The sequence below is a fragment of the Ovis aries genome, chromosome 14, assembly GCF_016772045.2.
Source record: "Ovis aries strain OAR_USU_Benz2616 breed Rambouillet chromosome 14, ARS-UI_Ramb_v3.0, whole genome shotgun sequence".
Classification (NCBI taxonomy): domain Eukaryota; kingdom Metazoa; phylum Chordata; class Mammalia; order Artiodactyla; family Bovidae; genus Ovis; species Ovis aries.
This window is the reverse complement of record NC_056067.1, coordinates 42181627-42325805: the sequence shown is the minus strand read 5'-3', so window position 1 is coordinate 42325805 and position 144179 is coordinate 42181627. Positions and strand designations below refer to the sequence as shown.

At 45.0% G+C, this 144179-nt stretch overlaps 1 long non-coding RNA gene across 1 annotated transcript; it reads left to right on the top strand.

The window, feature by feature from the left end:
• The first annotated feature begins 5801 nt into the window (after window positions 1-5801).
• On the top strand, window positions 5802-6422 carry LOC121816423 (uncharacterized). The gene is made up of 2 exons (XR_006056030.2): window positions 5802-6020; window positions 6123-6422. It is a non-coding gene; the product is annotated as an uncharacterized LOC121816423 (long non-coding RNA).
• The last annotated feature ends 137757 nt before the right edge of the window (window positions 6423-144179 follow it).

The window sequence follows — 144179 nt, the reverse complement described above, 5'->3', positions numbered from 1 at the left end:
TGGCATTCATATTTCTTATGAGTTGGCTCCTAAACTCCCAAAATAACAAAAACAAAGAAAAAAACCCCTTTGCCTCCTTCCCAAAAATCCTGGGATAGATTTTATCATTAATCCTGACACACCAATAACGCAGAGTTTCTTTGTTTCTATACCTCCCACTTAGAGGTTGAGGGCAGGATGAGAAGCGGGCAACAGAGGATGAAATGGTTGGATGGCATCACCAACTCAATGGACATGAGTTTGAAAAAACTCCAGGAGATAATGAAGGACAGGGAAGCAAGGTGTGCTGCAGTCCATGGGGTTGCAGAGTCAGACATAACTTAGCAACTGAACAACAACGCCTCCCACTTAACACATTAGCAGGTCTTGTTGGCTCCATCTTTAAAAAATAACCAGAATCCAGCTGCTTCTTTCCACCACTGCCATCATCTCAGGTCACCATCATCCCAGGTCACCATCATCACTTACCTGGTACTGTGAGACCCTCCTTTTAGTCTCCCTGCTGCCACACCTGCCCCCTAGAATCCTCTTTCCAGACAGTAGCCAGAGCCATCTTTAAAGAGCAAAAAGCAGATTGTTTCCCTGGTCCACTTAAAAACTTTTGGGGTTTCCTGATGCCCTTAGAATAAAATCCAAAAATTTCACCAGGGTTCCTTCCTCTCACCAATTTCATCTGGTAGCCTTCTCCCCCTGTGCTTTAGCCATGCAGACTTCCTTTCTGCCCCGAAAGTCACTGATGGACCTACACATGGGCTGTTATGGATGCTCAGAATGCTCTTTTTCTGATCTTTGCATGCAGGCTTGGTCTCAGCCTGCCGGTCTCTATTAAATGTCAACCTCTACAAAGAGACCTTCACTAACCACTCAGACTATACTAGAGGCCTTTCTGACTTACCAGTGTCTCTCAATCACTCCATCCTGTTTTGTTTCCTCATAGCATTTTCTGAATTGTCTGTGATATGTTTACAAATTAATTGTTGGTCTTTGCTTACTAGAATATAAGTGCCTAAGGAGCAGGGATCTTGGTGGCTGTTCTTGGCTATGTAGAAATTCAGCACCTAGGACAGTGCCTGAGCCTTTGAACACCCGATGAGTCCTCTTTCTTTGTGGTATTTTCCCCTATAATGGTCCCTTGACTTATTTCCCACTCTCCTGTAAGTTTTTAGGTGAGCCAGTCCTTCTAGTTTTACTTTCTATTCTTTACAAAAAATAGCTTTGGAGTTGTGGATCTTGTTGCTCTGGCATTGAAGTCAGTCATTCCAAGCAGACATCCATGACTGTTCCTCAATATCAGAAGCAGAGCAGTGTCCAGTGTTAACATCCCAGGGTTTGTATGCAGACCTAACCTGTCCTGGGATGACAGTGAATCAGAGGGGAAATACTGGAATGGACACTCAAGGGATCTCAGCACCCTGGATGGCCCTTGCAGTCAGGAGAGGCTTATTTGCTGGAAACCAGCTTGCTTATCCTTCTGGGAAACTGATGCTGTCCAGAAGCCCAGTCAGTGCAAGGAAACAAGGTGAAAAGTGTGGGAAGTTGGGCCCTGGAAGAGCTTCCGTGGAGGAGAGCTGTGCAGCACTCCCGGTTGTACAGCATGCAAATGCGTGCTAAGTAATTTTAATTGTGTCCGACTCTTCGATGCTGTGGACCATAGCCTGCCAGACTCCTCTAACCATAGGATTCTCCAGGCAAAAGTACTGGAGTGGGTTGCCATGACCTCCTCTAGGGGATCTTACCCACCCAGGGATTGAACCTGCATGGTAGGGGCAAAAAAGGACTTGTGCTTTAGCAGGATAATTTTTCACAACATAAGTTGCTTTTCTTTATTATATGAGAAGACTGGGTGTCCATGCATGATTGGTCCTTCACATTGCCATTGAAGGACACCTACTGCTCTAGCCAGAGAAACTCCTTCTGGCTCCAGGAGGTCAGAAAACATCATTCCTCTGGAAGGAAAAAATTCTATCCAGACCAGCCTACTTTCTCAGACTCCCAAGTTCTGTGACTTCATGAACTGATTATTAGAGATGGCAGAGATTTTTCTGCTGGGTAAAAATCAAATTGGGGGATGGTGGCCGGGAACTCAGGGATGGAGAAAACGAAAATAATGAAAATCAATAGTGCATCTGAAGTGATCTTACAGTTCAATCTGAGCAGTTCTTTGCACATGTAATTTGTGAGAAAATTCATTATGTTGTAGTGGCAGCAAACACATTCCATATAAACGCACAAATGCTCTGCTAATAGCCAGCACTATCCCATGCTGTATTGTGGAGAGGGTTGAACTGAAATCGGAGCTGTAGAATGTTAGAGCTGGAAGGCCCTGAGGCCATTTTACAGTTGGGTAAATAAAGCCCAGAGGCGAAAGGAGCTTTTCCAAGGCCTCAAAAATCATTAAGGGCAGAGCTGGGCCTGGACCCGAGCGTCTGTCTCCTGCCCTGTGTTTTCTCTCCATTCCTGACACCAAGCTGACCTCATCTCCTGGCCTCTGTGTCCAGGCATGCTGCTTGTGTTTTGTGCACGTATCGACTTAGACATTGCCCTTGCACTCTGCAAGTCCTCACTCCCAAAGGCACTCATGAGCACTGGGATGGCAGAGAGAGTCATAGTGTGATGACCTTCTAGCGTCCTCAATGGGCTTCCCTGGTAAAGAATGCAATGAAGGAGACCCTGGTTTGATTTCTGGGTCAGGAAGATCCCCTGGAGAAGGGGTAGGCTATGCACTCCAGTATTCTTGGGCTTCCCTGATAACTCAGGCAGTAGAGTATCTGCTTGCAATGTGGGAGACCTGGGTTAATCCCTGGGTTGGAAAGATCCCTTGGAGGAGGGTGTGGCAATCCACTCCAGTGTTCTTGCCTAGAGAATTCCCATGGACAGAGGAGCCTGGTGGGCTACAGTCCTTGGGGTCACAAAGAGTCAGACAGGACTGAGCGACTAAGCACAGCACAGCACAGCACCCTCAATAGGAAGTTCTGGTTACTGATGGCCACTGTTGAGCATTCCCAACTGTCAGCACCTGGCTTTTCATCACATCAGGATCCAAAATCTTTCTCCTCTTTGTGCCAAACTGCTCTTTCTTCACGGAGAAGGCGATGGCACCCCACTCCAGTACTATTGCCTGGAAAATCCCATGGATGGTGGAGCCTAGCAGGTGCTGCAGTCCATGGGGTCACGAAGAGTCTGACATTGAGGACTTCACTTTCACTTTCATGCATTGGAGAAGGAAATGGCAACCCACTCCAGTGTTCTTGCTTGGAGAATCCCAGGGATGGGGGAGCCTGGTGGGCTGCCGTCTATGGGGTTGCACAGAGTCGGACACGACTGAAGCGACTTAGCAGCAGCAGGAGCAGCTCTTTCTTCAATTCTACCCTCAAACTCACAAACCCAAAAGCAATGAAACAAAGCATCCTCCAGTGGATAAGATACTCTTTATCAATATTTTAAAATTGAAGAATAGTTGATTTACAGTGTGTTAATTTCTGCTGCACAGCAAAGTTATTCAGTGATAGGTATGTGTGTATAGACACATTCTTTTTGAAAATACTCTTTTCCATTATGGTTTGTCATAGGATATTGAACATAGTTCCCTGTGCTATAAAGAAGGACCTTGTTGTTTGTTCATTGTACGTACAGATGATTACACAGGACCCTCTTTAGCAGGCAGTGTGCTTGCCATCTTTATTACTTGAAACTTCTCCTGGAGTCTTACCCCCAAACCACAGGCAGCTGATCAGACTATTTCCTCTAAACAAATATAGTTTGTCTCCAGGAAGAGGTCTGAAATGAAATCTTTTCCCCCTCTCCTATAGTCCCACCACATGGTGTAGACTCCTAAACTGTCTTCCTAGGGGCCTCTTTCAGTCTCTCTCTGCTGCTCAGGGAACCTTATTGGCAACCTCCCAGTAGCATATCTGACTTCCTGGATGAGAACAATGGAATGCTGAACAACATTCTCTGCTTCCTTTGTGACGAGATGTGACTGCCCCACGTTGGGATGCCAAAGTCCTCTCAGTTCATCCCCATGCACAGGAGGGAGGGGCTCCTCCCCATGGCCCTGCTAGGTGCCCAGGGGTCCTTTCTGACTTTACAGTAGTCTTAGATGATCCTGCAGGGAGTTGTTCTTTAAGTGGGGCTGGCTGATAACTTGCATAGGGCTTGTCCCCTTGCTTTTGATGACTATGTATGTGTGTGGAGTCTGCTACTGAAGGCCCATCATGTGGGCATGATCTTTGCTGTCTTTATCTTTAAAATAGGGATGATAGCATTTGCTCCCTGGAGTTCATTGTTGAGGATTAAAGATAGGATATATGAAAGATAAGATATAAGATCACGGGGTGGGGGGACTTCCCTGGTGGTCCAGTGGCTAAGTCCCCATGTTCCCAATGCAGGAGACTCCAGTTCAATCCCTGGTCAGGAAACTAGAACCCACAGGTCGCAACTAAGAGTTCATACACCACAACTAAAGATCCCGCAGGTTGCAAGGAAGATCGAAGATCCTGTGTGCCATACAGTAAGACCCAGAACAGTCAAATAAATAGATATATAAATAAAAAAAGTAACCAAATGTAAAAGATCGTGGGGTTGGGACCTGCTGGTGAAGACTCTGGTGAGTTTCCTAGGTGTTTCAGAAGTGCTTCTCCGGTGGTCGCCCATCAGTTCCTGTCTGTTCTATCAGGGCTGTGGAAGGGCCCCCTTAGCACAAGCTTTTCCTCCCTTTCCTCTTAAGCCAGGCCTCTGCTTCCTGCCCACATACCACTTTATCACCCACCCCTACCCCAGACATCTCTGACTGTTGTTTTCTGTGGTCAGTCCCACAGCTATGACCCTTTAGAGGAGTGTGCTGGTCTGATCTCTGATTCCTGGAATGTCCTGGGGAAGGTTACCCTCTGCAGCAGAGGAAAGACCACAAGTTGTTTGAGTTTTCCTACTCAGGAAGTGACCATGGTGCCCACCTCCCCTCCATATGCCACGCTCCTATGGGGTACAAAACGTTTCATATATCTTTAATCCTCAACAATGAACTCCAGGGAGCGAATGCTATCATCCCTATTTTAAAGATGAAGAAAGCAAAGATCCAAGAGGTTCTGCAGCTGCATGGAGGTCACCCAGCCCCGATGGGTGAGACTGAACCCAAGTCTGCTTGCTGCTGAGGGTGCATGCTTTCCGCAGCAGCTCATGTGGCTCCCAGTGACTGCGTCCCCAGGAAAGACAGTGCTTCCTCTCCTTTTAAAATCAGACAGACACAGACAATTTGGAACCAAGCTGTTCAGAGCTGCCATCTGTTGAGAGGTCGTACTGGGGCTCTTATTGAAAGATGAATTGTGGGAGAAAATGTGGGTACCCCAGGAGAGCTAGTGCCAGCTCTGGGGTCTACGCCTCAAGGTGCTGCCCCTCTGGACACCGCTTCTGTGTTTTCTGATACATCGTCTAGCATTCAGACCCTGGACTCATGTCCCCTCACAAGTGATTCAGGCTTGAGGGAGGCACAAACGTCCTGCAGGGTTGTCAGGCCTCCAGACCACAGTCCCTGAAGCCTTGGTGGACCATGATTGGAGCTTGGACCCCTTGAGAACCAGTGGGCATCAGTCTTCAGCCAGGCCCGGGTTGGCTCTCCTGAATGCTGAGTTGCATCATTAAAAGATATTGAGTTGACCACGAAGATCCACACAGGACAGAAGTGCGTGTTGACATGTCTCCTTCCGTGTATACCACGTGTGGCTGCGCATGTGTTCACAGCATTGAGAAGAGGAAGTTCTGAAGCCACAGCTATCGATCGTTCTGTGTGTTTGCAGCGCGGCGGGTGGAGGAGGAAGTGGCTACTGCAGGGCTGCCTGCCAGCTCTGCTGTCCCAGGTTCACACTCCCCGACAGCCTGTGAAGGCAGCGCTTATGGTCGGGATCACGCGTCTCTGCGCGCGGGCTCAGACTGCAAGGCATCGGAGGCCTCCACCAGCCACTGGAGTCCTCCTGGCAGTCTCTGAGGCATGGGCTGCTGCCAGAGCACCGCTCCCAGACGAATGTGTGAGTGAGTGCTCTAACTCAACCCAAAAGAGCTTTTGAAAAAAATCGAAGACAGATCTTTAGAAAGTCAGGGAATGATGCCTTTGTAAATTATCTTTTCAGCTCCTGGAAGTGATTTGAAGTTTCCAGTTGAATTGCTAGGATTTCCTGCTCCATGTCCTGCCACTTCCTGAGGTCCTGGGCCTGTCTGGGGCAACCTGCTGCCAGTGACAGAGAAGTGGCAGGTTCTGGACGCGACTGCTGCCTTGGGTGCCTGGTTGTGGCAAGGGCAGAGAAGGCTCTTGGGACATGGTACTTTATTCTGCCCCAAGTCCACCAAGAATACAGTTCCAATGAGATGGATAGCCAGAAAGGCCTAATCTGATATGTATATAGCTAAAAATAAACAGCACAAAAATCTCAGCATCCTGTGATCTGTAAGTGAAACTAAGGCATACAATTTGGGCCTCTTAATTGAATAGATGACTCAATTCATATATTCACGGGGCAACATGGGGCTCCATGAGGCTATTGGATGGGATTTCCTAGAAACCTCCATGATCCATGGGAGGTTTACTAAAGACAGGGACCATGCAGCATTTCTCCTCATTGTGGTTATTTGAATACCAGGTTTTCATTTCCCTATGCTTTACCCAACACGTTGTTTTCTTACAGAGCTACGCCATGCCGAGATTCCGATGGGATCCTACCGGGAGAGGCACAATTAAGAATCTTATGCAAAAGCACATTCCTTTGTCTTTATGATCAGCATATGTATGGACATCCTCAGAGGGGAAAATAGTGCTGATGTCGGTTTTCTGAGTTTGGCTTTTTTATTTTCATAGAACCGTATGTGCGGATTTTCGTTATCCTATCATAAGCCAGGGTATTCTGTGCCTCAGCATTATGGTAACATTAAGGCATCGACTTCTAGGATAATGACTATTGCTTCTGAGGCAATCTGCTCTTAAGGACACCCTGGGAATATTTCCTACTTATCAGGTTTTTGACCTCTGAGGCTTTTCTACGTAATTCCAAAGCATATTGTCATTTCAGGGTAAAACTTGAAGGAAAAAAAAGAAAAAGCAATTAACCAGTTGCCTAGCATTGTATAGATAAAAAGATCTAGATAATCAACCTAATCTTTGATTTGGCTTGATTGATTAATTAATTAAACATTTATTGAGCCAGGCCTGAACTAGGTGTTTCCATGCTGTATCTGATAGTCAGGGGTCTGGAAGGCAAGTTGCAAAAGTTGATCCTGCCTATGAGGGGTGCCAGGGAGAAGAGAGGATACCCCAAACACTGTCATCAGCTGATGAGAGGAGGGCCTCTTCCTCACCTGCCTCTGCACCAAGCGCATGCCTTTGGGAAGTCAGAATGTCCGGGGCCTGGCCACAGCCATGGCTGCCCGGGAGCAGTGGGTCTCTGTGTGGGAAGATACTGAGGACAGAAAGTCCTCTATATATGAATAAGTTCTGTTCTGAGAGCACGCTCATCATGTCTAATTTGTTTGTAAGCCCAACAAAATTAGCCTAGGTACCCAACTAATACAATCGGCTGTGTCATACTGTACTATAATAGGCTTACAATACTTAAATAACACCTAAAAAACAAACACAAAAAAACAAAGAAAGCATTTTTACTCTTCCAGTACAGTACCTTGAAAAGTGCAGTAGTAGAGTACGGTACCACTGCATCGTCTCTGCTTTTCTGCTTGCTTCAGGACCTCCTGGGCTTGAAGCAAAGATACTGCCCTGCTGTACTCCATACGGTACCGCGCAGGGAAGTACCCAGAAGCGCACCCACTTGTAGAGGATGCATGCAAGTGACGATGTGCGCCAGACACGTGGACTAACTTACGTGGATGGACATGGGCGTACGTTTGCATCTTGGACACTTCTCAGCTTGAAGGTTCGTGTGTGGGGACTTACTGTCCCTGTGCCCACGCACCTGTATCTGTGCACTCACATGCCCACGCAGATGCGGCCCTGAGGGTCAAGAGCGGCAGAGAGGTTCCACTCTCAGTGTGGGTGGGACTGTTATTAGTATATGCACTAACATTAGTGTATATACTCCATGGACTATAAGACAGTCACATCCATCCAGTTATAACATGCAGTTACTCACCTTCTAGGAGTTTTTCCTGAAGATAGACTCACATGCCCCAGTGATGAACATTCAAAGATATTTATTCATTATTATTTGTTTATTCACCCACCGCATACTTAATGAGCTCCTGTTGCATTGCAGGCACTGTTCTAGGCAGTGAAGAAACAACGGCGAACAAAAGACTAGCTCTTACCCTCTAGGAACTTATTCTGGTGGAGGAGGCAGAAGATAAGCAAAACACGCAAGGAAGATGTATGCAGCAAGTTAGGTAGGGTGATGATGCATCCCAGTTGCCTGGGCTGGTCACATTTACGTCCTCATTATAACTGTCAGTGACACCCCCTTCTGCTCTTGGAAGTGTCCCAGTCTGCACAGTAAACGTGCACCCCGAGGGGGTACTGAAATGTGCTGTGAAAACAATAATAATTACAGTAGAAAAACAGGGAAGGAGTGACTTCAGTGGGTTCTAGCGTATGTCTTGCCATTTCCTGCTCCAGGGGATCTTCCCGACCCCGGGACTGAATCAGAGTCTCTTGCATAAGCAGGCAGATTCTTTACCCCTGAGCCCCCTGGGAGCCCTGCTGGTTTATGGCTACTCACTGCAGATAGTTTGTAGAAGCGAAAAATTAGAAGCAACTTGAATGTCCATCAACTGGAGACTTATGTATTGTTACACGCATGCACTAGAGTACTACGTCACTGCCGAAAAGAGTGAGGCGGAATTATGTTTGCTTCTATGGAATGATCACTAAGACATGCTAAGTGAAAAGAGCAAGACGGAGGAACAGCGTGTGTAGTTTGACACCACTGTGTATGTGAAGGGCATATACATGTGGATGTATATACATGGTCAGGCACAGAAAGGTTCTGAAAGAACATGAAAGTCTGGTAACAGTGGTTGCATTTGGGGAGGGAAATTGGGACACTAAAAATTAGAGATGGAGGAAGACTTGCTCTTCCCTGTAAAACTAGTTTGAACTGATTTTTATTTTATTTTTTGAGCATGCTGTGTGGCATGCGGAATCTTAGTTCCCTGACCAGAGATCAAACCTGTGTCCTCTGCATTGGAAGCATAGAGTGTTAACCACTGGAGCACCAGGGAAGTTCCTATGTCTGTTGATTTTTAAAAAGCTGTGTAAAAAGTACTGTTAAAAATAACAATAGAGAAGAGAAAGAAAATATCTCAAGTCTAGCCCGATATGAAGTGCTGGAATCTTCTATGGCAGCAGTTCTAATTTAGAATCCCTAGGAGTAAAAAAAAAAAAAAAAACAAGCGGCTGGACCCTACCCTCAGAGATTCTGATTTACTTGCTTGTAGATAGACCTGGTGGAGAAGGCAATGGCACCCCACTCCAGTACTCTTGCCTGGAAAATCCCATGGACAAAGTAGCCTAGTGGGCTGCTGTCCATGGGGTCGTGAAGAGTCAAACACGACTGAGTGACTTCACTATCACTTTTCACTTTCATGCATTGGAGAAGGAAATGGCAACCCACTCCAGTGTTCTTGCCTGGAGAATCCCAGGGACAGGGGAGCCTGGTGGGCTGCCGTCTATGGGGTCGCACAGAGTCAGACACGACTAAAGCGACTTAGCAGCAGCAGTAGCAGCAGATGGACCTGGGGGCTTCCCAGGTTGCTCTACTGGTAAAGAACCTACCTGCCAATGCAGGAGATGTAAGAGACAGGGCTTTGATCCCTGGGTTGGGAAGATTCCCTGGAGGAGCAAATGGCAACCCATTCCAGTATTGCCTGGAGAATCCCATGGACAGAGGAGCCTGGCGGGCTACAGTCCATAGGGTTGCAAAGAGCCAGACACGACTGAAGCAACTTAGCATGCATGTACGCAAGTGGACCTGGGAACGGGTGTTTAAGAATGAAACTTGCCCAGGTGATCCTAATATGCAGCTGGGGCTGGGACCCTCCACTTCTCAAAGTTTAATGTGCACTTGGATTACCTGGGCCCTTGCTCTAAAGTACAGGGTCTACAGCAGTGGGCATTTCCAACAGGGTTCTGCATTTCTAACCAGTCCCAGATGAGGCTGGTGCAGCTGATCCATGGATCACATAGGTAGTAGCACAAGGCTAGAATATCTCTGGCTCAGAACAGATAGCCCCGGCATCTCTACTTGGACTCATTTGGAGATGGGCTGCTCACTCCTTTTTGAAGGTTGCTGTTTCCCATGAGAGTTGGTGCAGATAGTTAGCGCTCCTAAGTTGAAGATCTGAATGCTACTAAGTGGTACAGGATCCTGGGCTTAAATCTTGTATGTCTGTTATTCTTCTAGGTCTTTTTTTAAAATTTTATTTTTATTGAAGGATAATTACATTACAGAACTTTGCTGTTTTCGGTCAAACTCTTCTAGGCCTTTTGAGAGGACAATAGTTAATGATTCATTCACTCATGCATTCATTTATCTGAGGTGCTAAGTTTCACAGTATTTCATGGGTGATTGTGGGGGAAGCCCCTCTGCCTCGGGAAGTTTGGAGAAGGGCACTAATAGCAGGAGTAGATGGCCTTGAGAGTCACCCCTGGAAGACAGTAAAGAAATTAGCCAGGAGAGGAAGTGGCTAGGACGTAGAAGGTTTTCTGTCTGTTGGCAGAGGTAGGGCTCCATGCCTGGTAGCAGGCAGTGGCTTGGTGTTCCTGAAGATCCTTGACAGAGGGTCTGTCGCCTTCCTGAAAGCAGAGGTGGCTTTGACTGGGTACCAGCAAAACTGTGGCTTTCACCAGGCAGGTAAAATATGAGCAAGTGTCCATCAGCAGGTGGTGGTGTGTGTCCCTGGGAAGCCTCAGTAGGAGCCTTTCATGGGCTCCCGAGGGTGTCCTGGGGCCCCCCCAGCCTGTGAGTTCATTGTTAGTGTTGAGTGAAAATCTTAAGGAAATAAGAATTGGTATTTTCCTTTGTCAGTTTCAACCTATAGCTACAGTCTTCAACCTGTAGCTACTGAGATTGACTTTGTCCCATCGTACGACTTTCCCATTTCTACGTGGGTGGGGAAGCATCTGTGTTTGGACCTTTTGGACCCTTCAGGGAGGAGTGACAGCAAAATATCTGGGGGTGGTTTGTTGCTGCAAAGAAGCAAGAAGAAAAATGACCTCCTTCTGTGCAGAGGGGCTGCCTCAAAATAAACCTGATCCGTGGGGTTGCAAAAAGTGGTGGGAAGGCACAAAGGCACAAAGAGGCCATTTCCCTGCGGACTGGGAAACTGTTTCTGCTTTCACTACTGTCAGAAGATGCCCGACGGGCTGAGGGTGAAGGATTTGGTCAGGGAAGGAGGAAGTAAAATCTAGCAAGTGTGGAAGTCCAAGAGAGTTTTCCAGATGCGTGCTTAGTGAGGTATCCTGAGCATGGCCCCTGTATTCTTGTCCTTGCCCACAAGCTTCCCTTGCCCTGTGATGCTTTTCTCCTTGTTTGTGTGTGCGTGTGTGTGCTGAGTCACTTCAGTCGTGTCTGACTCTCTGCGACCCTGTGGACTGTAGCCCGCCAGGCTCCTCTGTCCATGGGATTCTCTAGGCAAGGATACTGGAGTGGGTTGCCATGCCCCCCTCCAGGGCATCTTCCTGACCCAGGGTTCGAAACTGAGTCTCTTATGCCTCCTGCACTGGCTGGCGGGTTTTTTTTTTTACCACTAGCGCCACCTGGGGAGCCTGCTTTTCTTCTCTGTTACTGCTAAATCCTCCCTCTTGGGAGGGGCCCTCTTCCATAATGCCTCCTGATCTCCTCCCCACTTTCTCCACTCCCCACACAAAGAAGCCGCCGGACTCCATCTCTCCTATCCTGTACCTTCAAGGCTTCTTGTGAACTCTCTGACTCTCTGTGACCCCATGGACTGTAGCCCACCAGGCTCCTCTGTCCACGGAAATCTCCAGGCAAGAATACTGGCGTGAGTTGCCATTTCCTTTTCCAGGTGATCTTCCCAACCCAGGGATCAAACCCGTGTCTCATGTCTCCTGCATTGGCAGGCAGATTCTTTACCACTGAGCCACCAGGGAGAGATCAAAGCAATGCTTCCTCTCACAGACATAAGTATTAGCCCGTGGCTCCAGGCTCAGGGAAAGACCCTGGATGAGATGAGTTCTTTATTCTCCAGTTAATAGAAGAAAACTGAGCTGAATGTTCCTGGGTTGGCCGTAGGGATTTCAGGTCCCCTTCCTCAGCTCACCTCGGGTGGCCCTATTTACCTGAGACCCAGATGAAGGCCAGATTCAAGGCAGAGGCCTGCAGGGTGGGGCCAAGGGTTCATTTACAGAGCCCGGGGGCCAACCGTGGAATCAGAAGCAAATTTGGACCCAGAAACTCAGTGGTAAGGTCCAAACTAAATAGAGGTAGTTCTGGATCAGCAGTTAAGAGTAGTCCTCAAAGCCTGTGGTTGAGTCAACAGGTTTTCTTCTTTAATCTTCTTCCTAGACCAGCCAATGACCAGGAGAGCTGGGCTGAGTAGGATAGAATGTTTCTGACTCTAGACTATATTCTGGCTTTGCTAATTCCGCCAAGACAACATCATAGGAAAGGCCTAAACCTGTCCCCCGACACTTACCAGGTAGCCCAGGGTGAGGCATACAGTAGGCCCTCAATAAATGCCAGTACACTCAACCTGCAAGAAAACATCATCTGTGTTTTACTTGGAGTGGGTCTGTATCACCTTAACCGGGGTTGCTGGCTTGCTGTTAAGGAAATTGCTTTTCTACCCAGTTGGAGCCTAAATCAAGCCTGTCCCCACTGACCCTCGGGCCAGAATCGACTAAGTTACCTTGTATGGGTCCAACTTTTGAAAGATTCAATTTTCCTAATTTCCCTCCAGGTCCTGAGCTGAGTCAGTGACTGATTAGCTCTCAAAGAGTCATGTGCTGGTTGTATTTATAGCACTAATTAATTAATACAGGTAAAGAGCCGGGAAGATGAAGTACTAGCAGAGTGCGGTGTCTTCAAATGACTATTAGCGTCCAGGCTGGGGACCTTTGAATGTGAACGTATGGGCAAAAAAGTGCCGTCACAGGTGGAGCCTTTTAAAAAGCATCAGCTTGATTACGGAAGACATGAATTAACTGGAGGAAGTAGCGCTGTCAGTGACAGACTGTCGTCAGAATCCTCTCCCGCTCGGTTTCCATTTAAATCGACACATATGGCGAGGGGTTGTTGGAGGGTTTCAAGCATATACGTGCACTCATTCTCCCGCAGGAATAGGATGCCTCAGTTCCACTGAACCTGGTGGGTGGTATGGTCTCCCAGCTACCCTGCGTTTCCTGAACAACAGGAAAAGAAGTGATAAACTCTGCAAGGGTTAGGGAGCCCAGAGACCGGGCTGGGGGAGGGCTTGTTTCATTTTATTGCAGTCATCAGAGTACCTGAAGCCCTTCAAAAATGTCATATGGGCACAGATGCCCGGTAGCATCGAGGCCTGGCCTAGGGAACATGTGATTTGGGGAGGGCTTGAAGCAGCTGCCTGGGCTCTTCATGTTGTGGGAGAAGGCACGGAGAGAGGTTTGTGGCTTGCCGGGGTCTCCATGTCCAGGTGCCCCAAGAGAGCAGCTACTACTTCCTGTTTTCTCTCTGCAGCCAGCTCAGAGCCACGTGGCAGTGGAGAGGAGGAGGCTTGGGATGGGCTGAGGAGCAGAAGGCCAGGTTTGGAGCAGCTTCTGGAGGTCTGCTGAGTCATGAGCCTGTCCTGTTCTGGCCTGGTCTCCACTTGCATGGAAATACCCATTAATCCTAGCTGAAATTCTCCTCTGAAATGCTCTAGGCAGCTCAGAAAACAGCCCTGGGTACTACCTGGGAGGAGGCTAGGGCCTTTGGGGTTTTGGGGAAAGATCTTGCCCCACCAAGTCTGCTTGGGCCTAGAAGCATCTCAGCAGGATCACCACCAGCCCAGGTTTAAGTTGAAAAAAGGCCTCCTTCGGGGGAGTGCAGCATTCTACAATATATATTGAGTGTTTATTTTTTAATTTTCAAAGCCCATGGTCTTCATTTATAGATGTTCTAGTTGTAAAAATAATTTACTGGGAAGTTTCTATTTCTTCTTTTATCTCTTTGGATATTCTATAAATAGGCTTCTGTGGCGGCTCAGATGGTAATCTGCCTGCAATGCGGGAGACTCGGGTTCAATTTCTGTGTTGGGAAGATCCCCTGGAGAAGGGAATGGCTATCTACTCCAGTATATGTAAACACATATATAACTTGATTTAAAAATTTTTTAGATTTAAGTATTGTGAATTTATAACATTATATTGGTTTCAGGTATAGAACACAGTGACTAATTTTTTCTAGAGTATGCTTGATTTAAAGTTATTGTCTATATTCCCTGTGTTGTGCAATATGTATGGAAGTGCAGCATTCTAGATACAGGGCTGGAAGTGCAGAGCTCAGCTGCATATAAGCCCTTAGCGGGATGCTTTTGTGCAGTGAGCAACCAGTACAGCTGTATGAAGTGTGCTGTGTCTCAGATGGAGCTTCCTCACCGCCACCTTGACTGTGCAGAGGTGAAGCCACTGCATCTAGCGTGGCCCTGGGAGAAGGCCACCCTAAGTTCCTAGACGCTTTCTCTAGGATCAGCTGATGGTATCAGTTGGAGTCCAGTCAGATAGCCACTCCTGGGTATATCAAAAACAGCACGCATTGTCTGGAGCTCTGGGTGCAGTTGCAAACGAGTGGCTCGAGCAAGAAGCCAGGCCTGCACTTCCTGGGTTGCTGCCGCTGCCACTTTTACCACGTAGGCTCCTGTCCCCTTGCCTGCTGGCCCTCCTCCTCTACGGGGGCTGCTGCTTCTGCTAGAGGGGGCTTCAAAGCTGGGTCAGCGGCTCTTCCCACCTTGTGCCTGTCACTTTTCTCCCAATGCGTGCTCAGCTGCTCAGTTGTGTCCAACTCTTTGTGACCCCTTGGACTGGAGTGCACCAGGCTCCTGTTTATGGGATTCTCCAGGCCTGACTACTGCAGTGGGTTACCATTCTGTTCTCTAGGGGATCTTCCTGACCCAAGGGTTGAACTCATGCCTCTTGCATCTTCTGCATTGGTAGGAGGTTTCCTTACCCTGAGCCACCTGGAAAGCCAGTTTTCTTCTAGAATTTCCTATAGCAGAGCCTCGTTTGAAGTGGGTCAGCCAGCACAGGAGTGTGGGAAAGCAGTTTGTAGAGCTCTAGGCCCAGTGCTGGGGAGGTGAGCCAGAAGGGTGACTTTTACCGAGAGACAGTATTCACTATGCTACCTATTCACCTATGCTCATCTTGTTTTTCCTTGTGGCTTAAAATTAAAAAAAATTTACTCTACACCTACTCAGTGTTAGGCCTGTGCTAAGCCCTGGAGATGCAGTGATGAGGATTCCTGCTCAGATGGATCTCATGGCCTGGGGAGAAATAGTCAACATTGCGAGGGTGTTTCTGGCTAGGGACTGAACCCAGGGTCTACACGGATCATCCCACTTAGTTCTGGCAACAACTTGATGAGTTTTCAGATGAAGCAACAGGGGTCCAGGGAGCCTATTGAAGATCACATGCACTGAGAGGTTCACTGCCATTTTTTGTAAATTGATGTGAAGTCCTTGCTGTGTGGGTGTGGGCAGCCCTCTTGTTTGCCACTCTAAGGGAGGAGCCTTTGAAAGGCCTCTCTTGGACTCTATTTTTGGCTGCACTATGCGGCTTGTGGGGTGTTAGAGCCCCAATTAGGGACTGAACCCAAGACCCTTGGCAGTGAGAGTACTGGGGCCTAACCACTGGATTATCAGGGAATTCCACTGGACCTTTTTTAATGAGGCACCAACAGGCTGTGACCACAAGATGTGCGGACCCAGTCATGGTGGTCCCGGCTGCTGCTCCACGCCGTGGTACCCTTGATGGCCCGCCAGCACCCCACCCGTCCACACTGGCCTTTTCCTCCCAGACCTCCTAGAGGAGTTATTGGCACTCCTGTCTGCACATTGTGGGAGTGATGTAGCTGTTATTCCTAAAATTTCCACCCTGGAGCCTCCTGTCTTCCTGGTGGGTGCTGTAGAAGGCCCTCAGCTTATCCATCTTTGTGTCTCTTGAATCTGGCACAGAGTCCTGCACATAGCAAGCACTCAGAAAGACATTATTCATGTAAATCACCTGTATAAAAAGACCAGGCCATGCAATCCACATTTGGCAGTCTTCAAAAGTAAATTCAGCCAAAAGATTTGAAAGCGGGGACTTGAACAGATATTTATACATCTGTGTGCATTATTGACAATAGCCCAAAGGTGGAAGCAATCCAAGTGTCCATCAATGGATGAATGGATAAACAAAATGTGGTATAGATTTACAATTAGAATATTATTCAGCCTTAAGAGGGAAGGAAATTCTGACACAAGCTACAATATGGCCGAACCTATTGAAAAAAGCCAGTCACAAAAAGACAAGTACTGTATGACTCCATTTATATGAGATACCTAGAGTAGGCAAATTCATAGAGACAGAAGGTGGAATGGTGGTTTCCAGAGGCTGAAGGAGAGGGTGATGGGGAGTTATTATTTAATGGGTACAGAGTTGTAGTGTGGGAATATGAAAATGTTCTGGAGGTAGACGATGGTGATGATTGCCAAACAATGAATATGTTTAACGCTGCTCATGTATGGAAGTGAGAGTTGGACTGTGAAGAAGGCTGAGCGCCCAAGAATTGATGCGTTTGAACTATGGTGTTGGAGAAGACTCCTGAGAGTCCCCTGGACTGCAAGGAGATCCAACCAGTCCATTCTAAAGGAGATCAGCCCTGGGTATTCTTTGGAAGGAATGATGCTAAAGCTGAAACTCCAGTACTTTGGCCACCTCATGAGAAAAGTTGAGTCATTGGGAAAGACTCTGATGCTGGGAGGGATTGGGGGCAGGAGGAGAAGGGGATGAGAGAGGATGAGATGGCTGGATGGCATCACGGACTCGATGGACGTGAGTTTGAGTGAACTCCAGGAGTTGGTGATGGACAGGGAGGCTTGGCGTGCTGCAATTCATGGGGTCGCAAAGAGTCGGACATGACTGAGTGACTGAACTGACTGAACTGAACTGAAGGGGCATCTTTGATGGTCCAGTGGTGACTGATTTGCAGAAACCAATGCAACATTATAAAGCAATTATTCTCTAATTTAAAATAAATAAAAATTATTATTCTCCCTTTAAAAACCCAGCAAATCAACAACTCCACTGCGAAAGAAAAAAATCAAAAAAACCCAACAAACAAACAAACAAAAGAAGAATCTGCCTTCCAGTGCAGGGGTCACAGGTTGATCCCTGGTCTGGGACCTGAGATCCCACACACCGTGGGGCAAATAAGCCTATATGCTGCAACTAAGATAAATAAAAATAACAAATAAATAAATATTAAAAAATTAAAAAAGAATGCTATGTTTTAAAAAATGGTTAAAATGGTACATTTTACCATAAGAAAAAAGTAAACTCAGGGTTCTGCACTCGGGCGTCCTGGTTTGTGATGGCTCCTGGCTCTTACAACATGAGAATCCTGCTTAGGAAAGGGTGCTTGAGAGAGTGAGTCCAGCCCTGCCTCCATAAAGACTGTGAAATCCAAGGCTTATTTCTGGCTGTTGAACTAATGAGCTCATAGCTACTTGGGCCTTCATTTGAACCCCTAGAGAGGCATAGAGTATTAAAAAGCAGAGACATCACTTTGCTGACAAAGGTCCGTCTGGTCAAAGCTATGGTTTTTGCGTTAGTCATGTATGGATGTGAGAGTTGGATCATAAAGAAAGCCGAGCGCTGTAGAATTGATGCTTTTGAACCGTGGTGCTGGAGAAGACTCTTGAGAGTCTTTTGGACAGCAGGGAGATCAAGCCAGTCAATCCTAAAGGAAATCAACCCTGAATATTCATTGGAAGGACTGATGCTGAAGCTGAAGCTCTAATACTTTGGCCACCTGATGCAAAGAATTGATTCACTGGAAAAGACCCTGATGATGGGAAAGATTGAGGGCAGGAGAAGGGGATGACAGAGGATGAGATGGTTGGATGGCGTCACTGACTCAATGGACGTGAGTTTGAGCAAGCTCAGGGAAACAGTGGAGGACAGAGAAGCCTGACATACTGTAGTTCATGGGGTCGAAAAGAGTTGGACCTGACTTAGCTACTGAACAACAGAGACACACTGGTCCTGCTAAGGTAGTGTCTTTGGAGGCAAAGTGAGCATTTTCCCAGAGATGTGAGGTACAAACACTTTTTTGGGTTGTCTTAGCAGTGCACCAGGGGACTATGCCCATCTGTACCCATCAGAATTCCTTGCTAACAGGTTCCTGGAACTAACTCCAGTGATTATCAGCACATTAGGGATTTCCTGGGAGACTCTCAGACAGCTCCAGAGAGGAAGGGAAGGCTAGAAAACAAGGCTTAGAAAAGAGGTGGAAGTCAGGTGGCCCAAGATATCTGCATAGTGTAACAGCTTCTGCAGATCCAGGCCCCAGAGCTGGAGTGAAGGGCTCGCTTCCTGCATCACTTTCTTGAGACTCGGGGCCTGGGTCAAGCAGCTGATTGACTGACCAGGAAATGAGTCACCTCTCGATTGCAAGGGCAGGACACTGGAGGGAAAGAGGAGCCTTGAAGAAAACTGGGGACCTGAAAGGAAGGGCTCTGGAGGCTCAGAAGCTGCAGTGGCAAACGTGCCCTTGAACAGGGGCCCCTCCCTGGTAAGACTACGTGGGAACAGAGCTCCCTGGGCCTTCCTTCATCACACCGCTGCTGTGGGCTCCAGAAGGGCCTGGGAACAGAAGCAGAAGGGGCTTCTTTTTGTCCACCCCTGGGCCTAGGTCAGGGTGAAGGCCCCGTCTTGTCTTGGACACATCTGCCCCAGCTCCTCAGTCCCAGCCCTTAGGCTGTGGGAGGGCATGGGTGGGCTCCGTTGTCTTGGCTGGTGGGGGGCCACCATGCCATCTTCCAGCTGTTGCCTCCTGGTCTGTCTTGGGTTGAATGTTTACTATTGCATTTAATTAAGACCCCATAAATCTCCAGGAGTAACAGAGCAGCAGTTTGGGGCCTTCTTGCATCTTTACAGACCCACTGGGGGCGGGAAAACCAGCTGCAAACCAGTGCATGACCTCGTTTGCCCTAGGAAAATATGAATCTTGGCGAACTTTTCCCTTCTTCCCAAACATGCAGTAAAATGTTTACTTCCACGTAGTCTTTTAAATGCACCACTGATGCACTCACTCCCCAAGTATATCAGCAGATTTAAAAGGTTCATAAAAATTCCCTTCATAGGGCTTCAGTAAACTTTTGTGCAATTGTTCTTCTGTGAGATTAGTGGTTCACAGACCATCTTTTTAAGTTTGATCACTGATTTGTCTGAGAGCTAATTATCAGCAGACTAGGGAATGATGAAGTTTATTTATCGCCAAGCGGGTGAATCAACATAGCCCATTAAGCCTCCGGGGTCTGATATCTTGAGGACCTTATTCCTCCGTGGAGCATGAAATGCCGTTCTCTCTCCCCCTCCTTGTGCGCTTGTCTCCAGCACGGAACTCGTCAACGGGCAGCTGTGGGTATCTCAATTTGGGGCCAGCTTGGCACTCCCGGGGCGCCTCGTGGGGCTTGTGGTCTGCGATGTCATCTGCAGACCTATGTGCTGTCCAGAAGAAAGCACTTTATGAGATGCTTATGCCCCAAAGCCTGACTGGCAGGGGCTTAAACACATAGTAAATCCAATTCTGCCTGCAAGGCAGGAAGGTTGGAGACATCACTGGCCACATGCAACCTCACCTGTGGGCATGGGGTGTGGGGGGGTTGTGATTCAACCACGTCAAGCTCGCTCTCTCTCCAGGTGTGCTGCTTCTGTGTTGTCCTCTGCCGGTCCCCTCTCCTGTAAGGGGTCCACTTGGCTAAATTCCTCACCAACTTCCAACCACGCTCAAATCTCACCTTTTCTGTAATGTTTGGTTGGCTGTGCTGGAGCTTTGTTGCAGCATGGGGCTTCTCTAGCTGGGATGTGTAGGCTTAGTTGCCCTGCAGCGTGTGGGATCTTTGTTCCCTGATCAGGGATCGAACCCATATCCTCTGCATTGGAAGGCGGATGGATTCTTTACCATTGGTCCACCAGGGACGTCCCTGTGACTAATTTTAATGGTGGTAAAATATACACAACATAAAACTTACCATCGTAACCAGTTTTAAGTCTCCAGTTCAGCAGCATTAAGCACGTTCACGATGTTGTGCAGCCTTCAGCACCACCCTCTCCAGAACTCTTCTCATCTTGCTAAAAGGAAACTCTGTACCCATCAAACAGCAATTGCCCATACCCTTCCTTGACCCCTGATAACCTCCATCCTACATTCTGTCTCTATGAATTTGACTACTGTAAGTATCTCATGTAAGTGGAATCACACATGTGGAATTGCTGGACCGTAGGATAATTTTTAAATTTTTACATTAAACCTTAAATTTTTAAATTAAATTGAAGACTTGATAGGTACTCAATGTTTCCTGAATGAATGAATGAATGAATAATACTGCCTTGCTCTGCCCCTTGTAACCTTGCCAGGCAGTCAAGACAGAGAGTCCATCCTTAGGAGAGTCCTCCTGCCAGTGAAAGAGCTAAAGAGTAAAGAGCTGAAGAACTCAGGGCCTCCTCCCTCCACCATCGGGCTGGGGGACGTGGAGAAAGAGTGTGAGCTAGCAGCAGCAGCTGGCTTTATGACTTCTTGCTGCTTAAGCATTATGATTCTGTGATGGAGAGTCTGGTCCCCTCTGCCTCATAAGATGACACTGAGGAAGGTCCCTCCCCTGCTCTGCCCCAGGCAGACCACAGAGCAGCTGCCCACAACCACCTTGGCAGTGCCTTTGCCCGGACCTCTCAGGCAGTTCCTGGGCCAGTGTCCTCCAACTGTATTTCTTACTGTGACGGAAGTAGAGCCAAAAAATTGCCCTCAATTTAGGACTGCTTGACCCCAATTTTATCATCCACCTTTCTTTCAGTATTGTCTTCGATGTTATTTTATGTTGCCCTGTTGAAGATCCTGCCCTTGTTGATTAAGCTAAAACCAACCTCTGTATATATGTATGTAGTTTCTCCCTCGGCTGAATTAGAAACGTTCCCACCAGTGGTATACTTAAACGTGGGTGAGTTTTGGCTTCTTCAACTAATTTCTCTCCCCCTAGGTAATGTCTTCCTTTTGAACTCATGAAGACAATTTTATATAATGTTTATAATTGGCTTAACATTTTGATACCACTTACTTTGGTTTAGGCACTGTTCTAAGTCCTCATGTAGGTCCTGTTTTTCAAGAAGGAAAATGAGACACAGAAATGTAACCTATCCAAGTAGCATCAAGGGAACTTGCAGTAACTTGCCCAAGGTCACAGAGCTTTTAAGTGGAAACCCAACCCAACTGTTGATGATCATTCCAGAACCCAAACCGAGTTTCTAATTCTGACTGTAGTTCAGACCACTTGCTCTGGGGACTTCTCTGGCAGGCCAGTGGTTAGGGCTCTGTGCTTCCACCGCAGGGAGCATGGGTTCGATCCCTGGGGGAACTAAGATCCCAGATGCCTGGCAGCATGAGCAAAAATACATACATAAAAAAATTAACAAATCATTTGCTTTGGTTCTGGTGCTGCCGTTACTAACATTTTTAGTGGACTGAAGACGTGGAATGAAAACAGCAAGAGCAACCCAAATACCAGCCAACTGGTTATTGTAATTGGGCACTGGGTGTCCAAGGTTGAGCTGAGAGGCACCTCGAAGTGGAGGACTTTCCTGGAGAAGACTCACTGCAACGGGGTGGGGGTGAAGCTCTGCCTGCTTGTCTGACTTGGGAAACTAAGAGCAGAAGGTAGGTTGGGGATGGGGTCTCAGAGAACCTGGGTTCTCCACCCCCCTGATGGCTGGAGGTGAGGATTTAGAGAAGTAGGGAGGAGACTCATTGGGGGTGTGTCTATTTACACCTCCCAGCATCTTGCATCTGTAATGCCAAGGCAGAGTTTTGTCCTGGAGGTGGTCCTAAGCACTGGGTATAACTGAGATGCACAGGTTTCATACTGGGCCCTCTCTTAATGAGATTACTGTGGGAGTAAAGAATTGATTGGTTGATTGATAAAATCATCACTCTCTGATCTCTCTGACAGGACCTGGGGATAGAGGAGAGGAGAGTGGAGAGGACAGAGGGTCCTAGCAATGTGCCATCAGTCTGGGAACCGGGGCTCCTAGAGAAAGGATTTGGTTGATGGAATTAAAAGGTTCCAGGGTCAAATGTTTTCTTTTCTTCCTTCCATCTCCTCCTGTTCTCTCCAGTCTTTAGTAAAGTTTGTTTGCACTCAGTTCAGGTGAGTAGGGCTTTGAGAATGAGGGGGCTGGAGTTCACACCTGGAGTAAAGTAGACTAGATATGAGGGGACTCCAGCCATTTCCCGAAGCGCTAAGCTTTACTAAAAACTAGAGATAATAGGAGGGAATGTAAGGGTTCCTTAGGCAAGAACAGAGAAACTCATGGCAATGGTCAGTGGGAAAGGCAGCAAGCACCTGGTAAGGACATGTCAGCTCTCCCTGGATGGCTACAGCCTAATGTGGGAGGAAGGGAGGATCCAGGGTTGCCTGACTTCTCATGAAATGGGAGCAGGGTGTGAATATCATGGGGAAGGAAGACCTCAGAAGGCTGAGCTCTCAAGGACAGTAGGTTTTCTTCTGCTCAGATCTGGTCCTGGTCCAGCTCCTAACCATCATAGGGAGGAATGTGGATCTAAGTAAAGGCTAAAAGAACAGTTTTTCCAGTAAACGGCATTAACAATAGCAAAACCTGTAAAACAGCAAGATCACTGGGGCCCAACAACAAAGAAATCTCATAGAACATTGTGGTAGCACTCCCCAGGCAGCACAACTCTGGAGCCTGCTATTGATAAGATACCAGATAAAGGCCACCATCACAGATAACCATAGTGTTTATTTATAGCACCAGGGGCTAGGCAGTGCGTAGGGATCCAACATGTAGTGGGAGACTGCTGTGGGAGGAAGGGAAAGAGAGCAAACCCAGGACAAGCAGGATGCTTGGGCAGCCCCAGAGCCTGCAAAATGTACAATGACAGTTAGCAGATGCTAACAGTTAGCAAGGAAACCAACAGACTTGATGAACACCCATGTATTCTGTGGGAACTTCAGAATAGAATTAATAAAGTTCTGGAGCCCTACATTAGCAAGATTTAGTGAAAATGTTGTCTGTGTTTACACTTTAAAAAATTAGGATAAGGCTTGTATTCAGTAAAATGCACAGGTCTTCAGTGTACAATTCTGTAACTTTTTACAGAAACACACACCTGGAACCAACACCACAGTCAAGATGTGAAACATATCCATAACCCTAGAAAGTTCTCTTGTGTCCCATTGCAGTGAATGCTCACCATTCACAGACAAATCTTGCTCTGATTTCTGTCACTGTAGATTAGTTTGATCTGTCTGGCGTGTCAAAAAAAAAAAAAAAAAAAAGGAAAAGAAAAGAAACCTTATACAATGGACTCTTTTGTGTCTAGTAGCTTTCACTCAGCATATTTCTGAAATTCGTTCATTTTATGTGTCAATGAATTAGTATTCCATTGTATAATACTGCACGGATAGTTTGTTTATTCATTCTTCCACTGATGAATATTTGGGGTTGTACTTAATTTTTAGCTATTATGAGGAAAGCTGCTGTGAACATTTGTGGACAAATTTTGTATGGACGTAAATTTCATTTCCCTTGGGTAAATATCTGAAAGTGGAGTTGCTGGGTCATGCGGTAACTGTATTTAAATTGCTATGAAACTGCTAGTTTTCAGAAGTGGTTGTACCTTTTTAAACCCAACAAGCAATGTGTGTTGTTTTACATTCTCACCAGCATTTGGTGGTATTGGTTTTAAAAAATTGTAGCCATTTTAGTGGTTGTAAAGTGGTATCTTATTGTGATTTTAATTTGTGTTTCCTGATGGGTCATGATGTTGAGTACCTCTCATGTTTTGTTTTTGTTTTTTTTTTCCTTTTGGCCAGTCTTTTGTGAAAAGTATATTCAAGTTTTTTGGTTATTCTAAAAATGGAATTAACTTTTCATTGTTGATTTTTATGGGTTATTTATGTATTTTGTACACAAATACTTTGTCAGATATATGAATTGTGAATATTTCTTCCAGTGTGTGGCTTGTCTTTTCATCTTTAACAGTGACTTTTGATGAATGGGAATTTTTAACTTTGATGAAGCCCAATTTATCAGTTGTTTTTCTTTCAGAGGGAATGCTTTTTGTATCTTCTCTCAGAGACTTTTACCTACCAGAGGTCAGATATCTTTCTATGTTTTCTTCTGGAAGTCTTATAGTATTGACTTTATAGTTAGGTCTATGATCTGGAAGAAGCACAAACTGGAATCAAGATTGCGGGGAGAAGTATCAATAACCTCAGATATGCAGATGACACTACCCTTATGGCAGAAAGTGAAGAGGAACTAAAAAGCCTCTTGATGAAAGTGAAAGAGGAGAGTGAAAAAGTTGGCTTAAAGCTCAACATTCAGAAAACGAAGATCATGGCATCTGGTCCCATCATTTCATGGGAAATAGATGGGGGACAGTGGAAACAGTGTCAGACTTTATTTTGGGGGGCTCCAAAATCACTGCAGATGGTGACTGCAGTCATGAAATTAAAAGACACTTACTCCTTGGAAGGAAAGTTATGACCAACCTAGATAGCATATTCAAAAGCAGAGACATTACTTTGCCAACAAAGGTCTGTCTAGTCAAGGCTATGGTTTTTCCTGTGGTCATGTATGGATGTGAGAGTTGGACTGTGAATAAGGCTGAGCACTGAAGAATTGATGCTTTTGAACTGTGGTGTTGGAGAAGACTCTTGAGAGTCCCTTGGACTGCAAGGAGATCCAACCAGTCCATTCTGAAGGAGATCAGCCCTGGGATTTCTTTGGAAGGAATGATGCAAAAGCTGAAACTCCAGTACTTTGGCCACCTCATGCAAAGAGTTGACTCATTGGAAAAGACTCTGATGCTGGGAGGGATTGGGGGCAGGAGGAGAAGGGGACGCCTGAGGATGAGATGGCTGGATGGCATCACCGACTAGATGGACATGAGTTTGAGTGAACTCCGGGAATTGGTGATGGACGGGGAGGCCTGGCGTGCTGCGATTCATGGGGTTGCAAAGAGTCGGACACAACTGAACTGAACTGATAATATGAGATAGGAGTTGAGGTTCATCTCCCCCCATATGTTTATTCATTGCTTGCAGCACTATTTGTTGAAAAGGCTTTTATTTCCCCAATTGAATTACATTGGCATCTTTGTTTAGAATCAATATGTGTGGGTCTATTTTTGGACTCTACTTCATTTCATTGGTCTATTTATCTGTTATTGAAAGTCGCTTGGTTGTGTCTGACTCTTTGGGACCCCATGAACCCCACAGAATTCTTCAAACCAGAATATTATGATTCTAGTTAATATCAAACTAGGTCTTAATTACTCTTTTTACCAATTAGTTAGGTAACACGAGTCTTCCAACGTTGTTCTTTTTCAATATTGGTTTGGATTTTGTAGATTCTTTTCATTTCCATAAAACTTTTAGAATTTATGAAAAAGTGATAGTGAAACACTCAGTCTTGTCTGACTCTTTGCAACTCCAGGGAGTATACAGTCCATGGAGTTCTCCAGGTCAGAATACTGGAGTGGGTAGCCCTTCCCTTCTCCAGGGGATCTTCCCAACCCAGGTATCGAACCCAGGTCTCCCGCATTGGTGGATTCTTTACCAGCTGAGCTACCAGGAAAGACATTCTTATAAAAAGTGTGAATTTTGATTGTGACTATATTGAATCTAGGTTAATATTGAGTCTTCCAATATTAGAAATCAATCAATATTGAATCTTTCTATCCATGAACGTGATATACCTTCCGTTTACTTAGGACTTCTTTAATTTCTATTGTAGAGGTTTTCAGAGAAAGGATCTTGTGTGCACTTTGCTAATGTATTTCTAAGTGTTTTATGTGTTGATGCTATGCTAAGTGTAAATAGCATAAAGTTTTTTATTTCCATTTTTTTTTGCTGCTGCTGCCAGTGTACAGAAATACCATTTATTTTCATATACTGACTCATACTACAACCTTGCTAAATTTACTTGTATTTTAGCAATTTCTCTGTAGATTCCTTAGGAGTTTTAAAATAAACCACCATACTATCTGTAAATGCATCCAGTTTTATTTCTTCTTTTTTGATTGTTCCTTTTTTCTTTTATCATCTTATTGTATTGGCTGGCATCTCCAGAATGATGTTGAATAGATATGCCAAGAGAAGACTTCCTTTCTTTGTTTCCAATATTAGGGCAAGCATTTAATATTGTATCAAAAAGTATGATATTAGCTGTAGAATTTTTTATAGAGTGACTTTTCACCAGATTGATGAAGCTCCATTTTATTCTTGGCTTAAAATTTTTTCTTCCACAAAGGGGTGTAGAATCTTGATAAGCGTTTTTTGCATATGTACTTGGGTGATGTTTTAGTTCTTTTTCTCTGTTAATATAATGCATTATACTGTTTTATTTATGACTGTTGAACCAAACTGCATTCTGTGTAAAGCTCTAATTGGTCATTATATATATATATAATATATATTACTAGATTTTATTTGCTAATATTTTATGAATAATTTTTGTGCTATGTTCATGGAGCATATTGATTGGTAATTTTCCACCCTTTCTTGTTAGGCTGAGAATCAGTGTTCTGTCTTTATAAAACTAGTTATGAAATATTCTCTCATCCTCTATTTTCTGAGAGAGTTTATGTAAGGTTGATCATTGTCGTTTTCTTAAAATAGAGTTCACAACGACATGCTTGGGTGTCAAGTTTGTTTTTGATTATGAATTCAACTTCTTCAATGGAATTTCAAGGTTTTCTATTTCTTCTAATATCAGTTTTGGTAAATAGAAGTTTTCAAGAAAATTTTCCATTTCATATAAGCTGTCAAGTTTACTTGCAACAAAATTATTCGTAATATTGCCTCTTTATCCTTTCAGTGTCTGTAGAAACTCTAGCGATGGCCCCCTTTTCACTTCTGATATTTATAACTTGTGTTTACTCTGTTTTTTTCTTTTTTAGTCTTTCTACATCAATTTGGTTAATCTTTTTAAAATCTAAATTTTGGTTTTATTAATTTCCAAATTACTTGTTTTTTATTTCATTGATGTCTCCTTTTAGCTTTATTACTACCTTCCTTTTAATTATAGTAGGTTAAATTTGATTTAATTTTTATAGCCTCTTAAGATGGACTCTTTAATCATTGATTTAAAATTTTTATCATTGATTTAAAGTTTTATCATTTTAAAATTTCCTTCTAACATATCCATTAAAAGCTATGAAAAGTAAAAGTAGTGGAAGTATTATCAAGTATGTCTGACTCTTCGCGAACCCATGGACTGTAACTTACCAGGCTCCTCTGTCCATGGGAATTGTCCAGGCATATATCCTCTCAAATTACTGTCCTGGCTGCATCCCACAAATTCTGATGCATTGTACTTTTATTATCATTTAGTTTGACTTAGTTGGCAATTTCTGTTTTCTTTGACTCCTGTATTATTTAGATGTGTATTGTGAATTTCCAAATATTTGCAGCTTTTCCACTGTGGTCAGAGAATACGCTGTTCAATATTTCAATATTTTGAAATGTACTGACACTTGACTTTGATCTAACATATGATTGATCTTGGTGAACATTCCAGGCACACTCAAAAACTATGTGCATTCTACAGTTGTTGGGCACCATGTTCTAAAAATGTCAATTAGGTTAAATTTGTTTACAATAGCTTTTCAAATATTCGATATATTTGTTGATTTTTTTTTTTTTTGTCTAGTTGTTTCATTAGGTACCAAGAAATGAATGTTACAATCTCTGGCAATCATTATGGATTTGGGTACTTTCCTTTTAGCTGAGTTAAGTCTTGCTTCATGTATTTGGAAGCCCTCCTAATTATTACACTCTTTTTTTTTTTCAGTCATGCTGCTAGAGTCCTGGCCATGGCAGTGACTGTGCTGAGTTTGAATCCCTGGATTGCCAGGGAATTCCCTCAAGTTTTGGATTTTTATTTTTTTCTGATAAGTAGTCTCTTTATCACTATGAAATATATCATGGTTATAGTCTTTGTTTTGAGGTCTATTTGATATTAATATAGTCAGATTACTTTTCCAGTTGATTTATTGCCATTTCCCATCCTTTCACATTTAACTTAGCTATTTCTTTCCATTGAAAATGTCTCATAGATAGCATACAGTTGGGTCTTGATTTTTAAATCCCATCTGTTCTTTTCAATTAGAGAGTTTAGTCCATTATATTTAATTTAATGATTGATAGTCTACAAGTCTGCCATCTTGCAATTTGTTATCTGGTTGTTCCATCTAATTTGTATTTATTTGTTTTTCCTTTCCTGAATACCTTTGCATTATTGTACTCTTTTTCAGCCTTCCCATTTTAATTCTTCTTCTTATATATTTCAATACAAAGAATCCTACCTCTTTCTTTGTTTTGTTTTTGTTTTAGTTGACCACACTAGGGATTACACTGTGCATTCTTAAGCCACCACAGTCTATTTTAAATGAATCTTGTACCTCTTCATGTGAAGTGTAAGACTTTTACAACAGTAAAAGCCACTTAGCCCACCATCCTTTGTGCTATTAGTGTCATATTTTTAATAATACTTAAAAACTACCCAACATTGTGCTACTATTTTTTTTAAGTTGGAGAGTTGCCTTACAAATAAATTAAAAGAAGAAGAAGAAGTCTTTTATATTTGCCCACATATTTACCATTCTGATGTTGTTTATTACTTCTTGTGGATCTGAATTCCCATCTGATGAGAAGTTGACTGTCATTTGTATAAATCATTGTTCCTCTGCATGCTGTGAGCTTTTTTTAATTGACTACTTTTAAGATTGCTTCTTCATCTTTAGTTTTCACCAGTTTGACTTTGGCCTGAGCTAGGTATAGTTCTCCTTATGTTTATGCCTTTTGGGATTCACTGGACTTCTTGTCTCTATAAGCTCACACATTCCACAAATTTTGTGAAAAAATTGGCTGTTATTCTTTCATGAAGTTTTCTATTTCCCCTTTTTCCTTTCCGTCTTGGACTCTAACTATATATATGTTAGACTGCTTGACATTTTTTGCCACAAATCCCTGAGACTTTGTTCATTTCCCCCCAATATCTTTCTCTCTGTTCTCAGATTGAATACTTTCTATTGATCTGTCTCCAAGCTTACTAAATGTCTTCTTTAGCCAGGTGGCGCAGTGGTGAAGAATCCGCCGGCTAATGCAGGAGATTCAAGAGTCACCAAGTTCAATCCCTGAGTAAAGAAGTGCCCCTGGAGTAGGAAACGGCAACCCACTCCAGTGTTCTTGCCTGAAAAACTCCATGGACCGAAGAGCCTGGGGGGCTGTAGTCCATGGAGTCACAGAGAGTCGGGCATGACTGAGCAAATGAGCAAATTTATTAACTTATCTGCAACCTCCAATTTTCTGTTAAGTCTATACATACCAAGCATTCATTTCATTCACTGTATTTTTCATTTCCAGAATTTTCATTTGGCTTGTTTTGGTGTATATACACACACACACTTATAATTTGGGGGGCTATATCTACTGTTAACTCATTATGGGTCTCTTTTCTTTTAAGTTCTTAAACAGATACTAGTTTCTTGAAAGACTTTTTCCTATTAATTTTAACATGTGGAAAATCCTGGGGTCAGTTTCTTTATTGAATGATTGCTATTATTATTTTGGGCTTCCCTGGTGGCTCAGAAGGAAAAGAATCTGCCTGCAATGCAGGAGACCCGGTTTCTATCCCTGGAAGATCCCCTGGAGGAGGAAATGGCTACCCAGTCCAATATTCTTGCTGTGATAATCCCATGGACAGAGGAGCCTGGTGGGATACAGTCCATGGGGTTGGAAAGAGTCGGACATGATTGAGTGACTAACACTTTCATTATTAGCGGATCCTTTCCGTCCACTAAAGTCAGTTTCACTTGCTAGGATCTATTTTAATTTGGAGCTTGCCTTCCCTTTGCATTGTGTTCCTTAAATCCAAACTCCTGACCTTTTAAAGATCTCAACTGGAGGTTTGGAGTATTCAGTGAAGTTTCTCTATCATGGCTTGGCTGAAACTTCAGTATCCCAAAGCAGTACACAACTTCTCATATCACCATACCACTCTCAGCTCTGTGGCAGGGGACATCTGCTCGGCTTCCTGGATTGTAGCCCTGTGCGCGCACAGTCCAGCCATCAGCCAAGGTCCCATGGTGAACCCTCAGCTAGATTACAGCAGCTGCCTTTGTGAAGCTCCCTCTTTTCTGTTCTTCTGCTCTACACAGTTCAGGCACTTCAGTGGCCCGGAACTCTGATCACTGTCTCCTTAGCTTAGTGAAAGTGCTGTTCCGTTTGCATCACTCACCCTTGTGCCGTGGCAGAAAGGTACTCCTCAGCAGAAAGCCAGAGAAATAATGGGGTTCACCTCAAGTGTATGCCTTCTCTCAAAATTACAGTCCTGCGCTGCCTGTTGCACAATGTCTGAAAACAGTCGCCTCATGTATTTGTCTAGTTTTACAGTTATTTTTGGCAGGAGGGCAAGTCTCATATCAGTCATATCTGTCATGGCTGGAAGCAAAAGTTCTCCAGTTTTTTTTTTTTTTTTAAAGAGAAGATTATTTAAAATATAAATGCTGCTGGGTTTTGTCTATACTGGTGCTTTAAATTTTAGCAGGGCTTGTTTAATTTATGACTAGATTAGGTGTGATTTAACTCTTTCTCTGATACTTGAAAAGTCCTTAATAAAGAACCAACTCTTTTATTTACAACTGGAGATACAGATTAACATTTATACTAAGCTATGAGAGAGTGAGCCCTGGGCGGGATGTCAGGAAAGCCGGGCCCTTTCCCTGACTCTGCCACTAACCAGAAGTGTTGCCTTGGATTTCTAGCCTCAGCTCCACCATCTGTAAAATGAATTGAATGAGTTGTATGCCTTCAGGTCCCTTCTAGCTCTGACATTTTGGGACTGTCATATAGAATTCTGAAATTTCACTCTTTCCTGATAGCACGCTTTTCTTAGAGTGGTGCATGGCAGAGATCCTGGGTATGCTGAGCCCCTGCATGGTTGGAACAAGCAGAAAACGAGAAAAGCAACTCTTGAGGCAGAAAAGCCAAATTTTATCAATTGACAATTTTGCATAAACCAACCTTCATTATGAAAGATAAGAGTATCAATAAAAAGGGTTCATGGAGCCGGATGTCTACCATATTTTCTAAACCTTTAACGAATGATGGTTGTCATTTTTCTGAGCACCTGTTGTGTTCCAAGAGCTGGAATCAACACTTAGATTCTCTCTTTCTTCCAGGATTGCTCTCACTTTTTTGGGGGGATACATTATGTTCTTTTTTTCCTCATAACAACTATCAGGGAAGTCTTGCTCTTCTTATTTCATGGATGGAAAACCTGAGGATTGTGGGGATTTAGCAACTCCTTGAAAGTCATATGGTAAGTGCCGTGGACAATATTTTAACCCAGGGTTTTCCAACTTACTATCCACTGCACTCCTAATACTACTGCTGCGGCTGCTGCTGCTAAGTCACTTCAGTCGTGTCCACCTCTGTGCGACCCCATAGACAGCAGCCCACCAGGCTTCCCCGTCCCTGGGAGATTTCTATTTTTAACATCAGGTGACTGCAATATTGGCTGAAAGAACCCACAGCTTCTTTCTAATCTCTAACATGGGTATATCGTTTTACAGTTTGCAAAGCACTTTTGTGTATAAATGCAATTTGATTCTTTCAAGAACATAAAGATTATGGTCCCTTCACAGATCAGGAATCTGAGGCTAAGTGAAATTCTCCAAAGATAGCCTCATTGTTCAGTAAGTGGTGAAGCCAAGATTTACACTGAGCTCTGGCCGCCTCCCAGGCTCTACACGTGGTCTCCATCAGTTGGGTCATGGTTACGAACAAGGGCTTCCCCGGTGGCTCAGCAGCAAAGAATCCGCCTGCAATGCAGGAGCTGGAGGAGCTGCAGGTTCGATCCCTGGGTCGGGAAGTTCCCCTGGAGGAGGGCACGGCAACTCACTCCAGTATTCTTGCCTGGAGAATCCCATGGACAGAGGAGCCTGACGGGCTACAGTCCATAGAGTCACGAAGAGTCGGAAACAATGGAAGCGACTTAGCACTCACTAGGAACAGAGCTGAACTGATCAAGGCAGTAACAATGAGTGCTCGAAGGTGTTCAGAGGAAAGGAACTGCTGAGAGAGTTACTGCTGCTGGGAGAGTAAACTGGGGCATCCACTTTGGAAGACTGTTTGCCTTTATCTCCTAAACATGAATATGTATTCCAACAGTTCCTCTCCTAGATATAAGCCCAACAGAAATGTCTGCCTATGCATAAGTATGCACAACCATAACCAGAATGACCACCATGAATAGGCTGAACACAGAGTGTCTCACTTCAGACTCTATAACCAAACGCCATAGGCTGAGGGCCTCGCAAGCAACAAAAGTTTATTTCTCTGGAGGCCGGAAGTCTGAGATCAGGGTGAACACGGTCAGGTTCCAGTTTGCGCCTATTCCAGGCTGCACACTGTCCGCTTCCAGTTGTGCCCATACATGGTGAAAGAGAAGGCAAAGAAGCTCTCTGGAGTCCCTTTTATAAAGGCACTGACTTCATTCATGAGAGTCATTCATGACCTAATTACCTTCCAAAGGCCCGACTTCCTAATACCACCCCTTTGGGGGTTAGGATTTCAACACAGGAATTTTGGGGGATTATAAACATTTAGTCCATTGCATATAGACTGCATAATACTCATATAATGCATTATTAAACAGGAAGAAAAGTGGATAAACTACTATTACAGTACTTGTGACACCTTGGGTGAGTTTTTTTAATTAAAATTTTTATTTTATTGAAAAAAGTCTACAGTGCTTTACAATTTTCAGAAGTTTCACACACATTTCATATAATCCGATAATAACCGGTTTTAAATTCCCCACTCTAACGTTGCCCTTCCCCCTTCCCTCGCCCCACTGGGAACCACTAATTTGTTCTCTGTGAGTCTGCTTCTTTTTTGTTTTATTCACTAATTTGTTGTATGTTTTAGATTCCACATATAAGTGATACTATACAGGATCTGTCTGTCTCTAAGGTGAATCTCTTTTGAAAGAAAGAATCCAGACACAAAGGAGTATACACTGTGTGACTCCATCTATGTAAAGTTCAAGACACAGGCAAATATTATCTATGTTGTTAGAGATCAGACAGTAGTTTCTTTTTGGTGGAATGCTGAGATATTGATCAGTAGGGGGCCCAAAGGACTTCCCTAGTGGCTCAGTGGTGAAGAACTTGCCTGCCAATGCAGGTGATATAGATCTGATTCTTGGGTAGGGAAGTTCCCTTGGGGAAGGAAATGGCAACCACACCAACAGTCTTGCCTGGGTAATTCCATAGACAGAGGAGCATGGTGGATTGCAGTCCATGTGGTCGCAAAGGAGTTGGAAACAACTTAGCGACTAAACAATAACAACAACAACAACGGAGGGTCCAAAAGGTGCTTCTGGTGCTTTATCTCAATATAGTTGCTTCAATGTAAGTTTACTTTGGGCTAGTGAATTGAGGTGTACACTTATGACTTGTGTATTTGGCCACACGTATGTTGTGTGATGTGAGAGTTGGGCTATAAAGAAAACTGAGCACCGAAGAATTGATGCTTTTGAACTGTGGGGTTGGAGAAGACTCTTGAGAGTCCCTTGGACTTCAAGGAGATCCAACCAGTCCATCCTAAAGGAAATCAGTCCTGAATATTCATTGGAAGGACTGATGCTGTAGCTGAAACTCCAATACTTTGGCCACCTGATGCAAAGAACTGGCTCATTGGAAAAGACCCTGATGCTGGGAAAGATTGAAGGCAGGAGGAGAAGGGGACGACAGAGGATGAGATGGTTGGATGGCATCACTGACTCTATGGACACGAATTTGAGTAAACTCTGGGAGTTGGTGATGGACAGGGAGGCCTGGTGGTCCATGGGGTTGCAAAGAGTCAGACACAACTGAGTGACTGAACTGAACTGATGTGTTTCAACAAAGAGAGTTCAATGAACACAAAAGCAAAGAAGATATCAAATTTGAGGCTAAACGGTTTCTTTAAAAAAATCTTGATTGTATCTGTCTTTCTGGGTTTATCTATCTTTTAGAAAGCAATTACTTAATCTGACTTGTAATCTTAATTAAAATTTTAGAAAATATATAAAGCACAAGTAACTTGGTCCTGCAGTTCACCTCATTGCACTAGTTGTTAACTAGAGGGGTTTAATCATCTGATGTAAGCTTTATAATTGAGAGTGGCAGTTATTAAAATTCTGGGCACTAGTGGATCAAAAGCTCACCTCTAGGAATCATTTTTGTGAGCCTATCAGGCTCTGGAGATGCAGTGGTCATATGTAGTCTGGATGCTGAAAGATACATGGCATTCAATTTAAGTGGCTATACTCTCTACTCAAGCTGTGAAATGAACTCTGGGCATAGTATCTTGGTTATTGGAACTGAAGACTTTTGGTCCAGCCAAAGATTAGATCTCATGATGCTTTGAAGCGGACAGTTGCTGCATTTTACCTCTCAATGTCCGCTTCCCCTGGTTTTACTGGATGGGGCTCTGACTTCACTTCTCTGAGTCCACACGGTTTGGGAAACTTTTTGCCCAGGTGAAGCCTGTGACCCCTTCTAAGCCAATCAGTGTCCTCTATCCCTCTGGCTGCAGTGATTGGTTCAGGCATGTGCACAGGACCCAAGTCAATCGGGTCCAATCAGTTTCAGTTCTGAGCTTTGGTTTGGACTCAACTATAAGCCCATGTATTATGTAGACATGAGCCTTAGGCTGCCAATGTGCCCCAGTGAGCTGAGAAAGAAGGTTACCCCAAGAAGCAGAGGCAGAGATTGGGAGTGGTAGGTTTCTGATTCTTTCCTGCCCAAAGCCAACTCACCCTTTGGACTTTTCACTTATGTGAGCAAATGCATTCTCTTTCATTTTTTATAAATTTTTACTGGAGTACAGTTGCCTGGCAGTGTCCTGTTTGCTGTACAGTAAAGTGAATCAGTTCTATGTATACACATGTCCCCTCTTTTGTAGATTTCCTTCCCATTCTTAGGTCACCACAGAGCATTCAGTAGAGTTCCCTATGCTATACAGTAGGTTCTCATTAGTGATCTGTTTCACACATAGTGTCTACGTCAATCCCAGTCTCCCAGTTCACCTCACCCTTTCCCCGCTGCTTAGCACCCATAAGCTTGTTCTCTACATCTGTGTCTCTCTTTCTGCTTTGCACGTAAGCTCATCTGTACCGTTTTTCTAGAATCCATGCATAAGTGATATTATATGATATTTGTTTCTCTCTGTCTGACTTACTGCATTTTGTACAACAGTATCTAGGTCTACCCATGTCTCTGCAGATTGCACTGTTTCGGTCCTTTTTATGCTTGAGTAGTATTTCATTGTCTGTGTGCACCATGTCTTCTTTGTTTCTCTGTTGATGGACATTTAGGTGGCTTCCATGTCCTGGCTGTTGTAAATATCACTGCAGTGAGCACTGGGGTGCATGTGTCTTTTCGAATTATGATTTTCTCTGGGTATATGCCTAGGAGTGGGCTTGCTGGCTCATACGGCAGCTCTATTTTCAGTTTTTTGAGGCACCTCCATTACTTTTCTCCATAGCGGCCATACCAATTTACATTTTCACCAACAGTGTACGAGGGTTCCATTTTCTGAATACAATCTCTTTCATTTCAAGCCTATTTGGGTTGGATTTTCTGTCACTGGTCTCCAAAAGTGTTCTAATTGTTATGCCCACCTTATTCTCTCTGGATGGGTTTTGTCACGAGAATCGTAACAATAATTCTCATGGCCACCCTCTCATGGCTGTTGAGGAAAAAAAAACAAACCTAAGCTCAAGTGCTGGGAAAATTTCTTTGGCCTGAAGACAACAGCGACAACGGTGATAACAATACTGGCAAAATCCCAGACTTTTCCAAACTTCTCAGCAGTCGCATGGCGGGTTCACACCATCTTCTGTTGGCAAGATGTGGCAAATACTGCAGCTCAGCGGTAAGAGTGAGAAGCCCATGTCCCGAGCAGCTGGGCGGCTCTTCTTAGCAGGCTCAGCTCTATTTAAACTTCCCAAACTTTGCTGTGTGTGTGTGTGTGTGTGTGTGTGTGTGTGTGTGTGTGTGCACGCACGTGTAGGAGGGTTTGGACTCTCTTCCTCTTTTGTTATGAAGGAGAACAGGGAGCAGATTGGAACAGGTTGTAACACTTCCGCACGCCCATGTCCCGGTGCTTATTTCATAGTGCCGTCTGCCAATTGGCGTCTGGATCCTGTGCCTCTTTGATTTATGTATTTATTGTAAAGCAGCCAAATTTCAGAGAGAAGAGAGGAGATTCTAATTTAATAGTAAGAGCAAGGTGTAATTTCTTATAAAGGGAGGGAAAGGCACCCACATTCTTATTTGATGTCAGAAAATAAGACTGCTCAAGACTTCTCCCACCCATCTAAAATTTAAGACATAAGATGTGGTTCCACCAAATGATTAGTTCAGTGTTTTATAAGAGATGATCATTTTATTTGTGAATGGAATTTTAAATTAAGTAGGTATTATGTTAGGAAACAAAGACACCCAGAATAAAAAACCCCAACCTTTCAAACAAACAAGCAAGCAAGAAAATCCCTTAAGTCCTTTTTTTAAATGCTCTTTTTCCTTTTTCTTTTTGCTATGCCATGCGGCTTGCAGTATCTTAGTTCCCTGACCAGGGAGTGAACCCATGGCCCCTGCAGGGGAAGTGTGGAGTCTTAACCAATGAACTGCCAGGGAAGTCCTAGAAATCCCTTAAACCTTACTACCAGTCACTATTTTCCCTTTTAAGTTGGTTAAAAATATTATCTAAAGGCTGAGAGTTTGCATGTCAGAGTTAGACACCATTGTACAATGTTAGGGCTGAGATGATGAGCACCTGTGATGGAGCCACTAGGGGGCCTAGATAGGTCTGTGGAATAATTGGAAGGTGAAGGATCAAAGTGGCTACAGGGGTAAACGACCCGCAGAACTCCCCCAGCACCGGGCTGGGCAGGCCTTGTTTGCCTGATTTGCATCCAAAACTCCGAGGGGGTGGAAGTGGTCTCCATCACCTTTCCAGGCATGTTTTCCACCTTGGGTACCACCCTCCTCAGCTTCCCTCAGCATAAATTCATTCTATTAGGCTAAGTGATGCTGTTCAGCAAAAAAAGTCACTGTGTGGTGGGTGTGGGGGCAGTGGGGACCATGAGCAGGGCCTGGGTGAGCAGTGACCTTGTCCCCACCTCCCCCAGCACCTGACACACAGCAGGGGCTCAGTCACTGGGCTGCAACCGTGGGATTCCATTTGTCTGGTTGTGAAATCTGTTTACCTTTACCCTGCCCCACCTCCCTGGCTCTCACTTCTATCGGCACGCATCTATTTGTATACTGGGGTTCTCATACTCTGCCCATCACTTCTGGGAAGGCTGGTCTTCTTAGATGGGCTGTGACTTCACAGGGGTCGGCTGGGGGTTCATAACCTGGTTCTAGCCCCGAGTGAGTGATGTGGAGGGTATCTCAAACTCCCACCATGCCTCAGTTTCCCCTTCTTTCCAAAAAGCCTTAATAATATTTATCTTTTTATTGCTTATAGATATTATGAAATTAAAATGATAGATGTGAGAGGAATTAGAAGAAAGGCCCTATGCAAATTCACCACTGTGATTAGCATTCTTGCTATTCCCTTTAACATTAGGTCCCTAAATGATCACACTCTTCAGTTAAAGACATGATCTGGGAACAGAAAAAGAAATAGAAGCTCCATCTACCTGCAACCTTGGAGTAGAAAAGTCCCCTTATTCTCTTTCCTCTTTTAGAAGAGAACTTGGTGTTATCGGGTCATTGCATGTAAAATGCTTTAAGAATGTGATCTGTACTTCATCATTTTAAAATTCAAACATTCCTGAGCCTTTTTTCCCCTCACCCCGTTCATATTTATCTTCTTGGTCTTGCCTTCATTGGGCACCACATTTGTATTGATAAATTGTAGGTGGTAGGAGATGTATTGATGGGATGGAGACAGTTCAAAATGTAGAGTGCTGTGGCTTTGCATATCATTACACCTAGCTAGCTTTTTGCCTCCTGAAAGCTGTCGATTTGTGCATTATTGCTATTCAGGCTGATAAATGACAGTAATTGTTCTTAAGTTGAAGAGCTGGTTTAATATGCTGTCTGGCCTGGGAATTTCCTGAGCACCAGGGTTAAACTCGCGCTCCACTCGAGCTAGCAAAATGGCCCTTTTTTCATCTCAGACTATAGAGTTAATTGAATTACTCGCTATTCATGCAGTTTGTAGCCTTGATTCTAAAGATATCATGAACGGAAGGGGGAGGGGGAGACTTTCTAGGGGACTCTGGGTAACCGTGGGCCCTGCGTCAAGGACGTGACCCCTTCCCTGAGGGGAAGGCAGTTCGTGTTCTGCAGCGTGGTTTGCTTCCCTGCCCCTCTGTTTGCTCTTGGTCATTTTGGAGGAGCCTTCTGGGGTTCCCCAAACCTAGAGGGCAGCAGGATTCTGGACGATGCAAAGATGATGTCTCAGAGGCTATTTTTGCCTATTTTCTAAAATTTGGAAATCAGAGCACGGGGTTGCTTGCATTTTGTTTTGTTCACTTTTTTAACTTTCGGGTTTTAACACGTACTATGATCTGGGTGAAGTTTAGAGTTGCCACTTAGCTGTGGGGCAGCCCCAAGAAGGTTTCATTCTGTTTTCCTTCCCAGTGACTCAGCTTTTAACCGAACCATTCAATCCAAAGGGCTCACTGCAGCCATTTTGAGTCAGAGGATTCTTCCCTGGGCTGAAGGTGGGGAAGGAATTAACTGCAGGAAACTGGGGAAGAGAATCTGCCTTTCAAGGAATGTCTCATCTGACTCTGGTGTGTGGGCAGAGGTTTCCAGAAAAGTTCACGCAGCAACCTCATCTTTACCCCATCTTCCAGGTATCTCTGGGCTGGTCTTCCAGGTCTCCCCTGGACAGAATGAACCCAAAGACAAACGCAAAGCAAGCAGGAGACGCAGCTTGCCTCATATTTACCCTCTAGCATTGAGATGACTCACAGTACCAACGAGCTTCAAAATTACTGATTTGCTTCTGTTTGGGAATCAGTGGCCACTTCCCCTACTCATGTACCCCTGTCCTGGCCCAAGGTTAAAACCAGGTTATTTCCCCAGTTTATTGGACCGTGGCCACACGCTTTCATGTATGCGTTGTCTGGGGCTGCTTTTGCACGGCAGGTGTAGAGTTTAGTAGCTACAACAGAGACCACAATGCTCTCAAAGCCTGAAGTATTTACTTTCTGAAGATTTATAGAAAATGTTTGATAAACCAGTGCCCAAAAATCATCCTGCTGAGGTTCAAATGCTGCCTTACCACACATAAGCTGGATGTTCTTGAGCAAGTCAGACTTCCTATGCCTTAACTTCCTCATCTGTAAAATGAGAATTATACTGTAGCTGCATATGTTGTTTGTGAGGGCCAAGGAATTCACATGTATGAAGTGTGCTTAAAATAGTTTGTGGCACATGGTTAGAATTCTATAAGCATTATTTGTCATTGTTATATTTTGTCTCTGAAAAGGTTCAATGAATACATATTATGCTGGTTTGGAAAATTGTCAGTAACAATCTTTATTAAGTGAGAGAGTAATTGAAAATATGAAATTGATTATCAACACATTGTTTTCTGTAAGTTCCACGAATAAAAATGCAGGGAAAATATTTGCAGGGCCGGAACAGAAATGCAGACGTAGAGAACAGAGTGGTGGACACAGTGGGTGAAGCAGAGGGTGGGACGAGTTGAGAGAATAGTATTGAAATATGTACATTACCGTATGCAAAATAGGCAGTGGGAAGTTGCTGTATAACACGAGGAACTCAACCGAGTGCTTTGTGACAGCCTAGAAGGGTGGGATGGGGTGGGGCGTGGAAGAGAGGAGACATATGCATATTTATGGCTGATTCACGTTGTTGTACGGCAGAAACCAACACAACTTTGTAAAGGAATTATCCTCCAGTTAAAAAAATGCATAGGGAAAAAAAATCCACGTTATTTCTCCTATAATTGCTCAAGCTTGTGTAACACTTTGGGACATTATTAGTGGATAACCCCTGTCTCCCTTTCTCTCTCTAAATGGAAGGAAAGTTTGGTACCAAGTGACGTTCAATGCCCCAGCTGGAAACATTTACCTTGTTTAGATCCAACTTCAGGAAAGTCTGGGATCCTGTCTCTGCACACCCTGTCTTTGATCTCAGTTCTCAAGTGTGCCCACTGAAGCAGGCCTGAGGGATGTGACCCCACCTCAGAATACCTAGAGTATGGAAAGACTCCCATTTAGAGACGTTCATCATTTCTCATCATAGGAGCTCATAAAACCCATCTTTTGCTTTCTGACAAGGTATGAGATAATGAAGGAAGACTGCTTCAGATGTAAATCACTTGGATCTGTTGGTAACACTGTTTAGAATTAAATTCATGTGTAATAGAACTTCCGATCAGAAATGAGCAGTTTCCCAGACAAAGCCATCATGAGTTCCATAATTTCGTATGGATGCTTCCAACACTAATGGCGCTGGTGCAGTTCACTTGATAATGCTCTGAGCAGAAAAGGGTCATTTTTCCTAGTTTTATAACCATGCAAACGTGACGGCAGATCACTCACTCCGGTTCTTCCTGTCTGGTGTCCCGGAAGAGTGCATCTCACATCTTACCTGGAGAGAGGTGCCCCTCCCGGGGTGGGAGAAAACCCTCCCTGAGGTCAAAGAGTGACCTGCTGAGCCTCCAAGGGCCTGACAACGGTCAGGGTCCCTCCTTAGGCTCTGGGTCTCTGCTGTTGCCCTTCTTCTGTCCCACATCTGGGAAGGGCTGGCTCAGAACCCAAAGTGCTTCCAGAGGCTGGGCTCCTCCAGGGCTTTGTTTGGGCTCATTCACGAAGCCCAGTGCCCTCTGCAATAGGATGGGTACTGCTCAGGGCATGTGACGTGTTTAGGTTGCTACAGAGGCATGGCTGTAACTGGTATTGAGTCACATATCATTTTTCCTTCAATCCATTTTCAAGGTTTCTGATTATGTCAAAGAGAAATTCTTTGGTTGTGAAAGTGTTTTTCATACCTGAACTCTCATGTTTGCTAACCTTCTTCTATGAAAAAAACGGAGGACGGGCCTTGGACTCAGAATATTATTCACAGGACAGTATCCAGCTGCAGCAAAAAAACAAACAAACAAAAAAAAGCTACTTTTTATAAAGGTATTTATTTTGTAGTTATGTTTTATTGTGACAAATGATACTAACTTTCCTTTGTGGTAATGACAAAGATTCCTTCTAAATAAATTCCTTTAAATAAGAAGAGTCTGTTTAAGAAGAGTATTATGTAAATATGAGTCCAAATGATGCTGGTTTATGGGAATGATCTTGAAGGTGCCATGTGGATGGTTGTAGTCTGGGAAACTGCCAGATTGCTGCGAGGTGCTGGTGGCAAGAGGGCAGGGCATGTCCCCTGGAACTCTATCATTGCACAGAACTCGCTGTATCTCAGCACAGATTCAAAACTACTTAAAAAATACCACTGTCTTATCTTCTGTTTGAAAAGGGTATCAACGTCCTTCGTAGAAAATTTGGAATATATAGAAAACACATACTCAAAAAGCAAAGGGAATAAAAGGAGAGAAAAGGAAGGAAGTGAAAAATCTCCTAAGAGCCCTTTTGCCAGAGGAAGCCATTACTAATGTGGTGCTTTATTCTCCTTTGTCTTTCAGCACGTAAACAGAAATGGGGGCTTCCCTGGTGGCTCAGTGGTAAAGCATCCACCTTCTCTGAGTCAGGAAGATCTCCCAGTATTCTTGCCTGGGAAATCCCATGGACAGAAAATGACAGAGAATCTTTGTCATTGCCCCAGAGGGACGTCAGTAACATTTGTCACACATGATGTCTGCTAATTTTATTTTTTTGCCCATTTTCAAATTGGCTTATGTTCTTTAACTGCTGAGTTTTTAGGATTCTTTGTATATTCTAGATGTTAGTTCTCTGATGGATGTGTGATTTGCAACTCTTTTCTCATAATGGGTAGCTTCTCTTTTTATCCTAATCACACGGCATTTGCACAGAAGTTTTTACTTTTGATAAAGTCCATTGTGTCAATTTCTTATACTTTTAAGCTTAATTGTATGCCTGCCTTAGTAATGAGAACCAATGCTGAGTTAAAAATACGTATTTCCTGAGGACCTACTAAGCCCCACACACTTGTTTAAGGTAGGAGGCACTGCAGAAAGAAGAATGTGCTGTTCTTGTTTATATGGAGTTAGACAGATAGTAAAAATATAATTTCAGAAGTACTTATATAATTGTCCTGGTGGAAAATGGTCTCAAGGAAAAGAGTAGGGATTCTAAGAGGATGAAACAAGAGTGTGAAAAGACCTGCTTCCCTGGGAAAGCATTGTTTGCAGAGAATGAAGAAGAGCTGGCCAGATAGAACAAGAGGCGTGGAGAGCAAGAGGCGTGGAGAGCAAGAGGCGTGGGCCCAGGGACAAGCCTTGGAGTGGAGGCGCTGGCGTGTTTGAGGAGTAAGACAGCCTGTGGACGGCAGGTCTGACATCGCTGCTGTGGGGCATGGACCAAGCGGCACTGTGGGCTTCGGTGGCAGTTGGGACTTCACTATGAGACCTGCGGGAGGCAGTGAAAGGGTTCGTAGGATGAAGGACCTTTGTGAACCACTTACTGAGCTTTGCAACAAGCAGCACCATCTTCTTTGTTTTACACAAATCTCAACCTTGCATTCATGTGAAGGGGAAGTTGGATACTTAGATGAGCTGGTGACTTATTTATAGATCCTGAGTTCTAGAAAACTCCGAACTCAAAAACGTCACTCTAGAAATTTCACTTTCTGTCAGGTTATGCAAAATGGTTTAACTCATGAGGAAGATACCAATACCTAGAGGAGAAGAGAACAGCTTTGGGGTCTTCCCTGGCGGTCTTGTGGTTAAGAATCTGCCTTGCAGTGCAGGGGATGTGGGTTCAATCCCTGGCCAGAGAACTAGGGTCCCACATGCTGCAGAGCGACTAAGTCCAAGCACCGCAGCTAGAGAGTCCACGTGCTGCGCGTCATGTCCCACATGTTGCCTTGGGCCACAGCTAAGCCCCAACACAGCAGCTAAATTAGTTAATTAAAGAACAACAGCCCCGGCAACTTCTGATGTAAGTTAGATGACATCAAGGATGGCCAGAAGGCTGAGGTTTCATGGGTGTACGTTTTGGGGATTGAATCATTTCTGTTGCTTGTTGTCAAATGCTAGGACCTGCTGTGCACTGGGGGAAGGTTAAGGTTGAGATGGGGGTGGGGTGAGGGGGGTGCCTGGCTGTGGACCACAGATTGATACAGATGAGGCTTGGAAGCGCATGTGGTGACTGGGTCTTTGTGGGGTCACCTTCTTGAATGTACTTCTGTGTTAGGGACCATTTCATTGCACCCTGAACTAAGCAAAATTCTGGAAATGCCAGCCCCCTGGGAAATTGCTTCCCTCCCCCCGCAGCCCCCGCCTCCCCCGATCTAGGGTACCAGGCTAATAGCACTCTAGGGCTGTGTTGAGACAAAAGGACAAGAGTAAAGAATATAAAGAGTTCTGGAGGTTACCATGTGCCCAGAAGTCTCACTTGTAAAATCCTGGGGACACACCCTCCTACGCTTCAGGGGCGTGGCACTTAGCCTGAACCTGTAGTTTGACCTGTGAGGTGCTGAAAGGTCTCGGATGGCAAAGAGCTTGTCTTGAACCCTAACGTCCTGAAGGTGTGTTGGAAACTGGAGGCAATGCTTTGGAGATGTTTCTCGTGCCACTCCGGGATGCACCCAGGGCTGTGTGAAGTTGTTGGCATCTTGGTCCCACGGTGCCCTCTCCCCCAACCCGAGAGAGGAGGTGGGTACCGGGACGATCATGAGCTCCTCTGAGGCTGCACACCCACCGAGTTGGCTCTTGGTGGGGGTGGAAGGGAATAGGCCAGTTGTAACACCAGCTGTCAGCACACAAACGGCTTAATTTCAAAATCACACCACAGACAGAATTAAAAACATCACACTTGAGTTAAAGTGAGTGAAACAAAGAGAAGCATTTTCAACACAGAGGAGAGCGGCCGTGTGTAGTGTGCTCTGTGGGGCCTGGGAGCTCTGGAACAGTCTTTCCTTAGTGATGCCTGGGAGGCCTATTAAACAAACAGATAACAAGTAACCCCGTGCCCATCCCTAGTTTAGAATAACCGATATCTGCTGGTTCCTACTCATGTTTTCCCTGGCTGGTCCGTCATGTAAAATTTGGCCAATTGTTGACTCATGGCTGCTGCAAACCCACCTTTATTTTAACCATGTAGGAGATGTAGGGGGGGGGCAGAGAATTTGCTGATGCCTATGGTGCCTGCCTGCCTTGAGGGTGGAGGTGCTCCCCCCAACCCCCGCCCCCGTCTGTAGGGCGCGGCCCTCCTCCCCCTGGTTGCTATGCTCAGCACACAGTTTACAGTGGAATGGACTGGAATGGACGCATTCAGACCTTCTGTTTGACTCTTAGATATATATTTAAAAGTAGGCACAGCTTCAGATGGAATGCAAACCAGCAGCTCAGCGTAGTGGCAGCCGGAGCATTTGGAATGTGTCTGAAATACCTAATGGAAAGAGGCCTGAGTCACCGGTGGACTCGGAGGGTTTCATCAGCCGGTGGGATGTTATCCTAGACCGGAATGAATTTCCGCAACTCTGGGCTCCTTTGAACACTTGGCGCTTCTGCTAGGGCAGGTCCCTGCCCTTCTGCCTCCTCCACGTTCATCCCCCGGGCATTGGCAGGTGCCTCAGCGTTGTTCCTGGGGAGACCATGGCCCTTGGCTGTTTATTTCCACACCTCTCTGTCGCCCTCCCCTGGATGCACTCTGAGTGTCATGAGGGCAGAGGTAATGTCTTTATCCGTGTATCCCCTGAGCTGGCGCTATCTGTGGGCACCTGGAGAGCATGGCGCTGGAAGCGGCATAGGAATGCTGGCCTTTCCTCCTTCACCCTTTGTTTGCTGCCACGTTGGGTTCAGCATCCACTCCTCCAGTCAACACATTTCTGGCTGCCTCTGTGCGCCCAGCACGTCGCCGGATGCTGAGGCTGCGTCATGCAGTCAACCTGGGTGTGTGTGCTGGGCTGTCTTGAAGCTGCCATGGGTAGAATTTCTGGCTGCGCTGTGACTGCCTCAGTGGCTTTGGGCAGCTAAGACCCCTGGATAGGGTAGAAAAGGTATTGGGGAGGGAGACTTAGAACCCTGCCTGTCCCTGAAGGAGATAGTAGGCTTACACCTTTTGGAGTAGGAGTCCCCAAGCTCTGGGCCATGGACGGGTACCAGTATGTGGCCTGTTAGAAACCAGGGTGCCCAGCAGGAGGGGAACAGTGGGTGAAACTGAAACCATCCCCGCCTCCTAGGGACCGTGGAAAAATTGTCTTCCACGAAACCGGTCTCTGGTGCCAAAAAGGTTGGGGACCGCAGTTTTCGGAGCACTTAGGAGACTCAGTGCATGTCCAGATTTACTAGATTGGAGAAGCTCTAATGGGTGAGCCCAACGCTCAGATTTTTAACAGTTTAGTTTTGGAGGAGGATTTGCAGGTGAACACAAGTTCCAAACAGGAGGTCCAAGGGCTCATACCATGGTTGACACAAATTTCTAGCATGGTTCAGCCAGAGATGGGTCCCTGCGGTGTCCACCCAGGGACCAATATAGACCACTAGGATCACCCTTGGTCTCTCCTTTCCCTTGACCTTCTCCCTGGGAAGGATGGAAAGCTGCAGAAATAGGACCCAGGGGCCCGGGGCTTGGGGGGTGAGTGCCTCATGTTTGCGGGTTTATGGGGCTTTCAGCCTTCCTCAGGGGGGTTTCTGGCGTTGCCATAAGGCAATGCTCCAGCTTTGGCATGGGTCTTGCTGCTGGCCGGAGCAGGCGTTCACCCTGCTCCCCACCCCACACTGTCCCCCAGACCTCTCTCTGCAGTCCTCCCAGTCATGTGGGCGCTGGGCTCAGCTGAGCTCCCCCTCCCCTCCCCAGTGAGATGCTTCCAGGAATTCTCACCTTCCCCAAACCACGAGGGGAAGCCCCTCCTCGCCTCATTTGACTCGATCACACTGCTTCTTCCTCTCTGAAAACTCAAAACAGAGAAGTACACTGTGGAGGAAAACTTATTTTTTCTCTCTTCACTCTGGAAGCCAGCCTTGATCCGAATGTTCCTATAGCAACATTAATTCTCCAAGTTGCACCTACTGTATAATAAGTTATATATATAGAAGACCTACTGGGGTCCAAATACCCCATATGTGCAAGCGAATGAGTTAATGCTGCCGTGAGAATTAGCAATGTTCCGTTTCCTGATTTTCATGCTTTTAAAGTTGCAACCTGTGTTTGCTGGGGGGCTGTGGATGGAGGCTTGCGGGAGCAGTGGAGGTGGGTGCAATTCTGGCAGAGAACTGCCTCCACGGCAGATCGAAGGATGTCTGGAGAATTTTTGTGTCTCGAGATGGAAATAGACATGGGGATGCCAGTGTCCTTCCTAGTTACCATGAACTTTTCCTTGAGCTCAGCTCTGGCTGTCTTGGTGTCCATGGTGTCTGATGGTGAAGCTGGGCAGCAGGTGTTCAGAGTAAGAGAAGAAACAGGTAAGACAGACAGACAGGGCCCAGTCTCTTTGCTGCTTGAGTCCTGGGGGTGGGGTTGATCCTAGGCCAAAGTTTCTGCCCCGCCTCTTTCCTTACAAGTTGGTGGGAAATATAGCCTTGGCTGTGGGAAAGGTTTGGATCCCTTGTGGGTCTCCCAGAGGTTGTTTGTATTGGCTAGGCTCTGTAGTGTTGGTAAGAAGCTAATAGCCATGATCTTGGTAAAGATGATGATGGTTTACATTGAAAGCCTTGTCACAGGCCAGGCTGGTACTCCAAAATTCTGTGCAATGTGTCCTTAACTCTTGCAACAAGATCTGTGCATCTCCCATTGTACAGATGGAAATACTGAGGCGTAGATGCAGTTAGCCAGTAGCACTGGAGCTGGAGGAAGAGCTCTCAAGCCTGTGTTACCAACAGCACGCTCTATACTTTGCTATGGCAGGTGCTGATGGGGGCCCTGCAGACCTGGTGACTCTTGGCCTGCTCTTGCCTCTTTTAAATCTTCCCCTGCTTCCTTCAGCTGGGACCTGGGAGCCCACAGTTTGCCTTTAATGCACAGGCTAACCCTGTGATTAGGTGAGATTCCTTCCAGCTGGATAGGATGCTCTGAGGTGGGTCGTGAGATGTGGGGAGGCCCAAGGTCTCCTTGGGCACATGTGTAGCTGACTGCCCCTCTCCTCCAAGATCCAGTGGACATGGGGACCTCGACACTTCCTGTCTGGCACTACAGGTGTCCCTCATCATCTCTGGCCCTGCTTGCCCTCAAGAAGCTTTTATGCTGAGCTAGCAGCCCACTCCAGTGTTCTTGCCTGGAGAATCCCAGGGATGGCGGAGCTTGGTGGGCTGCCGTCTATGGGGTCGCACAGAGTAGGAAGCGACTTAGCAGCAGCAGCAGCAGCAGCCCAGCCTGTAGCCTTGGTTTGGGCTTCAGGCCCCACTGGACCCCAGGCTAGAACTCAGAATACCACCAACTACCAGAGGGCGCCATCTTTAGTCCACTGGCTGCTCTCTGATGGGAGCTCGGGTGTGAATGTGGGGTTTTAGAAGAATTGCCTTAAAACTGGACAGTGAAGAATCCAATTCCTTTCTGACTGTTTCTTCCTGCATTTAATGAGAGGCCTATTCCTACTCTGCCTACAGCCAACGGATACCCTGAAGGGGTGTAAAACTCAATAGACACTCACACAGATAAAGAAACTTGTAAAAGTTCTTGGTCTGAAATCTTCTTTTATGGCCCTGGATGGGAAGTGTTCCTAGAAAGCTGTTTTGGGAAATGAAATGGTCCATTTGTCCCCTTGAAAAGCTGAGCTGAGTCCTGGGGGGCCACTGTGGTCCCACCTCTGCCTCTGGCCCTCTGGCAGGATGCCCTTAGGAGGGATGGACAGCAAGTGGGGAGCATGAAAGGCTGCTCCTTGGACTCCAAAGCCTGGGGTGGATACCCTGCAGGAACCTGCATCCTCCCAGGGGCCACCCCCCAGCCCTACTCCATGCTGCTCCCCACCCCCACCCCTGCTAGGAGGCATAGGGCGGTGAGATGCTTGCCAAGAAGTGCCCAATTTGGTGCAGATGGTGGGGGACCACAGTGGTACTGATAAGAGACCCAGTGGGACAGGACATGGCTTAGCTCGTGGTTTCATGGCCTGGTGGGCAAGCCTAGTAGGGGAATGGCAACTGGGGTGCGACCTCAAGCTCTCATATTTATTGTTTCCCCACCTTCTTCATCCCGACTGGACAGGATTCTTCTTGTGGAAGGGATGGCACAGCAGAGCACAGGGAAGTAAAAGCCTGTTCCTGATTTTCGGAGTTTAAACATCCATTAGTTCCTTTGGGTTGTCATAATAAAATATCACAGGCTAAGGAGCTTTGTTATTATCGTTGTTTAGTCGCTAAGTCGTGTCCAGCTCTTTGCAACCTCACGGACTGTAGCCCACCAGGTGCCTCTGACATGTGATTTCTCAGCAAGAACACTGGAGTGGGTAGCCATTTCCTCTTCCAGGGGATCTTCCCGACTCAGGGATTGAACCCACATCTCCTGCACTGGCAGGCGGATTCTTTACCACTGCACCACCAAAGAAGCCCTAAGGAGCTTAAACCACAGAAATTTATTTTCTCACAACTCTGGAGGCTGGAAGCCCAAGATCACGGTGTCAGCAGGGCTAGTTTCTTCTGAGGCCTCTCTGCTTGGCTTGTATATGGTCATCTTCTCCGTGTCCTCGTATGGCCTTTCCTCAATGTGTGTCTGCGTCCTAATTGCTTCTTATAAGAACACTAGTCATACCGGATTAAGGCCTACCCTAATGAGCTCATTTTAACTTAATTACCTCTTTAAAGGCCCTTGCTCTAAATATTCGGGTTTCCCTGGAGGCTCAGCTGGTAAAGAATTCACCTGCAATGAGGGAGACCTGGATTCGATCTCTGGGTTGGGAACATCCCCTGGAGAAGGGATCGGCTACCCACTCCAGTGTTCTGGCCTGGAAAATTCCATAAACTGTAAAGTTCATGGGGTCGCAAAGAGTTGGACACGACTGAGCAACTTTCACTTCACTTCTCTGAATATTCACATTCTAAAGTTCTGGGGATTACAACTTAAACGTACAAGTTTTGAAAGGTACAAAGAGCTTGATGTAGCTTATTAAGAAAAAGATATTGCAAACCATCAGTAGTAACTTGATTTATTTTTGCTATAATGTTTGATAACAAAATTTAATAATACTTAAATGGAGAAAAGGGAACTGTCTCTCATACACCACAGGTAGAAATGTAAATTCATGCAGCCACTGTGGAAAATAATATGGATGTTTCTCAAAAAAAAGTAAAAATAGAACGACCATATGATCCAGCAATTCTGCCATTGGATATAGATCTGAAAAATCCAAAAATACTCATTAAAAAAAATAACAAAACAACATTAATTTGAAAAGATACATGCACCCCAATGTTCATAGCAGCATCGCTTACAATTGCTAAAACATGGAAACAACCGAAGTGTCTATCGACAGATGAATGATACACAAAATGTATATGTACAATGGAATACTACTCAGCCATAAAAAGAATCATGTTTTGCTGAAACCTAGATGGAATCATTTGCAGAAACCTAGATGGACTCAGAAGGCGTTGTTGTTGTTGTTCAGTTGCTCCGTTGTGTCAGACTCTTTGCGGCCCTGTGAGTCTGCAGTGTACCAGGCTTCCCTGTCCTTCACCATCTCCCGGAATTTGCTCAAACTCATGTCCACTGAGTTAGTGATGCTGTCTAGCCATCTCATCCTCTGTTGTCCCCTTCTCCTCTTGCCCTCAATCTTTCCCAGCATCAGGGTCTTTTCCAATGAGTCGGCTCTTTGTATCAGGTGGCCAAAGTATTGGAGCTTTAGCCTCAGCATCAGTGCCTCCAATAACGATTCAGGATTGATTTCCTTTAGGATTGACTTTGGTTTGATCTCCTTGCTGTCCAAGGGACTCTCAAGAGTCTTCTCCAACACCACAGTTCAAAAGCATCATGCTAAGTGAAATAAGTCAGACAAAGAAAGACAGATACTATATGGTGTCCCTTATATGTGTAAGTCTGTAACTCACAGCTAGTGAATATAACACAGAGGAAGCGGACTCACAGAGAAAACAAAATAATGGTTACCAGTGGGAGGAGCAGTATAGGGGTAGGGGAGTAAGAGGTACAAGCTATTAGGTATAAAATAAATGCAAGGATATATTTTACAACAAGGGGGAATAAAGCAAATATTTTATAAAAACTATAAATGGAATATAAAGTTAAAAGTTATGAATCACTATATTGTATGCCTGTAATTTATATAATGTTATGCATCAATGATACTTCAATTAAAATATTTAATAACACATTGAATTCTTCCAATGTGCGAGGCATACTGTGCTAAGCATGTTCCCTACACGATTTCATTTAATCTTTATAACCACTCAAGGAGAAAGATAGTAATATTCTTGACTACAGATCTTACAAACGTAGGTTTAAACTCCTTGTGCTTATAGCTTTCAGACAACTCTAACACCAGGTCTCATTTACAAATTCAAAGCTAACAAAACTATAAAACCAATACATTTGAAAATGAAATATTTTTTAATGGAAAGGATGATGTTGTTTTGTTATAATGAATTCACAGCTTTTAACATGATTCTGGGACTGACATATATGATGTAGGTTCTTTCCAGATTGTTAAGATTACATATCTGGGGAGTGGGGTGGGGACATTGCTGATTCAATTTTTCCACCACTTTGTTTAACTTGAAGCATCATTGGTGACAGCATGGGAAATTCTTTCTTTGCTTCCTTCTTCCTTGACCTCCCTCATTCTTTGCTGAAGAGCAATCAAAGAGAAGATTATTTCATAACAACACGTGAAAGTGAAGCTCTAAGAGCAGTCAAGTTTAACAAGAAAATGTCATTGATACAGTCTGATGGATCTGAGATAGCTAAAATTTGAAAGCAATGTAGAATCTTACAGGTTTGGCCCTGCCCCCCCAGCACAGTACTTGAATCTAGAGCAGGGGCCCCCAGCCCCCAGGCCCAGGACAGCAGGAGGTGAGTGGCAGGTGAGTGAGGAAAGCTTCATCTGCCTGTCCCCATCACTGCCAGTACCACCTGACCCATCCCTCCACTCCCCATCCTCCCTCCGCCCCGTGGAAAGATTGTCTTCCACAAAACCAGTCCCGGGTGCCAAAAAGCTTGGGGACCACTGATCTAGAGAGAAGGAGCAGGGATGAAAAGAGACGAAGAGGGTAGGAGAGAAGAGAGAGGAACAGAGGGTGAAGACTCCAGATGTCCACCTGGGTGAACTCCATATGGACCCAGAGGTGACTCAGTGGAGGTAACCATGGACATGTAATGTGCTGTCTTCTGTACGCTTTTGATGGATCCCAGGTCAGTCTTCCGGGGCACGCATCCCCTCCCCACTCTGAGGCTGGAGTAATACAGGGCTTACACTCCCATGAACAGAATCCTGTAATTCTGTTTGGCCTTCCCTCAGCCCCCAGGCCCATTCACTCTGGCCCCTGCTCATTAGTCTTTGCTGATTTTTTTTTAAAAGAATTTATTTATTTATTTTTGGTTGCACCGGGTCTTCGTTGCTTTGCGAGGGCTTTGTCTAGTTGTGGTGAGCAGGGGCTACTCTCTAGTTTGTGATACTTGGGCTTCTTGTTGTGGGGGCTTTTCTTGCTGTGGCGCAAGGGCTAGAGAACACATGGGTTTCAGTAGTTATGGTGCATTGGCTTAGCTGCCCCACAACACATGGGATCTTCCCAGACCAGGAATTAAACTCATGTTCCCTGCGTTAGCAGGCATTTTCTGAACCACTAGACAGACCACCAGAGATGGAGAAGGCAATGGCACCCCGCTCCAGCACTCTTGCCTTGAAAATCCCATGGATGGAGGAGCCTGGTAGGCTGCAGTCCATGGGGTCACTAAAAGTCGGACACGACTGAGCGACTTCACTTTCACTTTTCACTTTCATGCACTGGAGAAGCAAATGGCAACCCACTCCAGTGTTCTTGCCTGGAGAATCCCAGGGACGGGGGAGCCTGATGGGCTGCCGTCTATGGGGTCGCACAGAGTCGGACACGACTGAAGTGACTTAGCAGCAGACCACCAGAGAAGTCCTAGTCTTTGCAGATTTGAAGAGTGTGCTTTTTATCCCAACAATGGAAAACACAAACTTGGGGTGGAAATCATAGGATAGTTGATAGATGATCCAGAATATGTTTGTATTCATTGTTTTTTTAAAAATGGAAATATAGCTGATTTATCACTACAATGTCATGTTAATTATTTCTACATAGCAAAATGATTTGATACACACGTGCACACATATACACACACACACACACACACACACACACACACACACATACATGGGCTTCCCTGGTGGCTCAGATGGTACAGAATTCGCCTGACCTGGGTTTGATCCCTGGATCAGGAAGATCCCCTGGAGAAGGAAATGGCAACCCACTCCAGTATTCTTTCCTGGAGAATCCCATGGACAGAGGGGCCTGGTGGGCCACAGTCCGTGAGTTCGCAGAGTTGAATACCACTGGGCAAGTAAGCACACACGCATATATACAAACAATCTTTTTAAAAATATTCTTTTCCATTATGGTTTGTTATAGGATATTTTCATTCCATCTTTCAGATGGATTTTCACTGATGTGAAAATACTAAAAAAAATATTGAAAATTACCAGAAGGAGTTATGGAGTCTTGAGAACATACCCATGGGTCTCAGTTTGAGAGTCTCACACGTTGCCTACAGGAGGAGTAAGTAGTGCCCCAAAGATAGAGGGCAAGGATTTTAAGTTTGTGCGGCCATTCCTTGACTGGGCAACTTCAGGACAGAGCTCTCAGCCCTCTGGGTCTTAGTTTTCTGAAAAACAGTGGTATTCACAAATGGCTGCTGCTGCTGCTGCGTTGCTTCAGTCGCATCCGACTCTGTGCGACCCCATAGACGGCAGCCCATCAGGCTCCCCCGTCCCTGGGATTCTCCAGGCAAGAACACTGGAGTGGGTTGCCATTTCCTTCTCCAATGCAGGAAAGTGAAAAGGGAAAGTGAAGTCACTCAGTCACGTCCGACTCTTCGCGAACCCCTGGACTGCAGGTACCAGGCTGCCCCGCCCATGGGATTTTCGAGGTAAGAGTACTGGAGTGGGGTGCCATTGCCTTCTCCGATTCACAAATGGCGGCAGGGGCCAAATGTGGCCACAGGACATGTGTAAGTGACCTCTGTCAGCTGAGGTGGGCTGCACCACTGGACGGTGTGATGTGTAGAGGGGACCGTCGTTGTGTGGTGTCTGGGGTTGATCCTTCTGTCCCAAGGTCTGGGCATGGGGGCAGCTGGTGGGGGCAGGGGTTCTGACTCCTGTTGGGGCACCTTCTGTGATGAAGTGAAGTGAAAGTTGCTGAGTCGTGTCTGACTCTTTGCGACCCCATGGACTATACGATCCATGGAATTCTCCAGGCCGGAATACTGGAGTGGGTAGCCATCCTCTTCTCCAGGGAATCTTCTCAATCCAGGGATCGAACCCAGGTCTCCCTCATTCTTTACCATCTGAGCCACCAGGGAAGCCCTCTGTGAAGAGAGGGAGATGAATGGAATGTACCCCAACCATGATGTTTGATTCTAAAGTTGAGGATGTGAGTGATGGCCCTGGAGAGGTTCATGCTGGGGGTGGGGGGCACAGGAACCCTGCCTGGTGCTCAGGAACCCCAGAGCCCAGCCTTCCTGGAGGAGCTTTCTCTGCTAGGATAACCTGGGACAGAATCCCCCAACTAAACATGGGCCAAGGCATGTCTTTAGGGCAGGGTGGGAGGAAGGCGCTGGGGGCTTAGCGAGGCATGTCCCCAGGAGGCTGCCTTTGGAGGCCCCAGGAGCAGGTATGCAGTCCCCTCCAGGACTTGGGCATGGGTGAAAGTAGTGAATTCACAGCTGCATGGGCTGGGAGGGGCCCTTGGAGTTAAGCAAAGTGGTTGGAGCGGGCAGAGGACAAAGCAAGAAGAGGCTGCAGAGATGAGCGAAGGCCAGAATCAGGCTGGCCAAGTTATGTCTTGTTGTCACAGTGGGCAGTGACCCACCTGGTGTTCCATTCTCTCTAATGGGGGCGGAAGGCTTGCAAGTCCCAGACTGGGAGCTTGCATGACCTCCTGCGGCATGCACTGCTGTCCCCTCCTCCATCTTCTGGAGCTCTGGTAGGCTCTACTTGCAGTTCCAACAAGGACCTGAAGGGGGTATCCCACCTTTCATTGTCACTCTCTAGGGCTCCAGTGTCTGAGGCTTTGCGGTCTCCATCTGTCAGCAGGGCTGTGTACTGTGTGCACGAGTTTGTCATGGGAATGTGCATGTGGGGGTGATGATGGAGGGTTGCAAAGACAGGAAAATGAAGCTGGGACAGAGCCCAGAGGAAAGGCCTGGACACAGATGCTCAGGTGCAATGGGAAATGCCTGGGGACCAGTCTGCTGCAGACACCATGGGGTTAGTCCCCAGAGGCACTAGGCTATGCCCTCCCCTTCTTGCATGAAGTCTCTGCTTCTTCCGTGGCTGGGGCACAGTTTTTTCCAGAGTGTAGTTGCTAGGTGTCTGTCTGTCCATCAGATCAGAGGCTGCAGGATGGACTCTTCCAGCCACCTGCTGCCCTCTTGAAGAGGGGGGCACATGAGACCCAGCTCAGAATAGTTTCCACCCCCGGAGCTGGCAGGGCCCCAGGTTAACTTGGTGACTCCGGGCCAGTACAACAAATTTACTGTTATTCCCGCTTGGTAATTAACACCCTTGCTGCCTGCTCCAGCAGCTGATGCAAGAGAGATTTAAGGGAATATTTTAATCTGAAATCTAGCAGCGGGGAGATAAGAGTGGCGTGGCGAGGCTGGGCTGCAATCGACATATTTATCGTCCGAGGCTGACCATCCAACGAGTGAGTTCTGCTCGTCAGTTCAGATGGATAGCTAATCACTTTCTGTGTTTATGATTTCAATTTCTGTCCTTCGTGGGGTTGTGGTGAATTAGCTTGGTGCCATTTTCTAAAATATCAAGCATTTTTATACATTAGGTATAGTGAATGGCAAATACTTGATGTAAAGTCTGCAGTTTTACTCCATAACCAGATTGTAAAATATGAACTGAATTAATCATAACTGCGAAGACTAATGGTACGTTTTCTCTTATTTTATCTTTAGTGCCTTTCAGATCATGTTTTAAAACCTTCCCCGTCTGGCGTTGGGAACGCAGCCGCGGCTTGGTGGTGGATAGCAAGAGGCAAAGGTCAGACCGGAGGCTGCACAAATACTGTGTGCTGGATTTATTGTTTTAATTAAGAGCGTGGCAGTTCATCATAAACTGTTTATGGCGTTTCTGCACAGTGCAGCATTTTGAAATCAGCTGTTTTAATGAAAACATAATGTCATATCTGTCAAAGTTCTAAATATTTTGAAAGTGAAATATGGAAACAAGAACTTTGATTCTAGGCTTACCGAGATTAGCTCATTGAATTGCTTTTAAATCCCTTAAGAGGGTCACATCATGGGGACCGTATGGTTTCATGTAGGTGACTGGGGGAAAAAAATTCTAGGAGGTTCTCAAGCTGGTTATTTCATAGTGAAAATACAAGTTGAAGGTTAATGTATCAAGGAACCAAACCATTACGGTTGGCGTTGGGGTTTTAGATTAAAGATGCAATAATGGGTGTGCAGGGCCTGGATGCCGAGCTGTTTGGGGAGGCCTAATTGTGCCAAGAGGGAGCTGGGAACCTCTCAGGGTAGGAGAGAAATGGTGGCGCCCCTGTCCTCCTTTTCCAGCGGTGAAGCTTTGACATCGCCATGTTTGCAACTAATTATTTATAATGACCTCAAAGATGATGAGGTTTCATGGACTTTTCAGGCTGAGCAGTTTGCAATCCTAGTAATTCCCTCTCGTGGTCGCCGGGCATCTGTGTAGACACGTCAGCCATTCCTGGTTACATTTGTTAGGGGGTCGGATAAAATATTTGTCTAATCTGGAAATTGTATTTTTAGCTGTACTCTCATTGGAAACAGAAATTAAGCTTGTCATTAGATGCCAGGCCACAGGAGTTGACTGAACAGGGTAATGTATGTTACATTCTGTGCTATACTTGGTCAAGTTTCATATATATCGTATTCCACATTATTTTATTAACTTTAATATCTGCACTTCCTATTACCAGACATGCCCCTCATTCAAAGCACAGAGGCACAGTTCTCTAATCAGAAGTGACAGGCTATATACTTTCTCTCAGCCATTACTTGGTAGCCTAGAGCAAAGAACTCTGTTTCCTTGAAAATGTTTTGAATTGGGTTATTTTTATTGAAGTATTAAAGTAATTCTTCAGATTTTAGGCTATTATTTAAGTACTTTTGGGAGAATACAATAACCTCCGGATTCTATAGGCTTTGTTACTTTAACAATCCGAGCTGCTAAATGCATCTTTTTAATGCTGGTTATGTAAGTGTCTCAGAACTCATCTGACCAGCGGAGGCTAAGAGCATTCAGGTAATTATAGAAAATTAGTAGGCTAAATTAGTTTAGGAAAGTACAAAAGTATAATATCAACACTGCTTGCACAGTCTAGGCCTTGCTGGCCAGATTTTCCAGTGACAAACTGGCTTTTCTGATGATTTTATCTTTGTGTTTTGGTAATTTGGTTGAAATAACCAATTGATTAGGTGAGAAAGCTGAACTGGGCGTGGGTTGGTATAGTCTGAGAATGGATGCATGATTTCAATACGAATTCCAATCCGTGATGTTGGAGGAGGTGGCGATGGCAAAGGTGAGACTCTGCCCTGTGAGTTTGGTCAGGAGAACCCATGGCTGGATGGCCTCATTACTGGGGGCTTCTGGGGGGGTCCCAGCTCAAGCCACAAGGAGATCTCATGAGCGCCTGTTTGTAAGTGGCCACATTTTACCAATAGCGTTATAAAGAGGAGCTTATTCCCACATACTTCCTGAATCAACGTGCTCCTGACACCCACACGGGCAGAGTCTAACTGCACTTTGGGTGCCCAGTGATGAGGGAATCAACAGAAGTTTAGGAAAGGACTAGACCTCACTGAGTACTCAACACTCACCAAGCCACCAGTCTGGGGCACATTGTCTTATTGGATCCTCCTTGTACTGGCCTCCTTTCTGGGCAGCAGAAACCAAAAGAGAGGATCCCATCTGCTTGAGGCCAAGAGAGCGAAAGGCAGAGCTGAGATTGGACCTCAAGTTCATTGTCAAGATTCTTCTACTCTGCCATGCCATCTCCACCGAACCTGATGAAGTAAAAGAGATTCCGCTTCATCTTTTTCCTTTTGTCAAGTCTCAGGTTGGTTTTGTTTGCAATCCATCATTTCTTATGTGAGAGATGAGAAGGTGTCAGGAAGCTTTTAAGAACAGTTTGCAATATATATCTAACTACAGTCCAAGAAAATCAGTATTAGACCACTGGAAAAACACCTGGACCCACAAGCCTCCAATATAGTCATTAGAATTAACTTTCCGGTGTGGGAACACTGACATGATTAACTCTGTGCTAAGTGTAAATCTGAGAACCTGCTAGATATCCTGGGACATATTTGAAATTCATTATAAACCCCACAAAACTCTAGCCAATAATCTAGGCATTCTGTGTGGGATCAAGCACATGAAATAGAAAGCTTCTGACACTGGGTGGGATTGTGCATACAAAAAATAGGGAAGTAGGGACTTCCCTGGTGGTCCATTGGTTAAGACTCCACGCTTCCAATGCAGAGGGTGTGTGTTTGATCCCTGGTTCGGGAACTAGATCCCATATGCCAAGCAGCACAGTCAAAAAAATTAAGTCCAGATTTAATCAATTAAAAAAAAGAAAAGTGTGGAAAATAGGGAAGTGCATATCCTTGGCAGAGATGTTTATGCAGATATGACAATGAAAGGTATTAAAAGCAAAAGTGGCTTTAAAAGCAACTAGCTAGACATCAGATAGAACTGGTTGGGTATCACCATTTGGTGACCACTCTGGATGTCACGGTTCTAGCCCTCGAACCAGGGCATGCCCCAACATGCTGAAATGCTGTGGTTGTTATTTCTACTAACCTACAGGTGTGCACCAATTGAGTGAGGTTTACAAATGCATAAAGCTTTAGATCTTTAGAGTAGCCTGTTAGGTTGGCACTGGTAACCCTCATTTTACTGATGAGGAAATGACATTTCTTTGACCATCTAGCCCAGGGAATCCAGTTAAACAAAGCACAGTTGAGTTGGAGACAAAGGGAGAAAACAGTTTTTAAGGAAAGTGCTGGAAACGTCCTTTATTATGTGTGCTACTTGGGAACTGTCTCCCTTCTGCCGTGATTGGCTCTCTGTGGCATGGTTTATCACCACTGGCAGAGATAGGGGGGTGTTCACCAAACATGCTCTTCTATTCTCCCAAATGTCCCAGCTCCCTTGTGAATACAGAGTGTATGCCTTATTCTGGTCAAAGGGCTGCTGCCAGGCGAAAGCATCGAAGCCCCTTTGTATGGCTACCCATGGCTCACTTCCTTTGCTCATCAAGGCCTCTGTTAAAATGTAGGAGCCATAAGATCGGTACAGCCTGGACCGCTGAGTTCCATGGAATGTAGACAGCTGTCCTAAGAGTCTCCCAGAAGCTCACTGTGTTTTGTGAAAGCAAGAAAGTAACACTGTTAAGCTAGCGAGCTTTGGGGGTTGTTTGTTACAGCAGCACAAGCTTGTGCTATCCTTGCTTGCACAACTCTCTAAGCACTGGTTTTGACAACTTCTCCCCTCTTCCCAGGGCCCAGACGTGGAGGCTTCTCTTCCTCCTTCATCCATCTGGTTGGCTTTCGCTCAGGGATGACTGACTTTTCACGGAGCCATTTGTGATCTCTGTATTAGGAACACAGTATAAAAATGAATTGTGCTGTTTGTGTGGATGTCACCACTGACTCCTCCTGGCTGAAACTGACTGTAACAAGTGGTTGGAGTTTCCACCTGAGGGTAATTCATATTTATTTGAGCTGCCACTGACTCCTTATTTCATTTGCATAAACTACCCAGGACAGAAGAGGAATCTCCCTGGACCCTGTTTATCTTGTGAAAGTGGAGCTTACTCCAGAGGGTGGATCACTCCTCACATGGGCCTCTCTCCATCCCTTTTAGTGATGAATAATCATCAGTCATCAGGAGAGGGGATTAAAAAATAGATTTATTGCTATTTCTTAAAGTCAGAACTAGAGGATGAGTAAACACAACAGATGTATAAGAACGTAAGTAGAAACACTATTTTACAATAACATGTACTGAAACACATTTACGTCCTGGAAACTATGAAAAATAGCTCTCTTTAAATGATTTAACATTTGCTCTTCCTTATATACAGTTGAGCTTCCAGTGGGAGAACAAAGATGCTCACAGCTCTCTTGGCTTTTGTGAGACTGTCTCTGAAAATCTTCTGGAACACTCCATAAAGTCAGTATATGGTTTAGCAGGACTCGGGGTGGTTCTTGGCACACGTCTACATGCATGTTGTCCTGTTTCCCCATCTCCCCCATACATGTGGGATCACCACTGGAGTGCAGGAGAGCTCATGGCCAGAGTCAAAGAAGGAGGTCATCTGGAACAAAGTCTGTTAGTGACGCTTCCTTCTGGAGACAAAGGAGGGTGTGCCTTCTCACCAGGGGCCGGCCCTGTGTGCCTGGGATTGTGCTCCTGTGACAACTCCATGTTCAAGGCCACTCTGGGTAGCTCGTTTCTGCTGATGGTGGCAGATGGCAAAGCATTCGTTGGAGGAAAGCTGATTTCATAGCTTTGGCCCTTTATAGAGGCCTCAAAATGTGGGCTGTGTGGTTGACTGGATTGATCATAGAGAAGGCAATGGCAACCCACTCCAGTACTCTTGCCTGGCAAATCCCATGGATGGAGGAGCCTGGTGGGCTGCAGTCCATGGGGTCGCTAGGAGTCGGACACGACTGAGCGACTTCACTTTTACTTTCCTGCATTGGAGAAGGAAATGGCAACCCACTCCAGTGTTCTTGCCTGGAGAATCCCAGGGATGCGGGAGCCTGGTGGGCTGCCGTCTCTGGGGTCGCACAGAGTCAGACACGACTGAAGCGACTTAGCAGCAGCAGCAGCAGCAGACACCTAGACATATTTCATAGTCCTTGAAAGTGGGTAATGTAGTACCTTTCTTCTTTTTTAAATTATGCATTATTTACTTTTGGTTGCCCTGGGTCTTCGCTGCTGCCTGTGGGCTTTTTGTCTACTTGGGGCCAGCAGGGGCTGCTCTTTGTTGCGGTGCAAGGGCTTCTCATTGTGGTGGCTTCTCTTGTGGAACACGGGCTCTAGGTGTGTGGACTTCAGCAGCTACAGCACACAGGCTCAGTTAGTTGTGGTACATAGGCCTTACTGCTCCGGGGCATATGGGATCTTCCCGCACCAGGGATCCAACCCGTGTTCCCCTACACTGGCAGCTGGGTTCCTATCTACTGTACCACCGGGGAAGTCCTGCAGTGTCTTAAGTAGTGGATTCTTTGGAAGGGTTTTGCCTTGGGGTTTCTGAGGACCTTAAAGACCAGTGGGGTGTGAAGCTGGCAGAGTGAACCTCTGCAATGATGTGGCGCAGGGGTGGTGATGGCTACATGATGTCACAGCAGAATAGATATGAAAAGCCAGCTGACCAGTACAGTTTGGTCCACACACTGGGGATGAGTATCTTTTCCTAGAACTGACTTCTTATAGTCACCAACTGCTTGTTTTGTTGTCTGGGTGACTGTAGGTTTTGAAATTTTGGTTCCGGAAGTTCCCTGGAGGCCCAGTGGTTAGGACTCACTGCTTTCACTGCTGTGGCCTGGGTTGAATCCCTGGTGGGGGAAACTAAGATCCCATAAGCCACACAGCAAGGCCAAGAAAATAAAACAAAACAAAGTAAAATTTGGTTCAACCCAGTGACTGGGGAGTGGTATGAGAACAGCGTGTTTGGAATGGAGAATGGAGTTGAGGGTCCAGGTCTCAGATGCCTCTGATACACACAGATCTCTTCTGGGCATAGCTTGGATACTGGAGGTATGCTTTTTTTTAAAAAAAAAAAAACAACTTTAAAAAAAAAATCGGAGTATTGTTGCTTTATAATGTTGTGTTACTTTCTGCTGTACTGAAAAGTGAATCAGCCATGCGTCTACATATATCCCCACTTTTTTCGGATTTCCCTCTGGTTTAGGTCACCTCAGAGCATTAAGTAGAGTCCCCTGTGCTATACAATATATTCTCAGAAGGATCTAGAGATTGTCGTACAGAGTGCGGCAAACAAATATTGCATATTAATGCATATATGTGGAATCTAGAAAAATATCGCATATTAATGCATATATGTGGAATCTAGAAAAATATTGCATATTAATGCATATATGTGGAATCTAGAAAAATGGTACAGATGAATCCATTTGCAAAGCAGGAATAGCGACACAGACGTAGAGAACAAATGTATGGACCCAAGGCGGAAGGGGAGGGTGGGGTGAATTGGAAGGTTTGGATTCACATACACACACTGCTATGTATGAAGTGGGTAACTGATGGAGGTATGTTTTTACGGCTCTCCCCTCCGATATGTGTGCAACTAACCAGGTTTTCTTTCCTTAAGAAAGTGGTCTGAATGAAATTTACATGTGATCACAAAATTCCCCTCAGAAAAATAAGGCCAGAATTTGCAATATTTAGAAAGGAGAGGCAGACTGTGTGGCTTGTCATCTTTGTTTTGTGTGCACCAGATCACAAGCACGTGTGTGTGTGTGTGTGTGTGTGTGTGCGCACACATGGGTGTGATGCCTCTGTGTCATTGCCAGATTTGGAAATCTGCGACAGGAAAGTAAGATCACATAGGTGTGTGCTCACTCTACATATGTCAAATCTCTGGTTTCAGGATCGTTGAACTGGCTTCCCTCTTTTTCTCTTCTGCAGGGGCACTGAGCAACCTTCATACTAATGCAATATTAAGGACCGCATAATTAGCCACCTTAATACATTTTTCCCAAGATGGATAGGTGATGTTTGGCTTTCTTCGGAAGAAAACCTTCCTCTACTAGTATTCTGTGGGAATCTACGGCAAGAACAATGAACAGAAATATCTGGAAATATATTAAGATATATGTGCATATATTGGACATTAGCATCATACACTAAGCATATTGGGAATATGCTTCAAAATATTTCAAACATTGTTGACCTTTGTTATATAATCCCAGGCTTGGGGAAACATATTTGCATAGACTTAGCAATATATTGTAAATAACTACGTAGGACACTGTGTATTTTTCCTTAAGATGCAGTATTATAAGCAAGACATTAAATTATGCCTATCAGACAAAGCAGCCGGATCTCTACATTTTTTTATAGCACATTCTATTGGGAAGACATCCCTGCTTCTAAAAAGCACATGCATTAACTGCCTGATTCATGTAGTGACATGTGGCATATCCAAATGCGTTATGGATCTCTCAGGAATAAAACAACATAGCAAAACCATCACCTTGGGATGTTCATTGAGTGAATATTTTACAGACACACTCCTTTTATATTTATATAATAATTTAGTGTTATGACAATTTTTTTAGCCGAGTTGGCAGTTTTTCTTTTTTATAATGGTATTATATTTGTGAGCCTATTAAGTGCATATGGGATAAACTACAGAAAAAAGTATTTTTCATAATTCCTCAGGGTGCTTGTAGCAAAAAAAAAAGCATATTGGTTTAGAAAAATGTTAATAAAAGGTCAAGCAGAACTTTCCAGTGCTTAGCATGACAGCAGTGGCAATTTTGAGGCCTTTTTTGAATTGTATATCGAGGAGACGTGGGGATTTATGGGGCTTCCAGGAGGAAAACGGCACCCAACGTCCTTTCTGGAAGAGACACTGACCCTTTGCCAGGGCTGGTGAATTTTTAAACAAAGAATGGAAACAGCGTGTTGCTTTCCCCTCTTCATCCTTGTCTCCTCGGCCATGAGCCCAGGCTGGTCTCTGGCTGGGCTTGGGTCCCCGGGAGCAGCACTGGGCTGCTGACATCGGGGTCGATGCTTTGGCACCTATCCAGCTGGGCATCTTTCCAGGAGCTGGGGAGCCAACGTTGAAAATTGGGGTTCTTCTCCCCTTTTCTATCCTCTGAGGTAGAACAGCACAGCCACCCCTCCAAACCAGAGGGACAAGGGGGATGCATCCGGAGGGCTGGGGCCACGCCCACCCGCGGAGCAGGAGTGCCGGGTGGGCCAGCCGAGGGCCCACGTGGGACTCCCCCTGCTCTCGCCCGATGCGTTTCTCCTGCGACCGGCACATCAGGTAAGAAAGAGGGAAAATGCTGCATTTCTTAACCTCTTTCTCTCTCTCCTTTCAAAGAACTTATAAAGGCACAAAAATAGAGCCTGGTTATTTGGGGATTTTTATTTAGCGGTTGCCTGCATTTTAGCATGTTTCAGGCAAACCTATCCACTGTGATTCCGACCAGCCTCAAATTACACTTCCTCAAAATAGACATGTTCTCTGCGGAGAACTGGACAGGGAGCGACTGCCTTGGAACAGATCCAACCTAGGTCCCCAGCAGCGGAAGCCCAGGCACCCGAGCGCCCGGACTGGCAGGACCCACCCTTCCACGTTGTTCGGCGGTGGCCCTTGTGAGAAAGGTGGGAAACAGTCACAGGAGCCACAGGAGATGAATGGGTGATTTTTCTCAGGATCTGCCCGATAGTTCTGTGTGTCTCATCAGCTCTTACAGCCCGTCGGCGCGGCACTTAATGTGTCATTTCACAAATGACAGCAGAGTTGCTAACCTGGCTCCTTCCTGCGGCAAGCGGGGGGCTTGTCTGCTGGCACCGACTGGTCTAGCGGGCAAGTCCCCCAGGGCTGGGAGTTGGGCCTCCAGTTGAGTTGTGGCATCCTAAGTAGGGAACCACTCACACGCAGTTGTCACAAACAGTAGTCTGTTTTCCGCCTCTGATGTCCACTCCTGGACGACCAGGTACCCCTTTACACGCGCCACGCTCTCAGCCGGGTGCCGGGGACACCAGGGTTGGTGGGGTGCTCTGCCCTTGTCCTGTGGGTTCAGAGACGCTTCCCCATGAACGCTCGATCATAGCCGTGGTGTGCACAACGAGGACAAAGCCTCGGGCCCTGGGACAGTGTGCTATCGCAGGGCTGAGGCAAGGGGGAGGCGCAGAGGTGGGGTCATCTTTATTTTAAAATTTGAGATTTTGCTCATGCAGATTTTCCCCATTAATTTAGATGTTTAAAACTATTGCACTTATCTCAGTTGTTGAGTTTTTGGCCCTATTCCTGTGAATCAGGGCAGCTAGACCAGGTCTGGGGTTGGTGGAGAAGATGCCCTCAAGGAAGGGGGGTGGCCTACAACCAGATGCGTGGAAGAACATCCCAGAGAGAGGGACGCTCAGGCTCTGTTGTAGATGGAAGAGGGCTTGGTGTGCTCAATGTGAGGCAGAACAGAGCAGAAGAACCCCCTCCCCCCCCCCCACCCCACAGACATTCAGGGCAGTTACCTCCCAGCAAAATGCCCTGGGACCTCCGTCCGTGGCTTCCTGTGAGCAGCACGCTGCCCCTCGTGTCCCTTACCACTGGCTTGGTTTTCAGTGGCATGAGTAAGATGTGCCAGGCCGCAGGCGTGCACAAAATGATATCTTCCCTGTGATTCTCATGCTCTTCCCTGAGGGGCAGTGTGGAGGGGCCCAGACAGCTCCTCTGGGCCAACAGCCATGCCCAGGTCAGGGAGTCCAGAGAATCGTGTTCCTCCAAGGCCACTTTTTGACCCAAAACACTGCTCTATGAAGGCCCTGACTGCCCAGCCTGGATGGGCCACTGCTCAGTTCTGTGGGACTCTGGGGCCCCACAGCACAGGGCAATCCTGTGTGCCGCTTCCTCCAGGGTTCCCTCCACGCATGGGTCTTCTTCCTTCAGGCTCACTGTGAGCTCCCTGGCCTGGAACCGTCTCTCTTGTTCCTGATCATCTCAGGCCTGAGGAGGGCTTGGGTGCCATGGATTCTCAGGACACACTTGCCAGTTCCCAGCTTCCTGGTTTTATCCTTAGGTCCCTTGATGGAACAGTTCGAAGGGGAGCGTTCTGAATTAAAACGTGTGTCTCTTTGGTGAGCCGGATTATGGCAAAGGTCAGTGCAGGGTGCACCCTCCTGCCCGCAGGTGTATGTGGGATGGGGGCAGGCGGGGGTGCGGCGAGTGCTGCTTTTGCTGTTGATGGGCTCTCCCCTGCGTTTCCAGCGGAGGGGCATCCCTGGTCAGGGAAACAGCAGGACAGAGACCATTCCCAGAGCACATAGCCTGGTGGGAACGTCCAACACTAATCCTGGGGAGTGAGCGTGGCTGAGTGTCTGCTGAGGAATCCCATGTTGGGTTAAAAAAAAAGAGTCAGTTGTCTTAATGGGGACTTCCCTGGTGGCCTGCAGCAGCCACAGGTTCGCTCTCTGGTCAAGAAACTAAGATTCTGCACCCTGTGAGTTGGAACCAAAAAGAAAAAAAGATCATCTTGATGTCTATTAAATGTGCTGATCTATTTCCTGATTTGTGTCACCTCTCGTCCCCTAACTGTTCTGAGACAGAAGTTGAGGAACCCCGCTGGACACGCCATTGTCATGGCAGTGGTGGTGGGGCAGCCTCAGTGCTGCTGGGAGCTCCCTGGCTCGGTGAGGTCCTGGACAGATGGACGCTGAGCTGGTGGGGAGGACTTTTGAACTGGAGAAAGGAGGAACTTGGGGCACAGACCCTTATCTGGGGGGCCACCTTGCCCTGCCCCTCAACCACGAGCCCTCCCCACCCTCCGGGACAGAGCCACCTACACCTGAACACTCAGCAGGGACTCAGCCACCAGGCAGTTCTGGTCCCCATGCGGAGGGGCCGGAGCTGATGGGCTAAAATTCGGGGCTTGATGTGATGCTGGGGGGTACTCATCCCTTCATCCCCCTTCCTGCTCTGGCCAGTGGCACGCAGGGCTTCTCTCAAACATGGCACAGCGATGCCTTTAGCCTCGGTTAACGAGGGGCTTTTGTGCTCATTACGTCTTTAAAGTCTTGGGACCAGCCTGGTAATTAGAGCCATCTCACAGATGGGGAAGCAGAGACCCAGCTTGGTCCGTTTTCCTGCTGCCAAGTGAGTAGCACGTGCTCAATTTCCAGCCCACCTGCCTCTGCTTTGCAGGCAGCCCAGGGGGCAGTTCTGACTCTGGCGAGTCCTTCCCCAGCAGCACCTGGGGAGTGTCTGTTGGACAGTGATTTGTCACAGAGGTAAGAGCCACCCAGATGGTTGACTCTTCTGCAGCCGACGCTCTCAGTATGAAATTGATGACGGCATTGAGCTTGACCCGGCATTGAGCTTGATCCAAATGCTGTGTTGCCTTTGGATGGGAAACCGGGAGAGAAACAAGCCATTGGGTTGTGTCTACACATCCCTTCCACTCTCCCCAGTGCCTGCCTATATTTAGTAAACACTTGTTCAGCCCCTACCGTGTTCCAGGCGTCTCACTGCGCGCTGGCTGAGCAGTGGGTCGAGATGCTCACAGATGCTGCGTGTGTTTGCTCAGCTGCTTTTAGGTGAGTTCCTTTGTTGTTGCAGCCAGAGTGGAAAGGAAAGGGCTCTGACTTCATGCTGTGGTGATGCTGTCCAGACTGGACCATGGCATTTGGCCAGCTGTGATACCTCAGGGGTCCTGGGGGCACATCTGAGAAGCTGATACTAAGATGCCCATGGTGGGCTCTGCCTGTCACTTCCTGACACCTTTCCATGCCAAGGCAGCAGGTTCCGGTAGCACCATGCCTGGGGACTCTTGGGGGGATGCCCTTCTCCTATCACATCCCTTGTGCGTGTGTTTGTTGCTTGGCCATGTCTGACTCATTGTGACCTCATGGACTGTAACTCTCCAGGCTCCTCTGTCCATGGGGATTCTCCAGGCAAGAATACTGGAGTGGGTAGCCATGCCCTCCTCCAGGGGATCTTCCCAAACCAGGGATTGAACCTGGGTCTCCCACCCTGCAGGCAGATTCTTTACCGTCTGAGCCACCAGGGAAGCCCTGGAGACAAAGGGATTACAGTTAAGTGGCTGAGAGGAACTCACACTGGAGTATCTGCAACCACCCAGGCACCTCCTTCTCTGGTGTCCTTATATCTGCTCAACCGGGTGATGCCTCTGGCCATTAGGGCACTGATTGAACTCCTAAGCTGCCTGGTATGAGAGAATCCCCCTACCCCTATCCTGACCGTATGGCCCTCTAGATACACACAGAACAGCCATAGCCAGCTCTGGGTGAGGATGAGGGAAGTCACTAATTCCTCTCTGATGTGTTTGCACAGAGGCTCTGAACCCTACTGTCTGAGCCCTAGAAAGGCACAGGACCAACCTAAGACTATCCCCAGGGCTTGTCCCCCAAGCCCTCTGTTCCCCAGCACCCCAAGGGTGCTTTCTGGCTACAGAGAAACAGAGGAGACCCAGACTGCTTCAGAAACTGGGAACCTAGTGCACAAAGAAATGGAAATAGGGCACCAGGAAAGGCAAAGACATTGTAATTGATGGTTTATAAGCTACATAGGTTTAGAACAGTTTTACAAGAATAATTAAATTTTGAGGGGTTCATTTTTATTATCCAAATGATGATAATGATTTAAAAAATGATTTAGTAGGGAAAACACAGATTTCTCCGCCTGCCCCCATATAAACACAGTGGACTCACATTGGGAGAAAGTAGGTCCTAGAAAGCCATTGCTGCTGCTAATTTGCTTCAGTCGTGTCCGACTCTGTGCGACCCCATGGGCTACAGCCTACCAGGTTTCTCCGTCCATGGGATTTTCCAGGCAAGAGTACTGGAGTAGGGTGCCATCGTAATATCCTAATCCCGAAAAAAAAATGTAAGATCACATATAGTCCTCCTTCCATAACACGGGGCATTGAATGCAGGGAAACTTCAGATCCGCACTTTTTGGAAAGCATGCCTTCTGTGCTGGTCCATGTGGTGATGGGAATGAAGGCTCCTGTAAGGGAAGGTGGCAACTCTGACGCCATGATTCCTGTTCTCCTTTCTTTGTTTAGCTACCAACTGTTCAACGTTTTGGACTCGAGGACAGTTTCTGGGTTCGGGAGGGATAGGGTGGTCATCCCCTCAGCTTGTTCGCTTTCAGGAATGTCCAGACCTACTGAGGAATGGGCTTCCTGAGCATCCTCAGTGACTAGAAGAAGAAATCCATCCAGATTCCACCCCAAGATGCCCTCGTGGCTGCTCGTGCTGCCCAGTTCTCACAAGCCAGGCCACCCCAGCCCAAGCCTGGCATCTGGGGTCTCCAGTGCCTGGGGTCTCCTGGCTTCTGAACGTGCCTGCTGAGCCCAGAACCAGTGGTCTCATGGGCAAACAAAACTGGATCACGTCATTCTGCACAAAACCTCCAATGACTCGCATTACACCCAGAAGAAAATTAAAACTCCCCACTGTGGCCTAGAAGGTTCTCCATCCTTTCCCTCGATGTCTCAGACCCCCTCTTCTGCTATCTCGCCTTTGCTTTCTCTCCTGCAGTTACACTGCTGCTGCTGCTGCTAAGTCGCTTCAGTTGCGTCCGACTCTGTGTGACCCCATAGACGGCAGCCCACCAGGCTCCCATGTCCCTGGGATTCTCCAGGCAAGAACACTGGAGTGGGTTGCCAGTTCCTCTCCAATGCAGGAAAGTGAAAAGTGAAAGTGAAGTCGCTCAGTTGTGTCCTAGTGACCCCATGGACTGCAGCCTACCAGGCTCCTCCGTCCATGGGATTTTCCAGGTAAGAGTACTGGAGTGGGTTACCACTGACTAGCTGCTGCTTCTTTTTTTAAAAAAGTATGTATTTATCTGACGGTTCTTAGTTGCATCATGCGAGATCTTTTGTTGCTGCACATGGACGCTTTAGTTTTTGAGCTCTTCAGGTGCTATGCATGGGTTGAGTTGCTCTGCAGCATGTGGGAGCTTAGTTCCCCGACCAAGGCGGATCGAACCCGCAACCCTGCTTTGCAAGGCGGATTCTTAACCGCTGGAATGCCAGGGAAGTCTCCATACAAGCCTTCTTGCACCTTCAACCTTGCGCTGTTCCCTCTGCCAGAAATCCTTACTACTCACTTCATTCCTCTCCTGCTGAGAGCGGCTTTCCCCAACCCTTCCCTAAGAAAGCTCCTTTCCCCAGCCTTCTTTATGAGTATCTGCTCAGCACATATCTCACCCCAGCACTGCTTCCTTCCTTGGTTGTCTCCCTGACCCTGGAACTCCTTAAAGGTTCATGCCTGGCAGCTTTTAGAATGTGCCTTGCTCCGAGTCTGTTTTCTGAGAAAATTTGATGAATAAGTGAATGAACAGCCAGATGCAGTCCTGGTAAGAAATGTAAATCAGTACCTTTCTAGAAAAAGCCCTAAAAACTGTTTTTCTCATTAACAATTGATAAGAAATCATTACATGGAGAAAATACCAATCAGCAAAAATATTACAAATTACTTATATATGAAATTAACTATTAACTACATTCGCCTTGTCGGAGAAGGCAATGGCATCCCACTCCAGTAGTCTTGCCTGGAAAATCCCATGGATGGAGGAGCCTGGTAGGCTGGAGTCCACGGGGTCACACAGAGTCAGACACGACTGAAGCGACTTAGTAGCAGCAGCACATTCGCCTTGTAAATTGGCTGTATAAAATGTGTTGACAATGTACTGACTTTAGATTCTAACGTGTATCAACAGAGTGTAAATAAAATAGTGTTGAAATACAGAAGCATGAACTGTATAAGAAAGTATTGCTTTGCACACTGCTAATTCCAAACTAGCAGATACAAACTAGTGTATATAGGATGAATCAGCAAAAAGGTCGCATTGTTTAACACAGGGAACCATATTCAATATCCTGTGATAAACCTTAATGGAAAAGAATATGGAAGAGATATATATATGTGTATATATATATTTTCTATACAGCAGACATTAGCACAACTTTGTAAATCAACTAACTATACGTCAATAAAATAGAAAAAAGTTTTGATAACTACATATGGAATTTACCTGTTTATCTGTATTGATTATCTGCGCAGACTCAGCACCATCGATGCAAAAAACAAATTGAAGTTAGTTTTTGGAGGTACACCCCTATCGTTTTTTTTCCATGTGTGTAGAGAACATAGTTACATTTGCTTTTGTAATGTAATTTGTAGTTACAAATTACGAATTTGTGTTTTATTACTTAGTAGTATGGTATGAACATCCCTAAAAGTTGTTAGGGTCATTTCTATGCCATTATTTTTAAGGACTCTATTGTATGGAGAATATATGTAATTTTCTACTCTTCTATTGTTGGGCGTTGGGTTTGTTTCCAATAACAACAAACAACTTACAGCTAAATCCTTATACATATCCATAATTGATTCCTTTGGAAGTAGATTCTTTGGCTCATGCATTTTTAAGGAATTTGATAGTATTACTAAATTACCCTTCATAAAGGTCACCTAATTTATCCTATCATCACTGGTGTTGAAACGACTCATTTTGCCCCCTCCATAAGCACCATCTATTATCATTGCTTTTATCTTTACCAATAGAGAAGCAAAAATGATTTCTCATTTTTGTTTCAATTTGTGACGGCTTTGAGCATCTTTTATGTGTTTATTTGTCCTTCGTATGTATTCTTTTGTGAATTGCCACTCAGGTCCTCAGTACATTCTTTTTCTGTTGAAATATTTGTCTTTGTTATTAATTTGTAAGAAAGCTTTTTACACTGGGGGCATTAACCTTCTCTCTGCTATATATGTTAAAAATGTTTTTTTTTCCTGTTTTTGGTTTACCTTGAAATTTCAAAACTGCATTTTTCACTTACGAATATTTTAGATTTGCAGAATTAAAATCTAGCTATCTTTTTTATTCTTTCTAGTTTCTGCCTTGGGAATTGGTCTTAGAAAAGGCTTCCTCATTACAATTTATGTAAATGGTACTTTTGTAGTTTCACTTAAAAATTAAAATCTTGAATTCATACATGATTTGTTTTGATATATGACATGAAGTAGGGTGCTAGCTTTACTTATTTTTTGAATGAGTGACAGAATGTACCCATAACTTTATCAATTATCCATCCTTCCCTCACTGATATAAATGCCTTCATAAACGTATATATATTTGCTGTTTTAATCATTGGTGGGACTTCCCTGATGGTCCAGGGGTTAAGAATCTGCCTTCTAATCCAAGGGATGAGGGTTTGATCCCTGGTTGGGGAACTAAGATCCTACAGGCCCGGGAGCAACTAAGTGCCTGCACCACAAACTGCAGAGCTCACATGCTCTAGAGCCCTCGTGCTGGAACGAGAGAGAAGCGTGCACACGCTAGAGCCCTCGTGCTGGAACGAGAGTGAAGCCTGCACACTCTAGAGCCCTCATGCCAGAACGAGAGTGAGCCTGCACACGCTAGAGCCCTCGTGCTGGAACGAGAGTGAAGCCTGCACACTCTAGAGCCCTTGTGCTGGAATGAGATTGAAGCCTGCATGCTCTAGAGCTCTTGCACTGCAGCTGGGGAGAAGCCTGCATGCTCAGTGAAGAGCCGGTATGCCCCAACAAGATCTGACACAGCCAATAAATAAATAAATATTTAAAAACATAGTTGCTCTCTGCAATATACTTTAATAACTGGCTGAGCAACTTTCTTCTAATTTCTCTCTCTCTTTCCTGTTTTTTTCTTTAAAAAACGTTTCCTGGAATTTTTTTTACTTATTCATACTTTTGGATGAAATTGGAAATCAATGTGACAAAAACCTCAAAAAACTTTTGATGGAAGTTGGATTGGGCTTGCATTCAACTGAAAGATTAGATATGGGAAGACTGACATGTTGACAGTACAGAGCCTTTCTGTCCAGGAGCTAGTGGTTCACCTTTCATTATTTACTTGAGCACCGTTTTATGTTCACCCATCATTTTCTGTAATGTTTTTCACATTGATATTGCACATCTAGAAAATAGTGTCACTAAGAACCTTGAAAAACTAATTCCCTTAGTAATTCCACCTCTATTGATCAGTCCTAACAATGTGAACAAAGGTCTATACGTAAAGATTTCATTCACAGTATTACTTACATTACAACCTGGATTAGATGAGTTAAACATCAGAGATACTTTAAATGGACAATAATTGGAAGGTGATTAAAGAACTTTTAGTTCAGTCGTAAGTCGAAATATTATGCAGCCCTTAAAAAGATACTCCACATTTATGGAAATTACTTTGGTGGAAATGTTACATAGGAAATCAGGGTTGAATATTATATGGACACTTTTATATTGTACGTTCATCTTCTATATGTATCGGTGGGATGGTCACATAAGAAGAGGAGAAAAATATACCAAAATGTTAATAAGAGTGGTTATATTGGGAGAGGTGTTACGAATGATGTCTATTTTTAATTTGGGATGTTCGGTACTGTCCCATTTTTCTGCACTTCGTATGTATGGATGCCCTAACTGGAGCAAAGTGAACGTTTACGGGAAGTGAGCCTGCGGACCGCGCTTGTGGCTCCAGCGGGCGGGCAGGCGAGTCGGCGCTGGCCAGTGCAGTGCCGCGCGCGGCCGGAGGGTGGCAGTGTCCGCTCGCAGACCCACCGCGCGGCCCGCTGACCTTTGTCAGCCTCGGCGGCCTCTCGTTTATCACTGATCACAAGAGTGGAATGAACATATTTACTTGTGTTTTGCTTTCCACTTATAATATCTAGTGGCATGGGAGGGAAATGAAAACAATTGTTCATAGGGGAAATTTATGAGGTTCATCTGGCTGCGAGATTTCCGTAGTTGCCCTGCGCCGCCCAGGGACTTGGATTGCTTTTTGCATCTTCAGGCGAGGAGGCAGGCGCGTTTCCATCTGCCGGAACGCTCTTTAGTGTTCGTCATCCTGGGTTTTAGAGGCAGTTGCCTCTGAACAGCAGACTTTTCCAGACTTCTTTTCCTTCCCCTTAAGTTTGAGAGGAGCCCAAGGCTCCCGCTTTGGGGCTGTCGCATCATCGTCTGGTGTATCAGAGTGGTCCCGATTTTAAGCCAGGCACTCCAACAGAAGTCCAGATTAGCCAGGATTTCCTGGCTATCCAGGGATGTTCTAAAATTCCTTCCCTTCAAGGAGCTGGGATGGGGCTCTGCTGACCCCTCAGGAACTTTAGGAGGCCCCTCCAGAGTCATGAGATGGGAGATGGAGTGTGGGTGGGCCAGTCCTTACTCTCGCAGTCCTAGCTGCCTCCTGAGACCTGTGGTCTTATATCCGGAGCTGGGGTTGGGGAAACTGGGGTGGCGACACCAGAGAACTGAGGGCTTTGTTGGAGAGGTGTGCCTGGGCGGAGGTGGGAGTTGTGAGTGGTGGGGTGGGTTTCTGTCCCTGTCCAGCAGAGAGCCAGGCCAGGCCATGGGAGTTGCTGACTGTGACCAAGGTGAGGACAAGTCAGTGAGTCTGTTATATCTTCAAAAGACCCCTTGAGCCTCAGGCTCATGGAAGTTGCTCCCAGGAACCTGGAACCAGGTGTGCCTGAAGCCCAGCCCAGGGAAATGTCCAGGGACTGAGCTGATCTGTTGCTCTGTTGAGCAGCCTCCTCCCAGCCTATGGGACACACCCAGCCTGGGCAGAGGATGCCAGGGGCTCACCCTCCAGGTGAGGCCGAGAGGGCTGTCCACGGTGTGTGCTGTTGCTGTCCACTCGCTCAGTCATGTCCAACTCTGCAGCCCCATAGACTGCAGCATGCCAGGCTTCCCTGTCTTTCACTGTCTCCTGGAGTTTGCTCGAACTCAGGTGGGATTCTGGAGTGGGTTGCCACGCCCTCCTCCAGGGGATCTTCCTGACGCAGGGATCGAACCCATGTCTCTTATGTCCTCTGCACTGGCGGGCAGGTTCTTTACCACTGGTGCCACCTGGGAAGCCCATGGAGCTGAGTGTAAGAAGAAGAAGCCAGGCTGGCTATACCAGGGACGCGTGGTAACAGAAGCATAGAAGAAGGAGATGTTAAAGCCACAAGAATTACTGGCATGAACACACTGCTAGTGTGCTTCTTTGTGGAGTCTTTTGCAGCACTTGTGTGTGTGTGTGTGTGTGTGTGTGTGTGTGTATGCTAATATTGTCTGCAGTGGGAAATGTTGTTCTGGTTACAATGGACCCTGGATTCTGTTTTCTCCTTCCTCCTTTTCTTTCTTCCCTCCTTCCTTTCTCTGTCTCCTCTCCCTCCCTCTTTTCCTCTCTCCTTCCCTCTCCCCCCTCCCTCCATGCCTTCCTTCCTTCCTTCTGTCCTTCCCTCCCTCTTTTCTTTCCTCGGCTGGGGGATGTTTTTGTGACGCGACCATGGGGTGGCATGGCGGCCAAGCTCACAGGCCAATACCATCTCGTGGTGGTGGCTGGGGTCCCTCCAGCTCTGTGCCTGCAAGAGTGTGACAGGGTGTGGCCACCGCAGGGCGCAGCATCAGGCCAACTGGCCAGCATGAGGGCCTTAGCGGGAGGCTTGGCCAAGGCCTTCTGCAGCTGCAGCCCCAGGACCCATGAGTACTGCCTGAGCCCTCTCTGCGGCACTGAGGGATCAAGTCTTCCTTCAGCCAGAGCTGGTGTCCTCTAACCTGGAAGAAAGGGAAACTGATTCTCTCTCTGTCTCGAATATATAAAGACCTCATGTTGTCATCGGCAAGGACCCTGGTTTACATTTGCTGGGAGACAGCGTCTCGATGTCTCTCGCCCACAGGACCCTCCCTCAGCTCATTACAAATCCACCTCATTTCCCCAGCAGTCTTACAATCAAATTACTCAAAATTGCACTGCTTTATTGCATATTGCTAAACTCCAAGACAAGCAAATACCCAGATAATGAACAATTATTTATGACAAATTATTACTTTTACATATAAGATGAACCATTTCTGTTAGGTGCGGTAAAGGTGATGGCCCCTCCCTGAAAAATGAGCCTGCGGTTTTCATGTGGAGTGGGGCAAGCACCCGTGGAAGGCTGGGTTTGGGCGGGGCTGCATCTGTGCAGGTTCCTGCCAGCTGTTCCAGAAACTGCGTTTACAGGCTATGGGAGCCTCAGGCTGTCCGCTATGCCTGCTATGGGGCAGGCAGTCTGCTCTTTCCACCAAAGGCAACCGCACTTGCGTCCCAGCCTGGACCTGGGCGATTTTCGTGAGGTTTCCCACTTTCTCCATCGTTGAATATGTAATGATGAAAGCGTGAGAGAATGTGACATGTTTCACTAATTGCATTTGCATTTAAGTGTTCAAAATAATATATTATTTGAAACTGGACTTTTCTTAAATTATTTATGGACTCAGTAAAGTGTGCTTTCGTTATTTCGCCCCATTTCCATAGTTCTTCTTGTGAACAGAATCGTCTCCCAGCTAATTATAACATACAGTATTTCTCCAGCAGTCTTACAATCAAATTATTCAAAATTGCATTTCTTTATTGCATATTGCTAAAACCCAAGACAAGCAAACATCAAGATAATAAACAATTATTTATTGCAAATTATTACCTAATATATAAGATTAACAGCTTGTAACTATTAAGATTAATACATGTGGTAAACTGTATTTATTATACTTATTTTGTAGCAAATATCTTTGTATAAAACATATGTTTATGTATTGCAATTAATGAGAAAAAGTGTAAGATTAACAATTTATGTTGGGTTTTGTTTTTAGATTTATGCACACTGTAAAACTTATTTATTGCACTTATTAAAAGTATTTAATGATGGACTTTTAGATGCTATATTTTTAATGTGCAAATATAAACTAAAGGAGTATTAAATTACAGAATGGAAAATTATAACCGAAGTCAAAGAATCTAACTATTTTCTGCTATAAATCTGCTTTAAAAAAATCATCACTGGAATTACTGAATCTTTAAATAGTGGCCTTTATGGTACATAATGAGTTCCAATGAGTTATCCTTTGAAAGGCTTTTTTCATCATTAAAACTAAACTCAACGTTTTACTCTTAAAGATAAATGTAGCCAACAGCGCAAACAGCGGAATCATTTCGTTTTATGACGAGAAGTTGAAGTAACATTGGAAGGAAGAGGTGCATGGCTGGACGGGTCCCCCTGAAGGTGAGGGAGGAGGGCCGACTGGCAGCCGAGGAAGAGCCCAGAGTGGGTGCAGCTGGACGGACAGGTGATGAGCGTCCTGGGGACCAAGGGGGTGGTCCCCATTTCTGCTACCCCGGCTGGCCTCCGCGGTGGAGACGGGGGCAGGTGTAGCCAGGGCCGTTTCTTTGTCACAGAACTGGGTAGTGACGCACACAAGGCGGGTGGTGCTGACTGTTGAACAGCAGTGAGGCACGGCTGAGCAACCCTCGTTTTCCCCGGCTGCAGAGGCCCCACTGCTTTGCTGGGAGGGGGAGATATATTCTAGACGGCAGAGCAAAGGAGCAAAAGAAACCCCTCAGGAAAACCTGCCCAAGTTTTGGGCCACTCATTTTCAAGAACTTGTAGGAGCAAACAGTAAAAAGGAGTCATTTCAGGTTTGCTATGGAGAGAAGTCTGCTGTAGCCGAGAGCTGCTGCAGACATGAAGCAGTGTGTCCCCTGCCAGCCTGTGGCCATTGGCCTGTCCCTGTCAGGGGTCTCATCCCACCCCATGTGCCGGTGGGTCCCCCAGGAAGCTGGGGTCGGGGTTTCGACACAGACAGCAGAGACCCCAAACTTAGTTTGGTCCCTGTGGCTACCCAGGGACCCCAGGCATGTCATTGTTCCTCTGGCCTTTGGGTAGGGAATGGCCAGGGGGTGTAGGCCTCCCCTCCTGCCCACTGCGTGGAGGGGTTTGGACACCCTAGGAGGTGGTGAGTGGGTTTCTTCTTGGCCTGTGCTAATCCTTCTTAGGAAGATGAAGAAATAAAAGGTAGAGGTGGGAGTGGGCAGGAGAGAAGGGAAGAAGGATCCAGGTCCCAACCTGCTCAGAGTGCTCTTCTCTGGTGGAAATTTGGAAAATCCATTCTGCTCACTCAGAAGGCAAGTGTTCATTTTCTCAGCAGCTTCTGTTATTTTATTTCAGATATTGAAAACTTTCCTCCCCTCGCCCCAAAATAATCATTTTATTTGTAGTGGGGACATGTGCAAAACCTCCTTGAAAAAACGTGCATAAAACATAAAACTCTGATACTTTGTACAGGCGGCATCCAGGTGCTATTTGGTGCTCTGGTCCTGGGATGCACCAGTCAGCATCCTTGGGCACTTCCAGGGAGGATGTAGTTCTGTCTCTTCTTCCAACCTGGCTGCCTGTACCAAAGGGCAGGCTGGCAGGCTTCCATCTCTGCCGGGTCCCCTAACTCACTCATAGACTTTCATTTATTAACTCTCCCACTCACTCACTTCTTCATTTGTTAGTGAATTAACTCATTTGTTCATTAATGAATTTATTGCTCAGTTAATTAAGCAATTCCTTTCCCTTCCTCCCTTCCTTCTTTCTTCCTTATTGCCTCATTCAGTGAGCTGTGGTTTTGACTGCTTCCTGAAAAAGAGTCCCAGCTGCCACAACCACTCAGTTTTTAGGGTTGCGGCGCTGGTCAGAAGTCTTCATCAGAGTTCCGCAGTGATGCCGGGTCTCCTCTCCCAGAGACACTGCCCTCTGGGAGCCTCCTCTTCAGCGATTCCTGTGCCAGGACTTGGGGCCCCATGCAGGGATCACAGCTCGGGGAACATGTGGGCTTTGGCTGTGGAAGGGTTGGTAACAGAAAATCCATGCTCCAGAGGAAGGATCCACGCTAGACCTTATGTTGCTTGGGAGTCTAAGGAATTAAACTTTCTCCTGTGCTCCAAAGGGTTTACCACATGAGAAGAGTCAACCTCCCTGTAATAAAAGACGCTAATGTTAATAGCGAGGTGACTTTATTTTAACCACCCCAACTGGTCGCTGTTTATCTGTAGACTTGATGGTATGGACTCAGAGGCAAGGAACCAGCAGCCCTGCTGGCTGCTTGGGAGAGGAGTTTCCAGGAGGTTAAAGTATACTTTCTTCTGACCCAGCAGTCTTCTCTAGGGGTTTATCCTGAGGACATTATTAAAAATGAGTGCAGTAATTTAGTACAGGTGTATTTTGTTATAGCATCTTGTATAAAAAGAGGTTACTGATGAAACAAGTCTAATCGCTAGACTAGATGAAATGATTTTTTTAAGCTTTTTTTTTTTTTTTTAAATTGCAGTTAACTGAACTGAACTGACAGTGGCTCAGACTGTAGAGAATCTGCCTGCAATGTAATAGATCCAGGTTCTATCCCTGGGATTGGGGAGATTCCCTGGAGAAGGAAATGGCTACCCACTCCAGTATTCTTTCTTGGAGAATTCTATGGACAGAGGAGCCTGGCGGGCCCCAGTCCTGGGTCGCAAAGTGTCAAACATGACTGAGCAACCAACACTCTTTCATAGCTGAGCTTGATGTTGTGGTACCCAACAGAGCAGGTACGCCGGTACACAGGTTTCAGGTTCACAGCAGAGCAACTCAGCCGTATATATATATACATGTATCCATTCTCCCTCAAACTCCCCTCCCATCCAGGCTGCCACACAACATTGAGCAGAGTTCCCTGTGCTATACAGCAGGTCCTTGTTAGTTATCCATTTTAAATATAGCAGTGTGCACAGACTTAAATGCAACAGATGGGTGCAAGAACCGGGAGGCTGCAACAATGGTGAAAACCAGGCGTCAGAAGCTAACATTTGTCTTTTTTCATAGAGGAGAGACACATCTGGGCAAGGAGGAGAGGCCGGGCAGAGGGGGCCAATCCTCACCCATGACGGTATTCCCTGGTTCTGTGCGCGGAGTGGTCCTGGGCTACTACTGGCTTTTCATGTTCCTCTAATTCATGCAGGCAGTGCATTTCAAAAGGATTAAGTTGTGCACAGCCTTGAACGCCACAGTACTACTTTCAGGCGATGTCTGCTTAAGGGAATAATCTTAAATAAAAACAGAGGATCATATACAATGATGGTTATTGCAACTTTATTTTTGACTTTTTGTTGGACAAAACTAAAAAAACATACAAAGTAGCGTGATCAGAAAAGCAAACCCACATGTACCCACTCCCCAGCTACTAACACTCTACATCCGCGTCTCTATTTTTGGTTTGCAAATAAGCTTATCTGTACCGGTGGCTCAGATGGTAAAGAATCTGCGTGCAATGTGAAAGACCTGGGTTCGATCCCTGGGTTGGGAAGATGCCCTGGAGGAGGTCGTGGCAATCTACTCCAGTATTCCTGCCTGGAGAATCCCATTTACAGAGGAGCCTGGTGGGCTACAGTCCATGGGGTTGTGGAGTTGGGCAGGACTGAATGACTAAGAACAGCACACAGCAGTGCCATCTCTCTAGATTCCACATATAAGAGAGGTTATCCGATATTTGTTTTCCCCTTTCTTTGTCCCTTGATTTATCGAAGCAAATCTCAGATACTGTGTTATTTCTTCCTTCAATAATTCAGAAGGCATCCGTAACAGACAAGGACTCCTTAGAAAAGCGGAGGCACAGTAACTTTATCTCATTTTAACAAAAATCCCTTCATATTTTCAAATAGCCAGTGAATGGTCAATATTCCCTACTTGTCTCAAAATCTTTCTTTCTTTTAGACTGCTTTCTTGGGAATTTGAATCAGATAAGTTCCATCCATTGCAGCCGGTCCACGTACCTCATCTTTTCCATCTCTAAGTCCCCACCTTCTCTTCCTCTTTTTCCCTTAGAATTTACTGAAAGAACTGGATAAATGGTACCATTTCCTACAGACTTGATTTTGCTGATTGATTGCTTTGTTTTTGTTGCTCTGTTTCTTATATATCCTGTGACTTTGTCACTAATGGAAACCACCGGTATTTCCATGTAGCATTATAGCTGTTGTGGGTGTCTCAAAATACAATTTGCGCTCATCTCTAATATGAAGTAGGAAATGGCAACCCACTCCAGTATTCTTGCCTGGAGAAGTCCATGGACAGAGGAGCCTGGTGGGCTACAGTCCGTGAGGTCGCAAAGAGTTGGACACGGTTGAACATACACACACATCTCTACTAAGAAATTATTGCGTCTGTCACTAGACCTTGTTATTTGATTAGCAAATGAATATGCACATTTATTTTGGTTTTTGCTCATTTAAAAAATTCGACTGATTTTTTTTTTAAACTGATGAGTTTTTGAGAGTTCTTCTTTATTTTCTGGAAGAAATCCTATAGAATACCATTAGGTTTTCTTTAAACATTTGATAGCATCCATCAGTAACACTATCTAGGCCTGGAGATTTCCTTTATGGATATTTTAAATCTCAAGTTCAAATTTCTTAATCATTATAGTCTAGATTTTAGTTCTTTGTCAGATATACAATATTTTCTGGACCTTGTCTTATCATCTTCTTTACATGATCTTTTGAAGAGCAAAAGTTTGGAATTTTGATGAAATATACTTTATTAGCTTTTTCTTTTATGAACAGTGCTTTTCCTATCATTTCTCCTGTCAAGGACTCTCTGCCTAGCTCTAGATTCTACAGATTTTTCTCACGTGCTATTTACTAAGAGTTTTGTAGTTTTACATTCTAGTCTGTGATCAATTTGAGTTAATGACTTTGTAAAGCGTTAAACTTTATATCAATGTTCTTTTTGTTCATTTGTTTGTTTTTGCCTGTGGATGTCCAATTGCTCCAGAACCATTGGTTGAAAACCAGTGTTTTTCTTTCATTAGATTGCTTTTGTACCTTTGTAAAAAGTCAGCTGTATGTACTAGCTATGGAAGCGGCCTAAGTGCCCATCAACACATGAATGGATATAAAAGATGGACACATACACACACACACAATACTACTCAGCCATAAAAAGAATGACATTTTGCCTTTTGCAATGACATGGAAAGTATTATGCTTAATGAAATAAGTCAGATAGAGACAAATACTGTATCTTATCAGTTGCATGTAGAATCTAAAAAATACCCCAGACTAGTGAATATGACAAAAGAGAAACACATTTACAGTTATAGAGAACAAAGTAGTGGTTACTGGTGGGACGAGGGAAGGGGGAGGGACTCTGGGGGTAAGAGATTAAGAGTTTCAAAATGTTGCGTATAAAATAAGCTACAGCGCAACATTGTAGAGCACAGGGAATGTAGCCAACATTTTATAATAATTATAAATGAAATGTAACCTTTAAAATTGTGAATATTATACACCTGTAACTTATATAAAATTGTACATCAAGTATATTTCAATAAAGAATTTGCTGGGCATATTTTTGTGGGTTACTTTGGGGCTCTCTATCCCATTCTATTGATATGCAATTTTATCTCTCTGCCAACACACAGTATTGATGACTGTAGCTATATGGTAAGTCTTAAACTTGGGTAAACCAAGTCCTTCCACTTTATTCCTCTTCTTCTAAAATTGTTTTTGCCATGCTAGCTCCTTTGGTTTTGAAATACATTTTAGAATACCATTGTGTGTGTGTATATACATATATATGTCTTTATGGGATTTTGATAGAAATTATATTAAACACAATTATATTACATTGATAATTGTGTTATCAGTTTGAGGAGAATCTTTTCGTTGAGTCTTCTAATCTATGAACAATTATTTAGATCTTGTTTGATTTCTTTCATCAGCATTGTGTACTTGTCTGCACAACGCTTGTGCAAGTTTTGATTTATATCTTACTTTTTTCTGAAAAATTATTAATGTATTATATTACACAATTTTCATGTTCATGCATTTATTGCTAGTTTATAGAAATGTAATTGATTTGCGTATATTTATCTTTTACCTTGCAACCTAGCTGAATTCATTTGTTATTTCTAAGAGACTTTTTACAGATTTCTACATAGATAATCATATCATCTACAAACAGAAATACGTCTGTTTTTTCTCTTCTGATTTGTGTGCATGTCTTTTATTTCCCTTTTTGTTTCATTAGTGCACTAGCTAGAACTTTCACCGGTATGTTAACTAAGAGTAGTGAGCGTGACACCTTGCCTTGTTCCAGATCCCTGGGGAAAAATATTGTCTTTTATCATTAAGTGTAATGTTAGCTGTAGGTTGTTTGTAGATTCCCTGTGTAAGCTCCCCACTATTCCTAATTTTCTGAGATTTTTTATCAAAATATTCTGTCAACATCATATCATCATATAATTTTTATTTTTTTAGCTTTTTAATATTGAGCCAGCTTTGCATCCATGGAACATATCCCATTTGGTTACTGTGTGTAATTCTTTATACATGTTGCTGAATTCTATTTGCTAATATTGTGAAGGATTTTTGCGCCTCCATTCATGTGGTTTCATTCTTTCCTTCTCCCTCCCTCCCTGCCTCCTGGCCCTTCCTCACTTCCGCGCTCCCTTTTCTGCCTTCCTTCTTTCCCTCCTTCTTCCCTCCTCCCCTTCTTCTCTTCCTCTCTCTCTTCTTTCTTTCTTTCACAGGGTTTGATTTTGGTAGCAGAGTAATACAAGCTTAATTATATGCATTCGGAAGTGTTTCCTTCTGTTTATTTTCTGGAAGAAATTCTATAGGATAGCATTAATTTTTCTTTAAACATTTGAGAGAATCCATCAGTAACACCATCTAGGCCTCAGTTTAGTTCAGTTCATCGCTCAGTTGTGTCTGACTCTTTGCGACCCCATGAATCGCAGCACACCAGGCCTCCCTGTCCATCACCAACCCCCAGAGTTCACTCAGACTCACGTCCGTCGAGTCCGTGATGCCATCCAGCCATCTCATCCTCGGTCGTCCCCTTCTCCTCCTGCCCCCAATCCCTCCCAGCATCAGAGTCTTTTCCAATGAGTCAACTCTTCTCATGAGGTGGCCAAAGTACTGGAGCTTTAGCTTTAGCATCAGTCCCAAAGAAATCCCAGGGCTGATCTCCTTCAGAATGGACTGGTTAGATCTCCTTGCAGTCCAAGGAACTCTCAAGAGTCTTCTCCAACACCACAGTTCAAAAGCATTAATTCTTCGGTGCTCAGCTTTCTTCACAGTCCAACTCTCACATCCATACATGACCACTGGAAAAACCACAGCCTTGACTAGATGGACCTTAGTCAGCAAAAATCTCAAATTTTATTTATTAATCATTATAGGACTATTCACACTCTTGTTTTCACATTGGGCGAATTATGTGTTTTTTGAAGAATCAAGCTGTTTTGTTCCAGTTGTCCAAGTTACCGGTGTAGAGTTGTTTACAGATTTCCTTATCATCGTTTTTATAAGTACAGAATTTGTGCTGATATCTTCTGTTTTATTCCCGTCAGGACAATTTGTGTTTTTCTATTTTTTCTTTTTTTGGCAGTTTGCCAGAGATTTGTCAGTTTTATTGATCTTTCCAAAGAAGTAACTTTTTGTTTCATTGATCTTCTCTATTGTTTTTAATTTCGTTTATTTACATTCTTATCTTTATTATTAGCTTTCATCTGTCTTTCTGCTTTGAGTTTATTCTGCTCTTCTTTTATCAGTGGCAGCTTAGGCTATTTATTGGAGACCTTTCCTCTTTCCTTTCCTCTGCATTTAGTAGTATAAATTTCCCTCTCAGCACTGCCTTAGCTGTGTCCTACAACTTCTGATTTTTGTATTCTAATTTTCATTGTTTCATTAAAAAATTTCCATTGAGATTTTTCATAATCCATGGGTTATTTATAAGGGTGTTGTTTAGTTTCCAAGTGTTTGGAAAATTTAGTTATCTTTCTATTATTGATTTCCATTTGGTTTTATTGTGGTTGAAGAGCATACTCTATATGACTTAAATTCCTTCAAGTTTGTTGAGATTTTTTTATGGCCCAGGATATAGTCTATTTTAGTATATGTTCCACGGACACTTGAAAAAAGTGTGGATCCTACTGCTGTCGTGTGAATTGTTCTATAAATGTCAGTTAATTCTTGGTTGATGGTGTTGAGTTCTTCCATATCCTTGTTGGTTTTCTGTCTAGTTTTTGACAGAAGGGACTTAAAGCTCTCAACTATAATTGTGGATTTATCTCTTTCTCTTTTCAGTCCTGTCAGTTTTCACTTTTATGTTTTGTAGCTCTTTTGTTTGGTATGAATACATTGAGGATATACACACATCCTAAGTGTATGTACGAGTATACAAGAATAATGAATATAAGAATGCAGACATATTCTTGATGACTGATCCTTTTATCATTATGTATTATCCTTTGCTATCTATGGTAATTTTCTTTGAAGTCCATTTTATCTGATATTAATGCAAATATCTTTTTATTTTTTTAACATTTGCACAATATATCTTTTGCTTTCAACCTGCCTATATTGTTGTATTTGAAATGAGATTTTTGTTGACAATATGTCATTAGGTCATGTTTTTTTTTCTTTTCTTCTTTTAAAAAATAATTTATTTATTTTTTTAATTAAAGGATAATTGCTTTACAGAATTTTGTTGTTTTCTGTCAAACCTCAACATGAATCAGACATAGGTATACATATATCCCCTCCCTTTTGAACCTTCCTCCCATCTCACTCCCCGTCCCACCCCACTAGATTGATACAGAACCCCTGTTTGAGTTTTCTGAGCCATACAGCAAATTCCCGTTGGCTATCCATTTTAGGTAGGAGACGGTGAGATGTATGGAGGGTCCTGTTTTTAAATTCATTTCCATTTTATGTATGGTAGAAGACGGTGAGATGTATGGAGGGTCCTGGTTTTAAATGCATTTCTGCCACCTGTCTTAGTTGGTATACTTAGACCATTTATGTTTAATATAGCTATTGATACATTAGAGCTTAATTCTGCTCTTATCATTCATGTGTTTTCTGTGGTTTGCTTCTTTGTTTTCTTTTTCCTGTGTGCCTGTGGAACATTAAAAAGTTCTGCTTTGATTTACCTATAGTGTTTTTGAGTATATCTGTTTGTATAACTTTTTAAGTGGTTGCTCTAGGCATTGAATTCTTAATATATAGCTTATCAGCTTCTACTGGTATCATCATTTCATGAGTTTGAATACAGTATAGAAACATTACCTCCCTTTACCTTTATCTTCCCCATTTATAATATTGTTTTAAAAAAAACTACATACGTTTAGAATTACATCAAGCAGGGTTATAGTTTTTGCTTTGATCATCAAACATGTTTGGAAAACTCAAAAGAAGGGAATCCTATTGCATAATATTTACCCATATTTTTATTTATTGTGTTCTCTGTTCCAAGTTTTCTTCTTGTCCTCTTTCCTCTGTTCCAAGTTTTCTTTTCTTTCTTTTTTTAAAATAGAATCTTTTCTGTTTACAGAAACTTCTTCAGCCTTTGTTTTAGGGTAGAATTTCTCTTAATTTACTTTCACTGGAGAATGTCTTGATTTCCCTTTAATTAATGAAGAGCAATTTTGTTGGGTATAAAATTTGGGGTTCACAGTCTTTTCCCCCCAACACTCAAAGAATATTGTTTCATTTCCCCTGGCCTCCATAATTTCTGATGAGAAATCTACTGTTATTCTCATTGCCTTCTCCCAGGCAATTTTTTATTGTTAACATATCATTTTTCCCTGGCTATTTTCAAGATTTTGTCTTTGTTTTTAGTTTTCAGAAGTTTATTGATAGTGTGTCTTGTATAGGTTTTTTAAAAATTTACACTGTTTGGGTAAACTTAGCTCCTAGAATCTGTAGGTTTATGTCTTTTGTCAAGTCTGGGAAGTTTTCAACCATTCTTTCTTTGGATATTTTTCAGTCCTGTCCTCTTTCTCCTCTCCTAGGATTCTGATGAAATTAATGTTAAGTCTTTTGTTATAATCCCATGGGAACCTGAGCCTCTACTTTTTTTTTTCAGCCTATTTTTCTCTCTGTTGTTCGGATTGGATAATGCCTATTTTCCTTCCTCTTTCTCCTCCATTCTGCTCTTTAAGCCCAACTACTGAACTTTTTTTTTGGTTACTGTAGTTTTCAGTTCTAAAATTTCCCTTTGGTTCTCCTTTATATCTTCTATTTATTTGTTGAGACTCTTTCCCCCCTCATTTGTTTCAAATTGGTCTGTAATTAATTGGTCATTGAAGCATTTTAAGTGATGGTTGCTTTAAAAATCTTCATCAGATAATTCTAACATTTTTTTTTCACATTGTTGTTGGCATTTGATTGTCTTCTTATTTATTTATTTTTGTACAACATTTTCTCTTTTAATTTTTATTGGGGTATGGTTGATTTACAATGTTGTGTTAGTTTCTGCTGTACAGTGAACTGAGCCAGTTGTACATACACATATATCCACTCTCTTCTAGATGCTATTCCCATGTATCTGGTTGTCCTTTAAAATTCAGTTTGAGATCTTTCATTTTTGTGGTATGATGATTTTTTATTGAAACCTGGACGTTTGCATTATCTTAGGAGGTTCTGGATCTTACTTAAACTTTTTGTTTGAGATGGTTTGCTCTGACACTGTTGTAGTTGGGGAAAGGGGATGCTGCTTGTTCGTTTTGAGTTCAAAACGAACATATTTGGCAGCTCTGTTTGGTGCATACACATTTAGGATTGCTATGTCTTCTTGGTAAATTAACATTTTTATTATTATGAAGCGTCTCTACCTTTGATCATTTCCTTTGCTCTGAAGTCAATTTTATCTGGTAGAAACATAGTCTACTTCCAGATTCCTCCTGCTGTTGTCTATGGAGGAAATGGGATCCTTACCGCTTTTGGATATGGGTAGGTGAGCTAGCTCCCCATGTGGCCTCCACCGACAGAGTGATGGGCTGGCCTTGTTACCTGGGCGATGGCGGAAGTCTCGATTCTCCACCAGGCCTGTTTTAAACTACATCAGGAATGGGAGGGGTGTTTTGTTACTGCCAAGAGAGAGGTGAAGTACAGGCTCCCCACTGTCTCCACAGACACTGTCGGGATTCTCCAGGCCAGAGTACTGGAGTGGGTAGCCCTTCTCTTCTCCAGGGGATCTTCCCAACCCAGGGATCAAACCCAGGTCTCCTGCCTCGCATGTGGATTCTTTACCAGCTGAGCCACAAGGGAAGCCCAAGAATCCTGGGGTGGGTAGCCTATCTCTTCTCCAGTGGATCTTCCCGACCCAGGAATCAAACCAGGGTCTCCTGCATTGCAGGCAGATTAGAGTAGAGTGGGTGGAGTAGAGTGGTTGATTATTGCTTAAAAGTTTTTTTTCTTACTAGGCTGCCCCTTTCCTTGTCCTTTGGCCAGAGAGATCAGACTTTCACTGGGACTTTCTTTTGATTGTGCCTATTGTAGTTTCCAGACTTCTGGCTTCTTCTATTCCACGTCTAGCATATATGAAGCAAAAAGAAAATCAAGAACTGACTACTATGTCATTTCTTGGGCCTTGAGGTCCTAGCCAATCTACTTTTGTCTTGCTTCCTCCTCTGGGATCAGTGGGCAGTCTCCCTTCCCTAATCACTCTCCCTTGGGGATTTGTTCTATGTCATCCAACACATGGCCATTGGCCCTCATTCATTTATTCAACAAAATTGATGATAGCCTGTTTCTGCAGATACAGTGATTGAAAAACCTTATGAGTTACAGTTAGTGGAAGAGACAAAGAGTAACCACAGGGTCCAGGAGGACGGTTTCTCCTGGGCTGACCTTGCCTTCTCCTTGAGAAGGAGATTCTAGGGCGCAGGGTCTGGCCTTGCTTCTCTGCCCAGGATGAGATGTGGCTCCCAGTCCCAGTCCCAGTGGATACATCTGGAGCTTTGGCCCCAAAAGGACATGCTCAGGTACTGAGCATCTATCTGCCAATGCTGAGCCGACACTGGATGTGGAATGTGAGATGAGAGAGCAGAGGCTCCTGGCAGCTCCAGGCCTGGGCGGGGCTGGAATGAGGCTGTGGAAACAATCAGTGTCTTGAAAGCTCATCCTTGAATGGGAATGTGGTCACTAGGGGTGATGGGGGATCAGGCTACAGCTTCCTCAGGAAGGAGGCTTCTGAGCTGTACCTGGGCACTGATTGAAAAAAGTGCTAGTAGAAGGGCAGCCTAGGAGGGGGCTCTATTTCCTGCCCCCATCAGGTGGAGCAGCTGGAAAAGGGACCTGGGGAAGCCAGGTTCCCACTGGGGCGCCGTCCTGGTGTTGTCCCTCCCCTCCCCACGGGCATTGTCTTCCTCCTGCCGTGATACCCCCACCCTGGTCTTTCCTCGTCCTCCCACGGGCATTACACTCCTGCCCGTGATGCCTGTCCAGGCCCTCCATTGTCTGGGGAAGATGTGCGCTCACCCGGGTGGGTTATTATTAGCCTGCAATGAAGTGAAAGGCCCTGAATGGGGGATGCCGAGCTCCTGCCTGACACCGTGGCCGAGGCAAGAAGGAAATGATTCATTATGGCTACAAGGCGTGCTCTAATTTCATATAACGAAATAAATGACAGTCGTATTTTGGGCGCCACCATGCACAGATAGCATTGTTCCCTGACTGCCTCTCACCCGGGCTGCAAGAATTGGAGCAGCCCTTTGTGCTGAGAGAGGAGAGGCTGGGGGCGCCTGGGGGGTGGCGGGTGCTGTGACCCTGGGAGGGTGAGTCAAGTCACGGCTCAGTGGCTGGGGTGGCCGGGGAAAGGGCTTCCGAGACACCCTCTTCCCCAGTCGCGGGCCCCCCTTCCTGCTGATCTCACTTCTTCCTGTGCTTCATATACCCCGCCTTCCATCCTCGTGGCTCCTCCAGACCCTGCCAATCCATCCAATTCAGCCCCAGCTCTGAGCCACCTCCTCCAGGAAGTCCACAGGGGATTTCCAGCAGTGTGTCTATGCATTCTGGTGAGCACCTGTCTCCCTCCTTGCAGGCTCCCGGGTGCCTCACACAACACCACACTTACAGCTTTAGGTGAGGTTTCTTTGGCTGTGAAGGTGTCCTCAAGTTCAGTGTGCCTTCACCTTCTGGAGCAGGGAATTCCCTCAAGTTGATGGCAGGGCAGCCATGAGGGCGTGCGCTCATCAGGGCAGGTCTAGCTACACGATTTATTGGGACCAGGGTCAGATGACAATTCATGGGCCGTTGTTACAAAATTAAGAGTTTCAAGAGCAGAATCTTAAATCCTTCTGAATAAGGGACCCTAAGCATTGCATAGCTGGCAGGCTCTGTTCTATAGCTTGAGCGAAGAGACCCAGAGTTGGAGCCTGGGGTCCCCTGGTGACAGAACTGGTCCTCTTCTACCTTAGCTGTGGTCAGGTCAGTTTGATGGGGCCTAGGGGAGGGACACTGGATCGACGATGGAAGCACCTTCCACAGGCTTCCACAAGTGGCCACGGAATCTTATTTTCCCAATGCGTCTCATTTGTGGTCTGGAACCTAAGATAAAAATAATAGAAGAATAGGATAACATTCAAGGGCAATTTCATCTCTGAGTGTCTCACCAGAAGAGGAGCCTCAGGATCGTTGGACCAAGGAATTCTTTTTCCTGCAATATTTGCACACAAAATGGTCTCGTTTAAAAATGCACATTAAGAGTCATGTCAGTCACAGACACTTGGAAATAGGTGCTGCTTTGAAGGGAAACAGAACTTTTTTGTGGAATTTAATTCGTTCAAATAACCTTTTTCAATCAGGGTGACAGCAAGGCTGTGGAGCAGGGAACTCACACCTTCTTCCTGCTCCTGCTGTGGGTGGGTTCCCCTCCCCGACCCCACCCTCCTCACCCCCCACAGAGGCCGCTGCACTGAGTGTGCCAGCAGTGAGCTGCCTGAGCTGGACAAGGCCCTCTCTCCCTGGTCTCCCTACTGCTCTCCAAGACCAAGTCCCAGCATCACCCATAGACCAGAGGTGGGGGCTGGGCAGGCTAATACCCAGGAGGGCAGATCCCTGAGTCAGAGCCTACACTGCAGTTTCAGCCCAGGATCCCTTACTGGCTGGATTTCCATGGGGGAGGGCAGAGGTTCCCAACAGATGCCCCAGGTGCTGTCTTCAGGCTAAAGACTTCCTTCCTTCATCATTCCTTGCTGCCTTCCTCTCTCTCCCTCCCTCTCTCTCTCTCTTTCCTTCTCTTCTCCCTCTCTCCCTTTCTCTCCCTCCCTCCCTCTCTCTCTCCTTCCTTTTCTCTCTTTCTCTCTGTCTCTCTGCCTTTCTTTCCCTCCCTCCCTTCTTTCCTTTCTTTCTTTTTCTCTCCTTCCTTCTCTCTTTTTCCCTTTCTTTCTTTCCTTCTTTCCCCATGTGCTCTGCTTTACCAAAACCTGAATTAGGGGCCAACTTTAAAAATCAGAAATCTGCGTATAAACCCCCGGATTTCTGGCTTCTCTTGAAAACAGCCCGGGAGATTCCCACGTGGTCGCGATCAGGGTGCAGAGCAGGCTGCTCCCTTCAGGCGAGGCCATGCTCTGCAGGTTGTCCTGATCCCCAAGGCTCTGCATCCTCTCCCATCCCTGCAGTGAGGGGTGGTCCCCATTGAGTTGGGTTTGCACTGTAGTACTTCCTGCACCTGGCTGGCATCACTCGTTTGGGTGGACTTCCTGGGTCCTGTAGGCACTTTACCTCTTTTCTTCTCATTTAGAAGTTTCCCATGGTGCTTTGCTGATGGAAAATGGCTCAGTGTCGGGGGATGTAGAAGCATAGATGGGGAGGAAATGTTCACACCGTCTGTTCCCACCTTTTCCTTGCACTCTGAGAAAGTGCTTGATTGATGCTGGTGATCAGGTTATTGGCCTGGGTATTTCCCTGCTCATTGAGAGCAGAGTTGGGGGCACAGCGAGAAGGGGCAAAAAGAGGCGGCTGAGGGCACGTGGACAGAGCTTTTGCCAACTGCTCTCAGCCCCTACTTGCTGAAACATGAATCTGCATCATTGCAATCTTCTCTTTGAAAAGCACGCTCCCTAAACTGTGTTCCTCTCCTACGGAAAGCCTGTGCCTGTAATTGACAGATGGAGCAGCTTCTAACAGGTCACTCCTGGATGCTTCAAAAGAGATAAACCCTCAGCTCCACACAGCAGCCCCTTCCTGGGATCTAGCTCACGCTCTGCCCAGGGCCTGCCTCCCTGGCTATGGGGAGGCTGGAAGGCAGGCATGTTTTCTGAGTGACCTCCACCGAGGGAGGTCAGCTGAGCTGGCCGCAGTGGTTGCCTTGTACAGGACCTATGTCCCATAGCACATCCCTCGGCCCAAGAGTCAAGAGGCAAAGTCAAGGCCCAGGGGCCTCTTGCTTGTGGCTGCTTCTCGTCCTTGGTCTCTGGAGAGAAGCCTGTGCCTCAAACATCCTCCTTCTGTCCCTCAGGCCATTCTACAGGAACCGTCTCTGCTGCCCAGCAGGTGTTGGCCTGTCTCGGCATTCTGGCGAGGCGAGAACAGAGTTTTTGTAGAAATGGGAAGATGGTGAAAGCAAGGAAAGCAGGGCTGCCACAATGTCCAACTAAGGAAGCAACCCTCCTTTCCAACACTACCTTGTTAATTGGCCATCCGGTAGGTTGGGGCCCAGCTGAATTAAATAAAGGGTGATGTATGCAGTGGTGGGAAGACGCAACCTTCAGCAGCACCAGGTTAAATGTTGCTTTGCATGTGGCCCAGAGCCTCCGCTTTCCAGAAGGCCTACTGACTGTGGGTGGGCTGGCGTTTCGCCACACCAGGTACAGAGGGTCCCTTTGTTGGGCCTTTCTGTGACTGGGTTATGCAATATGACCGCCTGTCTCAGAGATGTCCCCGCATTCTTGGCCCACTCGTGGCCTTCTGTTGGGAGGCAGCAGTCTTGGGGGTATGACCATCATCTAAGAACAGGCTTCAGTCACTGAGCTGCTGTGTTACAAGTGAGGCACCTTGGGGTCCTTTGCTGGAAAATGGAATTACACTCTAGAGGGGTCCCCCATCTCCCTGAGGAGAAATTCTCTGGATCTGTTAGGTCATTTCCTCCAGAGAGCCTTTCCTGATTCTCAGAGAGAGGCTGCCATATGGAGAAGCAGGCTGAGGAAAGCCATTTCGACTGGAGGTCAAGTGGATTTGGGAGGTGACAGGCGGTCTGTTGGGGAAGGTCGAGCCTTGTTCTGAAGATACTGGACACGTGGGGCTAGGACCTTCCCACCCAGACTCTGAGGTGGTGGGCCTTTGTCCATGGCCAAGACTTGGGTTTCCAAGAGCACAAAAGTGTCTGAGCAGGCCTAGGGCTGCCACAGGCCTCTCCTGCAGACCCGTGAGCTGTGGCATCTTCTGCCTGCTGGCCTCTCTCCTGGGATCCCTCCATAAGTCAGAACCTTCAAGAGACGACTGTCCATACCCGCCTGATTCCATGGCTCTGAGTGGAGACCACCTGCGTAGTGAGGCGTTTGACAGGTTGAGGAAATCTCCAGCAAGAAGGGGCTCCTGAGGGAGTCTGAGTAACCCTGTGAACCCAAAAAGCTCTGCAGAGCACCCTCAGCCCTGCTGGGGGATATCACTGCCTGGCCAGCAGGAAAGAGTGGAGGCTGGTGGGGCAAGGTGGCTCCACTCTGTCCTGGAGGCCCCGGGCTTCAGACCATGGGCTTCTGGTCTCTTGGGCCCTTGAGCTTTGGCAAACTGGCTTCAGTTTGCCCAGGACTTTCTAGGTTTTACTTCTGAGTGTCCACATCTTAGAAACACCTCAGTTTCATGCACACCAGATAGATGGTTGATCACCCTACTTGGGTGTGGTCCCGGAGTCAGAGGGGTGATCAGGGTGTAAAATCCGGAATGGGTGGGCATGGTCTGGATGTGAGGATGTACCTGTAGAAGAGGCTGCAGTGCCCCCTTTTTAATAGGTATTTTGACAGGGATTGGATGATTTTATTTATTAAATTTTGTCTGTGCGGGTTCTTGGTTGTGGTGTGCAGGCTCCTCCAGTTGCCTTGATTCACGTGTGATCTTAGTTCCCCAAGCAGGGACTGAATCTGCGTCCCCTGTGTTGGAAGGTGGATTCTTAACCTCTGGACCATCAGGGAAGCTCCAGCAGCCCCAGGAAGGATGCTTCCTGTGTGTCCTCCACCTTCCCAGTGTGGGCAGCCCTGTGACGTCATTGTCACAGGCACACGCAGGACAGCGTATGTACACAAGGCCACCATCGTGACAGCAGGCGGATCAGAATGGCTCTTCCCGCCACAGTGGCAGCTGATGTTGAACAAGCAGGGGCGTGAGCAGCTGTGCCAGCCGCTGGGCTTGCTCGTGTCTCTGTTAATGAGGCCGGTCCTCCTGCCACCCCCAGGAGAGGGGGGACCTTACTCTCCTCATCTCACAGAGGAGCAAAGCAGCCCGGCACTTGCCCAAGGTCAACAGAGATGGATCTGGGGTTTTCTGTAGCGAAGAAACCTTCCCACCTTATGTGAAGTTGGTGACAGCAGCCACTTTTGAGGACCGTGGTCTCTGCAGCTGCTGGTCTCCTTGCTGAAGTCTTGTCTTCCTGCAGTACCCACTGCTCACCCCAACTCCTGGGGGTGTGGCAAGGATGAGACGTGTCTGTTCCCCAGCTCCCCCAGCAAGGAGGCGATGCTCAGTGCAAATGCGCTGAATGAATGAGCCCGACCAGCCTCTCTTCCGCACTGTGTGTCCTGAAACCGCATGGCGCCTAGAGGCAAACATAGATTCAGACATGTGGTCATTGTGTGACCTCTTTGGGAATTCATGTGGTCCCTTTGAGCTGAGGTTTCCTCCTGGTAAAATGGGGGGAAAAATGCCCCTGTCTCATGGAGTTCTAAAGCTTTGAGACAATGAAGCCCTGGAATTCAGAACCTTCTGTATAAATGTCAGCTATGCCTGCCTCCATCCACCTGCCCTACCCAGGGATGCGCCTTCCTTTGGACAATAGTGGGAGCCTGGACTTCTCCAAAGATGGAGAAGCTCTATACAGTCAGCAAAAACAAGACCAGGAGCTGACTGTGGCTCAGATCATGAACTCCTTATTACCAAATTCAGACTCAAATTGAAGAAAGTAGGGAAAAACGCTAGACCATTCAGGTATGACCTAAATAAAATCCCTTATGATTATACAGTAGAAGTGAGAAATAGATTTAAGGGCCTAGATCTGATAGATAGAATGCCTGATAAACTATGGAATGAGGTTCGTGACATTGTATAGGAGACAGGGATCAAGACCATCCCCATGGAAAAGAAATGCAAAACAGCAAAATGGTTGTCTGGGGAGGCCTTACAAATAGCTGTGAGAAGAAGAGAGGCAAAAAGCAAAGGAGAAAAGGAAAGATATAAGCATCTGAATGCAGAGTTCCAGAGAATAGCAAGAAGAGATAAGAAAGCCTTCTTCAGCAATCAATGCAAAGAAATAGAGGAAAAGAACAGAATGGGAAAGACTAGAGATCTCTTCAAGAAAATTAGAGATACCAGCGGAACATTTCATGCAAAGATGGGCTCGATAAAGGACAGAAATGGTCTAGACCTAACAGAAGCAGAAGATATTAAGAAGAGGTGGCAAGAATACACAGAAGAACTGTACAAAAAGATCTTCATGACCCAGATAATCATGATGGTGTGATCACTAATCTAGAGCCAGACATCCTGGAATGTGAAGTCAAGTGAACCTTGGAAAGCGTTGCTACAAACAAAGCTAGTGGAGGTGATGGAATTTCAGCTGAGCTGTTTCAAATCCTGAAAGATGATGCTGTGAAAGTGCTGCACTCAATATGCCAGCAAATTTGGAAAACTCAGCACTGGCCACAGGACTGGAAAACGTCAGTTTTCATCCCAGTCCCAAAGAAAGGCAATGCCAAAGAATGCTCAAACTACTGCACAATTGCACTCATCTCACATGCTAGTAAAGTAATGCTCAAAATTATCCAAGCCAGGCTTTAGCAATATGTGAACCGTGAAATTCCTGATGTTCAAGCTGGTTTTAGAAAAGGCAGAGGAACCAGAGATCAAATTGCCAACATCTGCTGGATCATGGAAAAAGCAAGAGAGTTCCAGAGAAACATCTATCTATGCTTTATTGACTATGCCAAAGCCTTTGACTCTGTGGATCACAATAAACTGTGGAAAATTCTGAAAGAGATGGGAATACCAGACCACCTGACCCACCTCTTGAGAAATCTGTATGCAGGTCAGCAAGCAGCAGTTAGAGCTGGACATGGAACAACAGACTGGTTCCAAATAGGAAAAGGAGTACGTCAAGGCTGTATATTGTCACCCTGCTTATTTAACCTCTATGCAGAGTACATCATGAGAAATGCTGGACTGGAAGAAACACAAGCTGGAATCAAGATTGCCGGGAGAAATATCAATAACCTCAGATATGCAGATGACAACACCCTTATGGCAGAAAGTGAAGAGGAACTAAAAGCCTCTTGATGAAAGTGAAAGTGGAGAGTGAAAGAGTTGGCCTAAAGCTCAACATTCAGAAAATGAAGATCATGGCATCTGGTCCCATCACTTCATGGGAAATAGATGGGGAAACAGTGGAAACAGCGTCAGACTTTGTTTTTGTGCTCCAAAATCACTGCAGGTGGTGACTGCAGCCATGAAATTAGAAGACGCTTACTCCTTGGAAGAAAAGTTATGACCAACCTAGATAGTATATTCAAAAGCAGAGACATTACTTTGGCAACAAAGGTCCTTCTAGTCAAGGCTATGGTTTTACCAGTGGTCATGTATGGATATGAGAGTTGGACTGCGAATAAGGCTGAGCACCGAAGAATTGATGCTTTTGAACTGTGGTGTTGGAGAAGACTCTTGAGAGTCCCTTGGACTGCAAGGAGATCCAACCAGTCCACTCTGAAGGAGATCAGTCCTGGGATTTCTTTGGAAGGAATGATGCAAAAGCTGAAACTCCAGTACTTTGGCCACCTCATGCAAAGAGTTGACTCATTGGAAAAGACTCTGATGCTGGGAGGGATTGGGGGCAGGAGGAGAAGGGGACGACCGAGGATGAGATGGCTGGATGGCATCACGGACTCGATGGACTTGAGTCTGAGTGAACTCCGGGAGTTGGTGATGGACAGGGAGGCCTGGAGTGCTGCAATTCATGGGGTTGCAAAGAGTCGGACACGACTGAGCGACTGAACTGAACTGATACACGTTGGTATGAATGGTGGTGGGCTGCCATAGAAAGTGAAAGAAAGTGAAGTTGCTCAGTCATGTCCGACTCTTTGTAACCACATGAACTGTAGCCTACCAGGCCCCTCGGTTCATGGAATTTTCCAGGCAAGAATACTGGAGCGTGTTGCCATTTCCTTCTCCAGGGGATCTTCCTGAGCAAAGGACAAAAACAACATCCTAGCGACTGGCCTGGCATGTAGGCCAGATATTGTGACTAAGTTGAAAGAGTTACAGTATTGACACTGCGTGCTTGAGCTCGTCTGGATGATCTGAGGTCACTTATGCGTTCCTCTGAGATCTTTGGTGGAGGTGTTTTTTTCTTGATTTTTGTGCTATGTTTTGGAAAGAAGTTTGCAGCAGCTTTTGGATCCCCCATAATGATGGGCATTATAATGAAACACATGAACGAATCTGCACTAGAGCCTGGAATGGTGAGATGGTCCCTTCTACAGGGCGTGCATTGTGGGCTGTCAGCTTCTGCAGAGCTTGACATTCTATGAGAATTGGCCTCCTTTCAACCCACAGGGCTTCCCAGGTGGGGCTAGTGGTAAAGATCCCAGCTGCCAATGCAGGAGACATAAAAGACATGGGTTTGATCCCTGGATTGCGAAGATCCCCTGAAGGAGGGCACGGCAACCCACTCCAGTATCTTGCCTGGAGAATCCCATGAACCGAGGAGCCTGATGGGTTACAGTCCATTAGGTTGCAAAGAGTTGGACACGACTGAAGCACCTTAGCACCCACAATCCCCAGCACTCCGGCAGCATGCCCTGGAAGAGCAAAGTGCTACATGGCAGTAGAACCCCTGGATTAGGCAACCCGAGTTCTCATAACAAAATACTGCACACTGAGTGGCTTCAACAACAGAAATGGCTTTTCTTGCAGTTGTGGAGGCTGGAAGTCTGAGATCAGGGCGCCAGGATGGCTGGGTTTTGGTGAGAGCTCTTCCCGGCTTGTGGATGCCACCTTCTCCCTGTGATTCCACATGGGAGAGGCAGTGATTGTTAGAACAGAAACCTGGTTCCTGCCCCCACCCTGCCAATGGATTCACACTGCATTAGAGTAACCTCCTACCTCTCATCACAGTCTCCATGGTCCTCAGCGATTCGGACCAGCCTGACCTTTGACCCCAGGTCACTTTCCCTGCTGCTCAGGAGCCTCCACTCACTGACCTTTTGGTTCCTTAAATTTGAGCCTCAGTGTTTGTCACTTTCTCTGCTCACGAAATGTTAATTCGTCACCTGGGTCTTGATTTCCTGAGGCCTGACTGTCGCTCTGTCACACCACCGCTGTGGCATTTTTTCAAAGTTCTTACCTCCAGGAGGCTTTGTCTTCTGGTTAGAATGTCAGCTCCAAGAGGGCAGGCATCTCATCCCTCTGGCCTGTTGCTGCAACTGTAGCGCCAGAGCAGCGCCTGGCCCGTCGGTGGTGCACTGCCAACATTTGATGGATGAACGTATCTCTCTGAGCCTTTCTCTTGGGATAGCGTGGGGGAACTCAGAGTATCTTCAGAGCCTCCCCTCGCCCTCCACCAGCATTCATCCATTCTTCTGCTCAGGCTTTCCTTGTTGGATTCCCCATCCCCGCCCTTTGGCCCCATGCTGTGCAGAGGGTCTCCAGACTCAGAGCACACTCTAGCCACTTGCTTTTGCAAGACTTCCCAGCTCCCTGAAATATCCAAGTCAAGATTTTCCAGAGGATTCTAAAAGCCCTGTTTCAGGAACATGTCCCCTCCTCCCTCACGCTCCCATACCCTAAGGTGGCATTTGCCTTCTGAGGAATTATGGTTGGTTCATCATTTCACACTGATCCTTGGACAATATGGGCTGATTCGGTCCCCTGGTTGTGAAAGTGAAAGTCACTCAGTCATGTCCGACTTTTTTCGACTCCATGGACTGTAGTCCATGGAATTCTCTAGGCCAGAATACTGGAGTGGCTAGCCTTTCCCTTCTCCAGGGGATTTTTCCAACCCAGGGATCGAACCCAGGTCTCCAGCTAAGCCACAAGGGAAGCCCAAGGACACTGGAGTGGGTGGCCTATCCCTTCTCCAGGGGATCTTCCCGATCCAGGAATCGAACTGGGGTCTCCTGCATTGCAGGTGGATTCTTTACCAACTGAGCTATCAGGGAAGCTGAGCAGGAATTGAGAGAACAGGCAGGTGCTTCAGCCTTGGTCCCCACTTCCGCTCACTCAGCTGCGTCCCTGCCTGTGCAGCCCCGCTCCCTCACCTGCTCTTTCCTTGGCACTTGGCTCAAAAGGGCCCAGGGGCTGAGTCTGCTCCGTTGTTCATCTTAGCTTACTCATTCTTTCACTCACTAAGGGATCTCCGATGCTCCGATGCTCTGCGTTCGGTGATAACTGCTCAGCACAAAGAGAAAGGCCCCCATCCACAGAGGGGAGACGGTCATCATGCATTTTTCAGAGGTGGCACCCCTGACGAGTCTGAGTGTGCACAGGACTGGGTGGATGACATATTGTGGTCATGTGAGTGAATTTCAGTTGAAGAATATTTAAGAAGCACACAGACCACTAGTGTAGTAAAAGGTATTATTTTCATGTCAAATTCTATTTTTTTGAGAGGCTCAAGAAAATGGAACATTTGAAGATAACTGAAAAAAAAAAATGCTGCAAAACAAGGGTGGGGCACGCCAAGCTTCCCTGTCGATCACCAACTCCTGGAGCCTACTCAAACTCATGTCCATTGAGTCGGTGATGCCATCCAACCATCTCATCCTCTGTCGTCCCCTTCTCCTCCTGCCTTCAATCTTTCTCAGCTGGGCTATTCATTAGTGTTTGCTTTGAGCACAGAAGCTTAAACTGGATTAAGAATTTTGCCCCCAAAGAAGCCTTCTTTTTGAGGGTGGCGGTTGGCAAGGCATAACTGGGTTCCTTGATGAGGGGCAGGGCCATCTTTCTAGAAAATGTGGGCCTTATGTCTAGCCTTCTAGATTCTTAAATAGGTGAAAGTAAAAGTGAAGTCACTCAGTCGTGTCCAACTCTTTGTGACCCCATGGACTATAGCCTACAAGGCTCCTCTGTCCATGGGATTTTCCAGGCAAGAGTACTGGAGTGGGTTGCCATTTCCTTCTCCAGAGGATCTTCCCAACCCAGGGATCAAACCTGGGTCTCCTGCATTGTAGGCAGATGCCTTACCGTTTGAGCCACCAGGGAAGTTCTCCCTGAATAGGTGATTTGGTACAAATTTACCACAAATAAGGACACGTAATACAAACTCCAATTTGAGTGTGGTCAGTTTTCGCCAAGCATTATAAACACCTGAATAAATTAATGAGCCTGACCCTCTCTCATTCAAGCATTACTGAGAGCTTATTGCATATAGGCACCATGCAAGTAAGAGATCACCCATCACTGCTGCTGTGAAATTTACCATCTAACCAGGAGAAGGGATGTATGAGGTTAGTTATTACACATACCATTTATTGATCAGAATCTTGATAAATGTTTTGAAGAAAGAGAATATATATAGAGAGACTCACCTGTCTTGGTAGTCAGGGCAGGCTTCCTGGAAGGAGTGGCATTATTCAAGCTGGGATGTGAAGAAGGAGGGATGAGCAGGATGTGGTGGCCAGGAGGGCTGGTATGGTCACTGAGCACTTCCTACAAAGACACCCCCGTTCGCCAGCTTTGGAAGGGTGTCATGCTGAAATGGGGATGATATGCTGGAGGAACGCATAGAAGGGAGACTGCAGAAACAGGTGCTGTGAGCCTGGGTGGAAGCCCCGAGCGGGCATGCCCAGTGGGCTGCAGGGGCCGGAGGCTGGGTTTGGGAGAGAGGTGGGGGCAGGGACCAGACCCGTGGAGGAGCTCCTCCTATAGAGTCTGGTCATGAGGCCACCAGTAAGGGACATGGGGCAGAGGAGGTCAGAATCTCAGAGCAACCTGACATTTAGGTAGGGACCCGGGAAGGGATTGTCAGGGAGGTGGGGGAGGAGCAGAGTGAAGCGGAGGAGAAGGACCCTTCAACTCCAAAGAGAAGGGGAGCTGAGCTGGCAAGGGGTTGGGGGAGGGCCTGGGGACAGAAGGCCAGGGTGGGTCAGGATGCCACGCTAGCCTCTTCTGCTGGTGGCTGATGTTCTCACAAGGTCTCCCCTGGCTGCCCCTGGGCAGGAGCAGGAGGACAGACCTGTCACAGGTGAGCTCTGCTCAGGCCTCCCCCGGGGCAGCTCCCAGCCTGGGCACATAGCAGGGAGGAGGTTGGCACGCAGAGAGTTCAGCAGGGCCCTCCATGTGGACCCTGCCGTTCTGGGAAGGAGGGATATTCAGGTTCCCTGGTGGGTGGCAAAGAGCTCTCCACCAGCCCAGCCCCCAGGCCAGCATCCTGGCCACCCGTCCAGGCCCTGAAGGCTGGCCTCAGTGCTAGGGTCTATCCGCTTCACCTGCAGGCCAGCCGGAAGACACCATCTCCCTGTTTGATTCAAGTGCCCTGCTGCCCTGCCCTCTGGTGCCTCCCCTCCACCGGGACCCTGGCTCTCCTGGCAGTTATCAGGTAGCATCTGGATCTGCTCTCCTCCTCCCAGGCTCGGGGTCTCCTCCAGGAGAGATGCCTTCCGACATGCTTTGTGGTTGCAGCAGGAAGCACACTGGTTCATGAATCTGTGGGTTCATGATGATGAACCAGTAGATGATGGGGACAAGTTCTCAGCCCCCTGAGTCAGAGGTACCAAACAGGGGACATACTCTTTCTTTATGTTGCAGTAAACATTGTGCCAATTGTATAACTTCGATCTAATCAGTTCTTGAGAAATAGCCAGTTTGGAGTTCCTCAGTCAAGTCACTTATCCCTGGGATGGAGGGGGTGGTATGCATGCAGACAGCAGGGACAGCCGGATAGCTTTCGATGCTGCTGCCTAGCGATTTCTCACTGGTCCGTGATGTGCTCACACCTGCCAGCATCTCACTCTGCAGCAGGTGCTCTCCTCTGCTGCGAGCTTTCTCTCCCAGCTAATTGCACCTTCTTTCCTGATGCCTGGGAAAGATGGGCGGCCTTCCAGAGCTGCTCTGGAGCCCCTGGGAACTGGAAGGAGCTGATGGAGATCTGCCAGCTCCAGCCCCACATGACTGACTCTGTCCCATCTTTTCCGCTGGTGCTGCAGGAAATTGAGCAGTCTGTTGGATCGTGCTAAGACTGAGTTAGGCAGCACCCAAGATCCTGCTCAGATTCCCAGGTGGGGCCCAGGCTCTGTCCTGTGGCCCCTTCCTCTCCCCTAGACCAATTCTGACTAGGTGATGGGAACATCTGGAATGCACATTACTGTTAGTTTTCCCCTGCTATTTCATTTGAAAGATAGGAACATTTCCCCAACATTTGAAAGATAAAACTAAAACAATTTTTCTGAAAAATTTTAGTTTATTAAATTTTTTTTACAAAGAAACCAACAGGAGGGATCTAATTGTATTGTAAACCCCCAAATCTTCATCCCTTTTTCTTGGTCTCTCTATATGCAAAGATGGGCTTCCCAGGTGGTGCTAGTGGTAAAGAACCCTCCTGCCCAAGAGACATGGGTTTGATGCCTGGGTTGAGAAGATCCCCTAGAGGAGGGCATGCAAACCTACTCCAGTATTCTTGCCTGGGAAATTCCATGGCTAGAGAAGCCTGGTGGGTAACCATCCATAGGGTTGCAAGGAGTTAGACACGGCTGAAGCGACTGAGCAGGCATGCACATACACAAAGATGCTGCTTATTTAGCGAGTTTTGCTCTTCATCTCCTTTTTTGTTTGTGCCTTTGTTTTTAGCTTCTCTACGATGGTGCGTGTGTTGCAATGAGCTGTCTGTGAGGGGAAGACAGTGCGGGAGGAGCCCAGGGGTCCATACTTCACAGGGTGGTGTTTCCCCCAACACTGGGGCCCACAGCTCCTGCTTCCTGCTCCCCCTTTGGCCCTCCATCTCCATGATCACACACCTTCAAGCCACAGCCATGCCCCAGGGAGGCAGGAATACAAGGGCAAGACCACACGTAGGTGAGAGCATTTATCAGCTTGAGAACTGCCCCTCAGTGTCTTTGATTCTGAAAATATAAGTAAACTGTAAATAAAGCAGAAGGATCATAAAGAAGGAAGTCATTTCCCTGCCTGTGTGGATGAAATGAATCTTCGGGGGCCACCAGGTGCTTCTCTTAGCAGCCTTAGTAAAGCTAAGGAAAGCCAGAACATGGACACCTGCACCAGGAGAGGGGCTTGAGACGGGTGATGAGTCAAGGACTGAGGAAGAGGCTGGTGGTCACGGTGGTCACGGGTGACACACTCCAGTGACTACACGCATCCCTCGAGATCTGGGACCCAGAGCCGGAAGGATGCTGTGACACTGTGATGAAAGGGAAACAGAGATCATGCTGAGGACCCCTGTGCACCAGGCACTGAAGATGGAGATGCTTAGCACAGCCCCCTGCTCTCGAAAGGCTCCGGGTTTAGTGGTAGAGACAGCACACAGGCGATTGCATGAGAACATGGAGCCCAAAGCCTGGCGCCTGCCTGCACGGCTGGCTGGCTGGATAGAATACTGAGAGAGAGATGAACAAGGTACAGGAGTCAAAACAAAAGAGGGAAGCAGTCATTCTGCCTGGCAGAGGGGGAGGGATGGCTCCAGTGAACCTGGCCCCGAGAATACTCAGTCTTGGCTTCTAATCTCGACACTGCCACGGGCACTCTCTTGGCCCGAAACCACCCCCAGTTTCTGGGTCTTATTTTGTCTTTATCTACTAGACTGATGATTGATTACACCCGAGGCTGTGAACTCAGATGCCTTCAGGGGCCAGGTTGGTAAACTATGTGGACGCAGGGGGCTGGGAGGGGCCAGCACACTGGGATGGGCATCCTTGCTAAACGGGCAACTGTAACTGCATTCTGGTCATATGTGCCATGAAGAAATATGGGCTTGGTTTGGCCAGATCGTTTGGGTTTCCAAAGCAGCTGGGAATCTGAACAATTGTGAGAAATCTCTGAATTTTTATGTGGCAAGTATTTCAAATAAAAAAGGAAAGCAGCTCTGCATGGGGCTAAGAACTTGCGGGTATAATTTGACTCTGGATTTTCTGGTTTTGTTGTTGTTTGTTTGTTTTGGCCACATGGCATGCAGGATCTTAGTTCCCTGACCAGGGATCGAACCTGTGCTCTCTGCAGTGGAAACGTGGAGTCTTAACCACTGGACTGCCAGGAAGTCCCTCTTCTAGATTTTGACCTAGAGACTGGGTGCTCTCTGAGGGTTTTCCCCACTCTGTTGGTCTGGGAAATACCGTTAAACTATGATTCTCCGTGGAGAAGGCAATGGCACCCCACTCCAGTACTCTTGCCTGGAAAATCCTATGGACGGAGGAGCCTGGTAGGCTGCAGTCCATGGGGTCACGAAGAGTCGGACACGACTGAGCGACTTCACTTTTACCTTTCACTTTCACGCACTGGAGAAGGAAATGGCAACCCACTCCAGTGTTCTTGCCTGGAGAATCCCAGGGATGGGGGAGCCTGGTGGGCTGCTGTCTCTGGGGTCGCACAGAGTTGGACACGACTGAAGTGACTTAGCAGCAGCAGCAGCATGATTCTCCGTGACACAGGAATACTGCCAATGAGGTCAAAATGCGATGTGAGGCTCCCACAAACGCCGTAGCTAAAAGGACACATGAGGCCACCATGTAGGTGTGCCAGAAACCCAGGGACCAAGTTCCGAATCAGGTGGCCCTACCTGAAGGCCTGGCTTGTTCATCCTTCATTCAATTACCCAGCGAATAATTATTAGAGCTACTAGAAGTTGGATTTGTTGCAAGAACAATGGACATCTTAGAATTTTCTAAGATTCCTCACATCGGTGAATTCACAAACCAGGAAAAGGAAAGCTGTGATTCTACAGCTGTTCCTCTTTTGGCCAGGAACCCAAGGTTATCTTAAGGTCGAGGAAACACTCGAAGTGGGGCAGCGGCCTTTTGGAGCCAGACAGGCAAGCCAGATCTCTGCTCTTTGGCTTCGAAAGCGTGCGTTCTGCTTGTTGAGTTTGGAATCCCTTCCCTCTGGGCAGGGCCAAGTCTTCGCAGAGGCGAGAGGAGGGATGAGCTGGAACGAGCAGCACCTCGGGTGCACACCTGGCCCGGCAGCCCCTCTGGAGTGGCCACTTCCCCGGCTGCAATAATTCATCACAGGCGGGTTCACAAATGTACTTAAGAAGGAAGGGATGATCTATTTTGTACATGTTCCTTAAAGGGATTCCATTTTAGCTCCAATTGTAATTTTTACCTTTTTCAGGGGAATTTATTGACACAGTGCCTAGCTCAGCCCTCGTTTCGGCATCCTCCTTTTGTCTGCAAGCACACTCACCAGCCGCTTAATTTGTCATAGCCCTGGAGGTATCAGAACTAATGAGCTTTGTTTGAATAGACTTTTTCCAGTTCATCTAGCACACTTTGGGGTAATCACTCAGTTTCTGTTTGCTTCTGATCCGAGGCATTGTGGGAAATATAAGAAAATAATGGTTAAAAAAGCAGTATAAATTGGTAACAGCCACATTTTCTGCAAAGCCCTGAAGATGTTATTTTTTTTTTAATTTTACCACTTATTGAAGTATTGAGAGTACTCTAAGTACGACCATTACAATATCATATCAGAGAAGAATCTGATAAAATGCTATTTTTCAATTAGCCAGGAGTTTTCTAGTTTGCCTTCTTTAAGCAGTTCATAGCTAACAAATCTTTAAACAATCTAACCTCTTAAGGTTTCGAAGTGGACAGATAATAACCGTGAACACATAACAGTGTGTCAGCATGGAGAATTTAAAAATCTATTACAGAGATTACATACAGGGATGCTTTTTATTGGTCAGACAATTGCGTTTTCATTTCTCTAAAGTGGCTCTTCACAGCTTCTGTGTGCCCACCAAGCGTGTGGTGGGCTGTCTGGGGAACGGAGCCTGGGGGCAGGGGCTGCACACACAGGGCGGGGGTGGGGGGTGCTGCTTTTAAACCCCACTATCTAGGTATTTTGGTCGTCTGATGTGAACAGCCGACTCATTGGAAAAGTCCCTGTTGCTGTGAAAGATTGAGGGCGGAAGGAGAAGAGGGCATCAGAGGATGAGATGGCTGGATGGCATCACGGATGCAAAGGACATGAACTTGGGCAAACTCTGGGAGATGGTGAGGGACAGGGAGGCCTGGCATGCTGCAGCCCATGGGGTCCCAAAGAGTCAGACACGACTGGGCGACTGAACAACAGCATCTAGGTGGCGCTGTCATCTGTCCCCAACCAGACCGGCAGGCTGTGTCTAGGGCAGGCCTTGTTTTTAAGGATTACTATGGGGGCAGGAGGAGAAGGGGACAACAGAGGATGGATGGCATCGTCGACTCGATGGACGTGAGTTTGAGTGAACTCTGGGAGTTGGTGACAGACAGGGAGGCTGCGATTCATGAGGTCGCAAAGAGTCGGACACGACTGAGCGACTGAACTAGAGCTGGAACTTTGCATGTTGCCAAGGACCAGAGATTGTGGTTTGAAGGACTGTTGGGATCTGTGAAATGGGGCAATTTGGTAAAACGACGGACTCCCCCAGACTCCCTGCTTGGGGCCTGGAGAGGGCTTTTCGCAAAATATGTTGGGGGCTGCCTCCTGTAGAGTTTCTAAGATCCAAGAAGCAGAGAGCTATGATGTCTTTGTCTTACCAAGGAGACTGGGGTGGTCTTTTTCCCTGGGCAGGGGAGGTGAGGGAGGGCACTTGCGCATGCGCACCACAGCTTTCATGGGGTTTGGACGCTCAAGGGGCCGGAGGCGGGATGTGAAGGTTGCAGCGTTGCTGTTACTCAGTGGAAGGAGCATGCTGGTCAGGTGAACTGTGTTATAAACGGACCTGCATTACTTTCAACTTAGTGTCTCTGTGGATTGGACAAGACTCACCTGCTTCCTTTTGCATAGGAGGAAACTGGACTCAGTTCTTGGGTAGCCTGCCCCGTGATCACAGGTAACAAGTAAAGGGGAGCGACTGGAACCCGGGATTCTTTCCATTTCATCATACACTTGGAATCTTCCCTGTGTCACACCTGTTAGGGTTAGTAAGCATGGCCACCAGCAACTGCAGTAGCCACAACAAACTCTTATTAGTGTCCAGGGAATCAGATCTCTCCCAGGCTCTGCGGGGGTGTCCTGAAGTGAGGAAGAGGCCCCTAGTCTCTGGGGACTGAGCTTTAAGGGCAGGGCAGACTCTGAGTGACAGTACCAGATGTGGAGAGGGCAGGGCCAGGTGTAGGGGGAGGAGAAGGGAGGTGCCAGTCCATGAGAGGGTCTCCTTGGAGCTTGGATCCCCTGAGACAGCACCAGGCTTGGTGCTGGTGGTGCTGGGGTGTCCTTGGAGAGCCACTGATGGGTGGCTGAAGACTCATCTGGAGAGGTGTGGATGGAAGATGGGGCCCAGGACTGTCGGGTGAGGAGGAGTTGGGGCAGTTCTTTGTGATGCAGACGAGTCATGCAAGGCTCTCTTGGGAGGCAGAGACATGGTTAAGTTTGGAACTGACACTTTAGAGGCTGAGAGAGGGGTGGATCAGATGGGCCTAGGCTGCAGAGAGGAGAGGAAGAAGAGTCCTCTGGGCCTCCATCGCTTCGTCTTTAACAATGAAGTCCTTTAATTGGTGTCTCAGCTGCATAACAAAGTACCTCAGAACAGCGGATTCAAGGAACTGCCATTCTGTGGCTTGCTGGGCAGCTGTACTGTCTGGACCAGCCTGGTTGGCCTGCTGGTCTTCCTCGTGCATCCGCAGTGAGCTGGCAGGCTACTGGGGAGCTGGTGGCCTAGGCTGGCCTGACTTGCATGTCTGGTGGTGGGCTGGCGCTTGGCTGGGGCGCCTGCAGTCTGTTCTGCGTGGGCTCTCATCCTTTGGGGCAGGAGTCAGACAGTGTTGTCCTCTCCTTCCCTCACTTCTGCCATTGGCTGCATCTCTGATCTAACCCTTTAGCTTACACTGACATGCAGAAGTAACCTCTCTCCACGTCTGGACTTGGAGTGAGCGCTCTAATAATGACAGATGTTATTATTGACACCAGAGTTATTTGTGTATGTTCCTGCGTTAAAGGGGAAAAGAAATGACACAAGGACATAGTCCATGTTGGGAATATTCTTACTCATCTTCTTTTTGTTTTGTTTTTTATTGAAGTATAGTTGACTTGCGACGTTGTGTTACTTTCTGATGTACAGTAAAGTGAATCAGTTATACATATACCTATATCCACTCTTTTTAGATTCTTTCCCTATATAGCTCATTACAGAGTATTGAGTAGAGTTCCCTGTGCTATACAGTAGGTCTTTATAGTTGCCTATTTTATCTATAGCAGTGTGTATATGTTAATCCCAGTCAGCCAGTTTATCCCTACCCCCTTCCCTCCTGGTAACCATAAGATTGTTCTCTACATCTGTGATTCTACTTCTGTTTTGTAGATAAGTTCATTTGTATCATTTTAGATTCCACATATCAATAAATAACATGATATTTGTCCTCTGTCTGACTTAACTTCACTCAGTATAACAATCTCTAGGCCCATCCACGCTGCTGTGAATGGCATTCTTTCTTTCTTTTTTATGGCTGAGTTATATTCTGTTGTGCATATGTATTCATTTCTTCTTAAGTCTATTAAAAAATCATTTAAAGGGGATGAAGTCCATAACTTTGCTAGTTCCTGGGGCCAGCATCTTAGTAAACCCTGATGCGTGTGAAGCATCTTGTACTTTCCAAATGCTGTCATCTGCATTCTCTCTTGAGCCTCCAAACCAGCGTTGTGAGAAAGATAGGAGCAGTATCCTGTAACTCTCACTTTATGGCTAAAAAAACTGGGACATAAGAAGAGGGTTGTCCAAGGTCAGCTGCAGAATGGGGAGTTCTGACTCTCCTGTTCATCTTTTTTTTCCATTTTGCTTCACAGTCCTGACTCATCATCAGTAGTGGCCCACTATGACACCTGGATCATTCTCTTTTCTAATCAAACATTTTGGGCTCTTATTTAACAGTGTGACACAATTGCTTCTGACCGTAGATATTCTCCTAGAAGACTAAGCTTTGGGTTGTGAGGTAGCCAATAGCTAATTTGAAATGAAAATCATCTTATTTGCATTGGCATTGTCAGAGTCTCTCTAAGGTACGTTGCCAAGGACAGAGTCAATGAAAAATATACCACGAACTTTGTGCATCTCTAGTTTAAATGAAGTGTCCCTTTTTCTGGAAATTTTCAGAGACAACCATACATATACCCTCCCAACAACTATGCTTGGGAAGATTTTCCTATAATTTGAGATTTGTTTCACTCATGTTTTCCTGAAGACCTTGGGAATACCCTACATGGGTTTCCCCTTTCCAGCTCTGCCAATGATTTGGAGTGCCTCTGATGTGCAGTTCTTCTCTGATAATACCCATAGGGTGAAGCAGATGGGGAACTCAGGAATTGCAGTCAGGTAAGGATTGCCCTTGGGCCGGCTGATGGTTAACCTTTCCCTTCTTGAAGGTTTAAGACAACCCCCTGTGAACATTGAGACATTCAAGAGTTCCTAGAGAGGCTTCCCTACCCCGGGGGAGCAGAAAGTGAGCTCTGCATTCTAGGCTTAGGTCACCAACTTGCTGTGACTCTTTCTGTAAGTCACTCCACCTCTCTGATCCCTCATTTCCTCATTGTAAGTCCACTCCCTGATTCAGAAAACTGCAAATTGTAAAGCTCCAGCAGGTAAACCGGGCCCTGGTCTTTGCTCCAGGGCCTGTTGTCTTTTTCTGCCTCAAAGAGAATTTGGTTGTCCAAGAAAAGTTGTGGCATCCTAGCCCAAATTACTGGGAGTAGTTCAGAGATATTAACATGAATATTGGTGGTTCTAATTTCATATAATCAATGACAAGATAGACATTCTGTTAATTTCATAGTAAATTCTTGCATCTTAAATCATGATGCAGAGTGAAAAAAATGTTATAGATAAATATTGCCAGAACTCACTCAAACTTGTGATATTATAGAAAAAGTTTTCCTAAATTGTTAAACCCTGAGCTCCATGATTCATAGATTACCAAAGCAAGCCTTTCTGTGTTCTCCTTAATACTCTGAGGTCATAAACTATAATCCCTTAGATGAAAACAATACTGGAGTATTTCATAAGAGCAGACTCGTTTACAAGACCCTGTCTCAAATGTCATCTCATTTGATTAGCACAGAAGTCCTGGTGATGAACTCAACTTGGGGCAGCAACCCCCTGAATTCCTCCCCCATCTAGCCACTTTGGGGTGCTGTTTTTAGGAAGGCAGGTGTTTATTTTCAGGATATTCAAACAACATAGCGTAAGCATCAAAAATGCTAGTTCTCCCTTTTCGGTTCTAGTGTGAGCCTTTGGGAAGCTGTTTCCTGGAGCAAGGAAAGTAAGGACAGCAGCCCCAGCCAGGGCTGGAGGCGGGGGCCTGATTTCAGGTGTCTGCACTTCATGGCCACTTTATCCCACCACCATCTCTCCACTGAAAAGAGATTAGAAACTTCATGAGGGCAGGAATCGTACACTCTTATTTTCTTAGGTTCATCCTAAGGATCCCATCACTTCATGGCAAATAGATGGGAAAACAGTGGCAGACTTTATTTTTTTTGGCTCCAAAATCACTGCAGATGGTGACTGCAGCCATGAATTAAAAGACGCTTACTCCTTGGAAGGAAAGTTATGACCCCCCCTAGACAGCATATTAAAAAGCAGAGACATTACTTTGTCACCAAAGGTCTGTCTTGTCAAAGCTGTGGTTTTTCCAGTGGTCATGTATGGATGTGAGAGTTGGACTATAAAGAAAGCTGAGCACAGAAGAACTGATGCTTTTGAACTGTGGTGTTGGAGAAGACTCTTGAGAGTCCATTGGACTGCAAGGAGATCCAACCAATCCATCCTAAAGGAGATTAGTCCTGAGTGTTCATTGGAAGGACTGATGTTGAAGCTGAAATTCTAATACTTCGGCCACTTGATGTGGAGAACTGACTCATTTGAAAAGACCCTGATGCTGGGAAAGATTGAAGGCGGGAGGAGAAGGGCACAACAGAGGATAAGATGGTTGGGTGGCATCACCGACTCAATGGACATGGGTTTGGGTAAACTCTGGGAGTTGGTGATGAACAGGGAGGCCTGACGTGCTGCAGTCCATGGGGCTGCAAAGAGTCAGACACGACTGAGTGATTGAACTGAACTGTACTGAGGGCCTCTTAAATGCATCTTAAAATGATTAGAGTGAGTTTCTTAGCAAAATATATTCCCACCAATTTCATTTCAAAGGTGTGTTGAGCCACTGTCCTAGAAGGGAAGTTTTGTGACTCAAGGCTGAACCTAGTCACTGTACATTGTCCCCATCGCTGTGTAATCCTAAAAAAGGAAGAGACTCATTCATGGTGTTTACATGATGATTTGACGTCTTTGAACAGCAAATTTAATTCTCCCGGCACCTGCAAGGCAGGTGGTATAAACTCTGGATGCGACAACAGAAGCTCTTAGCTCACGTGGCTTGCCCAGGGTGCTACAGTAACCGTGAGCTTCTGAATCTACATTCAGACCACACCTCCTCAGCCACAGAGTGGAGCATAAATAACTCAGTGCAAGAACAAGGTGTTATCCAGAGGCTCCTGGGTTCACGTGGTCACTGTCGTGGCCTTGACAATCAGGAGATCTGGGGCAGGAAGAAGCCAGGGTGTGGGAGCCGAGTGTTTCCAGGGAGGCATTCAGTTGGGGACCCAGCAACACGTCTTTTTTACCTCCTCCTCACTCTATGAGGGTTACTGATGGGCAGCAGCAGGGGCAGTCTGAGGGCACCCTGCAGTGCCTGAACACATCTTTCTCTCTCTAAGAGGTGCCACTAAGCTGCTCGGGTTCTTGGGAAAGTCCACCTAGAGAAGGAACCCAGCCCAGCAGTGGGAGCAGAGGGGAGGGAGCCTAGGTGTGCACCCGGTAGGGAAGGGCCCAGCCTAGAGCAGCAAGAATCACAGTGGCCAGGCCAGTGCACTTGAGTACCAGTCTTAGGCTCGTGCTTTTGGGCATTTATTTAACGTCTCTAAAAGTTCAAGGATTGGAAAAAAAAAAAAAAAAAGAAAAGGTTAGTCAAGGCTGGTTCTAGAACCTGAACATCGCTTGAGCTGGGCCAAAGCCCACAAGCAGTCCAGGCTTGTGAGCACAAGTAGTCATTGCAGGGTGGGGCTATTGGGGAGTGCTTAGAACAACACAGGGAGGAATTCAGTGACTTCGGTTATAGCATCTTTCCATCACAGGGGATCAAGAGAGTGATCTGCCCTTTAGAATCTTTTTTTTACAACCATTTTATAATGAAAACACATATATCCATCAGAGGTGTGGGCCTGAAGTCTCAAGCTGGGGGCTGAGAGCTGGATCTGGCCATCAGAAGAGCTTATATTCAGCTAGAGGAATGGTTCTTTTATTTACTTTAGAAATGTGAATCAACATGAAAAAAATGAAGGAATTCTCTGAAACAGTCCAGATTCCATAAAAAAGTTTGGACTATCTGGCCACAGGGAGCAGCTTGTCTGCAGGCCACATCCGTTTGAGCAGAGGTGCAGCTGCCTCTGCAGAGGCAGTGTTTCAAGTTAGCCACAGTCTGCGCCCCTCTCTAGGATCCCTGGTAGGAGGCTGGTCACTGTTAATATTGTGCCTATATTGTTATTTTTCTGACAGGAAATGAAGAACTCTCTGTTTCCGTGTCTTTGCCCGAAGGGGGAAATGGGAAACTGGTCTTTTCTCATACCCTACCTTCTTCCCCACTGTGTGACCTCTCTGGGCTCAGCCACCATTTGTATCTAAGAACATTGGGATACACAGACAGACTTCCCTAGATGAAAGGGTGGGGGGTGAAGAGATGCTTCTGTGGTGTGATGTCTCCAGATGTGTGTTCACGAAACCCCTGGGGGCAGGTTTGAGGGGATTCAGCAGATGCCTGTTGAGGAGGACCTGGGTTAAGTCAAGAAGAGCTTATTAAGGTGCAGCGGGTGGAGGGCAGCTGGGGTTTCACCAGGACACAGAACCAACTGCTCAGGATCTAAGAGTTCGTTAGGTGAGGCTCAATTTACAAATCTTAAAATGACAGTTTTTCGCTTAGCAATAGCTCGTCTTAATAAGTTGGTTACGAATGCAGGGTTAAATGAGGCAGGCACTCAGCTTGTGAGTGCGTGTGCTGGTGTGTGCGAAACACCATGTGTGGTTTCTTGGAGTCAGGGAAAATCTGTCAGCCTTTCTAATACCGAGTTAGTTTTGACAACAGAATAAGATGTATTCTGAACACATGTCCGTCCTGCCTTTTCCAAGTTGGGGGGAGCTAATGAGAGCGGGAGGCCCAGAGGAAAGAAGGAGGGTGCTGGGTTTCTTTGTGGGATGTTCGCTCATTGGATTTCTTCTGGGGACAAAGGCTTGGGGCATTTGGGTGCTTCCCGAATGCTAATGGCTCCTTGGGCTAGTCCTGAGGGTCAGAGAGGGCAGAGGACCTCTCCAGTTGAGATATATTTGGACACTGAGCTTTCTTGTGAAAGGTGACTGCTAAGCCAAGTTTCCACCCCTGCCCCGCCCTCAACCAAGGCAGAGCTCTGCAATGTGAAATGGGAGGCAGTTTGATCAGACAGAGTAGCCCATGGAACAGAATAAATCCTTTAAACCAATTGTAGAAAAATGCAAATTTAAAGCCAGCAATTAGAAACAGATAGAAATTAGAGATTTGGATTTTGCCGAGCAAGCTTTCTGCAGCCACTGTCAGATCTCTGGGCAATTTATCTGGATTCCATCAGTGGTGGCCAGACTGGATTTTGATAAAGAGCTGCAAAATCTGTCCCTTTCCAGCTCCTGCGACTTGCCACACACTCCATTCAAGCTGAAGCAGCCGCACAGTCCCTTGCATAATTTGGAGTTAATCATTTGTACTTCACAGCCTCCGAGAGGCCTTAGACTTGGGAGGTGGGGACAGATTTGGCTTTTTAATCGCCTTGTATATTGTGCGGCTCGAGATAAATGACACCGACTGTCTGAAATCTACATTCTTGCTTCTGATGCAAAACTGTAATTAATTTTGTGCAGTGTTTCAGAATTGATCGTGGTCACTTGAATTTCTAATTTTTCATTCACTTCAAAGACCCTGACTTTTTTCTTTCCCCTTTCCTTAAAGGAATGTTCGCCAGCTCCGGAACATTCTGTGATGCTGGGCTACTAAATGACTCTCTTATGCCTCTTTTTCGATAAGGTGAAACAGAGGTCAAGGCCTGTGGCTCATGCTTATCTCCCAGCTTGTATTCAGATGTATTTCTTGACTTACAGGAAACACCATCAAAACTTATCAAATTATAACTAAAGAGTTTGGCGGCACTTAACGTATTATAAAAAGCTCAAAAGGCTTCATTCACACATCCTATTCAGTATAAGACAATTAAGCACAATTTAGGCAATAATTACCCTAATTAACTACACTCTAATGTTTGTATTCAAGATTAGGGCAACGTTGTATCACTTCACTATTTAAATAATAACAAGGTTTCCTAATTTCTCTGTATTGATAGTTGTTGTATGTGATTCTTTGTTTGGTATATTTCACTGTAAAAATATTTGTCAGTGAAAGATTGAACAATATGAATGAATTTGATTATGCCATTGTCAAAAGCCCCATGCATCACAATTCCTTGTTTTTAATCACTACTGTAAACCTTGCAGCCGGAGGGCATAGTTTTAATTTGGGTGTCTTACTAATGAAAAGAAAAAAATAATTGTTTTGCCAGGATTTAATAATAAGCAATAAAATCAGCCAACCAGATTTTACCTCTGCATTCAATCTCTTTTTTATTATAAAACATTTTTGTCCTTTTTTTAGATTACAGGCGTAGATACTGAACATTTTACTAATAAATATTTCAGTTTGCTTATGGAGGCTAATGCTGTCATCTGAATATGGAATTATATTTCTTTCATGCTTCATTATCATTTCATGGTAGTAATGACAGTGAGGCGATGGAATATTTACAGGCTTTTCAGAAGACATTTATCCAATACATTCCCTGAAGGGCACCTAGGCTTAAAGATACATTATCCTTTTGTAAAGCTCTGCCCAGAATCCCAATTCCTGAATCAGCCAATCAGAACTTTTTTTCCTTCAACATTTAACACATTGATGAAGCCTCGCTCCCCTCTGCCCTCATTGGTGGGCCACTCATCCTGGAATTTAAGAGGAATGCAGTTTGGGGAAATAGGACTGTGACCTTAGTTGCCACAATCTGTGAAATGGGCATGTAAGGCATGCTCTCACCGTTGCCTTGGGCCCTGGGCATGACAGTTCTCGTTTTGGCCAAAGTGATTCTTCTTTAGTTTAAATTATTTTCTAAATGGTTTCCAAGACTCTGGAGTTGTTTGTCTTATTAACTGATGTTGCTGCTCAATTATAGATTATAGATAGTAAGTCTCAGGCTTTGGAGGATCTAAAGGGGAGTGAACCTATGGCTACAAGAGGGAAAGTGTCTGGGTGATGGTTCTTCTGAGAGGTGGAAGGACCACAAAGGAGGCCAGTGGTTGTACATGTTCTGTTGTGTTCCTCGGGGTCACAGGCAGGGCCTCCATGGTGCCCCCTCTGAAGGACATTTGATGACTGTGGAGAACTGGCAAATATGTACCCCATCAAAGAGGACCACTATTCCCTGGCTCCTGCCAATCAGACAGATCCAGGCCCAGTATCGTCAGAAATTCTGATTTTTCAAGGGAAACTTGAAATCAGGATTTTCCTGTAAAATATCACAATTTTGAATTGTTGGAAATTAATTCAAACTTTTATGAACTACTGTGCAAACCAAACAAGCCCATGGCCTGCATTGAGGACTGTGAGCAGCGCAGTTTCGGTGTCTAGTTGAGGGATGCCGAGAGGGCAACTGTACTGGGTTCTGGGAATGCAGTGGAGACAGAGGAGGGTTATCCCGGGGTTCCTCCTGCCGGGCTGGACAGTGAAGCCTTGGAATCTGGGCTGTCGGCCTGGCTCTCAGGTCTCATTATTCTTACTGCTTAATTTGACCACTGTGCTATTGAAGGAAAAGAATTGTTTTTTGGCAGTGCCAGGTCTTAGCTGTGACACGCGGATCTTCAATCTTTGTTACGGGATGCAGGATCTTTAGTTGCGGCATGTGAACTCTTGGGTCATACGGCATGTAGTTCCCTGACCAGGAATCGAACCCAGGCTCCCTGCGTTGGGAGCATGGAGTCTTAGCTATGGACCACCAGGGAAGTAATGATCACTGTGCTTTGGAGGTGCCTTTAGCAGCTACTCTGGTAGGATGTTGATCTCTTCTGAAATTTTCCCCTGGACAAACCAATGTTCGTTGGGACTGTTCACAGCAGTCTCATTTGTAGCTGTGTTTTCCCAAAGAGCTGTATTTGCTACTGTGCCCTAGCTGGTAGAACCTTTAAAGGAGCCTAAAGAAGTTTCCTGAAGGGTATTGAACTATTTCTCAAAAAAGGGGCATCTTGTATGCTTTTGCCCAGAATCGAGTGAAGTGAGTTGAACTCAGATGCATAATGTAAGGCTTCCCAGGTGGTGCTAGTGGTAAAGACCCCGCCTGCCAATACAGGAGATATAAGAGACGTGGGTCTGATCCTGGGTTAGGAAGATCCCCTGGAGGAGGGCATGGCAACCCACTCCAGTATTCTTGCCTGGAGAGTCCCATGGACAGAGAGGAGCCTGGTGGGCGGCAGTCCACAGGGTTGCAAAGAGAGGGACACGACTGAAGTGACTTAGCATTCATGCAGAATGTGGGAAAGCCCGTAGACGCAGGGATCCCGCTGCCTCCTGGGTGCTGGCTACAGTGACTCCAAACAGCTGGGCACTCGGTGAGATTCTGCTGTAGAAATCTTCTCCAGAGCCTGCAGCCCAGGGCTGGTACTCCAGGGTAGATGGCAGTGAGTGTTCCTTTGGCCAAGATGTTCTGCTACGAGGCAGCAAGTGCTGATGTCCTTGGCACTGTGCCACTATCGTGGTGGGATGGAGCTTGAGATTTATCCAGAGGGGAGTAAGTGGGGGTGCGTGGAACCCTTGCACAGCAGCCGACCAGGAGCCAGGTCCCAGTTACCTCTGTGACTCTGACAGGCCCTGCCCTACCCCCTCTGATAGGATCAATGCCAAGGACACTGTCCCAAACCCACTGTCCCTGGCAGCCCAGAACTCTCAATTCAGGGGAAAATCATGAGGATCGAGCTTTCCCTGTGAGAACCAGGACACCGGTTTTCTCAGGCTTGTCCTTCTGCAGGCATATCTCTATTTAGGTTTCCATGTGATTAAGAAGCAACAAGATGAGAGACTCTCTGGTCTATGAGAGAAGATGAGTCAGTCTGGCCATAACTGACTTGAAATAGGAAGCAGAGTTGGCTTTTTTCCTCTCTTCCTGCCCCCGCCCCACCCGCCCCAAGTGCCTTATGTTGTTTTGTTCTGGGATGGCTGCCAGGCCAGGTGGAGACTGGGACCTCCAAACTTCCACGGTCTTCTAGAAGAAGTCCCAGCCAGGTTGTGGGGAGGGACTGATGTTCTGGGAGTGGGGAGGGATTTGTCCAGAATTCCCCGGGCCGTGATCTCTTGTGCTGCTGCTCTGATGTATCAGCCTGAGATCGACCTCCCCAAACCCTCATATCCCTCACGTAGGCTCTTATATAGAGTTCCCCAGAATCCAGACACAGGGTCGTCTCATCTGCTCGGGATCTGGGGTCCAAGTCTTTCTCCAGTGATATGGGCTCAGGATCCTGGGAGTTTGAAGAGGGGCTGGAGGGAGGGGTGGAGGGGGCTCCTATGTATGGTGCCCTGTTTCTGCTTTATCCTCCCTGGTCCCACTCAGGTTCTGCCCTGAGTACTTTCACAGAGATTTCACAGGATTGCCAGATGAAAGACAGGATGTCTGGTTAAATGTGAATTTCAGATAACTAATCTTTTTTTTTCTCCCCAAAAAAGTCTATGCTAGCATTTATTGAGTACAAAGTACCACTTTACATGGATTATCTCATTTAATTCCCATAAAACCCCCATGAGATAGATGCTACTACTACTACTAAGTTGCTTCAGTCATGTCCGACTCTGTGTGACCCCATAGATGGCAGCCCACCAGGCTCCCCCGTCCCTGGGATTCTCCAGGCAAGAACAGTGGAGTGGGTTGCCTTTTCCTTCCCCAGTTAGATAGATGCTATTATCTTCTAACTTTTTATTTTATATTGGGAGTATCGCTGATGAACAGTTGTGTTAGTTTCACATGTATGACAAAGTGATTCAGTTATACATGCATCTGTTCTTTTCAACCCGATTTAGGTTGTTATATAATATTGTGTAGAGTTCCTTGTAGTATATAATAGGTCCTTGTTGGTTATTCATTTTATTTATTTTTTGGCTACACTGCATGTGGAATCCCAGTTCCCTGACCAGGAATCGAACTTGTGTCCCTGCGTTAGAAGCATGGAGTCTCAACTGCTGGACCACCAGGAAGTCTCTGTTTATCCATTTTAAATATAGAAGTGTGTATATATCAATCCCAAACTCCCTAACTGATCTTTTTTTTAGCATACATATGTCTCTAATATAATACTAATACACATATTAAAAGTGAAATCAAGATTGCTGGAAGAAGTATCAATAACCTCAGATATTCAGATAACACCACCCTTATGGCAGAAAGTGAAGAGGAACTAAACAGCCTCTTGATGAAAGTGAACTTTCATGAAGTGAACTGTTGATAAAGTGAACTTTCATGAAGTGAACTGTTGATGAAGTGAACTTAAAACTCAACATTTAAAAACTAAGACCATGGCATCTGGTCCCATTACTTCACGGCAAATAGATGGGGAAACAATGGAAACAGTGACAGACTTCATTTTGGGGGCTTCAAAATCACTGCAGATGGTGGCTGTAGCCGTGAAATTAAAAGATGCTTGCTCCTTGGACGAAAAGCTATGACAAACCCAGACAGTGTATTAAAAAGCAGAGAGATTACTTTGCCAGCAAAGGTCTGTATAGTTAAAACTATGGTTTTTCCACTGGTCATGTATGGATGAGAGAGTTGGACCGTAAAGAAAGCCGAGTGCAGGAGAATTGATGCTTTTGAACTGTGGTGTTGGAGAACTCTTGAGAGTCCCTTGGACTGCAAGGAGATTAAACCAGTCAATCATAAAGGAAATCAGTCCTGAATATCCATTGGAAGGACTGATGCTAAAGCTGAAGCTTCAATACTTTGGCTACCTGATGAGAACTAAGAAAAGACCCTGATGCTGGGAAAGATTGAAGGCGGGAGGAGAAGGGGATGGCAGAGGATGAGGTGGTTGGATGGCATCACCGACTCGATGGACATGAGTTTGAGCAAGCTCTGGAGGTTGGTTATGGACAGGGAATCCTGGCATGCTGCAGTCCCTGGGGTTGCAAAGAGCTGGACACGACTGAGCGGCTGAACTGAACCGATACTATAGACGTGTGGAAGTATTAGTAGCTTAGTCGTGTCTGACTCTTTGTAGCCCCGTGGACTGTAGCCTGCCAGGCTCCTCTGTCCATGGGACGCTCCAGGCAAGAATACTTGAGTGGGTAGCTATTCCCTTCTCCACGGGATCTTCCTGACCCAGGGTTTGAACCCGGGTCTCCTAACTTGCAGGCAGATTCTTTACCACTGAGCCACCAGGGAGACATACTAACAATTGTTTTCTTAGTGTATTATTTTAGTACTTGGTATATAGTGAAACTTTTAAAGCATAAGTATGTCTCATGCATATTTGAGACACTGATACTAAAACTTTATTTGTTGTTTATCTGAAATTCAAATTTCACCAGCTTCCTGAGTTTTTATTTGTGAAACTTGGCAATGCTAACCCAAGACTGTGTGCTTGAGACACCAGTTGCCTACTCCTCAAGCCTACTTGGTTAGGGAAGGAGTCTTGACCCTGTTTGCAAAGCTTAGGGCTGTCTGTGTAGAGGCAGATTGGAGGTTATGCTGAAATTCTTCAGAAGTGCTTCAACTAGTCCATGTTGCTAATCAAAGCTCTCATTGGGTTTTTGTGAGCTGGGTGGATTTCTGCTTCATTCACTCCTATTTCTGTAGGATAAAGGAAGGTGTCTTGCAGAATGCCCCCTGTCTCCCCTTCCCCCCTGCATCCACAGAGATTCCAAGACATTGAAAGTGTGCATCTGGTACCCAGAGAGAGCTCTGTCTGGTTTTTGTTTTTTTTTTATTAAATTATTATTTTTTGCTGTGCTGGGTCTTTGTTGTGGTACACCTAGGCTTCTCTAGTTGGCAATCACACTGTCTCCTTTTTAGAAAATATTTATTTATTTATTTATGGCTGTGTTGGGTTTTAGTTGAGGCAGACGCGATCTTTCATTGCATTGTGAGGGCTCAGTGGTAATGGCGCTCAGGCTTAGCTGCCCCGAGGCTTGTGGGATCTTAGTTCCCTGACCAGGGACTGAACCTGTGTCCCCGGTACTGGAAGGCAGATTCTTCACCACTGGACCACCAAGGAAGTCCCTGTCCAGGTTTTTGTTGGTGTCTGCTTTGTTTCCCATAGTGCTTGCCCGGCAGGGGAAGATGGTGGCCAGGCTCTTAGCAGGTAGCAGATTAGCAGGTGAGGGGTCTTCCTCTGTAGTCCCTCCACCTCTTTCACTCCCAGCACCATAGCCCTACTTCTCTCCTTTCAGCACAGGCTGAGGTGTAGGGAAATGTCCTGAGGTGTTCACTCCAGCCCTTTTAGCCATGATTGTCCCTTGTAATTGGGATTGAGGGTGGGTGGAGAAGCATCTACTTTTTTGCATTTGCTTCCTTCCATATTGTTTGAATTTGTTGCAAAAAGCATGTGTTTTTTTAAGAATATAAGCACAAATGATGATCAAGAGGAAATGAAATGGGCTGGGCTCTAGAAACTCTTTTACCCAATGGCTAAGGAGGACACCAAGCGGACATGCTCCTGACATTCCAAATACATCTTCAAACTTTTGCCCACTCCTGGTTGGGGAGATGGTGCAACCATGGCATAGAACCCAAATCAGGATGATAAATACACACAGAGGACCCGATTCCTCTTTTGGAGGATTTGAACTACTCACGCTGAGGTTGGAGAAGAACCAAGTCGATGCTGTTCACATCCAGAATGAAATGCCTGGGGAGGCTTAGGGTGTGTGCTTCACTCTAGTGGCTTGGTGCCCCCCTGGGATGGGCAGTGACATGTCCAGCAGGACCCTGACCTGAGGTATGATTGCAGGTTGTACTGCTGTGTCAACGAACAGCCCTTTCCCCCTGGCGTCTGTGTGGGAAATGCTCACTGCCCAGTCCACCACCAATGGCCCAGGGTGCAAGTGAGGTCAAGGTCTGAGGCCCCTGGTGCCCTCCAGCTTCTACCTGGCCACTACTGGCTTCTCCCAGGCTGGGAAGGGGAGGCCGTTTTGAGAGCACATATCATATTTTTGACGTAGGACTCCAATCACAAAAAGCAGTGATGGCTACTGCAAATGTATCGATTTGTTTTTTCTCCATAGACCCATGTGCTGTTTGTAGGTAGAGAGGGAGAGAGCCAGCGAACAGAGTGGAATCTACTTCTTAGAAGCCTGGGTTATCAAACTCATTAATCTACATGTCAGGAGGCTAGGAATGAATAATTGTGTGTAGAATTTATCTGCCAACATGATAGCTACTTTTCAGCTTTCTCCTAGGAGCTCCTCCATGGCGCCCCCTGATTATACGCTTTGTCTGCCGGACGCTGGGGGTACTGGGGGTGCCCCAGCACCTCTGAGGACAGAGACAGGCTCTGACACACGCCACATCAGCCCTCCTGCTGCCCTGGCCCATGCAGAGGGACACGGCCTCGTGGGTGCCCTGCAGTGGCCCTCACGGCAGAGTGGTGGCTAATTAGACACAAATGGCAGGTCTGTCTTGCAGGAGCCTTCTTGTCGGATGTAGTGGAAAGCTATTGCTGGAGTAGAGCTGGGTGGTAGGGCGTTCTCAGCACCGTTACTGGCCTTTGCCCCTGTTAGAACTGAGTGGTTTGGGTGGGTGGGTGGGTGAGGGGGAGCAGGAGGGCTTCCTAGATCCCTGGGCTCTAGGGTGGAGGCTCATCCTCCTCAACCCCATCAGGTAGGTAAATGGTCAGGGACGATAGCAGGGAGAACCAAGGTACTCTGAGCTGAGCTGAGTGGACAGGTGACAACACAGCTGGCCTTAGGTTTTTTGCTTTTTTTTTTTTTTTTCTTCAAGTGATTTTTTTTTTTTTTTTTTGCTTTCTGTTTTTTGCCTCCCCATGCAGCGTGTGGTCTTGGCTCCTCGATCAAGCATTGAACCGGCGCCTCCTTCATTGGAGGGCTTCTTCCCCGATGGTGCAGATGGTAAAGAATCTGTCTGCGATGCAGGAGGTGGTTCAATCTCTGGGTTGGGAAGATCCCCAGGAGAAGGGAAAGGCTACCCACTCTATCCCATGGACAGGGGAGCCTGGCGGGCTATGAGTCCATGGGATCGCAAAGAGTTGGGCATGGCTGAGAGACTAATGCTTTCACGTTCGCTTTCTCCTGCCTTGGAAGTGTAGTCTTAACCACTGAACCCACAGGGAAGTACCCCCCCCCACCTCTTTTTTTTTTTTTTTTCAAATTGAACAAGCTTCTGGTTACCAGAAGGGAAAGGGAGAGGAGGGAGGGAAAAATTAGGAGTATGAGAATAACATACACAAACTACTGTACATAAAATAGATTAAGTAACAAGGACGTTATGGCAGGGGCAATTCTACCCAATATGTGGTAACAACCTATAATGGAATGTAATCTGCAGAAAACATCCCCAAACAAACAGATAAAACAAACTGACCTTAAGTTTCAAGACAGTGTAGCTGATGCATCTGAAAGTTTGAGGGGCTGAAGCATGCCAAGTATTGTCCCGTCAGGTGCCCCTGTCCAGCCAGCGGGCATCAGGGCACTTCAGAGGGACTTTGTGGAGAAGTGTCTTCGCCCTGCCCTGTGGTGGGGGGCCTCAAGTCACTACTTTCCACACTGACTCCTTTGCCAGGAGCCTCCCCAGGCAACCTCTGCCTTGTCAGCTACATTTACGATGTGCACATAATTAAATGTCCACGAAGCTCGCGGCATGCTGACCACAGAGGGGCCATAAGCAGTAAGATAAATGAGACCGGGAGATGTAATATTGCTTCACGTGCGGACTTCGGCTGATGTTAAAGATTGTCAGTGATAATTATTAATATGTGACCTGCTTGAATCTTTACCTGGACAATCACAATTTTAATAAAGCGGTAAACCCTGTGGTCACCGTGTCCACGCATCCTTCACCTGACACCCTCACTTTTCACGTGTGAATTTTAGAAGAGCCGTCCTTCCCTCTGTTTTGCAGGTGATAATGGAAGGCTATTATCCTTGAGGGGATCGTCCTGACCCAGGGGATGAACGCACGCCTCTTGCATCTCCTGCGTTGAAAGGCGGGTGGATCGTCCGGACCCAGGGGATGAACCCATGACTCTTACATCCCCTGGACTGAAAGGCGGGTTCTCTACCACCAGCGCCACCTGGGAAGCCCACCCATTAATGGAAGCTTCTGCCCAAATGCAGCTGATGCAGCCTGGCAATGATGGTAAGTCCAGGCGCGGCCTTTCCAGTGTCTCCACTTCGATGGGAGAGGGTGACAGACAGTGAAGGCCAGGTGAGGAGGGCGGGGTGAAGGGTCACCAACAGAAAGTACACTGGTTCATTCCACGGGAGCCACTGCTCCCACCTGCTCTTTGCACTTAGGTACGGGTGTAGCCAACAGCATTGGTGCTTTGTCCAGACCCCTCTTGTCTCTTTAGCAGCTTCTGTGTGTTTTGATTTTAGTTGCCCCTTTTCACTATCTAGTTTTTAGCACTGAAGCTCCCTGGCCTGTAAGGGGAGATAGAACTGCCTGGGAATTCTGTTATTCCCCAGCACCCTGCGTGGCCCCTGGCCAAGGACTTTTGGTGTAGGAGGAAAAAGGCCCAGGTCTTTGCCTGGAAGAGGTAGGACAAACTTTAAGGCATAATTTATGCCTTAAGAAATACTGGTCTAAATAACTGAGACATTCTTTTATATGTCCTTTAACAGATGAATGGATAAAGAAGATGTCACACATCGCACACTGGAATATTACTCAGCTATAAAAAGAATAAATGTCATTCGTGACAACATAGATGGAGCTAGGGGTATCATGCTTAGCGAAGTAAATCAGACAGAGAAAGACAAATACTGTCTTCACTTCTATGTGGAATCTAAAAGATAAATGAACAAACATAACAAACAGAAAAAGACTAACAAAACAGGCAGGTGGTTGCCAGCGAGGACGGAGACGGGAAGGGTGAAATAGGTGAGGGGGATTCAAAGGTACAAACTACAAAATATAAAGGGGCTTCCCTGACAGCTTTGTTGGTAAAGAATCCGCCTGTAATGAATGCAGGAGACGCTGGTTTGATTCCTGGGTTGGGAAGATCCCTGCAGAAGGGATAGTCTACCCAATCCAGTATCCTTTTGCTTCCCCTGTGGCCCAGTTGATAAAGAACCTGCCTGCAATGTGGGAGACCTGAGTTAGATCCCTGGGTTGGGAAGATCCCTTGGAGAAGGGAAAGGCTACCCAGTCCAGTATTCTGGCCTGGAGAATTCCAAGTTATAAAGATCTAATATACGGCACATGCAATATAGACAATGTTTTATACTGATTTTTATATGGAGTATAAGTTATAAAAATATTGAATTACTATGTTGTATACCTGAATTACTATGTTGTATACCTGAAGCTAATAAAATATTATAAATCAAGTATGCATGCTAAGTCCCTTCAGTCATGTCAGATTCTTTGTGACCCAATGGACTGTAGCCTGCCAGGTTTCTCTGTCCATGGGAATCTCCAGGCAAGAATACTGGAGTGGGTTGCCATGCCCTTCTCCAGGGGATCTTCCCAATCCTGGGATCAAAACTGTATCTCTCTCTTACATCTCCTGCATTGGCAGGCAGGTTCTTTACCAATAGTACCACCTGGGAAGCCCAAGTCAAGTATACTTCCACTAAAAACCAAAACACCTTTTGAAGTGAAGTCATACTATGTGAAAAGTAGCAACAATCCGTATGTATGATCCCAGTTTATCTAATAAGTATCTAAGGACTAGCTAAACAAGAAAAAGGTCTAGGGGAGGAGAATAAAAATCCATGAATCATGGAATGTTGAATATAGGGGTTAAATACTACTTTTTGAAACACTTAAAGCCACTTAATAACTGAATTTTAACCTGGATCACTGTTTATTGCATGCAATTAGAAACAAAGTAGATTTCATAGGTCAAGGATAGGGAAAAAAAAAACCATAAAAAAAAAGAAAAACAAAGCAAAAACAAGATATGAAAGATATATGAAGCAAAACAAACAAAGAAAATATGGGGACAGAATACTGGCGTCAGAAAAATTTGAATTGAGAGTAAAAATGTTAGTTGTAACAGATAAGCTATTTTTATTGATGAAGGACATACACCTTTGTGTATTTATTCAACAAGTACTGGGCCTGAGAAAAGGTATGAAAAGAAGAGAAGTGAAAGGCAAAGGAGAAAAGGAAAGATATACCCATTTGAATGCGGAGTTCCAAAGAATAGCAAGGAGAGATAAGAAAGGCTTCCTCAGTGATCAATGCAAAGAAATAGAGGAAAACAGTAGAATGGGAAAGCCTAGAGATCTCTTCAAGAAAATCAGATACCAAGGGAACTTTTCATACAAAGATGGGCACAATAAAGGACAGAAATGGTATGGACTAACAGAAGCAGAAGATATTGAGAAGAGGTGGCAAGAATACACAGAAGAACTATTCAAAAAAGATCTTCATGATCCAGATAATCACGGTAGTGTGATCACTCACCTAGAGTCAGACATCCTGGAATGTGAAGTCAAGTGAGCCTTAGGGGGCATCACTATGAACAAAGCTAGTGGAGGTGATGGAATCCCAGTTGAGCTATTTCAAATCCTGAAAGATGATGCTGTGAAAGTGCTGCACTCAATATGCCAGCAAATTTGGAAAACTCAGCAGTGGCCCCAGGACTGGAAAAGGTCAGTTTTCATTCCAATCCCAAAGAAAGGCAATGCCATTGAATGTTCAAACTACCACACATTTGCACTCATCTCACATGCTAGCAAAGTAATGGTCAAAATTCTCCAAGTCAGGCTTCAACAGTACGTGAACCATGAACTTTCAGATGTTCAAGCTGGATTTAGAAAAGGTAGAGGAACCAGAGATCAAATTGCCAACATCAACTGGATCATCAAAAAGGCAAGAAAATTCCAGAAAAACATCTACTTCTGTTTTATTGACTGTGCCAAAGTCTCTGATTGTGTGGATCACAACAAACTGTGGAAAATTCTCCAAGAGATGGGAATACCAGACCACCTGACCTGCCTCCTGAGAAATCTGTGTGCAGGTCAAGAAATAACAGCTAGGACTGAACATAGAACAACAAGACTGGCTCCAAATTGGGAAAAGAGTTCGTCAAGGCTGCATATTGTCACCCTGTTTATTTTAACTTATATGCAGAGTACATCATGAGAAATGCTGGACTGGATGAAGCACAAGTTGGAATTAAGATTGCCAGGAGAAATATCAATAACCTCAGATACACAGATGATACCACCCATATGGCAGAAAGCAAAGAAGAACTAAAGAGCCTTTTGATGAAAGTGAAAGAGGAGAGTGAAAAAGTTGGCTTAAAGCTCAACATTCAGAAAACTAAGATCATGGCATCTGGTCCCATCACTTCATGGCAAATAGATGGAGAAACAGTGGAAACAGTGACAGACTTTATTTTGGGGGGCTCCAAAATCACTGCAGGTGGCGACTGCAGCCATGAAATTAAAAGATGCTTGCTCCTTGGAAGAAAATCTATGGCCAACCTAGATAGCATATTAAAAAACAGAGACATTACTTTGCCAACAAATGTCTGTCTAGTCAAAGCTATGGTTTTTCCAGTAGTCATGTATGGATATGAGAGTTGGACTATAAAGAAAGCTGAGCGCTGAAGAATTGATGGTTTTGAACTGTGGTGTTGGAGAAGACTCTTGAGAGTCCCTTGGATGGCAAGGAGATCTAACCAGTCCATCCTAAAGGAAATCAGTTCTGAATTTTCATTGGAAGGACTGATGCTGAAGCTAAAACTCCAATACTTTGGCCACCTGATGTGAAGAGCTGTCTCACTGGAAAAGACCCTAATGCTGGGAAAGAGTGAAGGTGGGAGGAAAAGGGGACGACAGAGGATGAGATGGTTGGATGGCATCACCAACCTAAATGGATATGAGTTTGAGTAAGCTCCAGGAGTTGGTGATGGACAGGGAGGGCTGGCGTGCTGCGGTCTGTGGGGTTGCAAGGAGTCAGACACGACTGAGGGACTGAACTGAACTGAACTGAGACTTCCCTGGTGGTCCAGTGGTTAAGAATCTGCCTTCCAACGCAGGTGACTCAGGTTAGATCCCTGGTTGGGGAACTAAGATTCCTCATACAGCGGAGCAACTAAACCTGTGTGCCAGAACTACTGAACATGCCAGCCACAACTGATACCCTACGTGGCCAAAAAATAAATAAATGAATATTAAAACAATAAAAATGAGTACTGGGCTGGGGCTGGTAATTCAGTGTTAAACAAGGCAGATGTGATTCCTATTTTCTCTGAGCTTACAGTCTAGTAGAATGAGCTAGTAATGATCCTATTATACCAAATAACATTACAGTGAAATCTAGTAAGCAAATTGTTAGGAATACAACAAGAAATGGAGAGAGTCACACCTGTATTAAAAAACAAACTTAAGTCCTCTCTTTTGGTAAGTGGCAGACTTTGTAGGGAAAGATTCTAAAGCTTTAGATGATTTCAAATAACAAAGTTGTTTCTAAAATTGATATTTTTCCTAAAATGAGACATTACATTAGTAGTCACACAAAGCAGTCACAAAATACACAGTTTATGCTGGCTATAAAATAATGAAGACATGCTGCTGCTGCTGCTACTGCTGCTAAGTCGCTTCAGTTCAGTTCAGTTCAGTCGCTCAGTCGTGTCCGACTCTTTGCGACCCCATGAATCGCAGCACGCCAGGCCTCCCTGTCCATTACCATCTCCCGGAGTTCACTCAGACTCATGTCCATCGAGTCTGTGATGCCATCCAGCCATCTAATCCTCTGTCGTCCCCTTCTCCTCGTGCCCCCAATCCCTCCCAGCATCAGAGTCTTTTCCAATGAGTCAACTCTTCGCATGAGGTGGCCAAAGTACTGGAGCTTTAGCTTCAGCATCATTCCTTCCAAAGAAATCCCAGGGCTGATCTCCTTCAGAATGGACTGGTTGGATCTCCTTGCAGTCCAAGGGACTCTCAAGAGTCTTCTCCAACAGCACAGTTCAAAAGCATCAATTCTTCGGCGCTCAGCCTTCTTCACAGTCCAACTCTCACATCCATACATGACCACAGGAAAAACCATAGCCTTGACTAGACGGCAAAGTAATGTCTCTGCTTTTGAATATACTATCTAGGTTGGTCATAACTTTTCTTCCAAGGAGTAAGTGTCTTTTAATTTCATGGCTGCAGTCACCATCTGCAGTGATTTTGGAGCCCCCCAAAATAAAGTCTGACACTGTTTCCCCAACTGTTTCCCATGAAGTGATGGGATGTCCAACTCTGTGCGACCCCAGAGATGGCAGCCTACCAGGCTCTTCTGTCCTTGGGATTCTCCAGGCAAGAACACCAGAGTGGGTTGCCATTTCCTTCTCCAATGCATGAGAGTGAAAAGTGAAAGTGAAGTTGCTCAGTCGTGTCCGACTTCACGATCCCATGGACTGCAGCCTACCAGGCTCCTCCGTCCATGGGATTTTCCAAGCAAGAGTACTGGAGTGGGGTGCCATTGCCTTCTCCAAATGAAGACACATCCACAATCAAAAAGTATACAGATATCATATTTTAGAAAAGGAACAAAAAAGTCATTAAAATCTTAATTACCAGTTAAAAAAATTATTAAAGCCTTTCTGAAATAACTCTTAGGCCAAAGAAGAAATCAAAGCTATACTTAAGGACCAATTAGAAAATAATGACAATGAGGATGCCATATATCAAAACTTACAACGTGTGGTCAAAGAAGGACTCAGGGTAAAACACATACCAGCTTTAAAGACCAACATTATCATGTATACTATCATGTAAGAATTGAATCACCGGTCTATGTCTGACACAGGATACAGCATGCTTGGGGCTGGTGCATGGGGATGACCGAGAGAGATGTTATGGGGAGGGAGGTGGGAGGGGAGTTCATGTTTGGGAACGCATGTAAGAATTAAAGATTTTAAAATTTAAAAAATAAAAAACTAAAAAAAAAATTAAAAAAAGACCAACATTATTAACATAGAATAAATATAAATTGATTAAGCATTAAAGTCAATACATTAGAAACACAGCAACAAAAGAAACCTAGGGAGAGACTTCCCTGGTGTTCTAGTGGCTAAGACTCTGCACTCCCTAATGCGAAGGACCTTGGTTCGATCCCTGGTCAGGGAACTAGGTCCCACATGCCACAGCTAAGAGTTTGTATGCCACAACTAAAGATCTCACACATGCAATGAGGTCCCACATGTCACAATGAAGGCTTGGTGCAACCAAATAAATATTTAATGAAATCTAAGAAGATATTGATGAGGACAAAATATAAGTTAGTAAATCAGAAAACAGATAACAGACTGTCAAATCTAAGACTGAGAACTGGGTAAAGACATTTGAGTAATTATTGAAGTAAAACAGAGTGAGAAAGCACAGAAGACATTTTTATTTCAAAAAGAAGAGGTATTCACGTATTCCAAAAAGCTTGAAGCTTTGTTGAAATGAATGATTTTCTAAGAAATTTTAAATTGCAGGGTTTTTTTTTTTTTCTATTTAAAAACTATTTATTGGACATAGTTGATTTACAGTGTCATGTTTGTTACAGGTACACAGCAAACTGAATTAGTTATACATATACATAAAAGTGTTAGTTGCTCAGTTGTGTCTGACTCTTTGCAACCCCATGGACTGTATGTAGCCCGCCAGGCTTCTCTGTCCATAGAATTCTCCAGCCAAGAATACTGGAGTGGGTAGCCATTTCCTTCTTCAGGAGATCTTTTTGACCCAGGGATCGAACCCAGGTCTCCTACATTGCGGGCAGATTCTTTACCATCTGAGCCCCCAGGGAAGTTCACATATAGATAAACCCACTCTCCAGTAGGTTCTTTTCTCATATATGCCATTACAGAGTACTGAGTAGAGTTCCCTGTGCTATACAGTAGGACCTTACTAGTTATCTCTTTTATATACAGGACTGTGTCTATGTCAACCCCAATCTCCCAATTTATCCCTTCTCCACTTAAATTATAAATTTGAATTGTAGAATAGTTGAATAACAAAGGAAGAAAGGGAAAGAATGTTAAAACAGATGGTTGTGTAGGAAATCCACTTAAATCTCTTAAAAGATAGAGGATCATCATGCTAATAATAATGGATGGAAAACTTCCCAATTCACCTTATAAATCGACAATAATCGTACACTGAGTCCAGCAAAAATAGTAAACAAAGAAAACCTGTGGGTAAACCTCACATGTAAACATAAATGTAACGTAAAAAATGAGGACTACATCTATATCTAAACTTTACTGGGGTGCAGTTGATAGACAAAATTTTTGCACATTTAGTATACATCAATACATGTTGATGAGATTTGTTGTTGTTCAGTTGCTAAGTCATATCTGACTCTTTGTGGACTATAGCACACTAGGCTCCTCTGTCCTCCACTGTCTCCCAGAATTTGCTCAAATTCATGTCCATTGAGTCAGTGATGCTGTCTAACCATCTCATCCTCTGCTGCTCCCTTCTCCTTTTGCCTTCAGTCTTTCGCAGCATCAAGGTCATTTCCAATGAGCTGGCTCTTCGAATCAGGTGGCCAGAGTATTGGAGCTTCAGCATCAGTCCTTCCAATGAATATTTAGGATTAATTTCCTTTACGATTGACTAGTTTGATCTCCTTGCAGCCTAAGGGACTCTCAAGAGTCTTCTACACCACAATTCGAAAACATCAGGTCTTCAGCGCTCGGCCTTCTTTATAGTCCAACTCACATCTGTACATGACTACTGGAATAACCATAGCTTTGTCTATACGGACATTTGTTTGCAAAGTGATGTTTCTGCTTTCCAATATGCTGTCTAGGTTTGTCATTGCTTTCCTTCCAAGGAGTAGGTGTCTTTTCATTTCATGGCTCTGAGATTAGACAGATGCATATACCTATGATACCAACCTCCAAAAATTTCTTTGTGTTCTTGTGTGGTGTGTGTGTATGAGCATGTGTGTGTGTGTGTGTGTATGTTTTGTGAGCATGTGTGTGCATGTGTGCATGTGTATGTTTGATGGAAAGAACATTTAAGATGAGACCTGTCCTCCTAATATGTTTTAAAGTACACAGTACAGTATTGTTAACTGTAGGTACTATTGATATATTGTATAACCAATCTCTAGGACTTATTCATCTAGAAAAACTGAAATTTTATACCTATTGAACAAAAATTCTCTGTTTTCCCTGCCCCGCCCCCCAGCTCTGGCAAACATCATTCTATTTCTGCTTCCACGTGTTTGACCATTTTAAATATCTTGTACAAGTGGAATCATACAGTGTTTGTCTTCCTGTGGCACATTTCTCTTAGCATAATGTCTTCAAGGTTCATCCATGTTGTCATAAATGGCAGGATTTCCTTTTTTTAAGGCTAAATAATTTTATTGCATGTATATACCACATTTTCTTTATCCATTCTTCTGTTCATGGACTTTTGGGTTGTTTTCTTATCTAGGCTATTGTGAATAATGCTACAATAAATGTAGGATTACAGATACCCTTTAGGATCTGAATTTCAATTCTTTTGGATATATAACCAGCAGCAAGATGGCTGGATCATATGGTAGTTCTATTTTTAATTTTTAAAAAATCTCTATAATGTTTTCTGTAGTGGCTGTACCATTCTACATTCTCACCAACAGTGTGTAAGGGTCCTAATTTCTCCATGTCCTCACCAACAGGTATATTTTTTGGTAATAGCCATCCTAACAAGAGTGAGGTGCTAGCTTGCTGTGGTATGGATTTACCACAAAAAATTATTGATTAGTGATACTGAGTATCTTTTTGTATACCTGGTTGCCATTTGTATATATTCTTTAATGAAATATCAAGTTTTTTGCTGATATTTTATTTGGGCTATTTTTGTTTTGCTGTTGAACTGTAGGAGATTCTTTTATATTTTGGCTATTAACTTCATACTAGGCAGACAGTTTGTAAATTTTTTATGTTATTCTGGAGGCTACCTTTTCATTCTGCTGATCATTTCCTCCCAGTATAGGAGATTTTTAGTTCAATACAGTTCCACCTGTGTATTATTGATTTTGTTGCTTATGTTTTTTATGTCAAATCCAAAAAAATAATTGTCAAGACCAATGTCAAGAGAGTTTTTCCTCCTTTCTTCAAGGGGTTTTTCAGCTTCAGGTCTTATGTTTGTCTTTAATCCATTTGGAGTTGATTTTGTGTGGAGTTGAAGAAAGGAGTCCAATCTCATTCTTTTGCTTGTGAATATACAATTTTTGCAGCACTATTTTATTTAACATTTTTTAAATTGATTTTTTCTTTTGAACTTCTTATTTTGTATTGGGGCATAGCCTATAAGCAATGTTTTGACAGATCCAGGTGATCAGCAAAGGCTGTTCAGCCATAGTATACCTGTATTCATTCTAAAATTTGTTTTCATTTATTTCTTTTTGGCTGTGCCGGGTCTTCATTTGGTGCATGGGCTCTTTGTTGCTGCATGCGGGCTTTCTCTAGTTGCAGCAAGAAGGGGCTACTTCCCAGTTGCAGTGAGCAGACTTCTCACTGCAGTGGCTGCTCTTGTTGCAGAGCATGGGCTCCAGAGTACGCAGGCCTCAGCAGCTGTAACATGTGGGCTTGGTCAGTTGTGGCACATGGACTTAGTTGCACTGTAGCATCTGGGATTTTAGTTCTTGGACAGGGATTGAACAGGTGGATTCTTAACCGCTGGACCACCAGGGAAGTTCCAGCAGCACTATTTGTTGAATACAAGTAATTTCTTCATTCTGTGTTTTTGGTACCTTTGTTAAAGATCAGTCAACTGTATATGTGTGAGTTTATTTCAGAGTTCTCTATTCTGTTCCATTGGTCTATATATCATCTTTATGCTAGTATCATACTGTTTTAACTCCTATAGCTTTTATAATGTATTTTGAACCCAGAAAGTATGATGCCTACAGCATTTTCAGACCAATATCCATGGTGAACATAGATGTAAAATTCCTTAACAAAATTCTGACCAACACAATTTAACATCGCATAAAGGGATTACACATCATGATCAAATGAGATTTATCCCTGGGATGCTGGATGGCTTCAGCCTGCATCCCATATGAAAACCAGTCAGTGAAAGAAGGGTAAAACATGTATGACCATCTCAACAGGTGCAGAAGAAGCATTTGACAAAATCCAACACCTTTTCACAATAAAAAACCCTCAACACATTAAGTAGAGTAGGAGTGTACCTCAAAATTATAAAGGCCACATAGTGCAAACCCACTGCTTATGTCATACTCAACAGTGAAAAAACTGAAAGCTTTTCCTCTGAGCTCAGATACAGGACATACATTTGATTCCCACTCATCACTTTTACTGTACATAATACTGAAATGCCGGGGTCCAGCCCCGATGGATCCAGGGAATTCGAAGAGGGGACAGAGTCGGCATCCTAGGAAAGAACTTATTTAATTACAGATATAAAGAGAGATTAGGAAAGAATAGTGTAGTAGGAAAATAAGTGGAGAAAAGATGCTGAATAACTTGGTTTATGTGGAAAGCCAATAAAACTCCAAGACCTGGAGTTTGCACCACCTACATAGACCACTGGCACCCACTTGAATAGCGGAGGGTGCCCTGCCTTGGGCTCCCTCTTGCGTGGGTCTTAGAAGCCAGGGCAAGTAAGTAGACATGGTGAGCCTCCACGCTCCAGATGGGAATTCAGCCAGAAAAGAAGAGAATGAGAAAAGACCACACGGGGGAAACCAGTCTTTCCAGGAACTGGTCCGACTTCTTTATTTTCCAGGTTTGCTTATATACTTTTTGTTATACATAGAGATAGAATACAAAGTCATGTGGGGTCAGCAGACCTGACCTTTATCAAAATCACGTGCTTCATATAAATGTATACAAAAGTCTTAGGGGCTTTACATCATCTTCTGGCCATCAGGCCTGCTGACATTTTATGGTCCTTCCTTTCTGATAACAGCGAGTCAACCAGAAAACTTATTCTTCCAGGGGTGAATTTTCCTAAACCAGGCGCCACCCTCCAAAGGCACCAGATAAAGTTGCATTCCTATAGGGTGAAGGTGCAGTGGGTTACAACCGAGAAAGGAATTTAGCCTAAGGTTTAACATGGTTAATCTTAAAGGTTAATACTTATTTCTCCTATATGCTACTTGTATTCATTAACGTGTATAAGGGCAGGGGATATGGAGACTTAGCAGCAAATATTGGCCCAACAAATGAAACCCTTCACCAATATAATTCCTAGTCAACCCACTATACTATACTAATAATTTTCTAACCTCTCAAAAGAATCTGTATTTAGAAAGTTTAAAGCATCTCATACCTCTCACGCTTGGGAGGCTGTGAACAGTCATATGTGGCCAGATGAACTTGTTCAGGCAGGCTAGAGAAACTTCAGAGGAGTTTGTAAGTTGAAATACTCTTGTCACTCCCAGGAAATTTCATTAACTGGAGCTGTAAGTTAACTCCTCCGAGAGAGGTGGTGGGGGACAGCCCCCATTAAGTCAGAGGTGTAGGTGAGAGCATGAAGCAGTAAAGTAGGCAGACTCTGGTTTTGGGGGTAGATGCTTGGGAACAGGGGGTCTCCTCAGGCTCGATCCCGCCTTTGCATATGCTGAGCCTCCTTCCTCATGACCTTTGCCATGGGCGGAGTTCCTCACGCTGGCTCCAGGCACTGAAAGTTCTAACTGCTATAGCAGTTAGGCAAGAAAAGGAAATGAAAGGCATCTAAATCAGAAAAGAAGAAGTAAAATTGTCCCTATTTGGAGATGACATGATCTTATATGTAGAAAACCTTAAAGACTCCACAAAAAACCTATTAGAATTAATGAACAAATTTGGCAAATTTGTAGGATTAAAAAAAAATCAACGTACAAAAATCAGTTGCATTTCTATACACTAAAAATGAACTATCTGAGAAGGAAATTAAGAAAATAATCACATTTACAATAGCACCAAAAAGGATAAAACATTTAGAAATAAATGTTAACCAAGGAGATGAAAAATGTATGCATTGAAAACTATAGAATATCAATGAAAAATATAAAGCAGACATAAATAAATGGAAATACATTCCATGTTCATCGATCGGAATCATTAATATTGTTTAAATGTCCATACTACCCAAAGTGATCTACAGATTCAGTGCTATCTCCTTAAAAGTTCCAATAGCATTATTTTTTTTTAAAGAAATAGATAATTCTAAAATTCACAGGAAACCACAGGACTTCAAACAGTTAAAACAATCTTCAGAAAGAATAACATTATGAAAATAGTATACCTTGACCAGTAAGTCCTTATTCCTTCCAATGTTGTAAGAATGGACCAAATTATTATAATTAAAAATTTATCATATCCATAAGCCATTGGAGAAAAATAAGTAATCATCTGCTGAGAAGATAACTGATGAAGTTCAGCATCCACTCTGTCCAAAGGTTATGAGCAAAGTAGTAATAGAAGGATAATTCATTACACTAGTAGTTCTCAACCGGGGAAAATTTTGCCACCAAGGGGACATTTAACAATGTCTGGATACATTTTTAACTGTTGTGATTTGGAGGTGGTGCTACTGGTATCCATTTGGTACTGATCAGGGATGCTATTAAGCATCCTACAATGCCCAGGACAGCCTCCTTCCCCTCACTCATCTCCCAAAAGAATTATCCTGCTCAGAATAAAAATAGTGCTGAGGTTGAGAAATCCTGGTTTGCATGAAAAAGATGCTCTATCTGAAAATGACAGCCTGTACCATTCTCAAAATAGGAAACTGAAAGGAATTCTTGTTATAGTAACAAACAAAGATAGTTATGTGTGTGCTTGCCCAATCGCTCAGTTATGTTCGACTCTGCGACACTGTGGACTGTAGCCCACCAGGCTCGTCTGTCCACGGGATTCTCCAGGCAAGAATACTGTGAGTTGCTGTTTTCTCCTCCAGGGGATCTTCCCTGACTCAGGGATCGAATCCGCGTCTCCTGCATTCACAGGAGATTCCTTACCACCCAGCTACCTGGGCTGAGGATTATAGTCAAAGTAATAAAAATGGGGAATAAAGATTGGAATGGTCAAATTAATAGCAAAAATTATTGCTATTTTATGACAGTATTAAAATCCCTAAGATCATTGTCCAACAGCATATTCAGTATGTCCCTTTATAAAACACATGCATAGAGATCAATAGATGTCCTATATAAAATAAAAACAATATTAACAGAGATAAAAGAGAAAGAAGAATATTCAGTTCATATAAATGACACAAAATAGAAAATATTTGAAAAAAAGAAAATTATTAAGACATGGGCCAGACACAAAGAAAAGAAATAAAATTTTCCTGAGGCTTGTGTGGGGAGACTTAAGTACACTGAGATCTGCCCAAACTGATTTATAAATAATTCTATTCTAGAAAAATATTTTAAATTGGATTTTTTGAGAATTTTACAAAATAACGGTAAGCTGATATGGATGAATGAATATGCTAGAGCAACCAATTATTTATCTAGCCAGTAAATTAATTTATAAATTCACAATGAGCAAAAGGTGATAGTGCCCCCAAATAAATTAAATCAATGGAGATAAACAGTCAGTCAAGAAATAAACCTAACTGTACTAAAAATTTTTAAATGTATTTTAGGTGCCAGTTTAGTTAAGTCAGAGGGAACACATTACAGAGTATGCATAGGGGTTCATATTGTTAAAAATAATCTACCAAGATGATGTAACAATTATGCACCTGTGCCCTTAAAAATGTAGCTTTGGAAAATATAAAACAAAAACAGATAGTACAACAAATACTAACAAATTTGTAATCATAGGAGGACAAATTGCAGACTTTTAAAATAAATGGTCATTTTAAATAATAGAATTTAAATGGCACAATGAACAACCTGGTACTAAGAAACTTCTAATACTCATCTTTTCAAACATATATAAAGAAATTGATGAAATCCTTGACAACACAGGAAATCTCAGCAAATTGTAAAAGTAGAGATCATATAGGCTTATTCACAGACCAAATGAAGAAATAACAACTCAAAGAGCAAGGAAATAAATCTCTCTGATCATAAATATAAAAATACTTCTAAAAATTCTTGTGTTAATAAGGAAATAAAAAGTGCAAGTTACAAATTATTTAGAAATAAGCAACAGAGCATTAAATATTAAAACCTGTGAGATGTGGCCAAAGCAACAATCAGAGGAAAATTTATGGACTTAAATGCACACATTAGAAAACAAGGGAAATTGAAATCAAATGGACCACGCATAATATTCAGGATACTAGAAAAAGAACAAAAAAATCAAATCTCCAGAAAGTAGGAGAAAGTAATAAAGATTAAAAACTGACATTAATAAAACAAATAAGAAAAACAAAGCTGTGAGAATTGATCATTAAAATCTTCAAATGTAATTAAGATGAGAGAGTATAAATAAACAGCATCATAAATAGGATAAGGGGCTATAACTGCAGATACAGAAGAAATTGAGTTTTATAAGATGCTTCCTTTATACTAATAACTTTTGAAAAGTAGATGAAATATATGACTTTATTAAAAAAACAAATTACCAAACTTAACTCAAGAAGTCATAGAAAACCTAAATATGCTAACTTCCATTGAAGAAATTAGAAAGCTAGTCAAAAGTATCTTCTAGAAACATCAAGCCCAGATGGCTGTTCTTTGCAGCCTTGTTAATGGCAAAAGATTGTAAGCAATGAAAAGACGTATATATACATGCTGCTAAGTCACTTCAGTCGTGTCTGACTCTGTGTGATCCCATAGATGGCAGCCCATCAGGCTCCCCCATCCCTGAGATTCTCCAGGCAAGAACACTGGAGTGGGTTGCCATTTCCTTCTCCAATGCATCAAAGTGAAAAGTGAAAATGAAGTGGCTGAGTTGTGTCTGACTCTTCGCGACCCCATGGACCGCAGCCCACCAGGCTGCTCCACCCATGGGATTTTCCAGGCAAGAGTACTGGAGTAGGGTGCCATTGCCATCTCCATATATACATGAGAGAAGGGTAAATAAACTATGGTTAAATTGCACTGTATAGCAGTTTAAAAAATCATTGATTTATGTGAATTGATATGGAAAGACAACCCAGATATATGGACATTTGGAAAAAATAGATTGCAGCATATAATAGTATTTGTTTTCTTCATTCAGTCATTCAGTCATGTCTGACTCTTTGTGTCCCCATGGACTGTAGCATGCCAGGCTTCCCTGTCCTTCACTATCTCCCAGAGTTTGCTGAAACTCATGTCCACTGAGTTGGTGATACTATCCAACAATCTCATCCTCTGTTGTCCCCTTCTCCTCCTCCCTCAATCTTTTCCAGGATCAGGGTCTTTTACAGTGAATTGGCTCTTCACATCAGGTGACCAAAGTATTGGAGCTTCAGCTTTAGCATCAGTTCTTCCAATGAATATTCAGGGTTGATTTCCTTTAGGGTTGACAGTTTGATCTCCTTGCTGTCCAAGGGACTCTTGAGAGTCTTCTCCAGCACTACAACTTGAAAGCATCAGTTCTTTGGTGCTCAGCCTTCTTTATGGTCCAACACTCACATCTGTACATGACTACTGGAAAAACTGTGGCTTTAACTATACATATATAATATGTATTATATCTCATCAAACCCCAAGCTATCTTTTTAAAATACTTTATTTATTTGTTTGGCTGGACAGGTCTTAGTTGTGGCGTGGAGATCAGTTTGACCAGAAATCAAATCAGGCCTCCTTTATTGGGAGCATGGAATTTTAGCCACTGGCACAAAGTCTCTTTTTAAAAGTGAGTAATGTGTATATCTTTCACTTATATGCAAGTAAGTGTACTGTGAGACAGCAGGACACTGGCTGGTGCTCTGGCTGATGCTGAAGCCTGATTCCCTGAGGTTCAGATTTTGATTCTGCTTCTGGGTGTCTCTGGGCAGGTTCTCAGGTCTCCCACCCCCTCCAAGTACCTGTCTTAATTTCTTTCCTCTTTTGTAAAATGGTAAAATAGCAGTTGCATCTACTTTGTAGGCTTTGGGAAGATTATACAAGCTAATGTATGTAAAGCCTGCCTGGCATGTGGTAAGCACTCATAAGTTAGTTATTTTTACTACCAAAAAAAGAAAAAAACCAAAACTCTGGGTTTTCACATATCAAACTGATAGCAACAGTTATTTCTGATGAGAGAATGCAATTGGAGGTTGAATAAGGTTTGGTCAAAGAGAATTTTTTGCTTTGTCTAAATTGTTCAATTCTCATAATAAAGATATATTCTAATATTTCTTTTGGAATTAATATAAATGATATTTATTAAGAAATCAGTGGGGAAAGTAGAAATGATATTGAGACAACCATTTAATCATCTGGAAGATGTAAAGGTGGAGCCTTACCATAAAACTGGATAGTCCCAGATGTGTTAGAGACTAGACCACAAAAATGAAACCAAAATAGAGTAAGAATATAGGTAGTGTATGTGAGTGTGTGGTCAGTCATGTCCGACTCTTTGAGACCCCACAAACTGTAGCTCACCAGGCTCCTCTGTCCATGGGATTTTCCAGGCAAGAGTACTGGAGTGGGTTGCCATTTCCCACTCCAGGGGATCTTCTTGACCCAGGGATCGAACCTGCAACTCTTGTGTCTCCTGCTGCTGCTGCTAAGTCGCTTCAGTCGTGTCCGACTCTGTGCGACCCCATAGAGGGCAGCCCAGTAGGCTCCCCTGTCCCTAGGATTCTCCAGGCAAGAACACTGGAGTGGGTTGCCATTTCCTTCTCCAGTGCATGCATGCATGCTAATTCGCTTCAGTCGTGTCCAACTCTGTGTGACCCCATGGACAGCAGCCCACCAGGCTCCTCTGTCCACAAGATTCTCCAGGCAAGAGTACTGGAATGGGTTGCCATTTCCTTCTCCAATGCATGAGAGTGAAAAGTGAAAGTGAAGTCGCTCAGTCGTGTCCAACTCTTAGCAACCTCATGGACTGCAGCCCACCAGGCTCCTCTGTCCATGGGATTTTCCAGGTAAGAGTACTGGAGTGGGGTGCCATCGTGTCTCCTGTATTGGCAGGCAAATTCTTTACCACTAGCACCACCTGGGAAGTGGTAAATGTTGGTAATATTGAGGACAGCCTTCTTAACATGACCTTGAAGGCAGAGAACAGAAAGAAAAATAATGACACATTAGATGGCATGAAGATATAAATTGTTTTTTAAATAATATCATAATTGAAATTAAAGGGTAAATATACATATCAAAGGGATATTGGCATTATTTATTAATAGATTTTATAGATTAATATGAAATAGAAAAATGATTGAAGGAAATAAACAGGCAATTACTAAAGTTAGAAATATAAATGGACAATAAGTACATGTAAAAGCTGCTTAACCTTATTACTTTAGTAGTCATTACAGATACGCAGCTTTAAACAGTCTTAACTTATTGTCAGAAATTTAGAAAAAAATTATCAGTGCTGAAGGAAGTTTGATGAAGATGGTTTGACTCCATATTAACTGAGATATCCAATACTTTGGCCACCTGATGCGAAGAGCCGACTCTTTGGAAAAGACTGTGATGCTGGGAAAGGTTTGAAGGCAGGAGGATAAGGGGGTGACAGAGGGTGAGATGGTTGGATGGCATCATCAACTCATTGGACATGAGTTTGAGCAAACTCCAGGAGATAGTGAAGGACTGGGAAGCCTGGCATGCTGCAGTCCATGGGGTCACAAAGAGTCGGACATGACTGAATGGCTGAACAAGAACTGAGATATATTAATATTTTGTTCAAGACAGTTTTGTAATAAGCAGTAAATGCTTAAAAATGCTTATATTCTGGTTGATTTTCTAGTGATTCAAGTGGAGTAATCACAGATGTGCACAGAGACTCACATATAATGGTGTCTATTGCGGTGTTATTTAAATTAGCACAAAATGGAAAACTACTCAAATATCCACTAACAAACTGCTGAGTATCTCCTCTTTATTTAGTAGTTCTTGTGGGTTTTTATCTTGTTTCCCGCAGCCTAGCCATTCCCAGTCCTCTCCCTGGGACTGCCCTCTGAAACCTGGGCTTCAGCACCCAGCCCCCACCGCCAGGGACAGAAGAGTGTGTCAAGCTGGGGATAGCAGGATGGCAGTGCCGACCTGTGCAGGGTACTCTCTGTTTTGCCTTCCACAAACCAGTTGCTGTGCACTCCTCCTAGGTTCTGAAGCTTCTGCTCTGTCCAGTCTGGTCCGATCTCCCCACACTTGCTCAGCTGTGGGAACCTTTCCTCCTTCAGAGCTTCCCTTCCTGGGGCGCAGGCTCCACCCACATTCCTTCTTTCTCTTTTTTCTGTTGTCCTTCTTGGTTATGTGGAGGCTTTCTTGTCTTTCTGGAAGTCTGACATCTTCTGCAGGCATTCAGTAGCTGTTTTGTGTGAACAATTCTACTTTTAGGTGTATTTTTAATGTTTTTTTTGGGAGAAGGTGAGCTCCATGTCCTACTCCTCTGCCATCTTGATCCAATAAATCGTTAAATGAACCACAATGTGTAGAGTATGGAATATTATTCAGGCATTAAAAATAATTCTGTTGAAGACTATTTACTGGTATGGAAATACGAATGTGTGGAAGAACTGCAAAACACCAATAAATCGAAACGTGTAATTTTATAAAAAGACAGGAAACCTCACTGTATGTGGATACATAAAAAGATATCTTTATCTCTATTTGCCTCTAAATATTTATATATATGCATAAATAAAACTAGATAGAAATGTACTACGCGGTTAAAATTTATTATCTCGGGGCGATGATGATATTTATCATTCTCTCTGTGCTTTATATTTATTTACTTCATTTAGTTAAACATCACAAAGCACATGAATACATTCTTGTAAAATGAGCATGCTACAGATAAAGCTGACACCCCTCAGACCAACCCCTCACTCACTTCCTGTATCTTCCCCACAGGGACTCATCCTCAGCAGCGCGTGTCCCTCTAGAACTTTTCCCTCCCATGTTTACATACCTATTTTCTCTTCAGAATTCTGGCAGTTAAAACATTAAACATTTTGTTTGTATTTACTCTGAAAATATTGATTAGATTTTTCTTTTGGTGTCTAGAATCAATTGAGATCTTCTCCCTATTGTTTGCTCCTCTACCTCTTCTCCCCCATCCCCTGCCACCTCCTGTGCTGTGATCCATCGGAATTCTATTCCTCTTTATTTCAGTTATTTAGACTCAACTATCTGTTTTTGTTCAGTCACTCAGTCGTGTCCGACTCTTTACGACCCCATGGACTGCAGCATCCCAGGCTTCCCTGTCCTTTGCCGTCTCCCAGAGCTTGCTCAAACTCATGTCCACAGACTCAACTATAAATTTTACCAATTTCTTTGTGCACTATTGTTATCTTCCAATAGTCTTGGATCTCACTTTGTTTTAGTTTGCTGCAGTGTATCTTCTTGTAATTCTTCCAGGAAGGATTTGTGTGTGGAAAACTTTGAGTCACTGAATAATTTAAACAGTGTCTTTTTTTGCTCTAATACTTGATTGATATTTCAGCTGGATATAGAAATGTAAATTCAATATAAGTATTATCTCTGAAATTTTATGATGTTGCTCTTCAGTATTCTGAGTTCCTGAAAAGAAATCAGTTGCCAGTGTGGTCTTTTTTTTTTTTTTTTCTTAATCCTTTTTCTTTTTCAGGTAACATTTTAAGAATTATGTACTTATTTAATTATTTTTGGCTATTGTGGGTCTTTGTTGCTGTGTGCAGGCTTTCTCTAGTTGTGTTGAGTGTGGGCTTCTCTTGTGGTGCCTGGGCTCCAGGCACCAGGCTTCAGAAGTTGTGGCTTTCGGTCTCTAGAACTTGGGCTCAGTAGTAGTGGCACACTATCCTATTTGCCCTTCCAAATGTGGAATCTTCCCTGGCCAGGGATCGTATCCGTGTCCCCAGCATTGGCAAGAGATTCTTAACCACTGGACCATTAGGGAAGTCCTAACATCTTTTTTTAGTTTTGTTTTCCTGGAAGGCTTACATGTTCTGTCTTTTATTTGGTTCTCTGAATTTTACAGATGTAATTAGGATTACAGTTTTTCCTTTTATTCTGTTCAGTATGGATCCTTTTGATTTAAAGACTTGATATTTTTTCTTCAGGAGATTTTCACATGTTATTCCTCTGCCTTTTTCTTGCATTCTGTTCTCTCTGTTTTCTCTCTGAAATTAAGTAGATCTCAGGACTTTCAAGTCTATCTCTCATCATCCCCCTCTTCTTCCTCCTCTCCTCCGACACTTTCTTCCTTTTAGCTTAACCTTGTTTTGGTCCCATCACTTCTTGGGAAATAGATGGGTAAACAGTGGAAACAGCATCAGACTTTATTTTTGGGGGCTCCAAAATCACTGCAGATGGTGACTGCAGCCATGAAATTAAAAGACGCTTACTCCTTGGAAGAAAAGTTATGACCAACCTAGATAGCATATTCAAAAGCAGAGACATTACTTTGCCAACAAAGATCCGTCTAGTCAAGGCTATGGTTTTTCCAGTGGTCATATATGGATGTGAGAGTTGGACTGTGAAGAAGGCTGAGCACCGAAGAATTGATGCTTTTGAACTGTGGTGTTGGAGAAGACTCCTGAGAGTCCCTTGGACTGCAAGGAGATCCAACCAGTCCATTCTAAAGGAGATCAGCCCTGGGTGTTCTTTTGGAAGGAATGATGCTAAAGCTGAAACTCCAGTACTTTGGTCACCTCATGAGAAGAGTTGACTCATTTGAAAAGACCCTGATGCTGGGAGGGATTGGGGCAGGAGAAAAAGGGGATGACAGAGGATGAGATGGCTAGATGGCATCACCGACTTGATGGACATGAGTTTGAGTGAACTCCGGGAGTTGGTGATGGTCAGGGAGGTCTAGCATGCTGTGATTCATGGGGTCGCAAAGAGTCAGACACGACTGAGCGACTGAACTGGACTGTCCTATGTTATTCTGGGGAATCAGTATTCCAGTGCATATTTTCCATTTATTGAATTTGATGCCCCTTATTGATTGGCTTGATTTCCTCAAATGTTTGGTAGTTTTCAGCTGCATCATTATCCTCATAATTAGGATTCTCAGTTAATTTTTTCATACTTTTTAAAATGTACAGATTAACAGATTTTAGCAAACATAGACAGTGTGTGAATACCACTGCCATCCATGCATACATTACTTCTTTTAACCCCAAAATCCCTTGTGCTCCTTTCAGTGATTCTGTTCTCCCTGCCATGACAACCATTTATTTATTCTCTATCCCTAGAGTCTTTCCTTTCCAGAATGCAACATAAATGGAATCATACAATATGTATCCTTTCAAGTCTGGCTTCATTCACTTAGCACAAGGGTTTTGGGCTTCATCCATATTGTTGCAATATGTCAATTGTTTCTTCCTTTGTATTGCTGAGTAGAATTACATTGTATGGGTATGCTATTAGTTGAACAGTTGGGTTGTTTCTAAATGATGATCAGGAAAAATTGCATAGAAGTGTTTTTGTGTGGGCCTGTGTCTTCATCTCTCTTGGATAAATACCTCCAAGTAGATTGTTGGGTCATATGTTGAACTTCACAAGAAACTGTCACAATGTTTTCCAAGTAGATATGACTTTTAAGAATTTTG